Here is a 144,179-nt window from a genome sequence, read left to right on the forward strand (position 1 = left end):
ATATATATGTATTAATGGATATAAATCCTGTTAAATTTTATCTCCAAAATTATATAGTTTTTAAGATAGAAGAAAATATCTTGCTCATCTCACATGATAAGGGGAAAAATAATTAATACAAAATTAAACTATGAAAATATTATTATATTTTCAAAATTATATAGTTTTCAAAATTATATTTTCAAAATATTATTATATAGTATTATATTTCAAAACTATGAAAATATTATATCTCCAAAATTATTTAGTTTTTAAGATAGAGGAAAATATCTTGCTCATCTCACATGATAAGGGGAAAAATAATTAATACAAAATTAAACTATGAAAATATTATTAAAGGTCTATAAGTTGGGTTTGTTTGGATTAAAGTTTATTTGAAAAAGTTTTTAGAAAAATAGCACTATTTACAATTTGATGTTTGTGAGATAAAAATGTGGATGAAGAAAAATTAAAAAGATGATTGGAAAACTTGCTTATAATGCAACAAATTTTTCTTAAGCAATCCAAATATATTTTAATAACATCTAAGCATGATAAATTAAAAGAGCAATCTTGAAAATTTTGAAACCCAAACCAATTATATTTCTCTTTTTTTAGTATTATCAAAAAAAATGTATACTTCCATGTAAAGAGAATGTCTGGCTATAAAAGAAAAGCTTAGCCTTATGCATATTCTCTGTCAAATATTTGGATCATTTTTGGACTTTTAAAAGTATTTTCACATTTTAATTTTGTAATAATAATTTTTGTTTGTTTTATCCCATTATTAAGTCAAATTAGCAAGATAATCTTCTCAATCCAAATATATATATATATAATTATGGAATGAAATTTAACTAGCACCATATATATAATTTTTTTTAATTATTATGTTAGGGATATTAATTTTTTAGATATTATTTGTCCTCAGTGTTACCAAATATTAGAGGAGATAAAGCGCAAAATAAACTATATCTTGAGGAGATTTACCAAAATTAATTCTTAGTGGTATAAATATCTCTTTGACATTACCATTACACAAAGTTGAAGTTGACTAACGGTTTAGAAGATAAAGTCAGAAAAGGTAATGTTAGGGGATAAAGTGCAAAATGACCATTCCTTAGGGGTAATTTTTGTGATTAAATACACAAAATTGAGAGGAAGTCACAGTACTTAACCCCATATGGGATTTATCATTAAAAAAAAGTCAATTATTGCACAGCCAATTGTATCCCAAATATGATCAGTTCAATTCCGGTCTCAATTATTATATAAATGGAATATTTTTTTGAACTCTATTTGTCTGTAGCAAGATTTCTAGTACTAGAAAGAGCAAAGATCAGAAAAAACTTGAGCTATTAGGTTCTAGAATATTGGTCCCAAATAAAAAAGAGATAGAGACCATGCACTGTAGTTCGAGGAAGCATCCCTTTTTTCATTACCACCCCAGTTGTTGACAGCAAGGTATTCAGGAGGGCTGGAGATTGCGGGGATAGTTCTATTCCAACATCATTGTACGGTTCATTACATGGAAGAAAAGGAGAGAAAATAAAAGACATGGGGGGGGGGGGGGATATTTCTCTTATGTAGGAGTTTGTTGGTTCCAAACCCAGAGAATAATCAAGCAGCAATTAAAATCTTCTTCTCAAAATAAATTTAATTAAAACATAGAGAAGAATAGTTTTAATAATACATAAAGGGTACACAAATTTAGTACCATTCAAAAATTATGCAATAGGATGAAATGCAGACTAGATAGTACTCTCTAAGAAAACTCGTGCTACTTGGAAGTGCAGAGTCTACATTGTAGAATATAGACAATGTACACTCCTATTGTAAGACTGAAATCTTGCACGCTCTTTGGCCTATATAGAAGATGGTCTAGTCATGCATTTTTCTTATGCTAATAGTCCAGTAAAATTAGGGAATTCTATCTTTAAAACCTAATGATTAATAATAGAATAGATTAAAATTAGGTTGGGAAGAATTTGGGTTGCATAAACTAGATTCAGATTTAGACCTACTAAATTCTTTTAGACCCAAACTTAAACTTAGAGCCTAACAAATTCAAGAGGAATTTAAAAAAAAAAAAAGATTTAGAAACAGAATGAGTTCAGGTATCCAATGAGCATTTGTATATTGTGGAAATATATGTTCAAGAACTGTGTGACAAAAGGCAAAATACGTGAAAAACCAATAACAAAATCAACATAAAGAATGTTGCATGTAAGAATTAAAAGTTGAAAGCATAAATTCATATTAAATGATTTAATTTATCTTCAAAAATTTTATCTATAGCTAACGTCCAAACTTGCTTGTGCTTGAAACTCCTCAGCTTTTTCTATTTTACTAAAAGAGTAAGCAAATATTTTTACGTAATTTTGATTTTGCTTATGGAAAATAATCCTTGAAAATCAGTGATTGTTTATGGTAATATCATAAATAAAGACTATTTACAAAAAAAAATACAAAAAGGGCAAAAAAAACAGGTTTAGTACTTTCAAACTGCTTTACGAAAAAGTATTTCTTTAATTATAGAACATTATAGGACATGCTCATCCAAACCTTTTTATGGTACATCCATGAACTCCTAAGTTGTAGTTGACATTGTATTCTTAACTATTTATGGCAGGAGCGAAATAATTATAGAAATGTCTTGGTTAAGGATGGGATTTAAGACATGAGGAGAGGGGAAGAAGCAAATTTAATGGGTGCTTCTTATATTAGAATAGTTTTTTTTTTTTTAATAGAGAAGTTAGTATGTAATGGGTGTCTAGCCCATCTCCTGACCAAAATAAATAAACCTTGTAGGATGTAGTTATGCTAAATTTGTTATTGGATTAAATATCAAAAAGTAACTTGTGATTTGTTGAATGTTCAACTTAACTCTCTATGGTTCAAAAATTTACATCCTAACCCGTCGTGGTTTTAGCTGAATTAAAATTTATAGAAACCGTCTAAACTAATGGTTGCACATGAAATGTCAGAATTGCCCTTTATAAGTAACGGGATTGAATACCAAAAACCCCCCTGTGATTTGCCGAATATTCACCTTAACTCCTTATGATTCAAAAATCTACATTCTAACCTCTCATGGATTTAACTAAATTGAATTTATTGAATTAGCCTTCTCTTAATCCATTCAAACATTCTACCATAGCTATTTCCGTTGCTAGAAGAATGTAGTTGTTAAATGACTCATTGAAATTATTTATAATAAGGGGTCGGAATGTAGGTTTTTGAACCATAAAGAGTTAAGAACATGGTTGTTAAAGGACTTATTGAAATTGTATACTAAGAGGGGCTAGAATGTAGGTTTTTGAAGTTGTTAAAGGATTTATTAAAATTATTTACCATGAAAGACTAGAATGTAGGTTTTTGAACCATAGAGAGTTAAGAATGTAGTTGTTAAAAGACTTGTTGAAATTGTTTGCTATGAGGGGCTAAAATGTAGGTTTCTGAATCATAGGAAGTTAAGTTGAACGTTCAGCAAACTACAAGGGGCTTTTTGATATTTAATCCTATCATTTATAAAGGACAATTCTGACATTTCACATGCAACTGTTAGTTTAGACAGTTCCTGTTTAAGTTTCAATTTAATTAAAATCATGAGATACTAGAATGTAGGTTTCTGAACGATGGAGAGTTATGTTGAACATTCGGTAAACCACAACGAATTTTTAGTATTTAACCCAATATTATTTAATAGATCTAGATCTATGTCTAGACTATATCAATCTAAATCTTATCTAGATCCACAATTTTCTTACACAGTAAATCATATCATTTCTTTTGAAATGTACTTTGAACCAATTATAGTAACTAGTAAATCTATCAATTCTAACAAATATAATATTGGAACTTTTAATGGGATGTCACGTGAATTGAACAAAATTAACCAAAATTATAACTATTTTATATCAGATGACAAATCCACAAACTAATAATTTTGAAATAATTAATCCTAACTTATCCTACCTCATTCCGTTCATGAACATCTAATGTTTATCATCGAATTAATGTATTCGTTCCAATATAGCTTGTTCTTTCCTCCAAAACTTGAATTGCGTAATCAAAAAAGAAAAATTTTCAAATCCTTTGTTTCCAAAAAATAGTTTTTATATTGTCTTTTTTTTTTCTGCATTCAAACATCTAATCTTCATCTTACAAATTGTCCCACAATTAGATAATTTTTTACCTTATATAGAGCAGGCACAAGGGATTGATAAACCCAAAAAAAAGAAGAAGAAGAAGAAAAAGACTTAAAATATTCTTCTTTATGTTTTTTTTTGGTTCCATGTTTAGGAAACAAACAGGATACAACTCAGAACTCAAAACTCTAAAAAACACAAAAAGAAAAAAGAAAATCCTAAACAACATCATTTTCTAGTGCACTGCACAAACTATTCCTGAATGCGACTCATCTATGTCTTTCTATGGCTAAAATTCAAACAAATAAAAATAAATAAAGCTGTCAAAGACAAAAAAACAACTGTGTCCATTTTATTTTGTTGCTTTTTTGCCTAAGGAAGAAAAAAAAGTGTGCTCCTTTTTAAAATTGTCCCAATGGCACAAAGGTGAATGAGTGCCCTAGCTTTCACACGCGACAACCACTTATTGCGCTTTGTTTTCGTGTATGTTTTGTGCGTTGCATGCTTCGCTTTGCTTTGGGTGCGTGTGTCTTTGTTTTGGGACCCTTTGAATAACCCTAAATCTATCATTCCATGTCATCTTTCCACAGAATTTCACGCCCCGTGAGGTGTGGGGGTATTAATTGTCCTGCCACAATAGTTAAGAAATTATTTCGTGTCTCGTTTAGGTTTTTTTGTGTGGTGTTCCTGTGTCATGTCAAGAATTGCCATACCTAAATTATCATACAAATTAAAGTTAAAATTAATCTCTTTTACACGGATTATCAACCTATTTCTAGTTTAAGTTTGAATTTCTTTTTTTATTTTTTTTTATTTTTTTTACATGTAGCATATGAAGTTATGAATGATAAAAAAAAAATTTAGTAGATTTTTTTTTTAGTAAGAACTGGATTCGTGACTTCATAAATATTTTAAATGTGTATACTTATTTCTCACAACCAAAGTTGGGTATTAGAGATATTAGTTAGGTAACTATGAATTGTTGCTAGTTCAATTTTCAAGTTCTTTTCTGCGTCCTTTCTTATTGGAATGTTTAGAATTTCCCTTGAACTCAAAGAAAATTTAAATTCTTGCATTGATAACCAAAATTTTTTTTTTGATAAACAAATTTTACTGCATAACTTGACATGGTGAATTTTAATGTAGAAGATTAATTTTTTTTAATGTACAAAATAATTTCTTAGAGGGAAAAGGCAAAACTTGTTTTAGGGGAAGAGGGTTAGATGATGGATAACAAATCTTCCAATTTGATTACCACAATTTATTTATTCATTTCAAAATATTATAAATAAAAAAACTCACACAAAGTTGGAAACTTAGACAGTCACTTTTGGTTAAAGCTACATCTAGTTTTCAACTAGGAGGGATAAGAAATGTGTGTTTGATTCCACCACTAATACCAAACCAAGATTTTGATTTGAGTTGTTTCCATCACTAAAAGCGATTGTTGATTTTACAAAATGGGTAACCAAGACAATTACTTTTTGATTTTAGTTCTGGTAATTAGTATTTATGCCATAGTTAGTATCTAGATATAAACACCTTCAGACAAAAAAACTATAGGACATGATGTTATGTACTATTGAGAAACTCTTTGTTTTAGTTTTGTTGGGGGGGGGGGGGGGGTGTTGGTAAGGCATGACAAATGTCTGTTTCACGGTCCCTTTTGAGTGGAGAATGGTGTCCTACACTCAATTTGAAAAGCATGCAATTGAAATGCAAATCACATGATGAACGGAAATGAAGAAAAAGCATTAGCTCATGCAATGCGTTACCTAAAGAAGCAAATGAGTTTCACTGCAAAATTGACCAAGAAATTAGAAAAATAAAAGTACAAAGTGGATTGGAATTAGATGTAGCTAGGTATTGGAATAAAAGCTAGGTATTGGGAGCTGATATTCACTAGAAAGTTGTAGTGATTTCTTGTTCACTTGCCACCAATCTTTATAGGATTTCTGCTTGACTTTCAACACATAAAATTGGATTACAATCTATTTGGAGTGCAATTCTTTTTTGGGGGAAATTTTGTGACTAACATGTTTCCAATCATTTTTTTTTCTTTCCATTTTTTTTTCTGATTAGAGATTAACAATCACAGTAAATTGATGCATATATTATTTTCTTAGATAGATATTCTTATATTTAGTGACACTGTATACATCAACTCATGGGTTGCAATGTAAAAAAAAAAAAGGTTAGATATTAAGGCACTAATAATCATATAAAAAATTGAACTGATTTCTTGATTTTTTTCTCTTTTCTCTCGTAAAGCTTAAAATCTCCATTCATCGGGATCAAAAGAAAAGGCTTATTATGTTAAAAAAAAAATATCTTTGTTACTTTCTAAGTGTGATTTTCAACCATCTTCTTATCTTTTCATTTACTTCTTTATCTAATTAAAGATTAACAATCCAAATCAATTGAATCAAAAAAATCCTAAAAATTTGATCTATATATGTTATTTCCCTAGATGTACACGTCATAGGCTGCAATCAAACCTGACCGTTAAATATGAAGCTAGAGAACCAACACGCAAGAAAACATTAACCAATTAATTAGTCCGTTGAGAGTTAGTGGCCTAGGAAGGCATGGGAACAATAAAGTTTCCAAAGTCCATAAAAAACTATTCACATTGTTAAGAATGATGTATTACGTAGGCATGTAATGTCCAGTTCTATGCAGAGAATTTATGACATACTGATTCCCAAGAAACAATTGCACAACAGCTGGAGAATTAAAGTTTGTAACGTATCATCAGAAGAAGAAAGGCAAAAAAAATCTCACAAAGATATACACAAAAAAAAAAACCGGGAGAAGCCCTACTCCGGCGACTGAAATTGAGGCCGTAAAATTTAGAGGTTTTGAATTCAGATTCTCCTTTCTTCTTTCTGCTTTTTAAATTCTATCCTTTTTCTATATGATCACTTGATTAATATTTTTATCAACTAATTTAGATTTTGAGGACACTCTGATGTTTAATTTGCAAGATAATCTTACCATTTGAATCGTTGTGATTATAATATATGATTTACAAGAGTCTCATTTAATAAATAATTGTGTCAAAATAATGTCAACAACATCTTCATAAAGGTCACATATGAACACATAAAGAAAACAAAAACAAAAAAAGCAAAGGAAAAGATCTGCTACAGTGGTAATACCAAAAGGTGAAAAAAAAAGAAAAATCTGCTGTGCTCCGACATTCTCTGTCAACTGAAGCCAAAGCCACTCACTGCCCTCACCCCATCACTTTCAGAAATTATCCCTGTAAAAGTAAACCCCACATACCATGATGTTTCATTCTGTTACATGACAATTTCCTCAGTCCTGTTTTACTAAGCACCCCAAACAAACACAGAGAGAAAACACCAACCCCTCCCCCCCCCCCCCCCCCCCCCTTCTCTCTCTCCAAAAAAACAAAAAACTTTATCTTTGTCACTTGGGAATCCTAAATAAGCATAACTACTTTGTAGTGTAACAGATCTTGTGAATACTTTTCAGATTTATTTTGTCAGTAGAGAGGATAAACAACTCACCAATACTGTACAAGGTCCATTGTTGCTTTTTTTTTTTCTCCCTTTTTTTACTTTATCCTTTTAATTGAATCCTCAAACCACCTATGAACATGGAGTAAATTTTTTGTACCAATACAAATTGAGTCAAGATTTCTTGAGGCAATAAGTTTCGATCTCTTTATACATTTAGTACTCTCTCCATCCCATATTATTAATAGAAAGTTAAAAATCTCATCTTTAAAATTTACATAGACATACAAGTTTTGTCCTGATATGAATTTACTAAAACTCTCTACACGTAGGGTCTAGAATCAGTAAATGAAACTTTTAGGATTCTTTAAGACTTATTCCTCTTGAAGGTTTACTTGTTCTTTTTCTTTTTTTCTAATTCCTTTTATGGAGTAGGTCAGAGTTGGTTCTAGACCTATAAAAGGTAGTGCAGTAATATGCTTTCTTCCCTCTTTGCTCAGTCTTTTGGTTCTAGACTTCTAGTTATACTTTGCAAAGAGAAACAGAGAGATGGGGAATTGCCAGGCCATTGATAATGCTTCTCTACTGATACAACACCCAAATGGTAGAGTTGACAAGCTGTATTTGCCTGTCACTGCCGGTGAAATCATGAAGATGAATCCTGGCCATTATGTTGCTCTCCTTCTCACCACAACCATCTGCCCAGCAACTTCTTCCACCACCACCACCGCCAACACCAAAGCCACTAAACATAGCAGCAATACAGACTTCAAAAGCAACAGTCCTGTTCGAATTACACGAATTAAGCTTCTTAGGCCAACTGATTCATTAGTTCTTGGCCATGTTTATAGACTGATAACTACTCAAGGTTGGTTTTCTGTCTTCTTGTTTCCATATTAACAGAAGAATTCTTCTCTAAAGTCCTGTTCAGGATGTTTATGGAGGCTTTTCTGACATGGTTTTTGGATTATAGAGGTTATGAAAGGCTTGTGGGCAAAGAAGTATGCAAAAATGAGGAAGCAGCAGTCAGAGTCATCTGAGAAGCAAGTGAACTTGACAGCAAAAGAAATTTCAGATTTTGAGGCAGCAGTTAGAAAATATGAGATGGAAAGAACCAGCCAGGTAAATTTCTTGATACTTTTAGGACTTCTTGAATTTCCAAAGCAAAGGTTTTCAATTCAATTTCTCATCAGCAATATGTAAGGTAGCGCTAATTTTAATCCACTTAAAACCACTTTTCCATGGGTCTTGAAATTTGAAAGAGTCACCTAAAACAAATTTCTTCCCTGGAAACCTCTTCCATGTGGTCTCCCTTTTCCCCCAACCTATTTTTCCGAAGTAGATAGAATAGTAACCACTAACAAGGTTGCTTCAACAATCACTACTTTCTGAACCTTTCACAATTCATGTTAGTATCAACAAAATACACGTGCATAATTAGGATCATGGGATGATGAAAAAAATGTTTTTTTCTTGTATTTATTTGTTACCTTCTCAGAATTTACTCCATTTTGTGGAACTAAAATTAAGAAACCATAGACTTGAAACTCATATTTTTTTTCAAGATTGATTCTTTCTATGGGTTCAGTTCTTTCCACTAATTCCCAAAATATTATTCCAGACAAAGCACGAAAGGCACAGGACAAAGACATCTCAATCAGCAAGCACTATTGCTGCCAAGTCAAAAGCATGGCAACCTTCATTACAGAGCATCTCTGAGGCTGCAAGCTAATTTTCTCTCTTCTTAAGTTAGCCTAGGATGTCGTCCCTAGGGGTTTTTGTGGAGACTATGACCAGCCAAAGCAAATAGACTATAATTTCTGAGAGGAGCTGGTGCCAAAAAGCTCCAAAAGGATAAAACAATTGTTGAAAAAGATGTATAGTACCAGAGAAAGCAGCTCATTATTGCAAGGAATTAATTGATCAGCTGGTTTCTTAATAGAACAGGGCTTTGGTTTCAAGCATAAAGATAGCTTTTCTTTGTTCTTGTTATATACTTCTCAATATTCCAAGCAAATCATTGTCCATCATAGATCAATATTGAGGAAAGAGCAGACTAGGAACTCTAAAAACTGCTTAATGCGCTAGAGTAAGAAGACTGTCTGCCAAGAAGGAAAATTAAGTACAGAAATTTGTTGGAATGATATTTTAACATAGTAATGAAAGGTATTTAATTCTCCATGTTTTCAAAACCTCGCTTCAAAATGGTTAACCAACATAAGTAAAATAGATGCATCATGTTAAAAGCTAAGAGTAAGAAGCAAGCCAGTATTCGAAATTGAGGGAGGTGTTCTTACTATTAGATCTCAACATACTATATTTTTAGTCCATGTTGTACTAATTGTCAGTTTTCCATCTTTCCTTAAAAAAAAATTCAAGAAAGAGAGAAACCGTACACTCTTTTCCGGACAATGGGCAAATAGTGAACAACTTGAAAGTTGTGTCACAATATTTCTAAATTGACTCCACTTACTAATACAACTACACTAAGTCTGAAAACACCCAATAGAATATAACAGAACCAGCGTATACGCAGACATAGAATGAATAAACAAATATTCAGATACCCTTTTAAAGTACAATTAGTATAGAAAGATAAGAAGAAGGCATTTTGTTCATTAATTAAATAGATATGGCCATCCATGGAATTATGGAGAGCAACAAATTAATCATAAAAGAAGAATCTGTGCAAGGAAGACACCATCATGGCCAAAGAATTCCTCAAGATTCAAATATGCTCAAACTGTAACTACAAAATTCATAATTCAGGCCAGGGAAATCTATGAGCTACATCATTAGTTTACAAGCTAACTTAGGTAAAACTTTAGATGAAAGGATCATAGGACAACTTTGACTTAGTCAAAAAAATCTTCCCAAAGTGCCTAGGAATTAGAAAATGGCCGCATGTAGTTGCTCCAAGATAAACTTAAGCCACAGGTTTACAAAATGAAATGTGTACTAGTCCCACTAAGTTGTATAGTAGATACTCAACATTGTTATTCTTTCCTAGGTGCCAATAAACGATGGAAAAGGATACTTGGCAGCTGAGTCACATAAGAATTTCATGATAGAAAACAATCAATGGGACAACTGAGCAAGGGTTATAATATACCTAGAGTCATCATTCATTGTACATTTTTGACTTTGAGCAATCATAGCAGCCATCTTTGTTGCACTGGAATAAGAAGAATCATATTTTCTGCCCACGATGCCACAGGATTGTTCTCTTCCTTTTAGAGCCATAGTGCACCAGGATTCAGTAGTAAAGCAGATAGTAACTTTTCCTTTTCCATTCTTCCTCTCTTAGACAGCAAGGTTGAGAATAAAAACAGAGAAATCTTCATGATGAAGCTGCCAAGCATGTGATTAAAATCTAGGACTTTAGAATGGTATATAGAGTACAGCTAAAATTAGAATCTTTTGGGGAAAACTTAGACAAATACTTCATCAAGACCAAGGCTAAATTCATGCCCCAATTAGCTTGTTCAACAATTATAAATGTGGAAAAGGAAAATTATAAAAAGAGAATTAAGCCAATTTTATATTTGGTCCATTAAGCAGTTTATGCTATTATACACCATATGGCTGCTAGATGTAGTTATGGAAATAATTTTTTAAGAAGTAGGAAAGTTCTTATAGATGGGTAGAAACATTGGCATAACTGAATCATCAGACAGGGTTTCCTAAACCTAAAAGAATGAAGAAACTAAAAGTCACAAGGAAAAAAGCAAAAGAATAAAGAGTTTATTCTTTAATAAGTGGTATATACAATCCATAGTAAACATTCCTAAGACTATTGGGCATTTACATGAACTAAGTTAAAAGGAAACAGGTTTTATGATGTAATTAGACAGAGGTTTAAGCTGAAACAAGTATTTCTGAAAAAGTCCAAAATCAACAAGTCCCAGAAGCCAATTGGTGAGTTTACAAACTGCAAAAATCAGCAACAGCCAAATTAGTGTTTCTACAAGAGGTATCCATTGTGTTCTATTCTGTGCAGTTAGCGGACCATACAATCTGAAAATTTAACTAGAAAACCATAACCATATACTGAAGTGGTATTCAAATGATTAAATTAGATTTCAAGCAGTCAGCACATAGTTTACTTTAGAGACATTAGACTGCGCACAGTTCTTTGGGCTGCAAGCCCAACAGTATGCATATCTCAGCAACAAGAGCAAAGCAGATGTATGCTAATTCTTTAACCATATTTCTTAATTTGTAGGAAAAAACAGATTTTACATTTATGCATTTCTCATGAAACAAGACAAACATAAAGATGTGCTCTGGATGATGTCAATGCTCTGGACGGTGTCAACTAATAGGGAAATTATTAGACAGGCATTTCACCACATATATATGTTGAAAAGATCTTAACTAGTAAAAAAAAAATCATAAATGATCTGCCCTTTATATCTACAGAAATAAGAATTAGCTTCAGCTAAAGTTTCTCCCCGAAAGCAATATAAGTATAGCATTTACAAGAACTACAGACATGAAATAAATATCACAGACATCAAACTCAGTAGCTAATATTTCAACTGCAAAGCTTAACAAGACTCTGAGCAACGAATCTAAATTCAGATTTTTTCCTGTATAGTTGTTGAAATTGAATGGCAGACAGAAAAGAACACAAAATGAATAAAAAAGCAGCAGATCTGTTACTCTCCTGAAATAGTATCCTCTTGTTGGATGTTTTTTAAGTGAGGATGAAGCTTGGGCCTCAGCCTATAGACAGCTGTATAACTTCTGCGGGTTGCTGAGTTAACCTCTTAATTCTGTTATAAAGCTAAGTGGATTTTCATGGATGAACTATAAAGTCCAAACCACCTCAGAGATTTAAGAACAATTGCAACGGAGGATGATCCCAACCAACCAAAGCTTTGTTTGGCTATAATCTCTAACGGTAAAGGTTAAACAAAATGACAACTACCAGTAGTCCTTGCAAGAACAGATTCCTTCTCTGAAATGGTGGAAACGAGATCGATCTCTTACAATAATCTCTCTCCCATAAGCTTTGGAGATCGCCTTCAGAGCAGAATGACAATCCTCACAAGTTCTTAAATTCTTTACTATACGAATACTAGTTCCAGGCACAGTTGTCATCAATCCAAAAGCAACAGCTAGCTTCTCACTGTGCCAAGCCACTGCTTGCACTTTCTCTTCCTCGCTTAAATCAAATGAAACCTGAGTGGTATTAGCAACATACCCGACAAGGCTAGCTCTTTCTAGAATCTCATGCAACTTCTCCCGAATCTCTGCAATTTGTAAGTGCAACTTATCAGCAACTCGAAACTCATGTACAACACCATTCACCTCAATCCAACTATGCCCAATGTCCAATTGATTCTCTCTATGTCCAATTAACTTCCTTATTTGAGTAACTCTTTCCCATCTACCTAGAGAAGCATACAAGTTAGAAAGTAGCACCTCACCTCTGCTTTGACCATAAACGTCGTGTTCCTTGATATGAGTTATTATGCGTTCTCCAAGATCTACATCACGATGAACTCTACAAGCACTAAGCAATGCCCTCCATATGACAATATCAGGGTTCACATGCATACTTTTGGCAACATGAAAAGCCTTCTCCAAGTAGCCAGCACGCCCAAGCAAATCAATGTAACAGCCATAATGCTCAATTTTGGGTTCAATCCCGAAATTGCTTTCCATGTTAGCAAAAACTGAAGAGCCCTCGTCAACTAAACCAGAATGGCTACATCCATTCAGAACCCCCAAAATAGTGACTTCATTTGGTTTAACATTTTTAGTTAACATTTTATTAAATACACGTAAAGCATCCCTACCAAGTCCATGAATGGATAACCCTGTTATCAAACTCGTAAAGTTGTGGACATCAGGTACAGAAATCTCATCAAATACTCTTATTGAAAGGTCAATCCTGCCACACTTTGCATACATGTCAATCAGAGCAGTACTAATATTTGAACCAACAAAAATATTATTCTTATCTACATAAGCATGAATCCATTTGCCTTGATCCAAAGCCCCAAGATGAGCACAAGCAGAGAGAGCACAGACTAGAACAGCCTCATTAGGCTTGACCTTGCATTCACCATCACACAGCATTTCACGGAAGTACTTGAGGGCTTCAAGATATCTTCTACATCCAACAAAACCTGAAATTAAAACAGCCCAAGACACGTCATTACGCACCGGCATTTCTAGAAAGGCCTGACATGCTTTGGTCATCTCCCCATTCTTTGCATATCCGCAAACCAAACTAGTCCATGAGAACACATCTCTCTGTGACATTTCATCAAAAACTTTACAGGCGTCACCCATTTTCCCAAAAACAGCATACAAGTTGACCACAGAATTTCCCACGTACAAATCCGATATATACCCATTTTTCATAATCATCCCATGAACAATTTCACCATACACAATCGACATCTGGTGAGAACAAGAAGTGATCACAAAATTGAATGTATACCTATCAGGAAAAACCCGAAAAGGAGAGTGCTCAAAAGTGATCATTTGGTTAAAAAGATTGAACGGTTCTGTCGAATTTTGAAGTTTTGAGTATGCCCTGATCATCAGATTCCATAACAGAGTTGGTGGTGAAGGCAAAGGGTAATGGTTGAATAAGGCTCTAGCACCATCCAGATTGTTAATGTTGAGATAACAGTGAATCAGAGAGTCAACCAAAGCAGCCTTTCCTGAGAGTGAATTGGTAATTATTTTAGCATGAATTTGACTAAGTTGAGAGAGCGGTGGGCGTCTCTTTAGGAGACTAGAGAGTGATTTAGCGGTCACATAGTATTGCATTGGTTGGTTTGAATATATGGCGGGAAGTCGGTTGATGAAAAAGAACGGTTATGTCAGAAAGAAAACTCATTCTCAGGGGGCTTGGGGGGTCTTTATCTCTTAGCAGCGGGGCACCCCTGTGGGGTTTTCTATCCCACATCGGTAATGGGGGGGTTGGGGTTTAGGTTTATAAGTCCCTCACAGGACTCCAAAAGTTACCGGCTTTTGGAGTTACTGTGGGGAGTTAGGTTTATTTGCCAAAAATTCTTACTTTCGTAAGAAAATGTCAGAAAAAAAAAGTATTGGTTTTAAGAGTTTGGGATAATGCTATTCTTTGCCCATAAAAAGGATCAATCCTTACTATACAAATATGATTTGAATTTAAACACTAAACTTTGTATATATAGCTTGCATGTAAACCCCATAAATATATACACTAAAGTGTATAAAAGATTTATCCAAAAAAAAAAGTAAAGTTAGAAATCGAAACAAATTAAAAAATAGTCCGCTTCTTTGATTTTAGAGATTCCTTTGCTCGTACCTATCAATGACAAATGTGATAATTTTCAGTGGCTCTGTGTAGATGGACTCATTTTGTCATTTGGTGCTTATGCTCTTGGGTGATAGCTATGCTTCATGATCCATCAACCATTGATAAATATTGAAGCAAGGAACATTTATCATTGAAAAGTGTAACACTAAAAATGTCACAGGATGTATACACAATCCTATAAGGTACATTTACGAATTAGGGTTATTATCACTTTACCCCCTTAACGTTTGGTACTGCTAACAATTTCCCCTTAACGTTATTTTTTAGCCATTTTACCTCCAAGACTAACGGTCAAATTTAACGGAATTTGTTGATTAAAGTAAAAAGGCAAGTTTAGCCCTAAAAGTTATTATCATTTTGCCCCATAAACTATTGCCTCATTATCAATTTACCCCATAGAGTTATTTTTTAGGCAATTTATCCCACCATTAAACTAATTTAACAAGTTAAAAAATTTTAGAGAAAGTACCCTCCTCTTTGTATAATAAAACAATGAAAAATTTAAAGTGGCTTTTTTCATCTTTAGTATCAATAAAAAAAGTCAAAGTATTAATCTCTTTCTTCTTGGCAATCTTTTTAATATTAAAACAAATAGAAAGATTGGAAGAGAGAGAGAGAGAGAGATTAATTTTTTTAAAATACAAATAAGAAAGAATTAATACTTTTATTATTTTAAAATTATTTTACTTTACTATTTACCACTAGATTTCAATTCTAATTCCAACAATCTTAAATTAATACGATAATATTTTCTGTCTCCTTCTTTCTTATCTCTTTTTCTTTTCCTAGTATTAATAAGTGTGAAAAAAGAAATTTGAGAAAATCCTTTTATTTTTATATTTTTTGGATCTCTTAAAGTGAAAAAAAGAAGAAAATCCTTTCTTTTCTGTCTCCTTTTTTCCTATCTCTTTTTCTTTTCATAGTATTAATAAGTGTGAAGAAAGAAATTTGATCAAATCCTTTTTTTTTTATATTTTCGGATCTCTTCAAGTGAAAAAACGAAAAATAATCATTGCAACTTTTTTATTTTTAATTATATATATAAAAGGGTCAATATATTTAAAATTTTTTAACCATACCAATTAGATTAACGATAAAGTAAAATGCCTAGAAAATAATGTTAGGAATTAAAGTGATTATATCACTATAATTTAAAAGAATAAAGTAATAATAACAATATAGTAATGCTAGAATAAAAGGGTATTTTTGTCCAAAATTTCTTAATATGTTGAGTTGAATTACTTATGGGAGTAAAGTAACTAAAAGATAACGTTAGAGGGTAAATTGATAGTAATAATATTGTTAAAGGAGGTAAAGTGATAATAGCCCTTACGAATTATATAGGAATTGTAAAGTTCGCATTTAACACAAGAGGCTCAAGGCAATTTACCCTTTCTTTTAACAATCATACTTCATTCTGTTCGAAAGGAATATACTGCTCCTAGCATTGACACAAGGTTCATCTTCGGCATTGTCACAAATGCGCAGTGGCACATATATGCAGTAATATTCACCAGTTTGTTCTTTAGAATCAGTCCAAGTATTATGTCCTAACTCGTAAGTAGTTGAAATTACTTATGAAATAAATTTTTTGCCTTATGAAATAAATTTTTTTTTGAAGTTTTTTGTTCTTATGTCATGAGCCCTTTTAAAATTTCTGAATTACATATATTCTTTTTTGAGTTCAAGAGAAACTCTAAAGTCTAGACCTTATAATAGAGGGATACGAGGTGTTAAAAGTTGTCCCTACTAGTTGAGTTGGATTTTGGAACTGATTTAGTTTTTGAATTCTAGCTGTTATTGTAATTATGGATAATTCAAGTATCTAAATTCCTGCATTAGAGCAAAGAACTATATAAGTTTAGTTAAGAACTATCTATGAACTATATAAGTTGGTTAGTTAAACAAGTGCAAGCTCTACATCAACTAAAATCTTGGAATGTCCGTTGATTTCCTCGTGTCCAAATGACGCCAAAAGTGAATTAGGGACTGTTTGGTGAAGGAGTTTTTTGCCAAGTTTTTTAATAATAACCTCAAAAAACTTCTCAGCACTTTAAAACACACACTTTAAAACACACCAAAAAAAAACACATCCGATCCTCAGCCCTTTTACCATATCTCACCTTAAAAATTTGACACCTGTAACAACTCAAAAAACTTCTCAAAAATTTTAAAATGCACACTTTAAAATACCTAAAAACACAAAAAAAAAAAAAAACAAATCCTATCCTTAGCCCTCTTAAGGAGCCCCTTACCAGCTCTCACCCTAAAAATTTGACACCTATAACAACTCACATGATTTCATTAACCCAACACATGATTTCAGTAATCCAATCCTATCTCGAAACCTATTTGGCTATTCCCTCCTGTTGAATAGTACAAAACCCAGTCAATGCATCAATGATCCAACTGATGAGAAATCACATCAAACAAAAATCTATAAATCCTAAATCCATAATCAGAATTGTTCTCAACCCTTTCAGCATTTGATGTTTTCCGTCACTTTTTACAACCTTTTTTTTTAATTTGTATATTTGTGATTGATTTGGAATTCCAAAAAACCACTCTCAAGCAACTGTGATTTACTTGACTTGGAATTCTAAAAAATCCCTACTCCTATTATGAAAAAAAATTTGTTTGTAGATGTCAAATTTGTTATAAATGTTAAATTTTTAGGATGAGACCCGATAAGGAGACTCCTTAAGGAGACTGAGGATCAGATGCGAAAAACTACCTTCATTCCTTTCTTCTTCTTTCTCCTCCACCTCAACCTACCACCATCTCCGCCGTCGGCCGACACTTCCCCCGGCAACGGCACCGATTCCTTTTTCTTTTCTTTTCTTTTCCTTTCCCCTTTCCTTCTCCTCCTCCCCTCTTCTTAAGGATGGCAACGCAGGCCCCCGCCCCGCGGGGGGCTATTGGGGCAGGGGCCGGGGGGGGGAATTTTTCCCCCGTTTAAAAAAAATAAAGATATATATATGTACATAATTATATATACAATATTTAATTTAATTAGTTATAAATTTATAATAATGATATTATTAGTTATATGTATCATTTAATGTATATTAGTATATGTAATATAATTGATATTATCAATTATATTACTAATTATACATGTCTATTAATAAAAATTATTAATTATTTATACTAAATTTATTAATACATTTATATTAAATTCCTAACTACACTTAATACAATAACATTTTTTTCTAAAAAAATCACAATAATAATTTAGTGATTGTATTTGTATCAAAAGTGAAAAATTGATTATTTTAGTTATATTTGTTTTATCATATTAGATTGTATTCAAATAACTTTTATTTAATTATTTTTATGAGTTTCAATTGTGAAATTACAATGAATAATAATTTGGTGATGTGTTGATATTTTAGTACTTAATTATTTGCTAAAATTTAATTATAATGAAATTATATAACAAAATTATTTTAACCCCACGGGTGCCCCCGCGGGGGAAGTGGGGCAGGGGATGGGGTGGGGGCGGGGGGAATTAATAGGCAATGGGGCTGGCGGTGGGGGAGGGGTCCCCTGCCCCAACCCCACCCCATTGCCACCCTTACCTCTTCTCTTCTCCTCCTCCTTACTCTTCCCCTCTCCCCCGCTATCGCCTCCCCCCTCTCTTGCTCGGCCACCCTTCCCTTCTCTCTCGTTCCCAGCACGACTAGATCTAGTTGCGTTTGGGGAGGGGGAGGGTGGCCGGGGAGGGAGGAGGGAGGGAGAAGAAAAAAAAGTTTCTCCTGCCGGTGCCGGCGATGGCGATTGGTTAGTGGGGAGGGAGGGAGAAGAAAATTATGGTGGGATGGGGGAGAGAAAGAAGGAGAAGGGAAGGAACGAGAGAGAGAGAAAACAAAAAAGTTTCTATCGCCGATTGTCGAAGAAAGTGTCAGTGACGGCAGTCGATCAGTGGGGAGGGGGGAGAAGAAGATTGCATTGGGGTGGGAGAGAAGAAGAGGAAAGGAAAGAAAGAGGAAAAGAAAAAAAAAGAGAGAGAGAGAGAAAAAGAAAGTTTTTTTTTTCGTAAAGAAAAACTTTTACACACTTCAAAAAGTTTTTATACAAATTCTACAGTAAATCACACTAAAGTTTTGGACAAATACTCAAAAAACTCGTACCAAACAAGGCCTTAGTTGCACCTAAAACTTCTTGCCTTAATTCGTTTTCTTCAATTTTGAATTGATTCGTAGCTAGGCTAGAAAAGGATTACCAAATTTCAGTTTTTGACTTGATTGCTTGCTTGAGTTGTGCATCACAAACTAAAAGAACAGTTTAGTGACTTGCATACATTTTTTGTACATGAGTTATGTTCAATATCAGTTCTTACATTTCTAAAGTTCGGTAATTTAAATTGCCCAAACCAATTTTTAAATACAGAAACAGTCATCCTTTTTTCTCCTCATCTATTTTATTCTTAGCATCTTCAATTATTGATCTGCTGCTTAATTAAATCCTTAGTACTCGGCAAAACATGTAAGTTTTTGTGTCAGCAAGAAATTAATGTTTTATATGCTCTAAGAAGAGAATTACTTTCTCATTTTAATGTTTTAAATTCTCACGTTTATGCTGAAATATATACACAACTTTTTTTTAGCTAAAAAAAATGGCCTAAACGAAGATTGATCAGATTAAGCTTTGAATTTGCAGATACGTAACCAAATTTTTAATAGTTAAATTTCAGAATTGAATCCACCATGCACTTATAAGATGCAAATCATAAGTTTTTAATGTCCAACGAGAACTATATGTTCAACATCTGATATGTTCAATATCTGTTGCAAAATCCATCTTCTTCTTTTTTTCGAGAGTTTCTTTTAATCAACAAGGGCCAAAAGCTAGAATTCATATATATACCCAAAAAAATTCCCTAAATTATCACAAAAATTAATGTCTAGTCCACAATTTTTGAACTCCACTTTCACCATCATAAATAAATCATTAAGGATTGGTGTTGCCCAAGTTTGTGTAAAGTTTGTTATTAAAATTGTTCATGTGGAATTTGACATGCTATGATTCAGTTAAGCACATATTTATAATTTGTATCCATTTCCTAAAGACCTAAATCTAAGAAAAATATTCACCATGTGCTTATAAGATAAAAATCTCCAAAAAAAAATAAAAAATTAAGGCATTAGAAAAGCATACTGCATCAAAATCTTTAAAAGCAACCTCCCTAAAAACTGAAAACTGTAAACAATCTCTCTTTCAGATGTGTTAGCGTCAATGGTTAAGGTATCTATTACCCATGAATATATCCCTACTCAGATTTACCAGCAGAAGAAACACCAAAGGCATGTGACAAATGTTCAAATGTTCCACTCAACTTTATTTTCAATTAATTTTTATTTATGCATTTATTCAATTTCTAAATTTTGCAAGACTGTAAAACTAGAAAAACTGAATTCAAGCATCTAAAATTTGAGAATCATAAAATAAACAAACTGAAAGGATCAAAAGTGTTTGAACTCAAAGAACTTCGTCTTGATGTCAATTTAGATATCTTTTAGCCCATAGTTAGAGAATCTTACGGCCAAGTTTGTAATGAGTGTGATTACACTTTAGGGACAATTTTAGAAACCTCCATCGAAGTTTCTAACAATTTCACCTAGTACCGTTGAAGTTTGCAATATTGCATTTACTTTTCTTGGCCCTACAAAATGACCATAATAGCCTTAACATATTAATGTTTTTCATGTAATAAAACAATTCGCTCCTAATCTTGTTCATATGAATGCATCACATAATTTGACATTTAATGGAAACAAAAATAAAATTTACTCGTAAAATAACCAATTATGTCCTAAATACAATTTTAACATATTACAAATTAATTTTAGTTTTGATTGGAGGATCTAGAGATGAATAAAAGAAGATGTAAATTGAAGGGTTAAAAAGGATAGTGCCGGTATTGATACTCCAACATTCGAGGGATAGGTTCTTATATTAACGGAGTTATTGAAATTTTTTGAATTCAATGTGATTTTTTTAAACTTCAATTGAGGTTTTAGAATTTAGGGATTGATGGTGATAGTGATCATGGTGATAATGGTATTAATTTGAAATATGGTAATATAAAAGGTTTAAAATAATAGCGATTATTATTGAAAGTGGATTTGAAATTTTGTGCATGTTCCATATTTTTTAAATAATTTTATAAAAAGGTAAAATAAACTTCACAATTTCATAAGGACATTCTGGGTTATTCATTCAAAATTTTGACTATTAAATAATTTTTGTTACTAAAATGGTAAACTCAAGAGAGAAATGTGTAATTTTTCAAATCACAATAGAACTTGGTGAAATTGTTAGAAACCTCCCTTGAGGTTTCTGAAATTATCCCTGTACTCTATTGAACCTTCTAAGAATTAAATTGTGTACGAAGACCCTCTCCAGAGGGTATCTATCTATACAGGAATTGACATCTTCAGAAATTTAGCCTATTAGTCTTGCATCCGCCTGCAAGAAATTCTGCAAGCAAGTTGAAAAACTGAAATCAGGTGCCCTTGGAAGTTGACCACCTACATTCCTAATACAACCTGAGGTAGAAGAAAAGAATGAACTACGAACATAGAGAATAATGGCTTTGAAACACCAAACGGCTAGCTTAACCTTTTAAGCACCTAAGCATATACTGATGCAATCAATTAAGCCAAAGTAGGCAGACCACAACAGACACTTCAATTACCTTGAATAGCAACAATCAAATATGGAAAAATGGAAGCATGCTGCCTGCTCCAGCACTAACGTATATCAGATATAAGCAGTCACGTTAAAAAAGAGTTATGATTATAATTTTATGCAAAAGATCTGTTGTTCCTAATGAACAGTGCTGCAACTATAGTGTAAATCACCACAATTGGGCAAGGCAAAAAATCACCAGTATGGTGATGCCACAACCTAAAGCAATACAACCAGTTCTCTTCCTGTCAATTCCGAGACTCACGAGCTTCTGAACCTTAATTCCCTTCTCGATAAGACATCTCGCGGAACCTAGCAATTGCCTTCTTTTGAATCAGAGTTCTGTAGCTATCTCCAGCCTGCACTTCAAGGATTGGATCGACCTTCTTAGGCTGACTTCCAAGTCCTGCTCTACCATCCATCGCTTGTGTTTGAACAGGCTCCACCATACCACTCCCATCCCTTCCGAGACCCTGCCAAGTAGATCAACAAAATAGAAACCAAACAGAGTCCCCAGCTTTAAGTCAGATCCCTGAACACAGGTAAATAGCCAACCTGCCACTAGGTCCACAGAGATCAAACGTTGTACATCTCAGATTTAGTACTACAAAAATGAGCTGGCATGCCAATGGACTGCTAAGCATTAAATCTAGAGACTCAGCAGAGAGAATAAGGTCAGAAACATTGCGCTAAATCTGTTTTGGCTACACAGTTGTTTTCAACTTCAATAAAAATGAAAATGAGGTTTATGATTAATCCATGAGTGAAAAGTCAGAAATTGTACCGAGCCTTCATTCCAGCCCATGCTGCGAAGCATACGGTTCCCAACATTGTTCTCATCAAGTGCCCTGTCAGCTGTTATCACATCATAACTCTGACTACTACCATCTGTTGCACCACGTCCGCCCCCAACACCAGGGGGAAATGGCATTGAATCTAAAGCACCCCTTCTTAGCGTTGAGTCTCGATCTTGAAAATCCGAACAGCAAACAAGAACATAGATATCTCACATGTCAATAGAGATCCAAAGAGATAATTCAGCAATCGACCACTGGAATCTTTACCCTTTTTTCGGTTGTCTTTCTAAATTAGATGAGACGGTAGGAGCAGAATATTTCAATTGAATCCACCAATAGTATAACTAAATCCCATCTTAAATCAACCAGCAATAATACAACACTATAAACACCCTAAACCACCCAAAAAAAAACAAATCTGGTATGATTTTATACTATAGGCATAGGAAAATTTGAGTACTAATATTACAAAAGATGCATCAACATTCAAAAGTGAGCTTACTCGAATCCCCAGCCCCAAGTTGTGAAAGATCTTCTCCAAGTGAAGAAGATGAACCATACAAGCTCCTGCGCTCAGCCGCACGATCCCTATATGTAGTCTGTTCCTTATTCAGAAGAGGAGTTTGTTGTGGCATCTCCGAGAACCTTCTTTTACCACTTACAGCAGGGACCGCTGATGCATAAGAACCCAATGCTGATGCATCTGTTCTAAAGGGTGTTGGAGTCGAAGAAGCATCTATGTTTGTTAATTGAGATGAAACTGCAGTAGATGCAACAGCTTGCAAAGGCGTCAAAGAAGTCCCTGAAGATCCTGTATACAGAGTATCAGACTTGATAACACCCATCCCAGAGCCCCTAATCACCCCTTTTAGGGTTCCACCAGAGCTGCTGCTGACAGACCGCGGCCTATCCTCAGATTCCCCATCAGTTTGAATTCCAGAGTTTACGGCAAATCCTGAAGTGGTTGTAGCATTCTCCTTGGTAATAACAGGCTCAGCTTTGAATCTATTCTTTGCAGATGACCCAACTGAGCCTGCTCTATCTTCTGATAATGCAGAAGGCAGGTTCTCATCGAGAGCCACACGTGGAGCTTGACCTTCGTTACTCCTTTGTTTCCACATTGTCAACACATTATTCATCTTCTTCTTGTTAGCCAGTATACTGCTCTTTGAAGCAAGCCTTATTTCTTTAGATTTCTCTTTCTCTTTCTTCTCTGCAGCTATTGCAGCACTGGCAGCAGCCTGGATAGCATCAGGAAGAGAAGCAGCCTTCTCATTTGCTGTTATCGTGGCTGCTGGTGCAGATATTACTACTTTTCTATTACTTGAACCCTCAGAGGTCTTGGAAGCTTCGCTTTGCTTTTCAGCTGTTGCATCATTCTGATTATTACAAGGTACATATTGCTGAGTCTGATTATCGTATGAATACCAGATCCCATTATTACCATCATAGTACAGTCCTGCAAGTTCAAATATTACAAACATTAAGGTGGCAACAACAAACAACAAGAGTTTTCTGGGTGCACAATCACAAGAATTAGAGCAGAGCCACTAAAATCTCAGATACCTAAAGTCAGGTAATTGAGTTAATATCAACCAAGAAAAGGACAAACAAAAACACAAAATAAATTGGCACACCCAAATTAAGGTAAAACAGGCATACCCGAATTCCCATCATAATAGAATCCAGAGGCAGCATCATAATAGTAACCAGAAGCTTCATCCCACACGAAACCAGATTGCGGTGCTGGTGCATTAGTTTGACCTGCAACTCCACCATCTTGCTCTTGCCCACCACCACCAGCAGATTGTTTATCATCAGGATTGTATTCTTTTGGGGCCCATCCAACTGCATCATACTGAAAATGCAATGGAGCACACATAAGCAGACTAATAATATATGCTTCAAGTATCAAACTTATACCTAGCTACAAATTTTCATGCCTAATACACACATGCATGCCAAACATTCTGGCTCTACAGACATGGAGACAATAAACAAAAATTTGTGGCCGACCTTCCAGTGGTCAAGAAAAAAACAATTCTTGGATAAAATAGATAAACCAATTCTTAGCTATTCAATATTATATGAAAGACAGGTCTCTACTTCTAATAGCACGTGAAATATACAACATATGACAGGAAGACACACCTGTTGGGCAAAAGTTGCTGCTTCAATTGCAGCAGCAGCAAGACTACTGGATTGAGAAGCACCAGATGCACCTGATCCAGGTCCTAGAATACTTTTGGCATATGCAACTCGAAGAATTTGCCCATTCTTCTCTAGAGTAGTACCGTTTGTTGCCTCAAGGGCCTTGGTAGCATCCTCAACCTGAAGGCAAGAACTTAGAATAGTAAATACCACAGCCATGACATCATCAATATTCCCCTTTAATGAAAAACATTATCACTGCCCATTTATTCCCAGACACTGTAATTGTCAATGAAAACAAAGATGATCCAAAAAATCTACACATATGGGTAAAATTACTTGGGTGTTGGAGACTTTTTGTATTCCCTCATGGGGAAAGGAACAAGATGCAGAAGACTCATAGGGGACCAACATGCGACAATAAAGACTTCATTGCCTATAATAATGAGCAACCTCTTCCTCAAAGACCCAAAAAAAAAAAAAAAGTTGAAAAACTAAATGAACAATTCAGCCCCCTTCTTTTCTGCAAAATTAGTTGGGCCTTTTCCTCTCTTTACTTCCTATACCCAGTGATCGTTGTCCATGTTTCAAAAGGGAAAAGATCAAAATCTGCTGCTCTTGTAGTGTCAAAGGTCCATAAAAACAACAATTATCTAGCCTGTAATATGTGAAACTGATCCGATATAACTTCAATAATAATTGTGCCTAACACACTTCATTAGCCTTTTGCAGATCCAATTCTGAATCTAATACACAAGAAGATATTATCATTTTGCTTCTTTGCCTTCATGGAGAATAAGGAGGCCAAACCGAAGCAGAGAAGTTTGCTCACTTGCTGGGATATTTTAAGAATAAGTTGTTCTTGATTGCAAGTTCTCCCCATCCCCCCCAACTATTCAATACAATTTACTTCAAAATCACGCGAAAAATCTACAAAAGAAATTCCTTGGGTGGTCTAAGTTGTACTGAATAAACAGAAGGAAACTTACAGAATAAAAATGCACAAAAGCAAATCCCCTAGAAACATGTGTAAATTTGTCCCTCACAAGTCGGAGATCCTGCATTACAAAATCAACCCACATTCTAAGCTGAGGCAGGGAGAGAGAAAAAAAGAAGACAAGAAATTAACGTTAAGAGTAAGCTCACAGCAGTTTACAAAAGAATTACCTTTATAGGAGCATGCTTTGAAAATTCATAACGAAGCATTTCCTCATCAGCATTTTCATCCAATCCCCGGACAACCAAAACATGGGTAGGGCCTGCCAACACATCAACTTAGACCGCTTTTGAAATGGAAATAATTGATGTTAATTCAACAGGTAACACTAACCTGCTTCACCTCTTTTCCCAAGAGGAGTGGGATTTGATGATGCCATATCAGCTGGGGGTGCATCATCTGTTCTTGGTTCATTACACTGCCACCACCAGTAGGAAACATTTGACCAAAGAATAATTCAGTACCAGTAAATATTCCAACGTAACCGAAACAACTCCTGTTACTTTGGAACAGAAAGCAGTTCCAATTTCTTAACCAAACATCACAAATACATTTAGAAAAGCACATCAGTATTTAATGCCAATACACTTCACATCTACTAATGACACTTCCATTCAGATGCCACAACAGGTGCATACAAATTCATCATTTATCATAACTACCAATCACTAGTTGGAAAGAAACTTGAGATAAAGCACTTCAACAACATAAACCGGGCAAAGTCAAAACCACAAAACATGCCGCCCAGGAGACAATGTACCTGAAAGCAGGATGTTCGGCGTGCAAAATTGACACAGCCACAGATGGTGCACATCCAGTCAGATGGTATTGTTACACTCCGGTAGTTACCATGACCTGACCTTGATGAATTTTCAAATCCAAGAGGACCACTTGATCCCCCTGTCGGTTTACTACTGCACATAAAGACACCGAAATTCACAATTTTTGGAAGACTACATTGGCAAGAAAGAAATCAAGAGGGGGGGGGGGGGGGAATGCAGACACAAAAACATCATCATGGCACTTCACTATAATATTCAAATGAATAAAGAACAGATTTGTGTCCCCTCATTGGTGTTCAATGGCCAATATACACAATAAAGAAGCTAAAAATATGACAAAGGAAACATTTCAACAGCCTAAGGACAAATGCGTAAGAAGCGTGGGACAAAACATGTAAAGCTCTTGAATATATAAACTTACATTTCTTTCATGAATCAAGGCCCTGTTTGGCAAAGGAATTTTGGCCAAGTTTTTCTACAAGTTTTTTAACAACTTTAGCTACAGTAACCTCAAAAAACTCCTCAAAATTTTTAAACTACACACTTCAAAATACCCAAAAACACACAAAAAAATTTCCCTTCCTCCTCCTCCTCCTTCCCCCACCTCAACCCACCACCACCTCCGCCACCGGACAAGACCAGCTGGCGCCAGCAGCCACCTCTTTTTTTTTTTCTCTTCTCCCTCTCCCCCCCGCCACCCTCCCCCTCCCCTTCTGCTCGATCTGGTTGCGCAACCAGATCGCGCCCCTGGGGGGGGGAGGGTGGTTGGGGAGGGAGAGGGGGAGAAGGGAGGGAGAAGAGGGGGAGAGAGAAAAAGCAAAAAAAAAAAAAAAGAAATGTTGCTGCTGCTTGAGGTTCCGGTGGGGTAGGGAGAGGGGGAGGAGGAAGGGAGAAGAAGAATAGAGGAGAGGAAAGAAAAGGAAAAAGAAAGAAAGAAAAAAGAAAAAGAAAGAGAAAAAGAAAGAAAGAAAAAGACAAGAAAAAAAGTTTGTCATCTTAAAATTTTTTCTACAAATTCTACAGTAAGTTACACTAAAGTTTTACGCAAACACCCAAAAAATTCATTTGCCAAACGGGGCCAAATTCCAAAAAGTAAAATTTGAAGTCCACGTTGTGCAAAGCAAATGCAACAAAAAGTGTGTTAAATTTCAAACATATTGTACTTCTATCAAACTCTATGAACTGCATAGGTAAAAGAGGACTGATAAAATATATCACTGCTAGTTTTACATTCAAGAATTCATCAAATGCAGCATACAAATCAGAACATTATCCTCTCGGTTCAGATTAATTAATTTTCTCCCTCAATAGAAACACTAACAAGTCAGTAATAATCAAACTCTAGCATCAAGTAGAAGACAGTACACATCCAACAATTTATATGGCAAAAAACAAAAATACAGTAGATATTTACCTGTACTCAAAGAAAAGCTTTCTACCATCCACAACAAGGCCATCATCTCCAAGCTTGTCCATCATCGCTTGTGCAGCACCCTATTTGACAACAATAAGCTTCCATTTTTCTTTCAAAAAGTACAACACTAGATGTATATAATAAGGTATGAAACCAGTACCACAGCAGGGAAGTCTATAAAAGCAAATCCACGAGAGATGCCAGAATTTCGTTCTTTGATCACACGGACATGGCGAAGAGGTCCCCATTCAGCCTAATATATCAGTAAAACAATAAATAGATGCCTGGCACAAATTTTACCATTCCAAGAAACAATAATAAACACTCGATGTCAAGGTAAGAATATAGTACAAGTATCTGGTACAAATCTTCCTCCGTTGTCTTCTGAGAGAGACCCTTGACAACTACAGTAGCTGAAGGAGCCTACAGAACAAAATGATAGATGCTAAATGACAGACCAAAGAGAACTGGAATGCTACTGAAAGAAAGGAGAATTGACAAATCTATGCATACCACAGAATAGTGGTGTTTATCATCACGATCCCTCCGCCTCTCACTTCTCTCATATCGACTATCATCATAACTCTCCTCCCTATGACTTCGACCATGACTTCGACCTCGAGGAGATCGTGACCTTGGCCGATCATCCCGACCATGAGACCTAGACCGAGAACGCTCATGCTTCTTGTATGGACTCTGATCCCTTTCACGACTCAAATCTCTTTTATCACGCTCACGGTCACGGGAATTATGCCTTCGCCAATTACCATCTCTCCTACTTCCTCGCTCATAATCAGAATCATAACTGTGCCTACCATAATCATAATCTCGCTCTCGGCTATTTTCCCTGCTTTGGTGGGGAACACGAGTTCTGTAATCATAATCATCATACATGTAATCATCACGATCACGTCCACCGTACCGAGAAGGCCTGTCAAACCCATGATCATGGTAGTGGTCAGTGTTACGAGAATCCATATCGTATGGATCAGCATATGCCTTTTCATGCCTCCTAGAATCCCTCTCAAGGGGATACTCATCTTCATAGGCTCTCTTCCTTGTTTGATGCCAGAGACTAACAGACGGTGGTGGATAATTCTCCCTTTCCAATACATCCCGGTGGAAGGCACTCCTTGAATAAACACTGTCCCTTGAAAATCTTTCATCTACAAACCTCCTCTCATCATAAGAACCACCAACCCTGCCAACGTTACATGAGGCAATGGCAAATGGAAGAAAGGAAGATGTATAAAAGCATCAAAACAGTTTATGTAGCTACATGAAGGCACAGGCATTAAAAGACCAACAAAAGGAATTTTTTAAATGTATCACCTATGGAAAGAGTTAACCAACACGCATGAAGCAACATATTGCAATAATCTAATAACAGCCATAAAAAGCTACATGAGTGTCCACATGAAGAGCATCAGTCAAAACTCACCGAAAGTTTGGCTCATTTACCGGACCATAACCCTCCAAAGCCTGTAAATTCAAGAGAATAAGTTACATCAGCAAACAATCATTTTACAAGGCGGGCAAATCCATTCCATATCCTCATTGTCCAAGGCTTTCTCTAATTGTTCTTTAAGGATGAGATGCCGGAAAAAATGGACAATCACATGAGCATAATTTCTGTTTATCATCCCATATATGTGATTAAGAAGGAAACCACAATTACGCTGTTATTTTCCCATCCTTGATGAAGACCATAGCGACCATGATCCATTTCTCCCAAGACCCGTGAACGTTACCCCTGCAAAGCTCTTGACGATCTTTCAGAAGTATCAGGAGCAAGGTGACTGAAATCTTTTCCTGTAATTGATGCACAAACAGATATAGTCACACCGAAAGGAACCCAGAAACAATCTTCATGACTTGGCCTTTTCCTTTAATTGGACTCTCAATATCAAACTCCTTCTAGGAAATCCCCCTTCAAAACCTCTAAAGCACAAACAAAAGATCTTGAAGGGCAAAGCATCAAACAGGAGAGAAATAACACCATCTTCTTTTAAATGTCCTAACATTCTCAACAACAGAATTCAATAGCTCACAAATTTGTAACATGTAAGAACAAAGACACTCTGACAATCACTTGGCAACTCCGGTTTCTAAATTTATAAGATTCTAAGCCGATAACAGTCTTCAGATAAGATCAAAGTTCATCAACAAAAAGTAAATAACTGAAATCAATTACTAAGGTCCAATATGCACAGCCTGAAACCAAGTCTACAAAATCCTTGCTTTGGAACGCACCCAACATCATCCATGCAACAGAAATAAAAATTCAAACCCGATTATAAAATCAACTTTGACATCATTTCCATACAAAGGACTAAATCCACATTTATAATACTAACCAGATAATAATGTCATCTTCATTGTGTAGGAGTTTCTTCAAAGCCTAGGATGTTAGGGAGGATAACTCAATCCTTATGATTAGCCTAAGAACTTTATCTAGATTTTCAGTTATCAAATTCTAGCATCAAGTTTGTTCAGCATTTGTTCCCAATATAAACCAGGAGCTAGGAATGTGTTTAGCATTTTACTCCTTAAAAAGAATGCAATACAAAGGAATAAGCAGGCCGATGTCCAACTCCACAGCTTTCAATCACGGGCTTTGACAGAACGTACAACTTTAAACAGGACATATAAACGATGACAAAACCCTAGATTTCTGAGAATTAAGGGGCGTGTAGGGATGGGGAAAAAGAAAAAAAGGAAAACTTTTTCCAAAATCTTACGCTGAAACCCTTCCAATTCAGGCATTCAATTGACGAAGCAACTTCTCCGAGTCGGAGCAAAAATTGCGTTCTTCACCGCCCAATTCAAAGGACTTAATCAATTATGCGAACTCTCCGAAATCGAACACGAATTGATAAGCTGAATCGGAGGGAAACTAGTAGTTTTTCGACCACAAAGAGAACTTTTATCGTGAGGAAATTGGGGAAATTTGAGAGAGGTGAAGAATAGAAAACCCTAGATAGAAAAATTTGATGAGATGACGAAATAGGAAATTTGACGAGAGCTGTTGTGGCAAGAGAAGACAGGATAGTTAGTGTATGATTCAGGTGCACCATATTACTGTGGGCCTGACTGCTTGTGTGCGACTGAGCTAATTCATTTTCTGGAGGAGCCCAAGTGCATTATGATTTAAGGGATGATAATTCTAAACACGACTTGAACCTAATATCAAATTAGCAGGTATAGATTTACTCTTCACAAACTCGAGTCAAAATCAGGTAAGATCCGAAAAATTCACTAAACAAGCGGGTCCAAATCAAGTCAAACACGGATTGACTCATTTAATATGTAAGGTTATAATTTAATAAATAAATTAGAGGCATAAAATAAATAAAAAGTGTAACCAATGCAATAAATTAGTATAACGAGAACGGAATCATGAATATTACCAAAAACTAGATATTTTATTTATGAAAGTGTCGTAATTTTATTTTTGTTCATGATTTTTTTTGTACAAAAAAGAAAACAAAAAATTACTACGGGCACCATATACGAAATCTAGAATTAGGCTGCAATTTTCTATATTTTTATGGAAACTCCATTATAAAAAAGTCCACTATACTACCAAGGTCACAAGGCCAAAAAAAAAGTTAAACAAACAACTTATTTAGATCGAGTTTGGGTAATATGCGAAATTAGCGTGTCGTGTTTAGATCCAAAAAGTTGACTCATTTAATTTTTTGAGTTGTGTTCAGGTTAACGTGTTATTCAGGATACTTGGGTCTCAATCCGACCTACCAACCTGCAACCTGACTTGATTGACACCCCTAGTTACGAATTTAGAAGTGTTTTTAAACAAATTATTATAGTTATATATTATAAAAACCTTTGTTGATATATTTTGGAATGTTTTTTTGAGAACTTACTTCTGAATCACTCACATTTATCTCCCCTGTATTTTGATCAAATTACCAATAGATCCCTTGACCTTTGGAATATAACAATCACATTCCCTTGAATTTCACATTTTTATAGCATACAAGCCTTTTCCATTAGTAAACTAATGGTTGTTAGTCCCGATCATTTAAAAAAAATAGTCTGAAAAGCCAATATAAGCCTTACATATGAACGAAGGATCAGTAACAAACCAAAAGACGAAAAAAGGGATCTAGAACTTACCCATACATTGGTTGAGTAAAGCAGTAGGCTACAAGCTAGGAGAGGTTAGAAAGGGAAGTGGTCATTTTCCCACGAGGAGGAAAGGAAGGAAGACATATGAAAATTTTGACAAAAATTGACATCTCAAAACCATTGATAAGGGGAACTACAATGAGGCTAAACGACACATAACATTGAGTTGAGTTCAAATATGAAAGTGTCCTGACTTTTGATACAAGTGTGGAATTATAAGTCATAGGGACAAGAACAGTAAAATAGAGAGTCATGAACATAATCAAAGAGAAGACCAAATTGGGGCTTGGATGAGAGTTGGAAATATCATGGTATCCCGCCTCAGAAGTAAGGTAAGAGGTGTGAAAATCAACACGGAAAAGGAAGCAACAAACACAAAATTAATCACAAATGCTAACAAAAACCTGCTCATAATAGGAAAAGAAGACTTGAATAACAGTAATAGGATCAATCAGGATAAAAGAACTAACACCAGGAGTGTGTTTGGACAGTGCATTATTTACGATGATTGTTTGTTGACATATGTGCAACGCTAAAATACTAAATAATCATTTGGATAGCGGCAAATTATTCCAAATAGTTGTTTAGACAGCACAAATGATTATTTAGTTTCTTGTTGACTTTTGGGATGCATAACCAAGTTGATTAGTACTTTCACGGCAGGATTACTACTATGCATTCTAGGACAAATGGTATGAAACAAAAATACAATCGGAAAAATCATGCTAAACCATCGATAAAGTTAGACGACATACATGGCACTCTATTCATATACAAATACAGATGGCTATTATTCCTACTAAATAGAAGTTCTTCAGCACATATCACATCCCATTTAAAAACCACAATAGCAAAACAAATGTTGCAAGCTGCAACATGGGTTGAATAGTACGACAACTGCTACCAACTTGCTAGCGCCTTCTTTTATGATGTGTTCCATACATTTCATTTGCAATTAAGTCCCGCAATGACTTTCATGTCGCAACCTTAGGTCAGACTGTTATTTAATGGCTGAATATTTGGCCTTGGGACACCTACGTCTTCAGCCTCCAAGTCAATATTCTCTTACTCGTAGAATTGAAAGTGAGAGTCACTCAATTGGTTCAGTCTAAGAAAATTGTGCAGTGTACAACAAGCTATAACAACACTTACACAACATAGGAAAAGGTGATAAGCATTGCAGCACTTGTGGAGAAGGAGTAGAAACCTGGGAGCATTTATTCTTTCAGTGCAAATATGTAAAGAAAGTGTGGAAACTATCTCTAGTAAATTGAGAAGGACTTACTAATCTTTAGTGTAACTTCTGGAGGTGGTGGGAAAAAATAATAGAAGCAAGAGATGGACCAAATAGAGAAGAACGTATGGAACTAATAGCAAATATTCTCTGGCAAATCTGAAAATCTAGAAACAAGGTCAAGTTCAATGAAGAAAAAACAGATGAATTGCTTTGTGCACAGAAAGCACAGATGGATTGGTTGGAGTTCAAGAAAGTTGAGGAAGAATCAAAGAGGGAGTGCATTGCTAAAGCAACTCAAGCTCAACTAAATACAAAATGGCAGCCACCAATTGAAGGAATTTATAGAATTAACACTGATACTGCAATCTCAACATAGATGGCTAGAACAGGCAAAGAAATAGTTGCAAGGAGCTGCAAAGGGGAAATAATTAAAGCTTAGACAATAGAAAAAGAGAAAAAGGAGATCCATTGATTAAAGAAGTACTGGCAGTCCGAATTGCCTTGCAATTTGGAAGGGAATCAAGATAAAGAAAGATAGAGATCCAATCTGATTGTGAGCAATTGATAGATAAAATCAAAGCTCAAAACTACAAAGATAGTGTGAGGACTCGCAAATTTACCTATTTTAAACTTTTATTACTAGTATATTTAAATATTTAATTGCTTGTTTGCTCCGAATATTTTATTCCAACCCTTTTGGACCCAATTACATGGAACTATGATTTACATATATTTTTAAAATGACTCGTTACAAAATTTAATTTTTGGAAAGCTCGTTAGTGAGAATAGTGAATATGCGTTTGGAGGTAATAATCGGTTCGAGGGTACAGTGAGTTTGGAGATTGAAGACTTATACATTAGTTTTAAAATAGGTAATTTTATGTTTAAATACTCAAGTATTAGTTAGTAATAGTATCGTTACGAGAATTTCTTAGAAATTGCACTTTCTCACGCACAAGTCGGAAGTACGCGTTTTCGCGCGCGCGATTAATTGAGGGACTTTGGACATTTATTTTTAGACTATTAAGAGTGAATATTAATAGTATCAATGGAAGTGCATTAGAGGTTTAGTGCACAAGTGAAACAAACCCGAGAGGAAACGAGCACGAATCGCGGGCGTACGCGCACTATTTCTAGTTGACTTTTGAAGTAATTTGGGTCACAAATACTTAAGCTTCTCAAGGAAGTTTCACCATCAGCAAAACACTCTCGCTCCCTTTGCTCTTGCTGGCTGAAATACCATAGGAGGAAGAGGACCAAAACTCTTCATCATCTTGCTTCATCTCTTGCTCATTTCACCTCAAATTCCTATCACACCTTGCAAATAATTTGGAGATCATCTTGGGTTAGGAAAGGAGCTTTATTCTCACGGTTTCTTAGAGCTAAAGAGGGCCAAAAATTTCTGGTTTAATACCATCTAGGAGGTAATGATGATCCAACCCTTGAATCTTAGCTTTTGTAAGTTAAATTGCACTTAGAAGTTTGTAGCTTCATATGGGTAGTTTTGGATTATTGGAAATTATGTGAGTGGGCTCTATGAAATCCCACAATGGACTTGATGATCTGATTTGATGAGTTTGGATGTTATTTGTGTTGATTGAGTGTTAATCTAGTAGATTTAAGTTGAAAGAGTAAAAAGAAAATCAAAGGAAGTGATGCATGTTGAAGGGCCGAATCTGCCCTGTCTTTGCCGCGCCTCTCGGTGCAATTTTTTTGTGGTCCAATTGACATGATTTCAGTGTATATATGTTTTATAGGTTGTCTAGAAAGTTTCCACCAAAAATCACTTGAATTGGTTGGGGAAAAGTTGTGTTTTCGAAAATTTTTCATGACTGGAAAACGTGTCCAGAGTTGCTCTGGCAGTGATTTCAAATGACTATAACTCTTTACTCCGACATCGAAATCGAGTGCCGTTTGTGGTATTAGAAACTAGACACTTCCAGTTTTCCAACGGTATAAAATGCATCCCTTGATTCCACTTGAGTGGACCGTACCAGCCTTTCAAAATTACCCATCATGTTTCTCGGCTGTGATAGGAAGCCTGTTATGTACTGCGAATTGTTGCTTGAAAATGAGTTAGTTATGAATAGAATTTTAAAATGATTCCTTCTGTAAAATTGTAGCCTTATGAATCTAGTTTCCAATGCCACCAACCACACTCAATTCCAAGTTGAATTGAGTGAGTTGTGGCCGAATTTTGAAACTATCTCAGTGATGGAAAACCCTCTTTTGGCTAGTTGAATGCCTTAATTTGGATTGAGATTTGTTATTTTGAAATTTTTGGTGTTAACCACCTACCAAATGTATCTTGGATGTTTATTAGACCTTGTCTTCATAATTGAACCATGTTTGAGATAATTTCATTGACCCAAAAGTTAGAAAAGGGAAAACGGAAGTACAAGGCAGATTTGCCTTGTAAATTCTTGGAATTTTAGTGACTTTGTTAACTAACTTCCCGTACGAATTTTTATATGAAATTTGACAGAGGAATAGCCCTTATATGGTTGGGTAATACTACCAAATTTGGTGCCATTCCAAGTCCATTTTAATATCTAACCAAAGTCTCAAAGTTCATGTTTTAAATCTGGAAAACCCTTGTGCAGTGAGAAATTTTCAGCAAACTTGAGCTGCTATATCTTGATGCTCAAAACTCCGACTCTTGTTCCATTTGTTGTGTTTTAAACTTTGATTGCAACTCTAATTGAGTTTCAAATTTTAGAGGTTAGTTCACATTCTATGAATTTTGCAAAATTTCCAAAATTGGCCAAAAACCAATCTCGAAACTGTCTTGGTATTCCAAAATGGCAACTTGAAGCCGAAATTTGAATATTTTTCATTTGGAATCATGAAAAAGTGCCTTCTAGGAACTTTTAGTATTCTAGAAGTAGTTTCCAATGGTATCAAGTTTTTCAATTTTGGACTTTCAGAGAGCGAGTTATGATTTTTCAAAAAATGCCCTCAAATTCGATATTTCTTGACCAATTTAGAAAATTTTCGCGCGGGAAAATTTTCAAAAAATCCGGCCGTATATCTAGCCAGTTCTTGGCCAGATAGTTGGCCGGATTGGTAGTGAAAGTTGAAAAAAAAAATTTTTGGATCCCTCTCTGCCTTGAATCCGGCCAACAATCCGACCGGATATCCGGCCAATTCTTGGCTGGATTGTGACGTGGCTCCTTGAAGTTTGTCTTCGATCGCTAGTTTGAAAAATGATTTATATGATTTCATACCTGCTTGTTTCCGTCCAATGATTTTAAAGATGAAAATAAGATTTTTCTTGTGTTCTTAAACCCCACTTTCGAGTCTCGATTTACGAGTAATTAAGGCTCATTTTCATGATATCTTTTTAGATTGCACAAGAGTGCAATCTTCCTCGATAATTAGGGGTTTTGAGCTATACTGTGTAATAGTTCATTATTAATTGCTCAGGCACTCAAGAGGACCTTCAAGAGGATCTCATAGGAGACGTCTAGACACACGATTGTGCTTACTTCCTTATTTAATTTTGTGAGTGTCAAGTGTATGCGAACTTGATACATACTTAACTGTTATTAATGATTGAAGATTTTGAAAATGGAGTCAAGTGTGTACTTTACCGCACTCGTTCTCATTTGAAATGAATGATTTGATTGAAATGAAACAACTGATTGAATAATTGAATGAAATGAAATGGTATGCTATGGCTGTATACGTCGTTGGAGTGAATCTTCTCGACTCACAAATGTTACATGGGGGATGCCCAAACTCATAGGCCGACCTTGGGACTCGAGTCAGCATGGGTTTGGTCGGAAACCTCGGTGAATCATAAGAATAACATGATAAGTTTGATCTATTGGAGAGATCTCGCTTGGCATACTCGTAGAGTATCGCCTTATAAATGATGTTCAGGCTCGGTGTGGTGTACGGTGAACGGATATGAGAAGTAAGTAGAGTTCTACGGATTGAAAATACCGACCCAGTTGACGGAGAGTCATCACGGGAAGGTATACGAATGAGATTGGCAAAGCAAGTGAAAATTAGCTCCTGAGAGTTACCATATCCTTGAATTGTTTCTGTTTAAATTTTACTGGAATTGTTAATTACTCGAATATTATTGTTTTACATGTTAAATGGGATTGTCACTTGGATAACGTGCTTGCATGTGTGTTCTTGGCCTCACGAGCAATTGCCCAACCCGTAGATTTGTTTTCCTTAACAGGAATGGTCATGGAGTGAAATTCGGAGAAACCCCTTTTGATGTATTTTTGTATTAGGGTTTCAAATGTAAATGACTAGACATTTCGGCTGTTGTATATTTTGGGAATTGATGTATCTTTTGGAAACCTGATGTAAGAATTGAATAGTTGATATATTTTGAACTCGTATTATAAGACTTGGATATTCGATTATGAAAGCGACTCTTCTTTAGTAGGTTTGTATTATTTGTTATGTATCGTTAAGCGTGAATCGATTTGTCTTGAATCCTGGCGAGAGTTAGGTAGGCGTCCCGCGAATACCCTTTGGTTCGCCTTAAACAGAAGTGGGAGCGTCACAAATAGTAGTATTGCAACTATCCTAGAGAATTTTTAATGAGTTGAGAGAGTTTTTTGATTAATGCATTTTCTCTTTCATCCATAGACGAGAGAATTAGTGTTGTCATTAGGTAGCTAAGTTTGCCATAAAGCTACTTAATGACATTAAATGGGATTCTAATCTCCCAATATGGATTAGAGATCTTGCACAATAGGATTTAAGGGGCAGTGGCCCCCTTTTGTGAGTAATACTTGTACTAACAAGTTTTTATAAATACACACAATGATGCCTTTTAAAAAAGATGAAAAGAAAATACAACTTGAACCTAATACGAAATTAGTAGATATGGGTAATACTCTTTACAGGTTTGGGTCAAAATCAGGCTAGATCCGAATAACCCGCCAATCAAACAAGTCCAAATCAAGTCAAACATGAGTTGACCCATTTAATATGTAAGTTTATAATTTATTAAATAAATTAGAGGTATAAAGTAAATAAAAAACTAATCAATGCTATAAATTAGTATTACGAGAACGGAATCATGAATATTATGCAAAAATTAGATATTTTATTCGTGAAAGTGTTGTAGTTTTATTTTTGTTCTTGATTGTTTTTGTATAACAAGGAAAATAAAAAATTACTACAATCACTATATACGAAATCTCGGGCTAGACTGCAAGTTTCTGTATTCTTATGGTAACTCCATTATAGAAAAATCCACCTTATTACCAAGGTAAGAAGGCAAAAAAAAATTTAAACAAATAAATTATTCAAGTTGGGTTTGGATAACAGTGAAATTAACGAGTCGTGTTGAGATCAAGAAAGTTGACCCATTTAATTTTTTGGGTCATATTCGGGTTGACATTGTTTAGGATACTTGGGTCCCAACCCCACCGGCAACTCACAACCCGACTTAATTGCCACTCCTAGTTATAAATTTGGGAGTGTCTTAAAAAAATTATTGTAGCTATGTATTGTAAAAACTTTTGTCTATATATTTCAGGGTGTTTTTTTTAGAGTCAACTTCTGGATTAATTACATTTATCTCGTCTATGTTTTGATCAAACTAGTAATAGAGCCCTTGGCCTTTGGAATATAACTGTCACCCTTCTTTGACTTTATATTTTTATAGCATACATCCCCTTCCATTAGTAAACTAATGGTTGTGAGTCCCAATCATTTAAAGAGTAGTTCAAAAAACTAATATAACTCTTACATTTGAACAAAAGATCAATAACAAATCAAAAGAAGAAAAAAAAGTCAAAAGTAAAAACGTAGAGATTAAAAGGAGAAAAGTGGTACCGTCCACCCTGTAGACACCAAATTTTTCTTAATTTCAACTCAATTATTTTTATTCTTCACTTGCAAAAGTGCTTAAGTAGTTATTTTAATTTTTTGTAGGTTTGTGCAAAAAGGAAAAAAGAAAAGAAAAATGAAATTTTCAAAATTGGAAAAAATAGGAGAGATTTTCTTTGTTTCTAATCCAATCAAATTCTAACCAAAAACCCAATCAAAATTTCCAACCAAAAACCCAACCAAAAAACCCCCCAAAGTCCAAACCAAACCCAACAAAAAAGTTTGGAAAAGAAAGAAAGGTAAAGAGGCCCATTAGCACTTTTCTTATAAAAAAATTGGCCTTCACGTGCACGTGCGTCGCACGCGTGCCATCTCTTCTCCAGCAAAACGCAAACCAGAACCAGCAATAGTACTAGGCACAACTTAATTTTTTTTTTAGCAAAATTTTGGATGAATTTTCCTTCTTTTTTTTTCTCTCCAAGTTTGGTTAGTACGGGACAGCTCATTACTTAAAGATTCTATCAAAAAACACTCAAAAAACAAGATCAAATGGATAAAAAATAGCCACATCAAACCCATTTTCAATCCAAGCCCTTGTTCTTAGGTTTTGGGGAGGTTTATCCCATTTAAATAGCTAGCAAAGCAGCTTTTAAGGTTTCCAAGGAGAGAAAAAGAGAAAAAGAGAGCCGCCTAGGATCTGGGGGTGTGGGAGAAAGAAAAAGCAAGAAAAAAAGGAAAAAATTCTTCTACAAAAATTCTGGAAAAGGTTGGCGAACCAGCCTAGTTCAAATGGGTTTTTCTCGTTCATTATAGATCAGATTTGAGTTATTCTTTTTTCTGGGTTTCCTAGAGGCATAGGGGAACAAATTATGCAGCCGCTCGCAGATAATCATCAGAACCCCTTCGAATCGAGACTCAAAATCACCTTCCTCGAAATTTTTTCTACAGCAACGACGAACAGGCTTGTCGAACAGCCTTGTTCTTCATCATTTTCTGATCTCGTTAGAACTCCGTTTGAGGAGATTTTTTTTTGTGTCATCTATGATCATAAGGGAAAAATTATTGCGTTGAAAATTTTTGAAAAAATTGCCGCAACACCTTCGAATCGAGGATCGAATTTGCTGTCTTCACAATTCTTGAACATCTGCGAAGCTGATTGCATTTTCTTCATTTCGAGATTCCCACGATTTTCCTGAGATTTTTCGCGTTCATTTCGACTCTATAAACATCAGAGGTAACCATTATTCATTCTTTTTCTCTTGGTCCAACTTGTATGCAAATTTAAATCCATTAAGTAGGAACTTTAGATCTTGCCTTTTGACTAGGTTCCATGGTTCATGTTATTCTTTGGTTTTGCTTGTTCCATGACTATGCTGATTGGATAGTCATCGTTTAATAGCCGGATGAATCTTGTTTGAGTCAAGAAATGCCAAGATTAGGGAGTTGACATGGAAAAATATGAAGTTGGGGCATATTTTCTCTGTTTGCAGCCTTATAGTTCATGAAGCTAAACCCATGTTTCATGATTCTGTGGTTGGGTTTGGAATCATTGAAGATATAGGCTATATGGTTGTTTCTTTGCATGGCAAAACTTGTGATTTTATTTGTTGACAAAAATGATTTCTCCAGAAGCGTGTATGTTTTTTTTACATCTTTCTTTCTTCGGTTGTTTTCCTGCATAAATAAAGGTTCAAATGTGCATGAATCGGCTTGGGGCCTTGGGCATGTTTGAAGTCCAAAAATTTGCAATTTGGCTCCCCAATTTAAGGCCCAAAATTGTGAAAAATGGATGAATATCTTCCCTTGGAAGTCTTGATTTTGCTTTTATATGTTCTATATATGTTTTGAGTGAATTAATTCTGTTTGAATAAAATTTGTTAAATTTAGATTTTTTATTAGACATTCTTTAGAAATTTATGTAAATGGTTTTGATTTAATGGGCTAGTGTTTTATTTCTTTGTTTGTTTATTTGAATTTGTGACATAGGGTTTAAAACTTAAGTCCAATGTTTTTATTAGGTATAGGTCTGTAGAATGGTTGGCTAGATTGTCTTTAAATAAAATGGATCTATTTATTTTTCTTGTGGGCCGAAATCACTTCAGCCCAAATGCATAAAATGGCCCAATATTGTTTTCTAGTATAATCAGAAATAAATTTTGTAATTTGGCCCCTCATCTTTTGAGTAACTTTATTATGACCATAATATTTCGGATTTCTTTCATTTAGATTCTTAATTTAATTATATTTTTGGTCCCTAAACTTTATTTTTATTTAATTTTGGCCCCTAATCTTTTTTAAAATTATAATTTGTCCAAAAAAACTTCTTAATTTTTGTAATTAGGTCCCTAATTTTTATTATTTCTCAATTACAATTGTTTCTCTTCTTTAATTGCTAATCGTGCTTCATTTAAATGCATTTAATTTGCAAATTTCGGACGTTTTATTTTATTTACATGTTTTATAATAATAAGGGGAATTTATCATACGTTTACATTCTTTTAAATTGTCAATTAAATTGGTGCATTGACCCATTTGTTGATTTTAAAAAGCATATAACTACCCCTTCCCCTCATTTAGCCACTGTTTCAAAAGGAAGGTATATCTATTACTCATTAAATTCTTTTATGTACTCCTATATGCTATTATGTGTTTATGTGTATTTTCTTTCATTTATTGATTTTAAATTTTTATTGATTTTATACTTGTTTAACTTAAGTCTTGTGATTATTTGGAATGTATTTAACATACCCAAATTGTAATAGATAGGTAATATCCTCTTGCGCAAGAAATGTAATTAGATAGGCAATGTAATAGATAGGTTTTATTTTTTGCAAAAAATATAATATTAGATAAATGTAATAGATAGGTTAGATAGGATTATTATTCTATAACTCCCCTTTTAGATTGTAGTTAAGGATTCCAAATGTAATAGTTAGGTTTTATTTGTGTCGCGCCCCATTTTTCGCAATGGAAATATAAGTATAAAAATAGGTATTTACAAAATATGTGATTTTATTTTAAAATAAATGAAAATGACCTAAAATGGGACTTTAAAGAATGCGACAATTTGGGTCCAAATATTTAGTCTAAAAAGGGTTTTCAAGAAAAAGGGGAGTCGCCACTTGGTATTGAGTTTTGGTGTACCAAGTCACCCCAAAAAGATTTTTGACAAAAATAAAATAAAATAAAACCCTTTTTGACAACTCCAGATCTTTGAAAAAACAGGAGAAAATGGGTTCGGGAGTCACGGTTGAAGAAAGGGAAGCCAAAGGTTCGATTAACTCAAACCTAAGGCACCCTTTCAACCTAGTCTAAGCTAGTTGCGAGGTTTAGTTAAAATTTTCCTAATCTAACCCTTAATTTTATCATGTTTGGATGTTTCCTACATGGATGCAAATCTAAATTTATAAAAATATCGAAAGGGACAAAATGTTCATTCAAGAGTTTAATTGAACCAATCGCATTAATTGCGAAGATCAAAATAATTTCTTGAATGTGTCACAAGTATGCGAATGATGAAATTAAAAGAAAAGAAAATAAAATAAATTATATACATAGATATAAGTGATCAAAGAAAAAGGGAATGCAACATAAAGGGTACGGGAGGCAAAAACTCGTGACAATAATTTTCTTATACAGGGATTAATGGGATATTTAAACTAAAAAGTTATAATCACCCATTTCCCATGTTTGAAAAATAATTCTCCTAATATGCACAAGCAAATGAGCTAACTTATTAGACAATGTCCTAAATGAAATGTAATTCTAAATGACATGATAAACACATATAGAGGATATGGGATAATATAATAGGAAATATCATGCAAATGGGAAAAGATCCTAAAAATGAAAATATGTGTGAAAATGTAATGAATATCACACAAAAATGAATCTAACGCACGAACGATCTAAGGGTCTAGCGTTGGACTAGTCCATTTCTAAAAATCCTTACTAGCGTTGGACTAGCAAGTAAACGGAGGGAGAAGCCACAACTAGTGTTGGACTAGTGTAGTGACGTCATGCATTTTTAATACATAATAAGACAAGTAGACATAAATTAAAACAAATAAGCACATAAGAGCACGTAGCACTTAACACATAAACATAATATCTATATGCAAAAATCCTAAGGAAAGCGGGTAAGGCACGTAACACATAAGCCACATAAGCACACAACCTGTCTATTACATCGGGGAATGCCTAACTACAATCTAAAAGGGGAAATAAAATAAAACAAATCTAATTATCCTATATATTACATTTTTGAGGTATTTAAGTGCCTCCCAAATAATTATAAAATTAACTAAACAAACATAAGAAAATTTAAATGAACATTCAAATCAAATAAACAAAGCATATAAAAAATATATATAAATACATAGGAACACGTAGGAGCACATAAGAGCACGTAATTGACATTGAAATAATAATAATGGGATACCTCCCTTTTGAAATGGTGACTAAATGGAGTCAAATTGCCCTATTTATACTCAAAATGAACTAAAGAATCATGGCACCAATTTAATTGAAAAAGTAATAATAATAATGAAAATTCACCTTAATATGTCAAACGTAAATAAATTTAAGAATATCTAAAAATTACAAGTTGAACATACTCAAAAGTAACATAATTAGCTATTAAAAAAAGAAACAACCATAATAAAGAGAATCAAAATTCACAAGGGACTGAATTGCAAAAATTGAAAAACTTTTGGGGACAAAAATTATATTTTTCCAAAGTTTAGAGGTCAAAATTAAATGAAAGATAAAATTTAAGGACCAAAGTGTAATTAATTTAAGGACCTAAGTGAAACAAATTTAAAACGTTCTGGGCCGAAGTGAAACCACTCCAAAGATCAGGGGCTAAAGTGCAAATTTTGGTTTCTGATATGGGAGAAAAAGGCCATCGGGCCATCATTTTTATTTATTTGGGCCGGATGCTACCTAAGCCCAGCTGAAGCCCAAAATAAACGAGCAGGCCAGCCCGTCTTTCTATCACTCAAGTCTGACTAAAAACATGCATGGGTTCTGACCTGCTAGCCCAACCGAAACCCAAAGAAATAAACCTAAACCCATTTCCAAAACCCAACCAACAACTAACTCTTGGCCCAACCGAAAATAAAAAAAAAACATTAGCCCATTCCGATTTCTTTCCTTTCCTTTCTTTTTTCCTTCTCTTCTCCTTCCTCTCGTTTCTTCTTTCTCCTCCTCTGGCAGGGTGAAGAAGCTTCTGGCAGCCGTGCCGGCTGCCGCCGCCGCCGCCGCCACCGCGGACTGCCGTCGGTCGCCGGCAAATTTTTTCCGGTCACAAAAAATTATCAAAATACACACACCAACTCAATTTTTCGCATAGATTCCAATTCCAGAGTTAGTTTTTACAAAAAATGAGCCGAAAGTGGTCAAAATGCCAAGAAATCAGTTCAATTTTTATTTTTTTAAAATCCTCAAATCTTCACCAAAAATCATAAAAATTATGCCAAAACCCTCCTTATAACTTCCACAATACAACTATAATCTTAGTTTGACAAGTAAACAACAACAAAAGGATGCATTAAATCAAAACAGCCCCTAAAATTCTTTTTTTGGCATTTTTTCAAACAATTAACATGCATTCACAAAATCTATCTCCCTTTTCCCTAATCTAGCTCAAGCTATTTCCCAAATTTTCATCCATACAACACCAACAAAAACCAGCAAAAATAAGCAACAAAAAAGGTAACCACACATACATTCAATCTAGTTAATTAAAAAAATAAAAGCTGAAAAAAAAAGGAGATAAATACCTCAATGAAGAGTTTGGTCCCTTTGCCAAGGTTTTTGATGAAATTGCCAAGCTCCAATCCAACCGATTGCTGCTTTGTTGTGTGCAAATGTGTTGGAAAAAATTTGGGAGAGAGGAGAGCCGAGAGGGAGTGTTTTTTGTTTCTTTTTTTCTTCTTCTTCTTTTCGGTTGAGACAAGAGAGAGAGCCGAGAGAGTCTTTTTTGCCAAAGTAGAGCTTGTCTTTTTTTCTCCTTTCCCCCCAGAGAGAGCCGAGTGATGTATTGACTAGGAGTGTTAAGTTGGGCCAAATGATGGTTTTTCTTCCAAAGACAAGAAATATGCATGGGCTATCAATGATGAATTTTTTACCAAAATGGGAAGAAATGTTCATGAGAATGGAGTGTAGAAATGGGTTAATAGTGGTTTTGGTGAAACAAAAATGATTAGGATGATTTTTATTTTCTTAATTTTCCTCTTTTTTTTTAGTTTTTGTTGTTTTTTAGTTTTTGTGTTTTTTTTTCTTTCTTTTCTTTTTTTTTTAAACAAACCTGCAAAAAATGAGAAAAATGCACATCAAAATGCAAGAAAATAAATAATTCATTAAATAGAAAAAATTCAAGAAAATATTGAAAATTGACAAAAATTTGGTGTCTACAATTTGGTTACATGCTTGTGTGCTTTTCACTTTCTTGGAGTTTTGTATATAGATATTATGCTTATGTGTTATGTACTATATATGCTTTTTATGTGTTTATTTGCTTTATATGCTTTATTTATTCATTTATTTATAATGAGTGCATGACGCCATCACACTAGTCCAATGCTAGTTGTGGGTTTTCCTTCCGCTTCTTTGTTAGTCCAACGCTAGTAAGAATTTTTAGAAATGGGTTAATCCAATACTAGAGTCTTATGTCGTCTATGCGTTAGATTCATTCTTTGTATGTCATTCATTCCATTTTACGCATATTTTTCTATTTTAGAATTTTTTTATCATTTGCATGATATTTTTTCCTACTATTGTTCCCTTACCCTCTGTATGTTTGAACCATATCATTTAGAATTACATCTCATTATAGAAAATTAGAAGTAAATTAATTCATTTGCTTGACTAGGTTAGAAGAGTTATCCTTTAAATATGAGAAAGGAACGAGTATGATTTCTTAGTCTTAACACGCTCTTATCCCCTCTAAAAGAAGAAAAATTGCGTCACGAATTTTAGTCTCCCGTACCCTTTATGTTGCATTCCTCTCTTTCATCTCATGTATATTTACCTATATATTATAATTTTCTTTTTTTGAGTTTCATTTTTTACATACTCGTGACCCTTTCAAGAGATTATTTTTGGATTTTGCAATTAAAGCGATTGGTACCAATTAGATCTTGAATGGACATTTTGCCCCTTTCGATATTTTCTTTAAATTTGGGTTTGCATCCATATAGGAACATCCAATTGTGATAAGTTTAAAGATTAGATTTAGGAAAATTTTGACTAAATCTCGCAACTAATTTAGGTTAGATTGAAAGGGTGTCTTAGATTTGAACCAATCAAACATTTGTCTTCCCTTTCTTCAATGATTCCCAAATTTATTTTCTCTTATTTTTCAACAATCTAGAGTTGTCAAGAAGGGTTTTTTTTAATTTTATTTTATTTTTGATCAAAAATATTTTTAGGTGATTTGGTACACCTAAATTCAATACCAAATGTCGATTCCCTTTTTCTAAAACCCTTTTAGACTAAATTTTGGATCTAAACTGTCGCACTTTCGATGTCTCATTTTAGGCCTTTTCTTTATTTTTCAAAATAAAAAAAATTCATTCTTTTAAAACACCCTTTCCTTTTGCATTTATTTATTTTCAAAAAATGAGGCGCGACACACCCAAAGACCACCACCAACTTTACCTACACATTTGTATTCTTTCTAACACCTCAAACTCTAAAATCATTGCAATGCTTTGAATTAGCAATATCCTAACACAACCGCAGCCAAAAAGCCATATAATTGTATAACCCAATTTCCTTCAAATATGCCTCTCAGGCAAAAAAATTGCCTCCGCACGCAGAAAATAGATGCAAGTACTTAAATGTTGAGCAGTAGTGGCACAAGAGTAGAGTTTGGTTCGTTGGGATGGTGGCAAATAACAAGATGTAGATTTCAATTCATGGTTGAAGTGTCGGCACCACAAAATTGGGATCCGAATTTCAATGAATTTTGGCCAATTCCCAACTTGCATCAGTTGTAGATTTGCCTGCTGCAAACAATTCCTATTGAATCTGCACATGTTTATTGCTATTGTGGCCACATAAATTCTTTAAAAAAATAAGGAATGCAAAATTAGACAAATCTAAAGCTTATGGATTAGAATTTGAAGTTAAAAAAGTAGCAGAGGAGTGTTGGGTTTCATAATCCATGATGGGATTGGTAAAACTGGTGTTTACGGGATTTTGGGGCATAGGGATTGGTGGCCAACTTGTTTATGGGATTTTGTTTGGTTATTTGATTTTAGCTTTTGACAATAGATAACTTCTTTGATTTATCATTTTTTCAATTATATCATTAAATCTAGTCAAACTTAAAAGAGGTATTTTTGTCTATACAAGAAAATGTTTGACACCATCTAATATTTGTTAAATCAAAGGGGGTGACTGTAATTTACCAAAGTTCAAGGAATGTAATGGTTATTTGGTCAAACCATAATAGAGCTAGATGTAATTAATCCCACATATGTGTGTATGTGATTATTATTATTATTTTTTTGTTATCAATTGACAAATCCTACTCTCTAACCTATACTAGGTCAATGGAGATTAGAGAGAGAGGATCCCATTTTTCGATCGAAGAGGTGCATTACTGCATATCCTTTACATTTTAAAGAAAATGCATATATTTGAACCCTGGACTTGTAGTCAAAATTGCACCTTATACTTTACCTGGTAATTAAATGTGATTATTTCCTAAGAATAGAAAAGTGAGAAGTTTGTTTATAAATAGTATATGGTCTCCCATGACACCTTTACTTTGTGGATATTTATGAAATTTTGGCCGAGTTAAAAGTGGGCAATTATGGAATTTCATGTAAATTGTGCCTCTATCCTCTGACGCAACAAGCCATTGATTCAGTCTCTCATTTCTCTCAGTGTCATCGTCTTCCAACTCTTTACTTTCCACTTGATGATCTCTTCATTGGCCCTCCTCCTTATCACTGTAGCAAAGCATATCCCACAAGAAAATCCTTGATACTTTAATTTTCCTTTTTGTTTGACTGGGTTCATTTAGATTTTATGTAGAAAACTTAATGCATTAAGTTCATGCCATCAACTCAATGTTAATCATGTTCACTCAGCTCATGAGAGCTGAGTTTATATTTTATTTCATACCTAATCATTTGAATTGATTTGGTTTTCTGGTGCATACAACTTGACTCTGTATAGGCAAAGAAGTTTTGGTCGAACCTACAACTTGCACCTGAGACATTCTTTATTCATTTATTTTAGACCATTTTTTGTTATGTCTTGTTTGGAAGTTGTGATATAAACAATGTTATTTAAGGATGAAATTGTGTGCAAAATAAGTGACAAAATCCAAAGGTCCTAATTGATGATAAGCAATTAGACAATTGTATATAAGGAGATAAGGACAAGTACAATGCATAAGAATGGCTTACATTGAACACTAGTTGACTTGGAACTTTTCCTGTGACATCTCTCATTTATTCTTTTTATTTTTCTTTTTCAGGCCATTTTCCCATTTGAATTGGTAAACTTTTGACAAAACTCTGCTAACCAAAAACTGGGTGCTCAACTTTTGTCAAAACTCTACTAGCCAGAAATTTGCTCAAGGCTATCAATTTAGCATCAGTTGCAGCTAACTATTAGCTAAGTAATAGCTTCATTATAACTATTAGTTAAGTAGTAGCCTCACTGTAATATGCTCATTTTGCCAAAATTTACTAGTAGCCAAGTATAAACTTATCATGTTTAGCATCAATTGTATCTAACTATCAGTGATGTAGTAGCCTTATTGCGAGTATCCTGCTTTTGCTAAGGCTCAATAGTAGCTAACTACAAGTTGAGTACTAAATTGAGCAATGATTGCAAAGAATATCATCCTATGTATGCCTATATAAAAACTACTTATCCATCTAAGATATATTCTCAATCTATGCTACATAATCATATATTATTATTTTTTTTAGGGTGTCCAGTAGGGAGTGGACCCCGCAGACTATTCCCCACCCTCTATAACTTGCCGGCAGCAAGGTTCGAACCAGGGACCTAAGGCTCCATTTTCAACAATCTCAACCATCAGACCAAGCCCCGGAGGGCACATAATCATACTATGACGTAGGGCGAAAACATGATAAATTAGAGGGGCTACATGAATACATTTTAAGGTATATAGACTAGGGGAATGCAAGATCAACTCCCTAAAGAAAGAACAAGAATCAAGAAGCTTCTAAAACCTAGGACATACTCAAATGCTCATGGCCAAGCTAGCAAACATAACAAGTGTTAAAAGTTTAATAATATTGTCAAAAGTTTGAATGAACATAATAGTCCTAATAATCTATTTATTAGGCATACAAGCAGTATTCGAATGACATAAGAAATAGAAATTAATTAATTTAGGAAACTACTCAACTAATAAGAAATTTCTAGAACATCTAATTAGAATAGGAAACAAAATTATAAAGAAATTGCTAAAACTACTCCGTCTGTTAGGAAAAGATTCTAATTGTAAAATTCTAAATTAAGTAATATTGATATAGATAAGAGATTCCTAAATCCGGAGGTCTTTATTCTGTATCATACTCTTTACTTAAAAAGATCTCATCCTCGAGCTCCACGGAGAAGTTTAATACAAGATCCATGAGAAGATGCAACTATGATCCCACCATGAATTTTATAGGATCGATGTTTGTGATAGAACTTTTGCACCCAGTTATGAACATAGGAAGTTGTATACGATTTGTGATAATTTCAAAACCAATAACTTCGTTATCCACCATTGTCAAAATAAAATTTACTATTTTCTCCCAATTGGCTAGGAACATAATTTTTCTCGGTCTTCACAAGAAAATTGTCAATAGGAGAATTTGCCAAACACATATTTCTTGCCAAAACCAATAGTTTCAAAACCCAAGATAAGAATTGATTCCATAAATGTGACAGACAACCCAGGAGTTGGACTTGTTGCTAGAGGAATTTTATTGATTTCAATCTTCACACAAGAAGTTTTATTTTTGTTATCTGAGATCACAATTGCATCGTTAGATTTACTAGACATCAAATCTAGTTAGAGTTCAATAGTTAAGTCACAAATTTCTTCAACAACTTTGGCACATTCAACTTCCTTTGTTCCTGTATTAAAATTGCAATCTATAAACAATAAATTAGTCCCTTTCAATTGATTAAACTTAGATTGTGAATTGGGCTTCAATGGCAATAGAACGATATTTTTTATACATGACAAATCGATAAATATTGTCACATCTACTATGTGTAGCACCTACATCAGATTGTCACGGTTTACCAAGCAATAATGACAAGAATTCATGTCCACAACATCAACATAAGATTTCATCAACATATTTATCAATGCAAAATGAAACATGACACCTTGCAATTACCTCAACAGGTTTAATACCTTATATCTAACCAATCCTATAAGGTTATGAATGCTTTTCAATAGACAATTTTAATTTATCAACCAAATTCTTAGAAACAATATTTAAAGAACTACCATTACCAATCACTAAATCAAAAGCTTTAGTAAGAATTCTACACCTGGTTCAAAATAATTGATGTCATTGTGTCTCATTATCCCTCTTTGACAAGAGATTACGAACCATATATACAGGCTGCAAGTTTTGATGAAAGTACGTTAGGGTTTAAGCCTAATGAAACTTTTCAAAATTTCATCGTCCGAAGATGATGCCTCATAGTCTGGTTGTCTATGAGGTTGATGTGAACTACGTCAATAAAGACGCAGTCGTGAGCAACTCTCAAGGTACGATCACTCTCTTCTTCATGATCTAAGGTATGCTATGCACCCGTGATCATTATAAGAGAAGCTTATTCTGATACCATTTGAAATAAGGCGAAAGTATGATAAACTAGAGGGGTTACATAAACACCCTTCATGGTAAAGAAACCAGGGGCAATACACGATCAACTCCCCAAAGAGAAAACAAGAATCAATAAAATTTTAAAACCTCGAACGTACCCAAAGGTTCATAGTAAATCCAACAAACACAACAAGTGTCAAAAGTTTAATAATATTGTCAAAAGTTTGAATGAATACAACAGTTCTAATAATCCTATTTATAGGCACACAAGCGCTATTAGAATTATGTAAGGAATAGAAATTAATTAATCTAAGAAACTACTTAACTAATAAGAAATTCCTAAAAACATCTAATTAGAATAGGAAACGAAATAATAAAGAAAACCGTCAAAACTACTTCGTCTGTTAGGAAAAGATTATAACTAAAAAATCCTAAATAAAGTAACATCGATACAGATGAGAGATTTCTAAACCCAAAAGGTCTCGTTCTGTATGATACTACTTAAGTTGTTTTAGACTTTTGTTAAGTTATTCTTTTATTAACCTATTAAAATGTCCAATCTTTTTTAATAATAACAAGAACAAATTCAAACAAAGATCCGGGCATTCTCGTGCAAATTTTCAAGACCCAAATCAATTAGTATATGATAAGTCCATAGTTATAAAGTTGAGAGTATATGTTATCAAGAGTTGATAATATGAGATCTATACTTTTTGTACTTTATTCTGAAATACTCTTAGTCATAATATTATTATGTGGATACTAAAAATCTAATAAGAATAGCATATGTTATATTTGCTCAATTGAGAGAATAATGAATTTCAATAATTTAAATTGTCAATCTGGCTAGAATGTGTTGATATTACAAATCCTACCTACATCAATTGATTTTGTGATATTTACCATTAATGACGTTTTATCATCCTCACATCCTCTTCTTGGAGTTTGTATGTCTGTATGATTGGCTTCAAAGCCTGCGAGAAGGATTAACTCCTCTGATTGGACTAGCTCCCGTTGCTATAGCATGAGAGGGTTTACTCCTTGCAATTTTAGTCCTGCTGATGGCCAAAATTTTTCATGGCTTGATTACTATGTACAAACTTCCATTAGAGAACAGACGTCTGCGTCATGTAGTCCCTATTCCATCATTGCTGCCATTGAACTCGCTCATCAAATTCATTCCGGGGAACGCGTTGTCTTGTCAGACCAGTACCTCATAGACATTGGGTCTCGGTATGGATCTCGGTATGTCGAAAAGGCCCAGGATGGAAGTATACATCGAGAATTTGCAAATCACTTTCAGGCAATACCATGGGCTTTGAAGAAGGTTGGATGCTTGGTGTTGCGTGACGACTATGAAATGGGGAATCTGGATGGGACAGGATTGGGATTTCCCATATCAATTACATGATTGGTATCCAACCAAAAGATTTAGCTTCCTTCATCCTTCGCCAACCAATAATCATTGCGATAAGAACTTCCAAGTTCTTTTCATATGATAAGGGGCATCATGTCTCCAGAAATAGACCAGACTTTGATCCATTTGAGCTTGATCATAAGAGAAATCCAAAGATAATAGGTCATGTTGTAGTTGCTATTGGTTGGGAATACTCCAATGGCAAGCTATCATTTCTCATCCAAAACTCTTATGGAAAGAGTTGGGGTCATGAAGGATACGGATTTATTCATGAATCATGCTTAAATCTCAATTGGACATTGATTCCAACCGTGAAGGAAGGATACAAGGTTTATGCAACTTCGTTCGATGATATTCCTGAAGTGTCAATCACAACTGATTGGATATACCACACTTCTGCTCCACAATTCTGATTGAGATCTGGTTTTCACTATTCTGTTTCTTGTTTTGTTCCGACACATCTTGTCAAAATTAAGTTTGAGGAGTAAAAGGAACAGGCTACATCCCACGTGGTGCCTCCGCATTATATGCCTCAAACGATATTGTTGTAGTAGCGGACTGATTCAAACATAATTTTTTTTTCCAAATAAATGGATGCGAACCAAAAAAAAAAAAGAATTTCAATCATTTGTGTAAAGACACCATGATAAACATATGGATGCTTATTTGAGAATAAGTTCACTGAACATAATCTGAAAAAAGAACACCAAATAAAAATTATAACCAATCCATCGATTAGTTGTTGCTAGTTATAGCTATAGATGTAATCCTTAGACCTGAGATATCAAGATTGTTTTGTATATATTTCCTATACTATAATAACATAGTGTACTTATGTTCTTATCAAGAAATATAAGTAAGTTTTATTGCTTATATTGAGTAATGTATAGAGACATGCGAATGGTTAATAAGGAATCTGTCACCCATGGCAAAAGGGAACATATCCTATCTAATGTTCTAAAATATAACTTAGAAGTTCTTGGCCAAAGTGAATGACAAATTAGAAATGAGTTTCTAATTTATAGAGTTTATCTTATAGAATGAGCACGTATCATTAAGTCTAAGAATTTGACATTTATTTCATGCCCTAATAAACTAATTTGGATATAGTGTAATACAGTAATTGAATTGTACAATAACTGATAATAGAAAGATTCACAAATAATTTACACTATCTGGTTATTATAATATATAGTTGGGTGTCAATTGTGGCAAATGAAAGTTGAGAAATAATTAATTAATTATTCTAATTAGAAAAGCTCAAGTTTAATTTTCATAACCAAATTAATTTGAAACTATGGGGTCACACAAAATTAAATTAATATATAATTTGAAGAAAAAAAGAGGCATTAAATGTTATTAGCAACGGTAAAATATAGAAAAATGCAGGTCTTATCCTCCTTTATTAACAAGATTATATTTTATGCTTTATGCTTTATGTTTTCTTTTCTTTTTTTTCCTTTTTTTATTTAAAAAATCAACTCTTGCTTTTTTATTTAGAAAAATCATTTTATTCCTTTTCTTTATTCTTTTTTTCCCATTTTTCTCGATTCTTTCTTTCACCACCTTCTTTTTTCCTCCACCATCCTCCCCCTCTAACCCAGTTACCTTGCCTTTCTCTACACCACCACTCCTGCCACCCCACTCTCACTTCTTCCTTCACCTCTCTCTCTGTCTCTATTTCTCTCCTTCCTCCTCCTCTCCTCTCCTCCTCTTCCCACGGTTGCTCTCCTATCCCTTTCATCTATTTTCCTAACCTGTTCTTTCTATCTTTCCCTCTCTTCCTTGAGTGATTTGAATGTGACCAGATCTAATCATTGGCAAGAAGAAGGGAGAAAGATAGAACGAGAAGGTTGGGAAAGTGGGGAGTTGGAGAGGAGGGCAATAGGGGAAGAAGGTAAGGATGGAAAGGGAGGAGAAGAGGAGAAAGAAGAGGGAGAAAGGTGGCAAAAGTGATAGTGGAGGGCTAGGGCAGCTAAGGTGGAGGAGAATTCTCTCTAGTCTTTTTCTCTCATAAATCTCTAAAAAGTTAGAGTACTAGTTAGGAGATCTTCAAGTTTCAGGATTATATCATGTAAATATGCCTTATAAGCTAGACATGTGTGTAGTTTTTGTGATATGTTTGAAAATTTTGAAAAGCACATTACAAGGATGATTATTCTAACCTTGTTATGGTTAATTTTTTATTTTATATTATCACAGAGTTGATTCTCAGAAAAAGAATTGAAAATTTTTTTTGCCTCAATTCCGTTTATTGATATAAGAGTCATCTCTGTGCTTGATATAAAAATAGTATAATGGTAGTTATGATGATAACCAAAATTCATTTTTAATTGGGATTGTGAATCTAAATTTGCATTATTCGTGAATGGACCATGGCATGCGGAGTGTATTAATAACATGGTTTGTCCAAGAGACATGACAGTGAAGATTTAGTTTCGACTTCTGCATATTCTCAATAAAAGAATTGAAAAATATTTTCTCAATTCCTTTCATTGGTACTAGAGCCTTCTTTGTGCTTGATATAAAATGTAATTGTGGTTATGATGACAATCAAAATTCGTTTTTAATTGAACGGACCATGACGTGTGGACTGTGATTAATATCATCCAAGAGACGTGACAGTGAAGATTTATTTTCAACTTTCACATAATCTCAATAAAAGAATTGAAATTTTTTTCCTCGATTCCTCTTATTGTTAATAGAGTCATCTCTATGCTTGATACAAAATATGTGTAATTGTGGTCATGGTGACAATCAAAATTCATTTTTGATTAGGATTGTGAGTCTAAATTTGTATTCTTCGTGAATGGACCATGGCGTGCGGATTGTACTTAATTACATTGTTTATTGAAGAGACATAATAGTGAAGATCTAGTTTTGACTTCTGCACAGACTCGATAAAAGAATTGAAAAAAAATTGTTGCCTCAGTTACTTTTATTGGTATTAGAGCCATCTCTGTGCTTGATATAAATTTTGTGTAATTGTGGTTATGGTGACGATCAAAATTCATTTTTAATTGAAATTGTAAGTCTAAATTTATTTTCTTTGTGAATGGATCATGGCGTGAAGACTATGATTAATAACATATAGTTTGTTCGAAAACATGATAGTGAAAGCTGTTTCGACTTCCACAGAATCTCGATAAGCCATGTTTGTTTATGGAACGAGGCGGCCAGTGGAGTTGGATCCCTTTCGCATGGTAGCAATTTATATATTATAATACATAATGTGTTTGAACTTTTTATGAAACGACCACAACTTGTGAATTTGTTGAGTTTGGCGTAATGGCAGACATCACATGCTTTATTGGACACATGATATCCCGCGGCATTGAATAATAATCAAATCAATGGAATCTTCGGTTGGTTCACGGGAATTTGATTGGTATAGGCTCAGAATTTTATAAGACCAATCAAAGTGCTGCTATTAGTTTATTGGAATGTATGGTATCTGTGTAACTATATACATGCATAATACATATATACATATATATATGTGTGTGTGTGTGTGCGCGCACCTATATATGTATGTGTGTGTCTATATATGTATTAAAGTTCTTAATTTAATTATCCATTTTCTCTCTTCTAGCTAGGTGGCAATACTTAATTGAAGATAATTGATGGGTGATTTGGATATTCGGATTTTATCCATATTAGTATCCAACTTTGCTCTAATTATTTTTCTCATAATTTCTCTCTCTTCTAGCAACTCAATCGTTTTTAATAAATTTAAATTATATTTTATTATGGTGTTTCTCTCTCTTCTAACAAATTATATCTTTATTTATAAATTCACTAGAATTTATTTTTATCGGTATGTATTAACTTTATTTAATTTTTTGTTAATTGTTACTTTATTAAATCTAAGTGTTTGACATTTATTTCATTCCCAAGTAGACTAATGGGGCTGTCATGTGACAGAGGAATTGAATTGTACAGTAACTCTTAATTGAAGGCTCCAAATAAGTCACACTATCAAGCTATCAAAATATACTGCTATGTGTTATTTGTGGCAAATGAAAGTTAAGAATTAATTAATTAAGTTGTTAATTAATTACTCTAATTGGAACAGTTATAATTTAATTTCTATAGCCATATTATTTTGAAATTAAGGGGTCACACACAAAGGGGGTTAATGTGTGATCAAAAGAAAAGAAGGACTTAATTGTTATTAATAATTAATTCTTATTTAGAATAGGAAATAACCTTATTATAAGTGGAGTGTCTAGGCATTTTGTTTTAAAGACAAGAGGACAAACCATAGTTATTAAACCCGGTCCGGCCCCGCGGTTCAACCGGTCAACCCGATGACTCGGTCATAAAATCGGACCGGGTTCTTAATAAGATCGTTTCTGCATTGAACCCGTTGACTTTTCAACGGACCGATGGTTGAACCGGTTAACTTGGTTGAATTGGCCGGTTTTATGAGGAACCCGGTCTCCGGAAAAAATTTGTAAACATTGCTAAAATGGAGATTCGAACGCGAGACCTCATGCAAAGAAGGCGACAACCATTACTGCTAGATCAACCAACCATTTATTAGTTACTTTGCTCTTATATTATATATTAGAGTCTTATTCTTATTTTATTTCTCCAACACAAAATTTATTTGGAATCTTTTAATAACAATTTTATTATTCCCTGAACTCTATAAATTATGAAATTGACTTAAAAATAACATATTACACAAATCGTTTTAATGGCAAATATTATTCTTAATAAACTTTTGCACTTAAAATTCATAAATAAACTAGATAATTACACTTAGATAAAATTTTATACTTGAAATTTGGTGAATTACTAATTAAATTTAGGTTGTTAATTCTTATAAAAATTAATGAATCTATAATAAATTAAACTAACTAAATATTTATTATGGCATAAAAAATTATAAAACATAATATTCAAATATATGTAGTGACATACCGGTTGGACCACTCACCCATCGGTTGAACCAGTAACCCATTGACCCACCTCCTTCACCGGGTTCCTTCCCGGACCGGGTTTAATAACTATGGGACAAACGGTTAGGTTGTCACAATTTTGAATATGCCAAATTTTTTTTTTTTTGGAAGAATAGGCCAAAAGTTTGCACTGAAAACTGTGAAACTTTACATGAACATTAAAAAAAAAGAAGAGAATTATTCATTAGTTGCTGCCTGCTGTCGTATGAGTAATATGTTAGTGAGGCTATTATACTCAAAGAAAACGTGAATAAAATTAAAACTAAAACTAAACAAATTATCATATTTTGTATTTCAATTTAATCATTCTCAATGGGACAAATTGACTTTTTGGCACCTGACAAACTGCACTATTTGTATGTATTCCTCTCTAATGGACACCGGCCTGAACGGTTGTCAGAAAACTGTTCGGATTGATTATGTTTTGTGTAAAATGTACAAGATGTTACTTTGTATGCACATAGTGTAACTCATTTTCAATAACGTGTAATTATAGAACAAAATTTTGTGAGTTTCACATATGATGTGAAAAACAATGTACAAGATGCAATTTTGACCTTACGTTTTTTTGGGGACAAATCTTGCCCATGAACCTTTAGAAACGGTTGGTTCCCTCTCTAATCCCCTTCTCTACTAAATTTCTAAAAGGTTAGAGGGCAAGTTAGGAAATCTTCAAATTCCAAAATTACCTCATATGAATATCTCTTTGAGGCCGAGCATGTGCGCAACTTTTATTTTTATTATAACATTACGGACAGTCCAAGCCGTTCTGCCTATAAATACCAGAAGCATCTACAAATACTTTGTCTATAAATACCAATATCATCTATAGCATTTACTGAACTGTTAGACTAATATATAAGCAATATGAAGTGGTACTGTAATGAGTTTATTCGGGCTTTGCCAATTGTTTTCATATGCTTATTGTCACTAGGTGATAAGAGTATATTTTACGTATTTTTAGTGTGCTTTATTAATTATTTTTGGTATGTTTTATTTAGTTTTATAAATAATTAACTAAGATTCTAGTGAAAATATGCATTTTGTGGTTAAAGTGTGAAAATTGCAATTCTATTGATTTTTATGGTAAAAACTTCATATTTTGTAGGTTTAATGATTCAATCATCAAATGAAGTGCATTGAGAAGATATTTAGATGATTGAAAATGGATTAAAGTGGTGAAAATAAAATATGAAGTGTAAAAGGAGAAATACAATTTGAATCAAGAAAAGTCAGCTTTGACAACTCTGACACATTTTAGTATTTTAACTATATCTGGAGCTATATAGATGGATTGAGGTGATTTTTATACCATTTTGAAACTAAGAGACGTATCTACATTTGGTATGAAGACATCAAATTCCAATTCAGCCGTTTTCATAGTCCAGAAGTTGAAATACCGAAATTCAACTCAGTTGAGAAATGCAATTTGAGAACAAAAGAATCAAACAAAAGTCAGCTTTGGCATCTGTTGGTATTTTGGCTATATCTTGGGTTACATACATTGGATTGAGATGATCTTTATATCATTTTGAAGCTAAGAGACAGATGTACATTTGGTATGAAGACATCAAAATCCAATTCGGCTGTTTTTCTGGTCAAAATGTCAAAATCCAGAAGTAAAAGTCTGTTGCTGAGAGCTGAAAACATGAAATTGACCAGTCAGTGGTATTTTTATCATATCTTGGTCCTCAGAACTCCACATTGGATGATTCTTGAAGCATTGAACAGCTATTTCAATGAACTACAACTTCTATGTTTTGAACAAGAGTCAATTCAGCTGTAATCATAAAGAAAATAGCAGTTGAAATATCCAGATTCTGGTCAGAAAGAGCTGCTCTCCACTGGTACAACCTGTTTTCTTCTTCAATAATTTACATCTATGGATGAACGTATGACAACCAATTAGCAGCTATAAAAAAGATGTTTCAAGCCTCATTTCCTGATTGCATTCACCTATATATAGCCATGGATTTGCAAGATTCAAAATAACTAGGGAGAAGACTAGAGAAACTCACAAGAAATGTAGTTTTCACTAGAGTTTTCTTAGTTCATTAGTATAGTATAGGTAGAGTAGTTTATCCCTATTGTATTTGTAGTTAGATTTGGATGAAGATTGGAGGAGCAAAGATGAAGAGGTTGATCTCATGTGACAAGGGTGATATTTCTTCTACTAATTTCTCTATTGTATTGGATTTCATGTTTAATTATAATACAAGTTGGCTTTGTGTTTTTATTATGTTTAGTTAAAATTTATGCCTAGAGTATGGATGAACTTTCTATATTTTGCTAGTGATGTTTATTTGGTGATATTATTTTGAGCAAGTTATTTATCACTTTTATTTTTTAAAATCATAATTAACTGGCCATTAATTGTGATTATCTAAAGGTGTTAAATTTGCAATGAGAATTGGAATTTAACACTAGTTCAAAGAAGTGATAAACTTAGGGAGTACACTTACGAGAGTAGAGGTGCACCTATGTGGCTTAAGTGACTTGTTCATGTAATTTCATAGAAGAAATGAGTTTGTATTTAATTCATAACCATGAGAGTAGGTATGACTTAATTACAAGTATAGTTGATTCACTACGAGAGTAGGTTTCACATACATTAGGAAATTACGTCATAACTAGCCAAGATAATAACATTCATTTAACCGGTATTCTCATTTGCAAGAGTAGTAAGAAATTCCATATCTCTTGGAGCTTTCTAGTGTTATTTTCATAAATTTTATATTTGTGGTAATCTAAATAATAAAGGAGTTTGAAAACATCGTTAATTGCAATCTTCCCTGTGGGATCTTCCCTTTATACCATATACTCGCTCACGATTCGTATACTTGTGATAAATCGCGTGTGGAGTATTTAGGAGTTTATAAATGTAAAACTTGATTGGGATTAGTTTAATATTATATGTATACCCCGCGCAAGTCACGTTTTTGGCGCCGTTGTCGGGGAAGATCTGTCAATATCGGTGCTAAGAGCAACTTTATTAATTTAGACATTTTTATTTATTTTTCTTGTGTTTGCTGTGTCTATTGTCTCAATTTGTGTTTTTAGTGTTTTTGTGAGTTTTTGTGTGTTTTTTTTTTTTACCGTTAGAGTTATCTATTTTTCTTGATTAAACTTATTTTTGAATTATTTTGAAGACATGTTTAGGGGATCAAGGAGAGTAGAAAATATGGGAGACGATGCATGAGAAGTAGAAGATCGGCAATGGATGGTTACCAAGTGCAAAGCTTCTTGGATAGAGGTAACCAAAAAATTATCGAAGGTATGTCGTTTGAAAATGGTTTAAAGAGTTTAAAGGCTTTAAAGGCTAAATTTGATGTTATAACGTTACAAATTCAAATGGACACTTTTATGCATGAAATTGAGCAAAAGAAGAATATTAATACTTTTAATTCTAATCAAATACTTTGTGACTTGTGTGGAGGTTATCATGCTACTCATACATGTATGCAAGCACAAAATGTGAATTATTATGATGAATTAGGGCATTACAATCCTTGTTTTGATAAATATGGTGCTAATTGGGATAATTCTTCTGCTTATGGTTGGAATAATCAATTTACTTATAGTGATTTTTCATGTTTTTATGATTATCCACCCAAATATGTCCAATATGAAGCAAAACCATCTTGAGAATTGGCAATAGAAAAATTAGCTAATGCATCTCTACCTTGTGAACTAGAAAGTGAACCATTAGCTAATGATTCTAATGCATCTTGGGAGCTAGCCATAGAAAAATTTTCTAATCAATTTGATTTGGCTATAGAAAAACTACTAACTAATACCACATCCGATCGTTTTGCTAGGATTGAAGAAAGGTTAGATGAATTAATTTCTAACTTTGGTAGAATACAAGCCCAATTACATGCATTGTGTGAAGTTATTTCTTCTAATAATATACAAAATGATCCTAGCATGAATGGTGGGAATGTTGTATGTGAAAATGGATTGCATTTTGATGAAAATGATGAATCTCAATTGTGTTTCAGTGAGCAAATGTCCATTTCACATGATAATATCTTTAGAACTGATTTTGAACCTCCAGAGGTGAGCTTTAATGATTCATTTTTCGCCCCTCTTGAGGAGTGTATTAAAAGTATAGGTTTGAAAGATATTATTGCCCAAGAAACTCATATGACATCTCCTTTGGAGAATTCTCAAGTGGTGCATATTCAAGGTAATATCTATGACTCACTTGAAATAGGTATGTTTCTTCCACCTCTCATATCATTTGAACATGTGGCTTTTGCAATTAAACCACCTTTTTATGATCCACCACGACAAAATTTGGTAGATTATTCATTAACAAAACCTCATTGAGAAATGAGGTGAAAAAGTCGAGCCAATGACTATAAACAAAAGCGCTTATTGGGAGGCAACATAATGTTTTGACTATTTTATTTTGGTGTGATTTCATATTTAAATTATGTATTGAGTTTTTTGGTTATTTTTCATTTGTTTCTCATTTTCTATCTTTAGGTTAATATTACTAATGGTTATCAAATGGAACGCATGAAACATTGGAGATAAGTAGACAATGGTTCGTGAATTTCATGCTTTGGCATTTCGATCGCAACAATAGGGGAGTATTATTTTTCTTTATCTTGATTTTCCTTTTTACACATTGAGGACAATGTGCATGTTAAGTGTGGGGGGAAGAATTGAGATTATATACATTGTATGTGATTGACTTGTTGGTTGCAAATATTGGACTTGTGTTTAAATTCAAAATTTGTTTTCAAAATCTTGTCCAAATTTACGAATTTGCCCCACATTGTATGTGATTGACTTGTTGGTTGCAAATATTGGACTTGTGTTTAAATTCAAAATTTGTTTTCAAAATCTTGTCCAAATATGCGAATTTTCTCCAAAAAGTTTCAATTTTTTTTAAATTTTATCCAAAGGGGTAACAAGTTTCATACCATTAGTAGTTCAAATTCCTTCTACATTTGAGATAAATATATGTGATTTGGAAATTTCTTTTCTCATTTAATTTGAAAATAACTATTATGTGATTATAATTTGTGCATTTGTAGGAAAGTATATCTTGTAAAGTGGAGAAAATTATGCCTATTTTTTTGCATATTTAATGAAATTTCTTGTCTTTATTTGATTTTATAAGTTAAGTGATAAATATGGTCAATAAGTGCAATACTCTTCTCATGATTATTCTTTTGAGGAAATTATTATTTTCTTTGCTGTTAAAAAAAAAAGAGTGAAAAGAAAAAATAAAAAAATGAAGAAAAAAGAAAATAAGATTTGTTCTACTCCAATGATTCTTGTACTTAGTAACCGGAAGTCTTCATCTACAAATGTCGACTTTCGCGTAAAACGGTATTCGAATTAAGAGTATGCAAAGCAATTTGAGTATGTGAAGTGTTGAGTAACCAGTGATTTTCATCAAAAAATGTCGATCCTCGCGTCAAAAGACATTTTCACAACTTAAGTAATATTTAGCTACACTATATGAATAAATCCTTCTTTAAATTGGAATAAGAAGATGATCATGAATTTAGGAAGCATTTTATTGACCATATGAGTTACTTACTTGTAAGATTGGGTAAGGATGAAAAATTGATTTGAATTTGTTATAATGACAGTATAATTGGCTCTCTTTTACTTGATATTATGAGTACTTGAGCTTAATTGAATAATTGCATAATGGTTGTTTACCTTGTTTTTGAGAAAATGAAGTGGAATGGTGCACATATGTTTATTTTCAAAAATTGAATCATTGTTGGTTTGTATTTCTTATTGCTTGAGGACAAGCAATGGTTCAAGTGTGGGAGTATTTGATAAGAGTATATTTTACGTATTTTTAGTGTGCTTTATTAATTAGTTTTGGTGTGTTTTATTTAGTTTTATAAATAATTAACTAAGATTCTAGTGAAAATATGCATTTTGTGGTTAAAGTGTGAAAATTGCAATTCTATTGATTTTTATGGTAAAAACTTCATATTTTGTAGGTTTAATGATTCAATTATCAAATGAAGTGCATTGAGAAGATATTTGGATGATTGAAAATGGATTAAAGTGGTGAAAATAAAATATGAAGTGTAAAAGGAGAAATGCAATTTGAATCAAGAAAAGTCAGCTTTGACAACTCTGACACATTTTGGTATTTTAACTATATCTGGAGCTACACAGATTGGATTGAAGTGATCTTTATACTATTTTGAAGCTAAGAGACGTATCTACATTTGGTATGAAGACATCAAAGTCTAATTCAGCCATTTTCATAGTCCAAAAGTTGAAATACCTAAATTCAACTCAACTGAGAAATGCAATTTGAGAACAAAAGAATCAAACAAAAGTCAGCTTTGGCATCTGTTGGTATTTTGGCTATATCTTGGGTTACATACATTGGATTGAGATGATCTTTATACCATTTTGAAGCTAAGAGACAAATCTACATTTGGTATGAAAACATCAAAATCCAATTCGGCTGTTTTTCTGGTTAAAATGTCGAAATACAGAAGTAAAAGTCTGCTGCTGAGAGCTGAAAACGCGGAATTGACCAGTCAGTGGTATTTTTATCATATCTTGGTCCTCAAAACTCCAAATTGGATGATTCTTGAAACATTGGACATCTATTTCAATGAACTACAACTTCTATGTTTTGAATAAGAGCCAATTCAGCCGTAATCATAGAGGAAATAGCAGTTGAAGTATCCAGATTCTGGTCAGAAAGAGCTGCTCTCCACTGGTACAACCTATTTTCTTCTTCAATAATTTACAGCTATGGATGAACGTATGACAACCAATTAGGAGCTGTAAAAAAGATGTTTCAAGCTTCATTTCCTGATTGCATTCACCTATATATAGCCATGGATTTGCAAGATTCAAAATAACTTGGGAGAAGGCTAGAGAAACTCACCAGAAATGTAGTTTTCACTAGAGTTTCCTTAGTTCATTAGTATAGTATAGGTAGAATAGTTTATCTCTCTTGTATTTGTAGTTAGATATGGATGAAGATTGGAGGAGCAAAGATGAAGAGGTTGATCTCATGTGACAAGGGTGATATCTCTTCTACTACTTTCTCTCTGTATTGGATTTCATGTTTAATTATAATATAAGTTGACTTTGTGTTTTTATTATGTTTAGTTAAAGTTTATGCCTAGAGTATGGATGAACTTTCTATATTTTCCTAGTGATGTTTATTTGGTTATTTGGTGATATTATTTTGAGCAAGTTATTTATCACTTTTATTTTTTTTAATCATAATTAACTGGCCATTAATTGTGATTATCTAAAGGTGTTAAATTTGCAATGAGAATTGGAATTTAACATTAGTTCAAAGAAGTGATAAACTTAGGGAGTACACTTACGAGAGTAGAGGTGCACCTATGTGGCTTAAGTGACTTGTTCATGTAATTTCATAGAAGGAATGAACTTGTATTTAATTCATAACCACGAGAGTAGGTATGGCTTAATTACAAGTATAGTTGATTCACTACGAGAGTAGGTTTCATATATATTAGGAAATTACATCATAACTAGCCAAGATAATAACATTCACTTAACCGGTATTCTCATTTACAAGAGTAGTAAGAAATTCCATATCTCTAGGAGCTTTCTAGTGTTATTTTCATAAATTTTATATTTGTGGTAATCTAAATAATAAAGGAGTTTGAAAACATCGGTAATTGCAATCTTCCCTGTGGGATTGACCCTTTATACCCTATACTCGCTCACGATTCGTATACTTGCGATAAATCACGTGTGGGGTATTTAGGAGTTTATAAATGTAAAACTTGATTGGGATGAGTTTAATATTATATGTATACCCCGCGCACGTCACTAGGCAATATTGAAATGCCGTACAAGATATATCAGTCTCTCTCTGCCGTGAAGGTGAAGTAAGAACACAGACCATGCTACCATTATCAACCTGAAAAGAATTGCATTAGCGGTATCTCTTCTTTCCTATTAAGTTTTACTATTACATTTTCAGTAACCAAGTGCTACATACAATCCTCTAAAACTGGAAACATTTCGTCTTTAGCTTTAGAGAGTTTCTGTGAACCTTTGTCCTGCTGACTGCTGTTATGAAAATGATAGTTCTCACTTCTCATGCATGTGGCTTCAAATTCTACTCTTTTTTTTTTTTTAAATAAACGCATCCCCCTCCCCTAATCAACCCTCCCTTGCCCCCATACTTGGTAGCCAGGGTCGAATCGCTCCCCTAACCTTCCCTAACTCCCAAACCCGACTGCTACCAGGGTTGACCCCTAAGGTTGCCACTAGGATTAGGGGAGGAGGGATTGGTTTATTAAAAAAAAAAACAAATAAAGAGCTTGTGAGTCTTGTTTCACTAGAGCCAAGTTCAACTCACAAAAGAAATAGAGCTTTCTGGCTCATATTAGAAGCTCATACTCAGAGCTTTAGATCAAAGTAAGTTTGGCCTAAATTGGCAATTAAGTACGTAACGATATATAACATATATTTAATATTTATGTATTGTGTTAATTATATAGAAATAATTATTTTTTGTTTTAATATGTATAACTATAGATTATAAATGTTATTATATATACGTAAATATATAATTACTTGTTTGGGTTTTAATTGGGAGAAATTTAATAAGGATTAAACTCGAATCACATTTAAATCGAACCTTATATTTAGGTTCAAATTCTGTCCGATCCAATTAAACATCAACTTCAATCATAATGTTTTTAGGCCAAGTGGGACGAGCTCGTCCTCGTTAACAGTCCCAATTATTTTTTGTGCAAAGTCCCAATTATTTTCACATACATCGTACTACATGACCTCTAATGTTTTATGATTAATTTGCATGTACTTTTCCTTGTCTTCATGGCCCTGCACGTTGATTCCGCCAATATATTCTTCTTGAGCCTTTCACTAATATTTTGTATCCAACTCAAGTACGGATTTCATAAGGGATGTGGTTTTTTATTCCTCTCATTAAGTCATTAAAAACCCAACGCACCCCTCTTTTCCAACCAAAAACACGAAAACCCATTAGTTGACTCATTATATATATCTGTAGGACAGACCGCTACTTTTAAACAATGTTTTGAAAACCGGATCGAACTGGCCAGTTCGATCGGTTGGATCACGAACCAGTCATAGTTTTGGTCCGGTTCATATTTTGGGTTAATTAGACTTAAAAATTAGAATGAACTGTTCGAACCGTATGAATCGAATTGAATTGTTGAACCGGCGATTTTTGTTTTTGTCTATTAAATTGAAAAAAAATTTAAAAAGGAATATAGTTTCCTTAACCCTAAACACTAATTATTAAATGCTATATCCACTCACTCTCTTCTTATTTTTTGCCTCTTATTAAGTTTGTATTTCTATTTTCTATTTTCCTGACTTCCTCCAAACTCCAATCTTCCTTTTTTTTTTTTAAGTTGCAATCTTTAAATATAAAAAATGTGAATTAACATTTAAACTCACAATGTCTAATTCCCATGGACGTGAATTTTGTATAATTTTAGAATATTGTGATATTTTGGGTCAGATTTAAGATTATTTTTTTTGGTAAATTCAATTAAGATTGAGATGAAATTTATTTGTTTCAACTTATAATTTAAAAAATTTATTTGTGAAAATTCAAGTTCTTTGAAAATATTAAAATTTTCATCATATAAAGTTTTAAATTAGTCCAATGCATGTCTTATTTTGTGTATATATATTTATATAAATTAATTTTTTAAAAATTTATTAAACTAGGGTTAAACCGGTTTGACCGGTTGAATCTCGATCCAAACACTCCACCGGTTCAATTAATGGTCCTAGTTTCAAAACATTGCTTTTAAATGGACCAAATTGGCCGGTTTGCTCGTAAAAACGGAAACAAGATGAATGTTTGAGTTTTGGTGAAAACCGGTCAAGAACTCAGTTAAATTGGGAAAGGAAAAAGTCATAAGATTCGAGTTTTTTCTTTTTTCTTTTTTTAAGTAAACTTTCCTTCCCACTTTTTTTTTTTTTACTTTTTTGTGAATTATCCCTAAATGCTTGAACATAACAAGAGTCAAATTCATCTCTCGAGCATGATTCAACGAGATATCTAAAATCAAAAATTGAAAAAACTAAATAAATTAGCAAAAAGGAATATAGAGAAGGGAAAGGAAAAGGAAAAGGCTTCATATTTTTACATAGTGACAAAGTCACATTCAAGTGAGGGTGTGCAGTTGCCCACTCTCAATTCCCAAAAATTCCTAAAGTTGGCATGAAAATTTAAAACTTTTGATTTTATTCCCGCGCACGCATATATATATATATATATATATTAGCTATGCGTCACTATACCAAAAACAAATCAAAGCATTTACATCGATAAAAAATGAATTCCCATGTAACAACTGCATTCACTGCACAGCAAAATGAACATCTTCAACAGTGCCTCCTACTGTAGCAGATGCATACACAGGGTTTCCTTTGAAACAAGACCTCATTTCAACATTGCCATAACTTGTAAATTAAGTTAATACTAATACCCACTCTTTTTTTGCACAAATATTCCAGATGTTACAAAATCAAGCATCTATTCCGAAGAGTTAAGTTTATACTCCTATACCCAATCAGCCCTCTTTTTTTTTGGCTTGCAAACATCAGTCCACTTCATTTTAGCACTATAATGAGTCTTCATGATGCCACTTCATTTTAGCAATACGAATACATTGGACCAATAAACATGAAGGCAAAACTAATTTTTTCACAAGTTGCAACCGCCATAGTTAAGCTTCTTTCCAGACCAGCTAGTAACTTTCTTTTGACACTTAGTCAATATTACATGGCAATCCTTAACCGTTAACCTGATGAAAGTAACTGGAGGGAGACCCAAATAGCACATATATTTATACAATATATACATACACACAGACAGATACAAACACACGCATTTACATTTTGATCGATTTTGACTGAATTATTTTACTTTTCGGCTGTTTTGTACCGCTAGACTGGAGCAACAGATCCAATCTGAATTTAAAAACATTTTAGCCATAATATACGGATGTGTTTCTTATGTTCCGTGTGCTTTTCAAAATCTTGTCATTTGTTAGACAAACGTAGAAAGATTACATTTCAGCATGTAACATCTTTGTACAGAATTATAAACACAATTCCCAATAGAAAATAGTATTCCTTTGTTTAATTAATTGCAATGGAACTGCTCTGATTTTTGTTTGTGATGGAAAAGTTGGGGTATTTTTGCACTCCATACACCTCATTAATGGAGTTGTACTTTATATCTACTGAAAGTTTTTTTTTTTTTTTTTTTTTAATATCTACTGAAGGTTTGATCCTATGTACTTGTAATTCCCTTCTTCCTTTCCACTTTCTCGCCTTTGCTAGCAGTTTGGCACCTAGAGTTGTAAATTAAACAAACTACTTGATTTAGGCTCATGAGTGGCTCGGCCAATGCTTCAACTCGAACTCGGCATTGATCAGATTCGAATTGGGTTCGAACTATTTGATAAAGTAATCGAGTCAAGTTCAAGTAGCAAAAACCAAAACTAGAGTATTGTTGAATTTTATAGAGTAGTGTGTTTATAATATATTTTTAACTGTTTATTGTAAAATTATGAAATTTACTAGAACACTGAGCTTGAAAAACTCAATTGAGTTCGATTTGAGCGAGTTCAAACTCGAGCTCGAGCTCGAGTAAAGTAAAATAAGCTCGAACTCGAGTAAAATAACTTAATGAGCTCGATCTCAAACATTTTTACTCGAGTAGAGTTCGAGTAGTGTACTGCTTAAATTCAATTAGGTTCAATAGCAGCTCTAAGCACCATTGACTTCATCTTTACACTAAAAAGTTTACTCCCTCTTTTTTATTTTTTCCTTTCTTTCTTTCGAAATTTGTTCTTTCTTTCTTTTTGGTTGTTTTCTTAGTTACAGTTCTCTGCCCATAAACTAGAATTATCTAAATAAATCATTAAATTTTTTTTCTAAGCAGGAGCAATTTATTACAATGGATTTTACCACCTTTTCTACCAATACAATCCTTATGGTGCGATATGGACCAATTTCACGGTATGGGGCCATTCAATATCAAAGCACTCAATTAATTAATTGGAAAACATTAAGCCCTCAATTAGACCCACAAAAGCATTCGACGAACATGGTTGTTGGTCCGGATCAACAATGATCCTTCCAGGAAACAAGCCCATTATCCTCTACATCGGGATAGATGAGACCCACACCCAGGTCCAAAACTATGCATTACCAGCCAACTCGTCCGACCCATATCTTGAAGAGTGGATCAAGCCCGACGACAACCCATTTCTCGTTGCTGGACCGAGCGTCAACAATATTAATTTCCGCGACCCATCAACTGCATGGATGGGACCGGATGGTCAATGGAGATTCTTGATTGGCAGTAGCAAAAACAGCAGGGGAATTGCATATTTGTACAAAAGCAAGGATTTTATCAATTGGGTTCAAGATGAAAATCCATTTCATTCCAAAGAAAAGACCGGGAATTGGGAAGGACTAGATTTTTTCCCAATCTCCTTGAAAGGAAAAGAAGGGTTGGAGAATTGGATGATTAATGGAGAAAATGTTAAATTTGTCTTAAAGGTTAGCCTTGATCCAACAAGATATGATTACTATACCATTGGTAAATATTTACCAAAGACTGACAGGTACATACTTGATAATACTGCTCTGGATGGCTCGAAGGGATTAAGATATGACTATGGAAATTTTTATGCTTCCAAGAGTTTATTTGACCCTGGCAAGAAAAGAAGGATTATTTGGGGTTTCTCCAACGAATCAGACACTAGAATGGACATTGTTGAAAAAGGATGGAATGGAACTCTGGTAAGTACTATAGTTTCTAACTAAGAAGGGTTTAGTCTAGTGTTAAGGTTAAGACCCTAGGCTTTAGAGGTCCTAGGTCTCAATTTCTCTTCCCCTTCCCTACTTCTTAAATCCTATCATTCGTATGTTAGAAAAAATAATTTTTTTTTTTAAAGTACTATAGTATCCGATTGTAGTGAAGTACTTTCTTTTGTTTTCTTTTTAATTAGGATAATGTTTTTGGACATATATTACCAAAGCTTAAATTAATAAATTCTTTCTAGGGATATAACTAAACAGCCTTTATGTAGTAGTGAACCAAATATTATTGATCACTTTCTTAGATTTTGTGAAACATTAGGGACCAATTTGGTTAATTAATATATTGTAAGGACAACAGTTGTATAGATTGAAACATTAGGATCAATAAGGTCGACATTGAATACATTTGTTTTTAACTGAAATATTGGAGTCCAATTTTGTCCGACTCCCAAATTTTGCTGACTAAAAGTGCGTTTTTCCCTATCACTATATAGCGTTTATATGGTAGCTTGTAAAAAAAAAAAAAAAAAAAAACCATATGCCTGATGACTGATGTGGAAGTAACTTTTGTCTAGATGGCCCTAATAAGAAAAAATGCATTTCGCCTGGGATTCATCTTGTATTGATAAATTTTTTCCAATTTAACTGTCTACATAAATCATGTACTTTATTGGATACTCTTATAGAAACTCATTGTCCAAACGCTTTGTCCATAAGTTTTATGGCCGAGTTAAAATGTATCTAATGTTGGCATACTTTATCAATCTTGTATGACAAATGTAATCCAAAAGGTGTTTATTTGTTCTACTTTTGAATTTTATAGCCTATTCCCCGTAGAATTTGGCTGGATCCTAATGGAAAGCAATTGCTGGTGTGGCCTATTGAAGAAGTGGAAAGTCATAGAGGGCATGAGGTCCAGTTGAGGAATAAAAAGATAAAAAAGGGGGAAGTTCTTGAGATCGAAGGAATAACAGCTGCACAGGTTTTCTTGGATATTTGCGTTTCGTTTAAGCTACACATCAGACAATGCATTAATGGGAAATCATATATAATCTGATCTGAATTGCAAATTGTGGGGGTTACTAAATTCTCTTGGTTTGACATGCACGTGCAGGCTGACGTTGAAGTAGTTTTCTTCTTCCCAAGTTTGAGCAAAGCTGAGCGTTTTGATCCTAGTTGGGATCACATTGATGCTCAGGAGCTCTGTAATCGAAAGGGTTCAGCTGTCCAAGGAGGACTTGGGCCATTTGGTCTTCTAACACTAGCTTCCAAGAAGCTAGAAGAACATACTCCAGTCTTCTTTAGGATATTTGAGGACAAGAACAAGCACAGGATTCTGCTCTGCTCTGATGCATCAAGGTTGGTTGTTGCCTCGTCATGTCTTTACTAGCTAGCAGTGTTAGATCTTTTGCTTCTGTCCTCCAATGGTGTTGCTAATCTTGTATTGTTTTATACTTGTACTCTTGACAGCTCCTCCCTAAAGAAAGGGTTATACAAACCCTCATTTGCAGGTTTTGTAGATGTAGATTTGTCAAAGAAAATGCTTTCTCTCAGGAGCCTGGTACAAACTTCCACACATCCCTCTATTTCTTTTTTAGATATATATATTTTTTGTTTTAGAAGACATTCTTAATGAGCAAGATATATTTCTTGGCAGATTGATCATTCTATTGTGGAAAGTTTTGGTGCGGGAGGCAAAGTGTGTATCACATCTAGGGTATATCCTACTTTGGCAGTCTTCAACAATGGCCATTTGTATGCATTCAATAATGGTAGCCAGACCGTCACAATCAAGAAATTGGAAGCTTGGAGCATGAATAAACCTAAAGAAATGAACTAATTAGCTATGATGGGGCTTATTTTTTCATGGGCAAATTATCCAATTGGCCCTTTAACTCTTTGTCTAGGTAAAATTAAGCCCCTCGTCTATTTTTTGCTGACTTTAAGCCCTTGAACTTGTAAAATGGGAAATTCGTGGCCCTTTTAGCCAGTTTCTCCGGTTTTGCAACCGGAGGACCAATTCACACGAACGCCAGTGTGCTTCTTTCAAGGGCAATTTTGTCCTCATATTCTAAGCAAAAAGGGCACACATAGTAGACGTTCTAACAAAAAAGGACAAAAAAAAAAAACAAAATGCTGCTAATCCCTCCCTTACTCATGGAGCCTGTAGCAGGCATATGACCCATGACAATAAAGTAAACAAATAATTCAAAAAAAAAAAGAAGAAACAATACGGATTAAAACAATTAAATTAAAGAAACTGAACATTACATCCAATGGGCAAAAGGGCTTTGAAAAAAGATGAACTCAGAGACAAAGATCGTATTTTTACCATACTGATGGCTAAAAGCGTGCAAGGAAAATGGAGTTACCGGAATCGAAGTCATCGAGTTTGTGAAGCTTGACGGAATCAGAAGTAGACTGCAAAATCAGGGTTCGAACACTCTGGCGATTCCATTCTTCGTGTGGATATATATTGAATTTCTTGAGGTGAAAAAGCAGTTGTTGAGAAGATGAAATGGGCTTCGATTTTTGCTTCAGCCATTGCTGGCCTGCTGATTTTGCTACAGCAGGTAAAAAAACCATGGCTGGCTTTTTCCCTATCTTTCTTTTCTGTTCCTTTTAAGGATTTGTGGAGCCGATCATTTGCTTCAACTGCACCCTTTTTCTTTTTTCTTTTCTTTTCTTTTCTTTATTTTCATGTCATGCCAAGTCACTAATTTGATCGCGAAAACAGGCAACGAAGTTTGTTTGACAAAAGAGGATGAGGTTTTTTTTTTTTTTTCCAATGAACAACTTGGGATTTCAGCTTAAAAACTTAACAAATCAAAGCGCTTGTTAATTGAATTATGCTTGCCTCACTCCTCTCTGGGTTTGTCGTCATAATCGTCGGAGACATCGGAGACGACGTCGGAGATATGATTCTTGGAAGCGGCCGAGACACCGGTCCAGTGGACTTTGCGGGTGTGGGTGACGGGGTGGCAGGGTTTTAAGAGGATTTTTGAGAAGGAAGAGCAGAAGGGCTTGTCATGAGGAGGGGTTGTGAGCGGAGAGAGCTTCTGGGAGGCCGCGACGGCCGCGGCTGCTGCGGTGGCGACAAAGACGGCCATGGGATTGCGTGGGGGTTGCGCAAGGAAGAGTAAGGCAGGTAAGGGAAATCAAATAGAAAGGTGGACTATGTGTGCCCTTTTTGCTTAGAATATGAGGACAAAAATGCCCTTGAAAGAAGTACACTGGCGTTCGTGTGAATTGGTCCTCCAGTTGCAAAACCGGAGAAACTGGCTGAAAGGGTCACGGGTTCCCCATTTTACAAGTTCGAGGGCTTAAAGTCAGCAAAAAATAGATGAAGGGCTTAATTTTACCTAGACAAAGAGTTAAAGGGCCAATTGAATAATTTGCCCTTTTTTCAATATCAGATGCATTAGGGTACCTAAGGTACTAATGTGATAATATACTTTAGCAAGTCAACTGTCAGTGTTTTTCGATGGACACTAAAGTTTATATCGTCAGGATCAATTGTCTGTACAATAATTAATTAGTGGAGAACAATATCAGTTTAATTTTGCTTAAGATTCAGAACTTTGTTCGGGTTAATAGTGGATTCCAGCTCTGTGTACAGTATATACTGTTTAAGCTCTTCTTGCCCTTGAAGGAATTGGAGAGATAATTCTGATATTCTCCTTGCTGGACATTTATAGTCATGATTCATGAACTTAATTTTCAAAGCATTCAATTTACCAAATCTAGAGAGAACTATGAAACCTAATTAATCAAGAATTAATGAGAGCGTTACTGTGAGAAAATTGCTTGAAGGAACAACGAATCTATTGAGAAATTTTATTTAGAACCCTGTGATCTTATTTAGATTGTATTTATGGGAAATTCTTCAATGCCATTGTTGATTTCAAGGAACAATACCATTGTTCTTCAATGTTTGATATGATGGTTGTTCAGTCTGTCGGTTTCTTTAAACCTCGTTGGGCTCTCCCTTTCCCCCTAGGGTAGGTTAGGCTAGTTGTTGCCGTCTAATTAAAAAACAAATAGTATATTGCCACGTAGGTGATTTTAGTCTGTTAAGATGGGATTGTTTACTTATAATTTTTATTTAAAAAACTTGTATTTACCTATACCAAATAAACCAGGTTATCACATTACCTTTCATTGGCAAATTGCCAAATTCTACAACAACACGTAATTATTTTATTAATGACTTAAGTAGAATTTTTCTTCTCTATCTACACCTTGTTAGATTCATGAAAACTCATGAACTATCCAATGTGTGAAATGCATAGTTAAGTTCACTAGTGTAGATATAAATCAGCAGAAACCATTTGTACTGTAGAATAGAAAAATTGTAACAGTAGTTAACATAGCAAGGCATATATGACAAAATGATTGTTAATTTCTTGACTTAATGCTTTAGCCATTGCTACATGTACAACTTGAAAACCTTTTGATATTTTAAAATGATTCTTATGACAAAAAAATAAAAGAAAAAATTCAAATGGATAGAACCATTTTAACTCGATAATAGTGAATGTAATGTTAATAAAATCACGTTGTACCAGAAAATATGATAATTGTACCATCAATTAACATGGATTGTACTATTTCACGGAACTAATTAATTTTTCATTTATGAATTTGGTAATTCATTTTTTTGTTATAAAACTACAAAACCTTTTGTTATTTAATTTTTTTGATAAACCAATCATGAGAAAGCTTAAAAAAAAAAAAGTAGAAGTAGAAACAATTTTGTATTATGAAATATAGCAAAGTTGTACCGTTAGCTAATACAGTAGGTACTGCATCAAAAAAAAGTTTTAATATTTTGACTAAGTACTTTAATCATTCGTCTACGTATAACAAAACAACCTGTTGGTATTATATTGTACTTCCAAAATATTAGAATTGTACCATTACTAACATGGAAGGTGCTGTTGATTTTTTGAATGCTTAAAAGTTAGGGAACATTTGAGAACATAGAAAGTTGAGGGAGCATATAGAAATAATAAAAATTTATTTTTTAAATGCAAGGAGAACTAGGAGAAGGAATTATGTTTTGTTGAAGGAAAGTGTGAGCACAATTAGAAGAATGGAAGACACAAATAAAGAGAGAATATATATATAAACTGGTAGGTTGCCAATTTTCATACCTTTGTGAAGGTACAAACATCATCTCTTAATAAACTTGCACTCATTTGACAATAGTACTGTACTGTTAATAAGGCAAATTTCTAGATCTAACTGTTTATATTAATTCAATGACCCATACCCTTAAGAATGATAACGGCACTTTAGATGCTCCCAATAATGTTAGCATAATTTTATAATATGTTACAGATTTTTGGGATAACTGAACGTCTACAATATACTACCACTTTATTTAATATTATAATAATTTTAAAAAGAATTTCTACAACTTGTTTTCATATGCAATAATTATTAGGTCATCTAATGGTATAAAATTACATAATAAATAAAAATATGCATAAAATTGTATAAAAGTGCATAAAAATAAATTATGCATTGAATACTAGATGTATATATTCGAAATATATACGAAAGGCAAATAATGTATATACAGTCAAACTATCAAATGAATGTTTGGTTTGCTTGTAATTTATATAGTTTGACATCTATGAAAAGTTTAATGTAAAATGAATAAAATTTGTTTGAAAGAAATTAATTGTATAATACATTTTATTATAATGTTGCATTGTAGAAATGATGGTGGTAATTGCAAAATATTTTAAAACTTTAAGGGGACAATTATGGGGTCAAAGGGAATATTATCAAATTTTGGGGGGGAGGGAGGGCAAAAGTGGGACAACAGAATAAAAGCCAAACTTTTATAGGGTATTCTAGAAATTTTGAAAAATTAAGAGGTGCAACTACACCCTCTAGGCTGGCTTTGGCTTCCTGTCTAGGCAACCATTTGGATAGACTTGATGTAGATTCGGTGGCCTAAATTTTTCCACACCATTTCAATAATTCAAAAATGGATAGTGCCACAAAATTTGAACTATTCAAGTTTTTGCCCCTAGTGTATGCTTTGCATCTGTTGGAGCAAAGGCCAAGAAGCAAGAAGTTGAAATGTAGACTCGAGCCGCCTGATCACTTCAGGAAACATATTGACTGCTACTTCTACAGGTGGCTTAGTCATCAAGATGCGGGGTACAATTGGTGACATGCCCGGCCCATCATTGGTTCAGTTGTGAACAGAAATATGCCATTTTCATGAACAACAGCCCCGTTATTTAGACAAAGAATAGGAGACATAAACACACTTCGAGCAGCGGAAACGTAGGGCCTGTTTGGAATCTGAGTTTTTTGGAAATTTATCTAAAACTTTACTGTAGTGCACTGTAGAAGTTTTTGAAAAAATTTTGTAGAAGTTTTTGTAAGGTGAAAAATTTTGTAAAAGTTTTTGTAAGGTGAAAAACTTTTTTTTTTCTTATTTTTTCCTCTTTCCCTTTCTTTTTCTTTTTCTTTTTCTTTCTTTCCTTTTTCTTTTCTTTCCTCTCTTCTTCTTCTTCTTCTTCTTCTTCCCCGTTACCTCCGCCACCCCGAGTAGCAACTCCACCTCCCGCCACCCCTCTCCTCCCTTTCCCCTTCTCCTCCCCCCCCCACCGCCTCCCCTCTGCCCCTCCCCCGCCACCCCCCTCTGCCCCGCCTTCCCCTTCCCCCTTCCCCTTTCCCGCTTCTCCCCCCTCCTCGCCGCGCCCCTCTGCCCCGCCTTCCCTCCCTCGCAGCCCCCTCTGCCCGCCACCGCCTCCCCTGTTCCCCTTCCTGCTTCTCACCCCTTTCCCCTTCCCCTTCCCCCTTCCCGCTTCTCCCTTCCCCCCGCCGCCCCCCTCTGCCCCACCTTCCCCCTCCCCCGCAGCCCCCCTCTGCCCCCCCGCCCCCGCCTCCCCTGGTCCCTTCCCGCTTCTCACCCCTTCTCCCTTCCCCCTTCCCGCTTCTCCCCTCTCCCCCCGCCACCCCCTCTACCCTATTTTTCTTTATTTTTTTTTCCACAGAGAGGTGGGGGAGGAATGGCGCCAGACGTAGAGAGAAAAAAAAAGACAAGAGAGGATGATGGCAGGGAAGGGAGAGAGGGAGAGGGAAAAAAGGGGGGAAAAAAAAAAGAAGACCGGCACCGGCACTGGAAATTGGTGCCGGAACCGGCGACGGAGCCGGCAATGGAGGTGGTGGTGGGGGAGGAAGAAGAAGAAAAGCGGACGGGAATTTTTTTTTGTTGTGTTTTGGATATTTTAAATGTGTTGGTTAAAAACTTTGATAAGTTTTTAGGGGTTCCTGTAGCACAAGTTGTTAAAAAACTAGTATAATAAAAACTTGGTAAAAAATAGGGCTTCCAAACAGGCCCGTAAAATGGCCCAACCAGTTTTGTATAAATTAAAAAGTAAAAAATATAAAGGAATAGAATAGTGATTTATACACAAAAGGTATGCTTGATTATTAGCAAAGTTCGAAAAGGATAGATCCTCAATTATGCAAGTCTTTGGAGATAAGTCTGTTTTGTAATCTTTTTTGCATGTTACGTATAAATAAATGAAACAATAACAATAAATTAAATCTCAGAGTATTCGATGAACCAAAACTTCGATTATCATATGACTAGGAAAAGAGTTTAAACACTCCTTATGATGGATTCACATCCAAAAGAATAATTAGGGTTTATTGTTTTAGAAAAAGAAAAAGGAAAAAAAAGAAAGGAATTAAGAAAAACAAGAGAAAGGCCATTTACTAAGTTAGGACTAATGTGACTCCTCCCCTAGTATCTGCGGTTTTCCTCTTTAAAAGGATATAAGAATCATTTTTCTAATATAATTCTAACAATTAATAATACTACTACATAAGAAATATCGTTTTAACTAATCAAAAACTTCTATTCCTATAAGAAAATGAATAATTCATTCCTATTGATCAGCAAGAATCCCAACTACGGGATCCACGTCCAGTCTTGTGACATCCGGACTTCAAATCAGAATAAGATATGGTCGCGCCTTGTAAAGCATAGTCTTTTGGAATTTCACCTTTAATGCACTTTTCTCTCAAAAGACATATAAACAATGCCAAATACTAAACATGAGTAGAATCCAACATTTAACACCACATTTTACCATTATTAAGAGGGGATATGCATAAATAAAATGCGCAATTAACTCTCTAACAGCACTTGCTCAATTTTTCCATAGCTTTTCCAGCTCATTTTCAACAAGAATTTTGGCTATAGCTGCTCAAGAAAACCTAGAAGAGTGTAAAGAAAGCTATGTCATAAACAAATGAAGATTTTTTATTCTTCTAATATCTATATATACTCATTGTATTGCAGAATCAAGGGAGAGTTTTTTTTGGAGAAATATTTATAGACTTTGGAAAACTTGAGAGAGATAGTTTAGGTAGAAAAAGAGTTTGTAAGCTTGGTAGATGGGAGAAAAATTGGAAACGAAAGCTGTGTGGAGATCATTTTGAATAAGAATCTTTCATCCTTTACTATTTACATTTTGTTATCAATCATGCCTTGTTTTATTAGTTCTTTATACTTTAACATGCTTAACTTAATGTCTAACTAAACTATTTTCTCCTAGGGTGAGGATGAACTTATTTGCATCATGATATGAAGTGATTTTTGGTTGATTTGTGCTATCTTGTGAACTTGTTAATTCATGTATCTATGCTTTATATTTGTAGTTGTTTGATCACCAACTATGAATCATCTAATTATTTGTTGTGCATTAAATGTTGTCATGCAAGTGTAGAACAAGATTCATGAGCCCTAAAGATCATGTTCACGAATGTAGGAGATGTATTTAGGTGGATTTTATTTTACTACTTCATAGATATTAATGTACTTATATCAAGTTAACTCATGATGTAAATAGGCAAAGGCTTGATGTGAGTATGTTTGGGTAATGGCAAAAACATTATTCAAACAATATTGGAAGTGATCTTTGACATATTTAAAGCATAAATCAACTGAATTAATTCTAAATCTTGAGCAACAAGGGATTCGTAAACCTTAGGAAATCATTCTCTTAAATTTACCATTGTCAATTTATATGCTTAATTTAGTATAATTTGTAGCTCTTACCTTTACTTAATTTTTTGAGTGTTTAGATAATAAAGCAGGTTTAAATAACTGTAGTAATTATCCAATTCCTTATGGGATTGACTCTAATTATCTCTATACTCGTTTGACCCATATACTTGCGAAAAATTGAGAGAATTAGACTTAATTGATTTGATAATTAGAAACTTATAACTTGAAAGCTGAAACCACGTCAAGTTTTTATGGAGGGCATTCGGAGATTCAAGCTCAGCATCACTTGCAATTTATAATAAGTGAAGTGCTGAGTATTCCTACCTGTCAAGGATTAAACCTCAGGGAAGAGTAAAATCTATGTTAGAAGTTCATCCATTCCCTAGGTTTATAAACTACTAAAACATAATGGTTAAGAAAACAAGAACCAAACTTATATTATAACCAAACATGAGAATGAATACAAGAAATACAATGATAGAAGAGATGTCACTCATGTCACTTGAGCTCCATACTTTCCATCTTTATCCTCAACTTCGTTTTTGCTTAGCTAGATACAAGTATTGGATGAAACTAATTATACTAAGTTATACTAAACTAATGAATTAGGAAGTTCTAGTGAAAAACTACGGGCCCGTTTGGAACTTGAGTTTTTTGAAAGTTTGTCTAAAACTTACTGTAGATCACTGTAGAAGTAGTAGAAAAAACTTACTGTATAAGTAGTTTAAAAACTTTACTGTAGCAATTTTTTAAAAACTTTACTGTAGTAATATTTTAAAAACATTACTGTAGCAATTTTTAAATTTTTAAAATTTTTTTTTTATAACTTAAAAAAAAAAATTCCCTCCCTAAATTTTTTTCCCATTTATCCAAAAATTGTGCTCTATATTACTGCATCAAAATAATGATTACATTTTTCCAATCTGGAGGCCAAGTTGCTTTTTCCCTTGGTCGCATTCGAGGTATCAATGCTATGCATCCAAGGACTAAGAAGGTATTAATTAACTCTTTTAATCATCACCTTAAAGCAACTTTGCTGGACCTTAGATTTTGTGAGAATTTATGGTGATTTTGTTCCAAAAAAAATTTGGAGACACATGGAGATTTTCTTATATTTCACTTGCACATAAAATCTCACACCATTATAACAAAATAATTAGCACCTTAGATTGTGAAATATTACAAAAACTCAAGTGGAAAGGAATCCGTTAACCCAACCTTGACCACAAGGCTTAAATTTGTTCATTACCAAGTCAAAATCCCAAATATTAAAAAAGAGCCATATTGTACAATTGAAAATAGTTCGAGCTACGTGGAAATCAAGCGTGGCAACCATATACTATTCATTTCGGTGAAGGTACATGTGATCAACCATTGCATTTCGTAATTCCTTTCAATCATGGAGTGCTTCTAGAGTGACGTGCAATTGAGGTATTTGAGCTCCTGCGGTATGTGCGCCATCCATATTCGCTTCATCTGCCAAGTAGACGTCGTATGGCTGCATCTCCCTAATGAAATTGTGCAGTACACAGCACGCCACTACAATGTTCCTCAACAGGATAGTTTTTCATTGGACCATCCAAAATTTTGAATCTCATTTTCCATACCCCAAACGTCCTCTCTCTTATATTCCAAACCGAAGAATGACGGCGATTAAATTCACCTTTCTGTGCAGTCTGTGATCTCCCTCCTGGACCACTCTTGAAAGGGGCCATGAATCCTGGCATGTGTCTGTACACTGCATCAACCACGTAATATTTTCCAATCGGTGGTACGGGAAATGCTGCATCCGGATTGGAAATAACATCCATTAAGACACGGCTATCATGGGCACTTCCTTCCCAGCCAACTCTGACATATACGAACCTCATATCGTGGTCACATGCAGCTAAAACATTCTGTGAAAGCGTGCCTTTTCTGTTACGAAAGGCATCCTGTTCCCCTCTTGGCACGCTTGCCGAGACATGTGTTCCATCAATAGTTCCAATGCAATCCTAAACATTGAATTTTAATGCAAATTAGTCATAAATTTAACTTATGAGTTTTAAGATGCGGCCATGTACCTTAAACCATGGATAAAATCGTCTATTATTCCGAATCCGAGGATGAGTAGTATCTGTGTTCCTATGTCGGAGTGCAATAGGTGCTAATTGGACTAAGGCCTGGCATAGGCGGCGTACGCGTCGATGAATTGTCTCAGTGGAATGTTGGAATCGTTCACCTAGCACTCTTTGTGTCAAATCATGGCTCAGACCATATAAGGCAATTGCTACGCTTTCCTCCAAAGTCACTTTATCACAAGGGCCCTCTGTAATGTATCCACTTTCTCACAATATCTGGCATAATTGAATAAATGTGGGCACATTCATGCGCATGTTATTAAGCATCCTAATGCACTTTCCCCCAGTAGATCCTCAACCCAACCCTGACCAGTCATGGCACTCGTGTGGACCCTCTGCCCTGTCCTTGGAACCTGATGGGTTTGAAAATGCCACTGTAGAATCAACACAGCAGTTGCCGCTCTCCTTGCATCCTCTGGGTCATCTAAATTCAGTCCAAAATTGGGCGGAGCGCTGGCCATTTATCCTCTTTAGAGACAAAACACCTGCATGAGAAATAAAGTACAGGATAAGGCTAAAATGCCTCAATGCAAGTAATATGTGAACTAGTTGGAGCAACTCTTATATTAAAGTAGAAATCCTATTTATTATTAATTGTCTCAAAAAGTGCATATTCGAAATGCCGAAAGTTTATCAAATCGTCTTAAAATGATCCAAATTGGGCAATAAGACAACCCCAGTGCAAGTTCGTTTCCCAACAAGGAAAACCAGCATCCTTTGTAAATCACAAATACAAATATTTTACATGAAAACATGCAAACTAATGTCCTTCAAACTGATGATGAACCTATAGGCACATGCAGGTTTCAATCATCTAGGTCGCCCCCCCAATACTCAGTGCATATAACCGCTTCCTAGCATCACTCATTTGACTCAAAAACATCCTCCGATGGTCAGCGGATTCAGCCAACTTCACAGCAGCTGTAATGAATACTTTATCCGGCAAGCCTGTTATTTTGTTTAAGGTTGCATTGGCATGTGTCACCGAGAAAGGGTCATCATCCACGTAAATCGGAGGAGGAGGGGTTGGAGTAGCAGCAGGTGGGGGTGGTGGGGCATCTACGCTATTGGAGATGCTCCAATCAGAAGCAAACGTCGCATCCATCCAAGATATGACATTATTGTAGGAGGTGCGACTTAGACTAGGCGGGAGGTCGCCGTCCTCGGCGGATGAAGATTCCGGAGTCTTCCTCTTCCCCTTGTCTTTGCTTTTTGAATGTTTGGCATCTAATTTCCCAGTTGGAGGCACATGAGGGATCATTTCATCAGTCAGATCCACGTGCTCCGGGCCCTGGCCACCCATATTGTGATATGCTTGACTTTGCCTCGCCCTTATCTCATCATTGATGTCTACTGGTGGCTGGTTTGAGTCCCTCGCATATCGACCTTGGGCATCCATTTTATCAAACACCTCCAATAACATGTAGAAGATACGGCAATCTTTGTTGTGGAATGTCTCAAAAGATGGGTTCTCCTACACATTTAACACCAAAAATTAGCCATTAGAAGATGTTAAAAAAACAATTTTTACACTTCATAAGCTTATGATGAATAACAAAAATTAATTTTTCTACCTTAATCATAGCTTCCTATTTGCTTTCGTCCATGGTTACAGTCTGGAGGAGGGGATCCTATCCGACCCCAGTCACCCTCAACTGCATGCGATTATATTCTTGTATGAGATGCCTTAATGCATAATACTTCGCCTTAATTTGATTTGGATCAAAGTGGCATCCATTTTTGGCAAATTTATCAACAATTGCCGGGAAGACCTCGCTCTTTAAGTTGCCCTTGTTCATTCTATTACTCCGTTTCATTTCAACCAAGTACTCCGCAAATTCAAGCTCTTGCTCCATTGGAAATTGGGCACGACCTTGCCTTGATGAACCAACCTTACCAGCCATTTGTTTTTTACACTTTATGTAGGACAAATAAGATTAGCGACAACTGGACGTTAAAGATACTAAACAGAAATTGACAGCCATCTATAGCCCCAATGCATATACAATACATAGTGAAGTAATACAGGTGAAAATCGTGGTAATAATAGCCATGAACAACTAGGGCAGCCATGAACAACTAAAAGGAAATAGTTAACCAGTGAAATTAGTTGCCACAATTGCAAAAAGAGACGAATTAAATTATACCTTGAAGTAATTGGTGATGCAAAGCTGTAAGTCGTTGGAACCACACTCTGACCAAGCAGTGCTAACAGGATCGCCAAGTATGAGTTTTCCGACTGTGAGATGAAGCGAAAATCAGCCCTTACTGTTATTAACAGTCCGACATGCAATAACAGAAAAATTTACCCCGAAAACAAACCTCTAGAAATGGATCTAGTGCGCGGTGGCATAAACCTGTTAACAAAAGAATGCATGCCTATATCTCAAATTATGGAATACAGCTTAATTACCTAAATGTATAATATAACAGAAAAATACGCTAAAGAAAGAGATGAAATTCCATATTCAAAACATTAAAAAGCAAACACTAGAAGTTTAGAGCTCCCCTATATAACAAGGACAAATGGGTTTAAAATTTTCAGCTTCATATAAGCTAAAGAAGTCAAAAGCAGGGGAAAACTATTGAAGCAGCTCTTAATGCCGCAGGAACAACCAAAAAGTTGATTACAAGTTAATGAGCCTTCCCCAAACTATCTTTTGCATTCGTGCAAGCATGGAGTTTCCTACCCAAGCAGTTAGGTAACCTTTGATGGAAATAAAACGTGAAAAGACAACAAATAGAGGATAAAATCAGCAGCATTGATTGGTTTGGGCCTAATTAACCTTAGAATAGACAAGCAGTGGTCCATTTCAGACATCCCAGCCATGACCAGTTTTATTTTTATTCTTTTTTTTTATACAGTATTGAGTAATCTACTCTTACTGATATGGACAAGGAAAAGGGTGTATCCAAAGGGTCAAGAAGAACGTAAATTGGACTACTTGATTAGAATTAGGAAATTAAAAGTTTTTTTTTTATATAGATTTTATCAATAACTGGCTTCTTAAAATTCAAAGATTCTAGTAGGCAAACCTTTAACACAAAATTTAATCAACTCAGCTTCCAACATTAATTCACACACAGAGCCAAATTTAAGAGAGAATTTAATGAACTCAGTAGCCAAATTAATTCTTACAGAGCAACCTGAATGAATTAATTAACACAGAGCCAAATTAATCAACCCATGGCACTCATCAAACGTGAAATAATCAGCAGCCTTTCTCAAAACAGAGAGCAATTTTCATACCACTAGCATGTCCAAAACAGAGGTTGGTGGAACAATTCATTTAACTCAGCTATCAACTCAGCAGTAATCAATACTAAACAGGGCAATCAACTCGACTGTCAAACTAACAAAGCAGCCCTCTGTGACAGCCCCACCCGACCCTAAGACGAACCAAAGGGTTCGGCGGACCGCCTGCTCAACTCTCACAGGGACTACGGATCCAGAACAAACGGAAACCTTACCAAACGCTCAAAAGAACTTCGAGAAGATAACATTCAAAACCCAATTGAGCCGAACTAAAAGATACAATCAATCTTTAGGACAACGTTCCCACGGAAAAAAAACCAAAATAAGATCGAGGGCCGCTACCACGTCACAATCCCACCAAGTACAAGTAAACTTTGTTTGACATGAGAGAATATACATTCCCAAAGACATATAACCATAAGGAAACACTGTACAATATACATATTAGTAAGTTTACACACCAAAAGAAATATTTTATTAAGATATATTTAGGGTTTCCAAATTGTCAAGGAGCTATACCCAAAAGAGCAAAAAAAGTTCTAACTAGCCCAACTCAGTCTTCTAAAACATCGAAGTTCCAAAAGATGGTTCCCTGTAAGGAAAATAAGGATAACGGGACGGGGTGAGCTAAAAGCTCAATGAGGTACCAAAAGTATAAACAGTAGAAATCATGAGAAATCACTTTTAGGGCACATATACACATCAAATACGAGAAATGAATGAACACCACAATTTAAAGGATACAGGTGGCTCTCAAAAGCCCAATCCCCGTTGTAATACTTGATCCAACTTAGTTGACCATCCGTCAACATTCAAATAAAGGAACCAGTCCAGTAGAACACCACTTTAACGCCAAATCCCGTCCACCAACCATAGCCCTTACTGGGCCCGAACGCCAAACAGGAACAGGAATGGTAATACTCGAGTATACCGGAAATCCAGAGTCTCCAATACCCATAGATTCCCTAGGAACAGGCACCCATGGATTGCCAATTTTCTCGACCAAGCCCTTGCTGGCTCGATTTAATCAACTCCCCATGAAGTTGAGCTCAGATGTAACAGGAAGGTCGTTGGATACACTTCCAAACGATATTATAACAGGCGCAGGTAACAGATTCAAGTATATACAGGAAACAAGCCACACAGGCCAGAGAACGAGTGTGATAAGGTACATACTCGCCTCGTACAGAATAAACAGTCGATAAAGACATTCAAATAGCAATTTGCAAGTACAGATAACCATTTTTGCAATAATTCAGGGGAGTGGTACACTCACCGGTTCCAGTACAGATACTTCAAAAGTTTTACCCAAAGTGGCTTTAATCGCCAAGAAACCCTAAAATAATCAAGATAAAACAATTATAGCTCGCACATCCACAAACCCAGTAAATGGAATGCATAAATGAGGTTCGACTACATGTCGTACGCCTCTTCCGGTTAAGTGCTAGTACAAAAGAATAAAAATATGACTTTTGAGTAAAAGATAACAGTTGGTCATAGGGTTACAAATAACCCCCAAAACCCCTTCATTTTTACTAAGATCAACTCAACTTGAAGGAACTGCATAGCCCTAAAATTTTGGCAGCATGCCCTCTGTATTTTGCTATATTCCAGCCATTTATGGCTTCATTGTTTTTCCTCAACTCAGTCCAATTCAACACATAAGAAATCTCAATAAAATAGCCCGTCAACTAGGCTCAAGTTCATCCAAATACAAAGCAAGTCTAGGAATGCAACTTGAAATCAAGTTTTAAGGATAAAAGCTAAATAGCAGGTTTAACGTCTCTTATCGTATCGGTTACAACTGAAACTACGCTTATCGGATTGTGGTGCAATTTATACCGTTTCTAAGATAAGACAAAGAGCTACAACTTTGATGAAGATCACTCAGTCCAGTTCATAGTGTATCTAGGTCAAATATTCAAATTACAGAACCAGAATCTCACAATCAGGCTAGTTAACCGCACTATGATTAAATGACAATAACTCAGGCTACCGAAGTCCGATTGAGGTGTATCTTATGGAGTTTCGAAGCCAAGACATACACCTACATTTCTTATGAAGGCCTCCAAAGCTAAATCATGCATTTTCAGAGTCAAAAATTGAAATCTCCATGAAGACAGAAAACTGTCCGCGAAATAGGGCTTATGGGCAGTCAACGGTATTTCGGTCATTTCACATGTTACAGTGCTCCGATCGAGTTGAAATTTTACAGGAAGCTATAAAACATCATTTTCTACAACTTTCATGTTTTAAACTAAGGCTAATTCGGCCTCCATCATGGCCGAACAAAATCAGGCAGAACAGGATTAATTGAAACCCTAAACTGGAATTTCCGCAACCAATCATATCCAGTATATACAAACTTCATTTTACACTATAACAAACCATCAATCCATGACTAAACAATAGTTAATATATAAAAACAGAAAAATCAATAATAAATAAAAAATCCATGAAAACTCCACTTCCAACCATCAAACCTACTACAAATCAACACATTTAGCCACAAAAGCCACTAATTTGACATTAACATGAACAAAGAGGAAGTTGTAAGCAAAGTACCTTAACACCTCAAGAAAGATAGTAGCTTAGGGATTTTCCTTCCAAAACAACTCCACCAAGATCTTCAAACTCCCTTAGCAAGTCACTTTTGTGGACTAATTCAAGGTTTAATCGGTTGGATTTCAAGATTTGTGCAAGAAATGAAAGATATAGTTAAAGCTTTCTTTTCTTTTCTCTCAAGGTGAGGTTCGGCCAAGGAGGTTAGGAAATGAAGATGATTCGGGTCAAAATTGGAGTTTTAGTAAAGTTAAGAAAGTTAGGCAAGTCTAACTTCCAATCGTGACGCGACACATGGCACTTTTAATGGGTCAAACTTATCTTCTTTCTTCCAATAGTTAATCTATCTAGCTAACCTCTAGTTATCTCCTAGCACCTAGTAAATTAATTCCGGTATATAAAACATAACCTAATTGGTCGAATTTGTCGCACTTAATGCCACTAGCGGGTCCCACGTCCAATATACACTTTTTATTTCTCATGAACTAACTTATACTAGAAAAATGATTTAAAAACTATATTTACTTATAAAAATCTCGGAAAAATCAATATAATAGGGTATAGTGACGAAAATGCATGCGAGAAAATAAAATAAAATATTATGAAATAAAGAAAATTTACGGGTCCTCACACCTTCTCAAGAAATTAGCATATTTAATACCAAAATTCAAATTAATCCAAGAGACTAGTACGCCATATTGTAGGAGGTAATCAACGAATATAAAATGCACTGTTGACTGGAATTCACGGGCGAAAAAAAAAATTCAATCGCAAGTCAACCTCCATTCAAAGCTACGGGATTTAGGAAATCAACCTAAATGGAAGCACATCAGTCTTCCTTAAACACTTTTCGTTCCAGCCGTGATGTTAGAGGCTGAGCGTGATGGAGGGACAGACACAGCAGGTCGCACTTTCCTCAGCTGGTTGCTTCTTCAAAGTCCGTCGGTACTTTCAGCTTGGACCACACAAAGAACAATGAATGGGTTAACACCAGCTCCAATTGTTTGCCACCGCGTCCAATTGCTCCGATCGGCTCCACACTTCGTCGAATTGCTCAGCTGAGTTGGGGTGCAATTTACTGTATAGGGCAAGGTTTCTGTGATTTCAAAATGCACGGTGAAGAGTCTGCTTTACCGAAGTGCAAGTGTGGGTTTGGTACTGAAAGGGAAAGTGAAAAATGACGTCGTCCTCTTTAAGTGTAACAAGGGAGCCGTGAGTTTTTGGAAATTTTTTGGGGTTCATGTAGCAAAAGTTGTTAAAAAATTAGTAGGAAACAAACTTGGCTAAAAACCAAGGTTCCAATTGTGTAGTTTCTCTAGAATCTAAAGTTAAGCAAAAGTATGTCTTGAAGGGCCTATTTATAGAAGAATCAAGCTCCAAAATAATTTGTTAAAGTTGATGCAAATTACTTCATGAAATCACCAAAAGTTGATTCTACAAGCCTCCATGATTTCTTAGACAATTTCCATTGAAATTTGATAAAAAAAAAAAAATGGTTCAAAAAGGTTGTGTGAACAAGCTGCAAGTTGTAGAGCTAAAATCATGGTTACATGGGGTAGGTCGTGTAACACCCCCACATAAGGGTGCTGTCGAGTCGAGTCGAACTCGAGTAGTGTACTACTCGAGCTCGACTCGAGGCAAAATAACTAAGCTCAGCTCGAGCTCGACATCAATTTATGGAACTCGAGCTCGAATTCAAGCTTGAGTTTAATTAAATGTAATTAATTCAAATCAAGCTCAATCGAGCTTATTCGAGCTCAATCAAGCCTATTCGAGCTCAAGTAATAAAAATTAATATTTTATATATAATTTTAAATAAAGGATATTATTGACATTTCACAATAATAAAAATTAAAATATATATTATAAAAAACTCAATAGAGCTCGTCGAGTTCTCGAGTATTATATTTCCAAGATCGAGCTCGACTCGATAGCTCTAACGAGCAGCTCGAGCTCGAGATCGAGTTTGGTCAACCGAGCTCGAGCTCGAGCTGCTGACCAAGTAGCTCGCGAGCTCGAGCCGAGCTACTTGGTTCAGCTCCAGCCCTACCCCCACGTAACTGCTCCCTTGTAGGTTTGATGCTTTTTTGATGATTCTAGAAATTACTCTATTCCTGCACTAAATTAAGCTACAAATTTCTCTATTATGGAAGCTGAATTAGCTCTTGTACAAAACAAAATTGCAATCCTTTGAATTAGTTTTCTAATGAATCAAGAATCATCTCATTTGGATGTTTGTAGGCTGATAAATGACTGAAATACACTCGACTGGTCAAACCCTATTTTAGACTTTGATAACATAAATGCAGCTTTGTATTTCAACATTTTGACTATGAAAACTTATGAACTAAATTTCAATGTCTTCATATGAAATGTAGATATATATCTTAGATTCAAAATGGTTCAAAAATCAACTCAATTTAATACGCTCGAGTTATAGTCAATAAATCAAAAGATGTCAGAGCTGTCAAATTTCTCTTCGCTTGAACTTGATTGCATTTCATACTTTCAACATTTTGCACTTCATTTCATTTTAAATTACTTCAAATCATCAAGAATCATCCAAATATTTTCTCACTTCACTTGATGGTTGAGTCATTAAACCCTACAAATATATGAATTTTAAACTACTTCAATGCATCAAAATGCAATTTTTCACACTTAAACCATAAAATGCAAACTTCACTAGAAATCTAGTCATTTAGCTATTAAAATGATTAAAACATACCAAAAAATAAACAATAAAATACACTTAAAACATGATATATCAACATTGTTTTTTGATATACATTTAGCGACTAATGTTCAGTTTTTTGCTGGATGTAACTTCTAATATATCAACATTGTTTATTTCAGTTGCCCTGTCTTCTTTTCACTTTGTCGTGTGTGCCTGTGTAAGTTATAATTCAGAGTTTAGGTCATCCTATAGGACAATTTTTAAAAATATATATTTTTTGTATTTGTTTTTGAGTAGCTCAAATCGGTTGTCTTGTGCTATACTGCAATCAGGATTTTGGTTACCTATTCAATCCCTTTTATTCAAGACATTTTTGTGTCAACTGTAGTCTTTGCATTATTTCTTATGTTAGCATGGGAGCATGCTGCCTCAAATGATTGCGTATGTCTTGTTCTCTACAAATGCTCTTTCGAATCCCATGTTACCAGGGTGCTTGGAGTAGTATGAGTAGCCTAATTGGCAATTGCTCGTTACTGATGCTAGCCAAATTAATTCTTGCCCAATGTTTAAAGCACTTTGAAGGGTCATTTGCCACTTCTCAACTGTTTACCACGTTAATTTGCCACGTTTAATATGCAATTGTTGTTCTTGCCTTGTGAATAACATTGTCGTACTGGGAAATGGAAAGGAAGAAGGTGAAATTGGACATAAGAAATCTATAATCCAAGGCTATACAGGTTAACTAGTCATGTTGATTGCTGATGGCTTCCAAATAGTCTTTTCTTTCTCTTTCGGAATGTTTACCCTGTAAATCTGTCCGCTGGGATTTATTTGCGAACCCTTATCTAATATTTACACACCTTCACTATCTTAAATTCACTTAAAAATTTTGTCAAGTTTATTTAGAAGAAAGGTCTTTTCTCCATAAAAAAAATTTCTTAACTTATTTCATGTCTTCATAATGTATTTCAACTTTTAGCAGGATTTGACATTTCATACATACATTTACTAATGTAAGACAAAGAAATTTGCCTTTTCCATTCTTATTGGTATTTAGTAAGTTTAGGATACTTCAATAGGCATTATTTTTTGGAACTTTTATATTCATAATTTTGGACTTTGTAATCTGATATCAAATTTGGATTTACAAATAATAGTTTTTACTTTTTATTTGCATTAAACTCATTATAAAAATAGTGGAATTATCAGGATAATTTTTCATATAACACACAAGTATTTTAAAAAGTTTATATAAAAGAAAGCGTACATATGAGTTTAATTGAATTAAAGTGCATTTGGGTGGATGGTTTTTTAGAATGACTTTGGAAAGTGTTTACTGCAAATTTGATTTTTCTTTTGAAAAAAAAAACCCATTGTTGAATGGCTATTTATACAAAATACCAAAGATAGTAGAATTACGCAAAATTTAAACTCTAAACTCAGTTATTTCCTAAGACCACAATTTCAGGCTGGGAAAGAGAGAGATGGAACTTGTTTGTATGCAAGAGGACGGTAATTTAGCTGCAGTCTTGCACCAAGGGAGGCAAGGCTACGCGATGGGGAAATTGCGGGGAGGGGAGGAAAGGGAGGATGATTATGTGTATATTTGTTGTGTTTTTGGATATTTCTCTAGGCACTTTTGTACTTTTTTATTGTACTTTAAGCATTTAAAATAAGATCTTTAAAATAAGGTATTCTGATATAAATGAACTAAAATAACACTCTCTTAAACTTTTTCGTGTTTTCTTTTCATATAACCCTTATTATTGACTAATAATATTAATATGAAATGTAAGCCCGTGCATAAATAAACTAGACATGATATTTCATCTTTTGAACATTGTGCATCATTGTCTAATATACATATGGATATATCATATATTATACCAAATTCAGTAGATAATGATCAAACTGTAGGACATGCAATTACAATCAAAGTCTTTCTCATAGGTTCGTAATAACTGGATACACATATTTAATTATGCACTTCATGTGTATAATTTGTAGCAAACAGAAAATGCTGATTCAAAGTAGATATCAAACATCATATTTTGTGATGAAAATGGTCAGTTGTCGTCTTGATCTCTCAAACAGCAACTTCAGCTCGTGCTTTGGATGGTTTAAGTTTGTAGGCAACCAAAATTGTTAGCATGAACATGCAAGAAAGAGCAACGTAAGACAATATAATTCCTATCCAGATTTTGTCACAGAATTTTTGAGAGGTTGCACAATAAGCATGCCATCTGCTTTTCAATTGACCATATTTGCCCAGATTTCTAGCTGTATGCCCTGCTACACATCCTGATATTAGCAATATTGTCATCACCTACAGGCCAAAATAATCTTATTTAGTCCGATAAATAGTAGTCTACAATCTGCATATATAGATCACAATACAAGTACACTAGTAGCAACAATTTTGTTTTTATTAGCAGAGATAGTAATGAAATTGTTATTACCAATAAGATGATATTATTGTTGTTCTGGAAACAAATCCAGAACCATCGTTAGGCTATATTTCGAGATTCTCAGAAAGTGTGTTTAGATATGAGAGATTATTTGGAAAAAATTATTTAAAATAATAATATAACATTTTTTGTGATGTGATATATATGAAATAAAAAGATGACTAAAACTTGTACTTATAATGCTAGCAGAATGATATTTACAAAATTTTCCCCAAATTTCTTTCACTTATAAATTTTTTTTCTTCTAAGGATACAAGACAAGCACATCAATTTGAAAAAAGAAAAATGGATGGACCTACTTACCACTCATCTCAAGAATATTGCATACAGTTTCTTGAAAATAAATTTACTTTTGCAAAAAAAAAAAAAAAAGTCAGAACAAGCCCATTTGTCATATAAGCAGAGAGGAAGTGATAACGAATAGAGAAACAAAGGTCGTCTTTTTTATTTTTAATTATATATAAAAAAGGGTAAATATATTTAAAATTTTTTGACCATACTAGTTAGATTAACGATGAAGTAAAATGCCTAAAAAATAATATTAGAAACTAAAGTGATTGTATCACTATAATCTAAGAGAATAAAGTGATAATAATAATGTAGTAATGCTATAAAATAAAAGGGTATTTTTGTCCAAAATTTCTTAACATGTTGAGTTGAATTACTTATGGGGGTAAAGTGGACTAAAAGATAACGTTAGGGGGTAAACTGATAGTAGTGATATAGTTTAAGGGGATAAAGTGATAATAACCCTTTAAAATATATGAAGATTTTTAGTAGAACCTCATTTACCCCATAACAAAAAGTTCATAATTTTTCCTCTTTCTTGCTGATCAGTATATACTATCTTATATACTATTTTAACTTTGTCTAAAATTTCTCACCACTCCCAACCACCCAAAAAAAAATTATGCCTAAACGTTACATTATGGGATATATATATATATATATATATATATATTGAGCACGTCTTGGGATGTATACTTACCCAGTCATGCAAAAATAACTGAAAGTAATTCTTGGGATGGGATGTTGGCCGATTGAGGATATAAACAAAGACAGTCGAGAGAGAGGAGAAAGCACAAACAACAGCATTGGCTCCCACCTGAAACCTGCAAAATATAAACAACATTACTATTTAATTGCCCTCCTCTCATGAATAATTCATAATTTCAATTTAAAGGCTAGTCTCTAACATTTACCTTAAGGCAGAAACGTTGGAATACTTGCGTTCTTGAGATATTCTAAAGAAAGAGATTACTTCTTTTGTAGTAATAGTGATTATGATTGCAGCCAACGTAAACGCTACTACTGAAATTCTAAGGGTGATTTGAGCGATGAGGAAACAAATTGAAGATAGTGAAGATTGACTGTTGGACATATTTGCTTCGTGAAGCTATGAGTTGATAGTGCAAAATTCTGCCTTCTTGTCTTTTTTTGTGATTTGTTATGTTGAATTATATGAGCTACTAAGGATTTATACTATACAAAATTTATGTAAATTATTAGCCTACCTTTTATAGTACTTTTTATTATCTTTGCTAATACATGCACTCTTTTGTTATTTTCATATATTATTGCGTATGCATGCATTTTTTACTTTCTTGATAGGGACTGGCATAAAAGATCCGTAGTTGCATGATATGGATTGGCTGTTCGAGATGTTTTTTTTTTTAAATTTTTTGGGTACTATGGTGTTTAAGGGTGCGTTTGATAAAACTGAAGTTTAAAATCTGAAATCTGAATCCATTAAGTTATTGAATTGTTAATTATTAAATTTAATACATTTAAGTACATATCATATTCAGTGATAAGTGATAACTTATCACTTAATTTTGGGAGCAAGTTTTGTCTAGAAAATTCAGTACCACTTAATTAATTCAGATGTTCAATTTTTAGCTATTAAATGGTCTGAATATATTAAGATTTGAATCCATTAAATTTAAGTATTGAATTGGGTTATTAAACAGGGTCTAAGTCTCTTGAAAATTTTCAAACATTTCCTTTTGTGTTTATCCACAATTTGGATAGATACATAGTTTTAGATATTAAGTGGAGGATTTCTGTGTTTGGAATTCTTTAAGAATTTTCACCCTTATGAATAATTGCAGCACTTTAGGCAGCAATTTGACAGCCCATAGGTTCTTTATTCTTTTTCTTTTTAACAGTTAAGAACGAATTTAGTTCTCATGCAATGAATGGGGCATGTTACAACGCTGTAAGCATAAAAAAAAAAAAAGGAAAGAAATCGTTTGTCAAGACAAAAAGAAAGGTAAAGATATATGTTATTGCAGATATTTCCTTTCCTTAGCCAAATAGACATTAAGACAAGAATCTTCACCAACTAGGTGCAATTGACTTTCCACAAGATTAAAACATTAACAATATCTATAGTGTTTAGAAGTTTATCTTAGGGATAAGAAAAAATAGAGAAAAGTGAAAAGCGGTCTGATCATTTGGATAGATCCAAGAAATGAATGGGGCTATTGTGGAATTACTAAAAGTTGATGAGCCCACAAAGTTAAAATAAATTTGCATAGTAAGTAATTAACAATTTGCATTAAATCAAGGTTAATTTAGTTTTACCCCCATCAACTCTATCTGAATTCCCATTTTGGTCAAGTCCCTACACTACAAAAACTATCTCACTTACATATAATTGCAAACACAATTATGAAAAACTAAATACTAGTCACATGAGCAGCATGGTTGCGTGGTGTTGGGCATAGATGAAAAATTAGATTAAATAATAACCAAAACATGACAAAATTAGGGACCAAAATAGGAATTATAATACAATTTAAAGACTAAAATGTCTTATTTTAAAGGACTAAACTGGAAATTGGGATAAGTTCAGGGACTACAATGTCCCAATATAGAATTAGGGACCAAAGTGGAGATTAGTGTAAAATAAAAGAGTGCCAAAAAAAAAAATTTAACCCTTAAATCAAGAACTATAAATTGTAAATAATGCTGTGCGATGTCGTATATAATTTTGGAGATAGTTGTTATAACTTCATAACTCCTTGAGCTAACTTTTTTTTTGGTTCCCCAGAAAGCACAATTAGATTCAGAGTAATATACAGTGATCTTTTACATGTTTCTGAGTCCAAGCAAGGAAGAATATACATCTTACACAGTTAATTTTCAGATACTGCATTGTTCATGTGGGAAAAAAAATCACATATAACCACCACAAATATTTTGCCAGGAGGAAATTCACAATCAATTTAAACGAGCAGACATAGCTATATTATCTGCAAATTAATTACATGAATCACCAAGGATAAAACATGAATAACTTGTACATTAGCCAAATGATAAGCTTAGACCATCCCAAAAGCCATTCCAAGCTTTAGATAAAGATTTTTAATTACAAGAAGGTAGAATTGAAATGTAAACTTCATATAGGTAACTCTTCAAAACACACACAAATAAAGCTAGAAACAAATTGGAATTTAAACAAAACTTCTGTCCTGATAAATATTAGATAAAACAGCAACATTTCTGCTTATATCCTCAAACTGCTGCATTTGGTGCTCAATCACAGAGAATACAATTTCGATGCGACATCATGATGAAAATTTTGATGCCCTAATCAGCCTTTTCCATTCTCAGTTGCCAATTCAACTTGTTCATGTTCCTCCAGTTGACTAAAGTTTCCCTTTTTCTTGAAAAGTTGGGAGTGATGGTGCCTACAGTAAAGCTTATGATCATGAGCTATATAGTTTGAAGGACTGATCATACAGCCACCATGGCTACACCTGAAACAAGCTCTATGATATGATGTTCCATCGACTGCGACCTACAAGATCAACAAGATTGCAGTTTAGCAGCAATTGAATTAGCAAGGCAACAGCAGTTTAATTGAAATTCATGTACTATCATCAATTTGAAGATGTGTTTATCTACAATAAGTAAAGCATCATTAGAGAAACATGAATTGCAAGCAGGCTCTGCTGCCATGTTTTCTGTTGAACCCTTTTCTGCATTTCATTGAGAAGTAAAAACTTACACTTTCTTGCTGCTCTACATATTAGTTACCTTTTCAAGAGGGTATACAGTTTTCTTGCAGGCAACACATTTATCTTGAGTTCCACCAAACATGCTAGAGACTTTGCTGTTTGTTTGGCCCTATTCAGTTCATAAAAGAGTAAGCTAACAAAGATAGTTATCAGAGTCAGAACAAACTGTCATGATTTAACATATAATCCTACATTCAAGTGCCAAAGAGAGTCCTTTGTATGGACATTTGATTTACCTGATTAGCCACTCTGTCAGCTCTAGCAGTTTTTGGAGCACCTATGAAACAGATACAAAGTTGGATATGTAACATGAGATCCAAGAATTTAGGTACCAGATCAATTTGTTGGGCACCTCAACTATCAAGTCTGAAGCGATAAAAAAAAGAAGAAACAGGACAGTCATCACCTTCAAAACTCTTATCCAAGCTGCCAGTCATCTTGAACAGTTGATCAAAATGAGGTTTACAGTACAAAACCCCCTCAAAGGATGAGTAATTACTCAACTGCAGAATACAAAACATCACAAGCACATTAGGATCTTAACATTAAACAGACAAGTCTCTACATTGAAATGTTGCATAATACACAAGCAGTGTCGCAGACCACCTAGGAAGCATTGCCTTAATGCCAGACTTCAAGCTTGCTTCACGTTTAGAAAACTCAACGAAAATTCAAGAGATTATAAAGGAAAATAATTTGGTCACATGGCAGATTAAAAGCAGTCAAATAATCCAAAGCAGTCATGCAAAATACAAAGCAATCATTTCATAAAGAACAGTCTTTGAATTAGATTAAGTTGATCAATTCAGCTTGCTGATAATTGAGAATCATTCATGCAGAACCAATGGACTTGATACGTATAAGTCATCATCCTAGTTAGCCGTCGAAAGATGATTGCAGTGGTACTTGTCACAGATCAGATTCCCATATTCATGTCATTTTGTCATTTCTTCACATAAGCTTGAGGTTGTCCCTTGGTGGTCATTTTCTTTTCCTTGTACACTATCAGATGAAGGACCTAATTCAGCTGATTCAGAAGAGGCAGGAGTGAATTAAAGACGTATGAATGACAATGACTTTTCAAATTAGTTGAGACAACTACAGATGTTTCCATCAAGTCAACTGATTGGAGGAGGTGAAACAGGTCGAATCACCTCAGAAATGCACATTTATAGTTGGCGTATGGATTCATCAAGCGACAAAAATGGAAGCTGGTGAACTTGCTGCAATCAAGTAGCTATTTCTAATCATTTAGTTCCTAGAAAAATGTTGGAGAAAGATGCAGCTGCAAAATTGTACTGCCAGCTAGGACCATCAACATTAACAAGTATGTATTGTTTCACATCACCAACAGCCACAATCCGAAACAAAAACAAAAGAAGAAATTGAAGAATTTCTTGGCAGTTGCAATGGCATTAATCAGAGGCTGCTTCGGAAGACTACGACACCCTTCAGCCCATTCAGTAAAAGTTTGGCCTTGTTTAACATTTCCAATACTGAGCCTTCACTTATTAGTTCCACTAAATTTACCATGCATTCCTAAATTGCGACCACAACAAATGACTCTTATTATAATTTAAGGTTTGTGTTTGTAAGGTTGTGATCATTCACATGACAAAGATGATGTTAGTTAAACTAGTATTAGAATGTGGATCCAAATGAACTTTTTTAGACTTATCAAGGAAGTTCCAAAATCAATCTGATTAGCTCAGATTACGTGAAAGCATATATAATCAATCAAATCAACAAAACGAATAGGATTCATATTCCAAAACCAATCACCTACAAAAAACCCTTGTATCAGAAAACAGTATCATTGAGTCCAAAGAACAACTCAATTGTAAATACAGATGCACCACATCCAAGTATCCAAATAGAAGATCATCTCACTTCCATGAATGACCAAGACAGAGAACAACCAGAGCAAGCGAGCAAATATAGAAAATTCTCACAGATAAAACAAAGATCATCAAGAAATTATCATGCACCTTGAGGGTACCCCTGCAGTGGTGGCATCTGAAACAAGACTTGTGGTAGACTTTGCTGTCAGCTTGAAGTTGATCCACTACGTACACAGTCTTCTCACATGTCTTGCACTTCTGAGTAGTCCCTGCAAAAGTTGCCATGTCAATCTCTGAAGCCAGGTCCTCTTTAGTTTCACTGGATCTTCTTCTGCAAAAATCCACTATATAAAAAGTCCTTTTCCTCTTGATTTCAGTGGGTCTAGTCTTCTTCCACTTCTGCTACTTTTTTTCTTCAGTGTTTGAATTCTCGAGAGCTACAGCTCAGATGTCAGAGGTGTAATGCAGGCGTTACAATCCCATGTGTTGAACATTTTGTCAAGTATGACAAATTGTAGCTGTCCGCATTTGGAGAGGGATTTTTGAGTAATTTAAAATTTAGTGCTTTTTGGATCTGAAAGTTGGCTCCACAAACTTTATTCTGTTTACATTCATGCCCCCTAGAAAGGGACACGTGTCACGCAATTAGAAGAAATGTGTGCTATGATTTTGTAGAAAATGTAATTAATGGGTTGAATTTGTTTAATTTGAAATTTTGATTGTGAGATAATTTTGTTTCAAAATCTATTGACTTTATGCACAATATTAGCTAAGTAGTATCTATACATATTGACGTTACGTCTGCTTCCGACAAATCGAAGAATTTCTTGAAAGTCCTGCAAGCTCACTTCGTTGGTATTATTGTTATCATTATTATTATTACTATTTTATAGATAGTCAGAATTTCATGTGATCTAAAACCTATATTGAAGTCAACGAGAGATCAAAAACTTACTTGTTTGGAAAGAAATTTTTTATCAAAAAATTTGTACGTTTCCGTGAACACATTTTTTAATCACATTTTTACCTCACATATATCAAATTGCTATGGTACATTTTTTACAAAAACTCCAAAAAATTACAATCCAAACACAATATTATCTCTACAACTTTTGCGTTAGTAATACATTATCCTGTACAATTGTGCCTAGCAATTGGAGAAGTCGGGATCCGATTCTGTGCTATGTACTTGGATTCTAGACATGAAATTCTGGTATTAGTAAAAGTTATAATTCATTACAAAATGGACCAAGGGAACTTTGTTTTTTTTTTTTTTTTTTTTAAGTTCTTGGTAATCTTATTATAGATAATTGTGCTAATCTTAGTTGGGTTTGTAATACTTTTTGCATCTTATTGGATGGTACATATTTAATAAAAGAGTAAATCTTATATACACTGACGGTGTATACACTATCACGAGTAGATATACGATACATATGCAAAATATGAGTTTCAAATTCAAATTCGAATTATGTGTTATATATCTAAGGGTAAAAGTGTATACATTGCCATTGCAAAGAAGATTAATCCTTAATAAAATGTAAAATAATGAAAAATGAAATATGTCCATGTGGATGTGACTCAAGTTGGAGAAGAATTAAATGAACTCCAATGAAGAATAAACTAATCGTTTCCATTCTTTTTCCTTGTGGACTATGTATGAATTTCAAATTAATTAAATGATTAATCTTTCCTACAATTAGATACATAGTCAAAATGCGAGTCCTCAACAATGGCAGAAACCAAAGAAGGAAGAGACACTTTGTCAAAAAAAAAAAAAAAAAGAAGAACCAGAAGAAGAAATAAAAGAGTAAAACATTCAATCAAAATCAAGAAATCAAATGTAAACTATTGACCAAATCAATTTCCTTTCTTTCATAATGGCACAAGTAGCATTTGGATATTTCAATGAATCAAGACCCCAATTTACACATAAAGATATAAAAAACTACAAATGTCATGATTTATTATTGTCTCAAGGGTAAAGATGTAATTGGACTATTGTTTTCCCCAAAATCAAGTCAGATCATTCATGATCTTTATCAAAAAGAAAAGAAACAAAAAAAGCAAATGTAGGGCATGCACATTGTCCAAGTCATTCTTAACTGAATCATGCTTTCCCAATATCCAAAGATTATAAAGAGATGCATTTACTTGCTTTTTGTTTTATATTTATTCAGAAAAGTAGCTCAGGATTGGGTACATGTGTCAACTTTGTCTAGAATGGATTAGGTCACTGGCTACCTCTGCTTTCATTGGCCAAGTGATGTAAACTTTAGCATTTTTTTTCCCAAAATTGTCCGCTGTAGGTATTATTTTTTGATTTTTTGTTATTCTTTTTATCTTTTGGCTAGTATAAAGAATATTCAGTGTAGTTAGTCAGAATTTAAAAATATATATTGTTTTAAGAATTTGGATTCATGGGTTTCTTATGGAAAGTTTGATCTCAACTTGTGAAAACTTCTACTGTAATGTGGTAGATGGCACCAATTTTATTTTGCTTTATCTATATGAGCACCTCTCAACCACATGACTGGAAACCTCTGCGTTACATTATAGAAAAATCGTTAAAAACGTTCCTTACATTTCAGCAAATGAATTTTTTCATTCTTCATTTTTAAAATGATAACTTCGCGTCTCTTACAAAATTACATCAGTAAAATTTGGTCCAAACCTAGGTTTTTAACCACTTTTAACTCTAAATCCATAATGTGACCCACATATGATCATTTTTTTAGGAGCCAAAAAAATGAGATCCCATTAATAGTTAAACAAATGATCCGGTTCATATTTATTTTTACAGCTAAAAAAAAGATCTGACAATATTCATTTTTTTCCCTAAAAAAGTGGAATTTGATCCAATTCATATTTATTTTTGCCACTAAAAAAAGTGGGATCTAACCTTTTTGTACATAAAAAATGATTTTATATAGGTTATGTGGTGATTGTAGGCTTAAAAGTGGTCAGAAATTTAATTTGGGACCAAAATTTGCTAATTTGAATTTATAAGAGATATAAAATAAAAATTTTAAAAGTGAAGGACAAAAATATTTATTTGATGAAATGTGAGAGGCATTTTCAACGATTTCCCCCTAAATTTTTGTCTCGGTATAGGCATACTATGGAGTTGGCATTGCAATTGGCAATTGAAATTTTATCAATTATTATAATCTTTCAACATTATATTTCTTAATTTATATTGACATAGGTATTAAAGTAGACAAAAGCGTATAATAACATGAAAAGAACATGAGTGAAGTGTGATATGTTGTAAGAAACATATTCCACCACTAGGCGGGAAAAAGAATTGAAATTTCAATAACTTGACATTATCTAAGAAAATTGAAAATAATTTTTCCCCTTTTTTTAACCTTCCCAACCCTCCACACACCTTTCCCACTCTCAACTACCAGTACAAGATTTATCTGAATTTAATATAGAAGTAAGAATTTTTGAGGAATAAGTATTGAAATACTTTTTTCCTTCTTCAACTTCAATAATTAAAAAGAGGGAGGGGGAGGGGAGAAAAGGAGTGTAAGTGAGAGATTTTGAATTTGAGATCTCCCACCTATACTTAAAGAAAAAGAAAGAAAAACAAGAAGAAGAAGAAAGGAATACTAACCAAAACCAAAGAAAAAGAAGAAGAAAAGAATGCTAACCAAAACGAAGATTTAGTATAATGATGACTCTTTACTCAAAAAGAAAAAAAAAAAAACAAAAAATGCCCATCTTTAAATGATCCTCCAACTGCAGGTTATCTTTTAGGTTATTAAAAAACATCAAAAATATTAGAGAAAAAGAACTTGAAAGATGTAACATATCTGATATAAGCCATAAAATACAAATCCATGTGGAAAAGAGGATTGCATGATATCCTGGCTTAAATATCATCCCCATTTTTAAATAAATAAAAAAAATATTGCTTTGTCTTTTCCATAGCCGAAAGTGAAAATATCCCACTTCCTACCTTTTTCTTCATCATTTCTTTTAAACCCCTTTTATTGTCATGATGATATTACAATCTGTTCTAAACCCCTTTCATTATCATTAATTTGTCAAAACTGAACAATGGAGAAAGAGAACCAAGAGCTCATAACTACAGAAAAAATAAATAAACAAAATAATGATTTTCAGTTTGTTTGGATTGTAAGTTATTTGGGATTATTTGGGATATTTTTACTGTAGCACTTTTTGTGATGTGATGTATGTGAGATAAAAAGGTAATTGGGAAGATAAAAAGGTGTATTGGAAATTGTAATGATGATGTAAGCAAATAAAATTGAGTAAATAATGCTCAATCCAAACTATTATTTTCCCCGGAGATTTTAATTTTCATTTTGCATTGAAGCCTGGTATTACTCTCAGCAATTCTGTGCTTTTTGCCTAAAAAGGTAATCATTCTTCTCATAATCTCATTTGTTTTGGGGGACGTAACGTTCAGAATAGGCTACCAAGAAATTTGAATGCATAATTTCCTTACAATATTTTTCTTTGTGAAGTTAAATATTTGTTTTTTTTTTACTTCTAACCTTAATTTTGATGTTACATGAAAAAATATATTAAATCGAATATGTGCTTCTTTTTTCTTTTTTCCATTATTTACTATCTTGTTACGATTGAAATTTGATATATCTTCCACATGACTACACCCAAAAACCCTTTTTTGCACAGGATTTTGCTACCTTCCTTTGAGAACCAATTTTCAGACTACAGCAAGAACCGACTTTACTGTACTCTTGTTATGGCAAATAGAACGATGTCAAAGGAAGTCCAGCCTTGTCCATTGGCTAAAGTCACAAATTGGGGTTTTATCCCCCTCTAAAAATAGCTGAACGAGGCTGAGTCAATACTAAAATGCAAGTGAGGCCAAGAATAGACCAAACTTTTCAGGAAAAAATGGTGAAGAGAATCTCATACTGCAAGTACTTTCAATTTCAACAGCTAAGAATAGCGCCCAGAAAAGTCACTAAGGATGCATGAATTTCAGATTTCAACGTCTATTCCACTTAATTAAAAAAAAAAAAAAACTAAAGGGAAAAGCACAGTGCAGTCAAGGCACAAACCAAAGAACAACAACGTAGCTTAAAACAGCCCACTTGCATCTCGAAGTATCACTGCACAATGCACTCTATTTTAATTGACAATTGGGCTTGAAGGGGTGACTTGGATCATGTAGAAGCAATTATTTTCATCATCAAACTCTGTGGCTCATGCAACAAGTATCTTCCAACCAAAATCTCAAAGTACTCGAGCAATATCTTTAACCAGAAATCTCAAAAGATCAGTGATACAGAACTGAGCCATTATGCACTCTCTTTTGCCTGTTTTCGTGCTTCCTCTCGCATCACTGCTCTGACATAGATCTCATAGCAACATCCTGAAAATACAAGCATCAAGAACAAAAGCCTTTAGAAACTAACCGGAAAATAAAAAGGATAAGAGTCCTGGATTTCTGCGAAAACTACCTAATTCGTTGTTTGTCCATTTGATTATGACCAATATATTCAACTATCTATGCAATTCGACCACTTCAGAAACAAAAATGAGCATAACTTCGTTTATAGGATCAATAGACTATCAAAGGATGGTTAAGAACCAGAGCTGTACAAAAATGCTCTTTCCAGAAGACAATACTTCCTCTGATTATATTTTCAAAGGCAGCATTACTGTTATGTGACTAAGGAGTTAACGTACGTTGATAATGCTCCAAATTACCAACAAGAAAGAAACCTCATAATTGGAGAACGACGTTGCATCATGCTTAATTCTATGAAATCTGATCAACGAACAAATACCAATAAGCAGTTATTCAAGGAGATTTTTCACCCTGTTATGTCTTCTTCATAGGTTTATTCCAGTCAACCTTATCCAGGATGTTAACCGAAAAGCATTATGAGAAGTTCTAAATAAGAACAAAATCAGCTACTGTGTACCACTTTCTATCTCTATTTGGAGTATGAAAAGAAGCTCATTCTTCCAAAGCTTACCAATATTGCAAAAAAAAAAAAAAAGGTATAAGTTGCAAAGCTCCAAGGGAACAACTTGGTGTCTGCAAAGCCATACTGACATCCAAGTTGTCATGTCAAATACCCCTTATGCCATCCCAACCAAGCAAAAAAGGTAGCATTGGTGAAAAGATTACCGATAGTAATTCTGAGTAAATGTACAAATAATAGCTACCTATGGTATGACAAAGGAAAAGGTTTCCCCAAACTGCATTAGTTGGTAAAAATTGTCAATTTGAGTTGACTTTGTAATTTTCTGGTTGAACTGATAACTCTCAAAAGGATTGAAAATGTTCAAATGGTCGCTCTAAGGAATGACATAAGCATTTCTGCTCATGACTTTCAAGTAAACAACTGACAAGCATTTGTCTAACAAATTGTGACACATAGCTATCATCAAGTCAAATTCCAATAGAAACTTAACCAGGTGTGGAAAAGGCACACAGGTTCAAAAAGTTTCATGTCAAGATGGTGATTGGAACTCAAGTGTACTTGCTCAGAGATTTGTCAAGCACAGGCATTACCTGACAGATTCTTTTTACCAGAAAAAGATTAAAAAATTCTAGGAAGTATAAATATGGACAAATGACATAAACAGATTGTATCACTGCCAATACAAGTAATTCATACGAAGTAATCAAAAAATTCATACATAATTTTCTACAGCCTTAGAAACCCCATTCCCATTTCTTGTCCACCTGGCACCCAAGTGAAGTGTTGAATCCAGTCACCAAAGGCTCAAAAGGAGACAACCAGGATGGAAGAGGCAGTACCTCTCTGAGGTAGGGAAATAAGTAATTGCAAAAGCACCCTAGAGTGCAGAAATACATCCTTCATGTCAGTCCTAACCATGCCATCCTCTGTAGGGAATGGGCTCAAGAAACTGCGAAGAACTTTCACTAAAAAGGTGCAAATGAAAAAAAAATGTACCATTTGGTAGACCGGAAAACTGTAGGGACTCCAAATGCAAGAAGAGATTATTCGCTAGGGGATTCTCATGTATGACAATGCTCTACAGGGAAAACAGATTTTGTTAAGGCTGGAGAGACAGCAAATGAACTTTCAGTAAAAGGTGCAAAAGGAAAAAAAGTGCCATTTGGTAGACTGGAAATTCCTAACAACTCCAAATTCTGAGAGAAGAATACTGGATGAGTAAAGATTTTCATCTACAAAAAATCTCTCCAAAGAAAACAGAGTTTGTCATATACTTTATAGATATAAGATAAACAGAGAGTAAGCTGATTGCTAAAAAATATGGCAACCATATCAGAAATTGGAAAACGTGTAAGATCTCTAGACCTTATGGTGCGGCAATCTTGGAAGCAACTACGAATAGATGGAACACAGGTAAGACATTATTTCAAAGCAGAAATGGCACTTGAGCAAAAATCTAGGAGGATAGATGGTCTGCACAGAGGCTGTCAAATTATATTTCCAAACCTTTACCAAACCTCTGTTAACAAGAGGGCCTCAGTTGCTCAAATCTGTGTTTCATTGACTTGGGCGTAAGGATATGCTATGGGAGATTTCAGCTTTCATAAATTACAAGATACAGGACAGCTAAAAAAAGTAGACATAGGTACTTGGATATGGCAGAAATCAATTTGGTAACAATACTTTTAAACTCATAACGAGGAACATTAAGTTTGCATTTTATAAACAAACTTGGTACCACTGACTTAGATATTTCACTGACCTAAAAGCTAAACAAAAAATGTGCTTGTGCTAATAATCGATACCAACAGAAAAGAGTATAATATTGTCAGGTAATTTTCAGCAGGGACTACTAAAGCCCAGGAGTCCCATCTTAAGCCAAAGTACCTAGTTGATGTTTCACCACATCTAAGACATATCCGTTACCAGCACCCTTGTCATATCCTACAGACATAGGTACTTCTGGGTTGGATGAAGAGTCCATGTAACAGAGATTCAAACAAATATTTGAAAGACTCCAGCATAGCATTGCAAGTCTTTATCAAACTGTAGTATCCAGGCTTTACCAGTACCAGGTATGCTGGACAGGTAGTGACAAATGAAAGTGAGCAAACAACACGTGATGATGCTTTCAAATTAAGGATTGCTAAACAGGATCAGAAACTATGGTTTTCAGTTTCCAATAGGAAGGGAATTCAGAGTCACAAGCCCCCAGAAGCATCACCATTTTGAGATACACAACTTAAGAAGCTATTTTCAAGGGTGAAAATCTGAGAAGGAAAAAGGGCTGGGGAGAAAAATTATCTGCTTCTCTGATGCCAGAGAGAATTGCAGATGGAAATCTACTGGTGTAAAAGTAAGGCTCTCATGGACTGCTTGGATGCAAATACCATGACGATTGGGGATGCAGATAACCTGCTCTGTAGCACTTGTGTGGCTTTATGGCTAGAGATGAAAAAGGAGTGCATTTTAGGACACACACTACCCAATCTCAAAGATAAGAAGAATTTTACTTTTCACAAGTTTCTGGACTGATCATTCCAGCCATTTGTTTGGACTTGTGGATGCATTTCTACTGATAAAATCCACTTTGCCAATCCGAAAAAGAAAGAAAGAAAAAAAAAGCAGCCACCCCTTCTCCCCCTTTCTCTTCCCCTGATTGCCTTTTCTCTAAATTAGCAACCTTATCCTACACAAGGAATTGTCAACTCCTGGACTCCCTCAAAAAAAGTTATATCCTAAAAAAATTGGAAGTACACACATCTAAAGAGAAGTTAAGAAACCAAGATCATAATACTAGGTATGTCTAACAATACTTAATATACCGCATGACACTGCCAACAATCAGAGAAATGTGTAATCTAAATAAGGATAATATAGAAACATTCTCTAGATATACAGACATCTGAAAAGGAATAAGCCCAACATTATGCAAAACAATTGTATACCAACAAATCAGTTGATATTTTAAAATCTGGCAAGAAACCTTGAAGGATATGCCCTTTTGTAGTTTACTCTGCCAGAGATATAAGGATATGAAAGGCCAAATCATACCAATATTTTGATAAGAAATAACACACAAATATCCAAACTATACATGAACAGATACTTTCTCACCCTAAAGAAATCTGAATAGAGGATTAAAGGCGAAACTTTACAGTCATACCAACAAATTACACCAGAACTCCTCAAGATGAGATTTTGAGTGCATTTTCACACATAGTAAAACACCAATGCAAACTGACCCAACAAGTTTGACTATATGTTGTTTTTTAGGAGAATTTTAGTTCACAAGGATTTTAACCTTTAAACATCATGGCAACAAATTACACCAGAATTCTCCAAAATGAGATTTTGAGTGGTCAATGTTTTCAGCCTTCTAAACTAATTGTCAGCAACAAAATTGAAATAACAATTCTAGAAAACGTTAACTTGACAATTTATCCTCATTCATTAAGAGCAAATCCTCTAATACAATGAAATCCTCTGATGATCATCTATCTAGTTGGGATACGAGAATTAATTGTCATATTCGGCATTTTATGCAATTAGTTGTAAAACTCATACAGTCAGTTTGAAGTGGAATAATCACCATACCAGCTACAACTACAATAGTGAGAACATCTCCAACTCTTTTGATGCGCTTCACGCTTTTCTTATGTGATTTAAATTGCTTCAATGCTGGATCCTCAGCTAAGAGCTGCAGATAGCGAAATCATGTAATCAGCAAATAGCACAAAGGTAACTACTAAAGTGCATGAAGCATTGAAATGTTTTCAGATATCAAATTGTTCACTTCATGAGCAACATAATAACAAAATACAGAAGAGACAGAATATGCATAGAAAAAACAATAGTCAATAACAAACTATCTTAGAAAGCCGAAATGGTAAGCATTTATGATGTTAATCACTTGAATCTCATTATCATAAATTATTACAAAATAGACTAATCAAGCCCCACAACCATCTCTTAAATACAACTCAGATGTCTATAAAATGAGATTAAGCATTTTCTTACAGCAGCTATTAACTCTGATTGAAGAAGAATGGCAAGGAACAAGTCACATAAATGCATGCCTACTTGATACAAAGAATAAGAAGTTCCAATAATTTCTTACAGATAATTACTCCAAGAAAAACCAGTGATACCAAATTTAGATGGCACTATAACCATTTCGACGCCTCTTTCTTACTGGATTGGTCATACAAGCAATGAACCATCATTTCAAGCCAGTAAAATACACTTATCCTTAGAGAGAATTTATTCACCAAGTTGAAGCAAAAGAGTGTCATACATATTAATTATCTAAATCCAGAAAAAGTATCATTCTCAACCAAAAACCTAACAAATACAGGTTTAGAAACTCAATAACGGGCCATACCCGACACCCTCGCCATCGAGGGCTTTGCAAGAAAACAAGAATCCACTATTCAGCTACACATATATAAACCTCACCAGTCAGTGGCCAAGAATAGAAAAGTAACATTCTACTTAATTTGAAATTACCGGTTTTTCAACAAAAAATTCTAAAATTGGACCGAAACCCAAATATGGAGGAATAGGAAAAAGACGTCACCCTTCCTTGTTCCTAATACCCTACTTTAACCAATTTTCCAGCAACAATTCTAAGAAACAAAACCTTGTCCCCTTAATTATTTTTACCCGCTCAAAAAACCCACAAATGATTTATGTCCAATTACATATTTTAGATCTCAAACTACAGAAAAACTCCAAAGCTGCATTTGTTCAACTACAGAAGCAAAATTAGAAAAAATGTTATAAACAACAACATAAAATACAAAAAGAAAAACCAAAACCCAGATGAGATATACTCACAGCCTTTTCACGAGGCCCCGGTTCAACGTGTAATCCACGACGCGAAAGGGCAAATGGATCGGACTTCTGCAACAAATTTTCTCGAGATTTATAATCAAATCAAAAACCCATTTTGACCCAAAAAAAAAAGAAAAAGCAAAGAAATCATAAGCAGCAGATAACTAAGGAGGAAAGACGAAATGGATGTACCTGAGGTTGGAGTCGCAGCTGAGAAAGAGAGGTGTTTCTGAAGAAAAACGCCATTTTCCTCAAGGTGATGATACGAGTAGTTCTCTGCTTATTGACTGCTGAATACGGTTGGAGTTTAGCATTTTAACTTTCAAGAAGCAATTTGTGTTAATTGCAGAAACCTCCCCTGAGCATTTTAAAGTTCAAGTTATATCCACTCACATTTGAAAGTTACACTTTACGGTCTTTTTTAAAAAATATTGGCTCCGTTTGGATTACCTGTTTTTGGGGTTGTTTTTCAAAAACAGCACTGTAGCATTTCGTTTTTGAAATACAAGTCCGTTTGGATTAGTTGTTTTTGAGATTGTTTTTCAAAAACTATATGAAAAACTTTTACTGTAGATGTTTTTTGGATTATTTTTAGAGATATTTTTAAAACATATTTTGGGTATTTTTATAATTTATAATTTTTATAATTTTATTTTTATATACATTTATGCATTTATAATACATTTATAAATATTTATAAATAAATATATTTATATATTCGCTAAAAAATATATAAATGTATTATATTATATATAATACATAATATAAATATATTTATAAATGTATAAGTGTATATTATTATAAATGTATAAATTATAAATGAATATTATATAAATGTATAAATTATAAGTTATAATTTTTATATTTTTATATAAATATACATTTATGCATTTATAAATAAATATATTTATATATTTATATAAATATATATTATAAATTTATTGTATTATATATAATACATAATATAAATATATTTATAAATGTATAAGTGTATATTATTGTAAATTTATAAATTATAAATGAATATTATATAAATGTATAAATTATAATGTATAAATTATAATTTTTATATTTTTATATAAATATACATTTATGCATTTATAATACATTTATAATACTTATAAATAAATATATTTATTTATTTATATAAAAATATATAAATGTATTATATTACATATAATACATAATATAAATATATTTATAAATGTATAAGTGTATATTATTGTAAATTTATAAATTATAAATGAATATTACATAAATGTATAAATGTATAAATTATAAATTATAAATTATATATTTTTATATAAATATACATTTATAAATATTTATAAATAAATATATTTATTATTTATATAAAAATATATAAATGTATTATATTACATATAATACATATTATAAATATATTTATAAATGTAAAAGTGTATATTATTATAAATGTATAAATTACAAATGAATATTATATAAATGTATAAATTATAATTTTATTAATATATATTAATATTATGTATAAATGTATTAATATAATTAATATAAATGTACAAATGTATTAATATTATGTATAAATGTAAAATTAATATTATGTATATTAATATAAATATATTATAAATGTATTATATTATGTATAATACATAATATAAATGTATATTATAAATATACATTAATATATATTTTTTGTATAAATGTACATTTATATAAATGTAAAATATATATTATATTATATATAATTTGTATAATATATAATATTCATATAAATATATTATAAGTATGTAAAAATATTTTTTAAGTAAAATAAAATATTTATAATATGTAAAAATAAATATATAAATATTTAATATATATAATATACATTAATATTAATTATAAATATTATAATATTATAAATATGGTGTTTATATAATATTTCAATTTGTAATATTTATTGTATATTTCATTATATAAATATTCATATAATATATAATATATAATTTTCAATTTGTATAATATACATAATATTGTATATATATAATATATTATATTATACATAATATACATTATTACATTATTACATATTATGTATATTATATATTATACCAACATTATTAGACATTATTATACACAATAATGTACAAAATAATATTATACATTAATAATGTATATATTATAATATAATGTACATAATATATTATGTATAAATATTTACACATTTATGTATACAATATTACATATTATGTATATTATATTATGTATATTATAATATATTATGTATAATATTAATGTATATAAATATTTATATAATATATAATATATATAATTTTCAATTTGTATATTTCAATTTATATTAATATAATATATATATATATAATATACATAACTGAAATATACATATGTAGTTGTTTTTGATATAATGTTTGGATATGGTGTTTTTGGAGTTGTTTTAGAAATACACATTTACTGTAGCATTTGGGATGTGAAAAACAGTTTTTCAAAAACAGCTCCAAAAACAAGGATCCAAACACACCCATTACTCTTTAAAATTACCCTTTACAATCCTTTTAATGTTTAAGTATATACTAGTATTTTCTTATGAAAAATATTTAAATTGAATAAATTATCATAACTAGAAAATGTATTTAATTAATAATTTATCTAATTGCTGTGATTATATACATCTATGATTGTATCACAATTTTCTAGATATAACAATATTATTTAGTGAAAAAAGATATGATCTTACCATTTCCTAATGATAAAACTATCAAAGTCTCATGTATGTGAGGGCTTGAATGTCTTTTTACACATCTCATACATGAAAAATCTAATCCACTTGTTTGACCTTTTGTCAACAAGAGGCAATTTGTATGTTTCTTTTTTTATTATAGTGGCAATTTTCTGCTCAACCCTGTGGGGAAACAATTCGTGATTAAGCCTTTATTTAGTTCTTCAAATTAGTTGCAATCTCTTTCTATCATTAATCAGAAATGAGAAATCGGATTGTCCTTTGCGTGTGTGTCGAGCGTTAACTATTGCTAGCTATAGTTATTAATTTCACATACGCTTTATGTTAGGTATTTTATGTTATACCTCAAGACATGGGATAATTATAGTACAAAAAATATATAATTCAAAACTTTAAAATTACCATTACTCTTGAAAATCTTTGAAAGTAAGATTGAATTTACTGCTCTGGACACGAGATTGTAGAAATCTTCTTTTTATTTATACCACATAAAAAAGTTACTTATTGGTTTTAAACAAGGAAAAATCGTTCAAAACGTCCCTCACATTTTACAAAATAACTTTTTTCATCCCTCAGTTTTAAAAATGTAATTTTACGTCCCTTACAAATTCACATTGGCCAAATTTGGTCCCTACTTATGTTTCCGACTGGTTTTTTGTCGGAATTCACCACGTGCCTTGCACGTGATCATATTTTAAGGACAAAATTGTCAAATCAAATTTTATATAATTCGATTCATAATCCCTCACATTTCATAAAATAAATTTTTTCGTCCCTTACATTTCACAAAATGAATTTTTTCATCCTTTATTGATCATATGTTTGAATAATTTTTTTTAAATCCATGTATATATCTATTTGATTTCACTTGAACAGTACGAATAGCATGTGAAATCAAATAGAGATATCTTACATACTATTCGTACAACTCAAGTGAAATCAAATAGATATATACATGGATTTAAAAAAATTATTTATTTTTCACTTATATTCATTTTCTTTTACTCGAAATTTGAAAATAAAGAAGACATTTAATCCTAAATATTATCAAGTGTTTATATCGAATTAAATTTGGATAGAAAAAGTAAACAAAAGAAAAGTATGACAAAAAGAAATAAATGATTGGCACTTTCAAATTTTAAGACAATCACAAGGCAAGTAATTCAACTGTTGGTTTTAAAAGTGTCGAGTAAAAATTTCAAATTTAAACTGAAATTTGTTAGCACAATTGTAGAATTCGAGTTAGGACCCATTAATTAGATGACCTTATTATACAACTCAATAAATAAATTATTACCAAAAGAGAAAGGTCACAAATATTGAATAGGTTCAAATGGTGGAATCATATAAATATATACATGGGTTTCAAACAAAATTATTAGTTTTAAACCTCTATATATATCTATTGAATAGCATGTATATAACTACGATTAGTATGTTTAGATGAAATTCAATAGAGATAAATTACATGTTATTCATACTGTTCAGGTAAAATAAAAAAGCATGTGTAAAATGTTAGGGACGAAAAAATTTATTTTGTGAAATGTGAGGGACTATGAATCAGATTATGTAAAAATTTGATTTGACAATTTTGCCTTTACAAAATGATCACTTGGAAATCACGTGGTGGATTCCAGCCAAAAACTAGTCGAAAACTTAAGGAGGAACTAAATTTGATCAATGTGAATTTGTAAGGGGCGTAAAATTATACTTTTAAAAGTGAGGGACGAAAAAAGTCATTTTATAAAATGTGAGGGACGTTTAAACGATTTTCCCTTTAAACAAAAACAGAGAAAAGAAAAACTCTTTGGTGCCATTTCACAAACCTCAAACTTAAAGCTAAACATAAGTTAATATTCTTAGAAACAAAACCGATCTTTTAAAATAATAATTGCATACTAAACTGCGGATAATGATGTTGATAATGATTTCACATACAGATTTCAAAGTGTTAGAAATTCAACAAGTGACCAAATATATAGCTAATATGACACTACTATGATGTTATGTTATACTTAATATACTTTTAATATAAGAACTACATAAAACGTCAAGAAAATTAAGTTTTACAGAAACAATTTGTTATTTTCATTCTGAACAAGGTGAAGATAATACAAGAGCACGTACTCCTATCTAAAAAGCTTGTTCGTAAGAGAATTCTTTCACATGCCTCTTCTTCATTCAAAACTACTAGTATAAATCTTTATATAGATCCCCAAAAATTGAATCTTCTACTAGGCTGCGTTCTGATGGATGGATTTGAATCATGAAAGGTTCAAATCCTTTGTAAGTGAATCATCACATTGAGAAAAAGAAAAGGTTTGAGTCAAAGATATCAAATTCATTGTAAACTCCATTGTCAGGATTAATTTCAATTAGGAATTTCAAATTCTTATTTTATTAAACAAAAAAATAAGTTTTAATTCTATTAGATATGCATTTAATATATTTATTGTAGTGTCTCATGTTCTTATGTATTGGATGTCCAGTTACTAATTTACCTATAGTAAAGATATTTTTAAATTCTCTAGATTATAATAAAAGAAATTGTTATCTACCAAATTCTTTTCTTACTATAACTCATCCAATTTTTTTATTGGTACCTATTCACAATACTGCTATCCATTATATTACCTGTGAGGACCCGAAAAATTTCTTATTTTTATCGAATATTAATGGTTTAATTAAGTATTTATCCACCTGTTTTCCCCAAATAATTTATTACATACATTTTAAATCCATTCGTACGGAATAATGTCTTCATTATGCTTTTAAAACGTCCCGTTAACAAATTCAATTTTCGAAGGATTGTTTAGATGAGAAATAATGAACACGAGTGTTTCAAGGTGATTTTATATTCGAGAGTATGATTATCCTGGGGAAATTAAGAACGGACAATAGCAGATTAAGAAAAGTTAATCGAGAATTAAAGGTGAATAAGTTCTAAGTGAGCATATACTACTCACGCGTGGATAGTTTTCCAAAAGACGCATGGATACAAATTTATTGGAGATTTGAGAAGTTAATACTCGACTTATGTGAGGACTCGTAAAACTCCTATTAAAACCCTATTTTGAGCTTATATAATTATTTACTTGTTCATTTATTCCGAGTATTATTTTCTAGATCTATTGAACCTAATTACGTGGAAATATAGTTTCATTATATTTTTAAAGTGACTTGTTTCAAAAATTAATTTTCGGGAGCGCATTTAGTGAGAACAGTGAATAGTGCTTGGAAATTTTACCCGATTGAGAGTACAATAGGTTTGAAATATTAAAGACTTATACAATGGACCTAAATTAGGTAATTTAATGTTTAAATACTCAAGTGATAGTTATTAGTATTATCGTTGTAAGAATTTCTCGGAAACTTCGTGTTATCGCGCTTAAATTGGAGATACGCGTTTTCACACGCGTGATTTTAATTGAGAGACTTTAGACCCTTATTTTGGGACAATTAAGAGTGAATAATATTTATATGAACATAAGTGCATTAGAGGGTTAGTGCACTAGTGAAACAAACGCGAGAGGAATCGAGCACGAAACGCGTGGGAGTGCGTGCGGTAGTAGAGTTGACTTTTGCATCAACATGGGCCACACAAATGAAGCTTCCTTAGGAAGCTAAATTTTGATCAAAATTTCTCTCTTCTCACCCCTCATTTGGCCGGCCATTGAGCTCAACAAGAACACCAAGTTCTTCCAAATTTTCCTTCACCAAAAATCATCATCAAACCATCACCAAATCCTACCAAAATTTAATCACACTTAGCTCTACACTAGAAGATCATCTTAAGCTGCAAAATTTCACGAGGACCTTCAAGAGGATCCTACGGTGGAAGTTTGAACTATCGGTTGAATCTACTTGCTCACATAACTTGGTGAGTGTCAAGTGTGTGTCTACTTGAATTCTATGGACTTGATTCATGCTTGGCTTGTCGAATTACATGCTTATCCTCCTTGGTTTTGAAAAAAATGGAGTCGAGTGTGTACTTTATCACACTCGTTCTCATTTGAAACAAATGACTCATGCTTAACATGATTTACCTGGGTTACATGACTTGAAATACCTGCTTAGACCTGTCGAATGCTTTATTACATGACATGGTGTGCTATGACTGCATACGTCGTTGAAGTGAATCTCCTCGACACTTCCATGATACATGGGGGACGCCCAAACTCATAGGCCGACCTTGGGACTCGAGCCGGCATGGGGTTGGTCGGGAACCTTGGGGAGTCATGAGAATCACATGATAAGCTTGATCTATTTGAGAGATCTTGCTTGGCATACTCGTGGAGTATAGCCTTATAAATGTCGTGCGGGCCCGAAGCGGTGTAGGGTGGACGGATGAGAAGTAAGTAGTGATCTACGGTTTGAAAATATCAACCCGGTTGACGGAGAGTCATCGCGGGAAGATATACGAATGAACTGGCAAAGTAAGTGGAACTTAGCTCCTGAGAACTACCATATCCTTGAATTGTTTCTGTTTACATTTCGTTGGCTTTATGAATTACTTGTAATTTATCACTTGAACTGTTATTTGAGTTTGTTACCTGAACAACGTGCTTGCATGTGTGTTCTTGGCCTCACGAGCGTTTTGCTCACTCTGTAGATTTGTTTTCCTTAACAGGATTGGACTTGGAGAAATGTTGGAGAAACCCCTCTTGGCGTACTCTTGTTTTAGGGTTTTCGTTGCATTTTGGGCTAGACTTGTGGTTGATGTATATTTTGAATATTGATGTATTTCGAGGGTCCGATGTAATGATTGGGCAGATGTTGAATATTGATAAGCTTGAATGCTTACGCACTGATTGTATTTATGATATTTAATCGTAACGTCTAGTATTGTATTCAGTTTGAACGAAAATTGCTTGAGTCCTGACGAGAGTTGGGCAGGCGTCCCGCGGATACCCTTTGGTTCGCCTTAGGGAGAAGTGGGGGCGTCACAGTTGGTATCAGAGCTTAGGTTTTAGATCTCTGTAGTGTATCTTAGGCTTAAACCTTTAGGATGCCGGACTGTGAAATTGGATTGAAAGTTAAAGGGCTGCTTGTGAAAATGAAAATTTGAACCTAGGTTCGAATTAGTGGATGACAAGGAGTCTTGATATGGTGTGATACATGTGGGATAGTATGAAGTGATCAAATTTTGTTTATTTAGTGTATCTGGACCTACCTGAGCTTTTACTCTTAAGTGTAAACTATAGAAGGTAATTGTGATATTAAATTGTCTCGGGGGCGCCTTCCAGTGGTCCACTATCGAGAGAGTGACCTAAGAGAGTATTGGAGAAATGGTCCGATTTGTTGGACTAGGATTTCATGTGAATTTCAAAGGATTTGCTTGAACCCAAATAGTGGGGTGTTAATAGTGATCGATCATTGGAAGTGGCTATCCAAGGAAACTAGAGTGATTCGAAGGGATGATCGAGAACTGAGGACAATTGCGGATGTCTAGACTACTAGAATAGCGAGGGAGACAAAGGCTCCTAGTGAGAAGCTTCAAAAGCTAAGAACCGACTTGTTAGGGTAGTGTCCGAAATTAAAGATAGGATGGATGAGTCGGTGGCTGGGTGTGTTACCTTGGTTGAATGAGTGGAGAATGACAAGATATTCGATAAGGGACATAAGATCTAAAACTCCTAGTGCTGGAAATGAAATTGATCCTATGGAGGTAGTGAAAACTATTGGGTTCTGCCAATCATTAATTTAGTGATTTAAACTATTTTAATAATTTTTGCCAAAGATAGACAGGGTGACGCTCGATTAAAGGCCGTTGTATTTTGTGTCTTGTTTCAATATTTTCCTACCTTTTGAGACAACTAAACATTTCTCATGACATGTTTGACCTTACTGTTTTATGATTTCAAATCCATGATTGGGGTTATACGTATTTGCGATTATCTCAGCGTCTTCCCTTTTATTTTCAAATTTGTTTAGCGTGATCAAAGTTTCACTTTTCAAATTTCGTTTAGGTGCATTCATTTCCTGCTATGTTTATATGACTGTTAAAGTTATGAGTGGCCAAATAAGTAAAAAGGAACCGAAGGCGAGGGGTTAGGCCACCCCAAACTCCAGGGGATAATTAGGGAACGATTGCTGGATTGAACCGAAACCCTAGAAATGAAGGAAAACACCTGCATAGTTCCCACTATTGACCATACAACTGATATTCTAGAACGGTTGGTTGTGTACCAAAGCTCTGGACCAATAAGTCAACCTAAAAACCAGGAGAGGTGTGAAAATGAAATGATTCTTGAAGGTCGTCTATCTAGGTTTTACGGGGGACCTAACCTTAAAACAGTAAGATTGATTTGAAAGGATATAATAAGGCACTAATGGGACTACGAGATTTTGATCTCTTTTCGAACAACTTCATAAACAAGTATCAAAAATTGAAGTAAGACATGAAAAACTTTATATCAAGGAATAGAGTCCCCGTATCTGGTTGTAATTGGAATTAATGGTAGTGATTTTATGGAAACTTAAGAACTCACCCATGTTTGGCAGAAAATAGCTAAGATTTATATTTCGGAGTGACCTATAAACAAAAGAATGAAAGAGTAATCTGGCTCGAACTTCCATTATGCATAGCTACTCTTTTGATCATTTGATTTGCCTGGCAGGTTAGCATTTGACTTAAGCCAACTGGTAAGATGACAATTTTGGAAGAAATGCGTAAGGAATTGGACCTTCTTCGAAATGAGGTAGAATTTCAAAGGAAATTGGCTGACTACTGGGAAGGACGGTGGAAACAAGAATATGCAGAGAAAATTGAATTATTACGCCAGAATGTAGAATTAGAGAAGAAATGCAAAGAAAATCCTCGAACTGGCCAAGCCGCCACTTCTCATGCAAATTGTGGATACTGCAGCAAGGTTAACCACGTTGAGGCCGAGTGCTGGATGAAGCAAGGAAAGTGTCTGGGGTGCGGTAGTACCAAGCATAAGATTTCGGATTGCCCTAGAGCTTTTAAAAAGAGGAAGTACTCAATAGCCAACTAGGTCCACCGCAAAGCGATCAAGTGCCATATGAGAGTAATTAGTACTAATGGCTATGAACGGGATTCTAGTAGTGAAGGTTTCACAGATTGAGATGGTTTGACTTCACTCGAGAAATAGAGATTGTAGTTTTACCATAGACTGGCCTAGCACCTTTGGAGGTTGGATTTTTTGAAAAAGAGAAAAGTCTTTTGTTGTTTTGTATCCTGGCCACTTGACATGTTTTGCTACAATCCTGTCGTTTCACCTTTTCCTTTTGAGAGGATTTGATAAACCTCTTCCAACTGGATGTAATTATTATGACTCATGAAAATTTATTTCGCTTTTAATTATTTTTATGACTTACACGTATGTTTAAATCCTGCCCCACACCCTTAGAATTATAATAAGACACGAATGGTATTGGATGTGATCGATATTTTGCTTGAGAATATAGACCACCTGAGGTCTTGATAGTGACTAGAGATCGGGACCGAAGTGAGGACTTAGCGTTGAAATGAGATTCAATGTTTGAAATGCCAATTTGAGATATTAAAATCGGTGGATTTGAGTTAGTGAAAGGAAATAATTAATGGATTCAATGTGCCTAACGATTAAGGACTAGATATCGTATTTGGAATGAAGGCTAGAAGCTATGTATTTATAGATTATGGAGTCTGGAGCGATGTGACCATTAAGAACAACTACCCTTTTGTCTTATATGGATAAGAATTCGATAATTGGTAAGGAGCCGCGATCCTATTTAAGTTGGATTTAAAGTAGAGATATTACCCATTTGGGAACCCTAGGAACTAATGTGGTTAATACCGCTTTCAAATTAAGACATGGACACTCTAAAATTTTCGATACACCCTTCGAGTTGACAGATGCACTAGAAGCATTTATGGATCCAAGGTATCGGAGTTAAACCGTATTTGGACAAATTGGTGGAGGCATTTATTGATGATATATCGATCTACTCTAATGTTTGAGAAGGTCATGAAAGACACTTGATGGTAGTTTTACGAACCTCGAGAGAACGCCAATTTTTGTTAAGTTCAATAACTGTGAGTTCGATTGGAAGAAATAGCCTTTTTAGATTATACAATATCTAAGGAAGGAATTATTCTTGATTCAGCTAAAATGAAAGATTGTATAAGAGAAAACGACCAGAAAAGCATATTGCAATTTGGAATTCTCGGAGTTAGCCGAATATTACCTTTGGTTTATCAAGGATTTTTGTAAAAGTGCAAGACTTGGCAAACTATTTGAGGTTCTAAATGTAAGGGAAAATCTTGAGATGAAGAATGTTAATCGGTATACATGTGTAGAAGGTAATTTTATGATTTACACAAATGATTCAAAAGATGGTTTAGAATGTATATTAATAAAACACGATAAGGTGATTGTATATGCCTCTAGGAAGTTAAAATATTACGAGAGGAAGTAGCCAACTCCTGATTGGGAGTAAATAACTACAATATTTGCCTTAAAGAAGTGAAGATATTGCCTATATGAGGTAGACATGAGGCCGATTAAGTTGCTCTATGATTCGGAAGTTAAAATGCCTATTGAAGAAAAAAAATCAAGGTTTGATTGCTAGTCGAATGAATGGAAATTGTCAAGTATAAGTTGAAAAAACGTAAATTGGTGATCGATCTGATAGACTTAACCATAAAGGGAATGATATTTTCTCAGGTGTGAATTTCGAGAACGAAATTCTGTTAAGGAGGGGAGGATGTGAGGACCCGAAAATTTCTTATTTTTATCGAATATTAATGGTTTAATTAAGTATTTATCCACCTGTTTTCCCCAAATAATTTATTACGACCATTTTAAATCCATTCGTACGGAATAATGTCTTCATTTTGCTTTTAAAACGTCCCGCTAACAAATTCAAATTTCGGAGGATTGTTTTGGTGAGAAATAATGAACACGAGTGTTTCAAGGTGATTTTATATTCGAGAGTATGATTATCCTGGGGAAATTAAGAACGGACAATAGCAGATTAAGAAAAGTTAATCGAGAATTAAAGGTAAATAAGTTCTAAGTGAGCATATACTACTCACGCGTGGATAGTTTTCCAAAAGACGTATGGATACAAATTTATTGGAGATTTGAGGAGTTAATACTCGACTTATGTGAGTACTCGTAAAACTCCTATTAAAATCCTATTTTGAGCTTATTTAATTATTTACTTGTTCATTTATTTCGAGTATTATTTTCTAGACCTATTGAACCTAATTACGTGGAAATATAGCTTCATTATATTTTTAAAGTGACTTGTTTCAAAAATTAATTTTCGAGAGCGCGTTTAGTGAGAACAGTGAATAGTGCTTGGAAATTTTACCCGATTGAGAGTACAATAGGCTTGAAATATTAAAGACTTATACAATGGACCTAAATTAGGTAATTCAATGTTTAAATACTCAAATGATAGTTATTAGTATTATCGTTGTAATAATTTCTCGGAAGTTTCGTGTTATCGCACTTAAATTGGAGATACGCGTTTTCACACGTGTGATTTTAATTGAGAGACTTTAGACCCTTATTTTGGGACAATTAAGAGTGAATAATATTTATATGAACATAAGTGCATTAGAGGGTTAGTGCACTAATGAAACAAACGCGAGAAGAATCGAGCACGAAACGCGCGGGAGTGCGCGCGGTAGTAGAGTTGACTTTTGCATCAACATGGACCACACAAATGAAGCTTCCTTAGAAAGCTAAGTTTTGATCAAAATTTCTCTCTCCTCACCCCTCATTTGGCCGGCCATTGAGCTCAACAAGAACACCAAGTTCTTCCAAATTTTCCTTAACCAAAAATCATCATCAAACCATCACCAAATCCTATCAAAATTTAATTACAGTTAGCTCTACACTAGAAGATCATCTTAAGTTGCAAAAGGGAGCTGAAAAGCCACGGTTTTCTGGAGCTAAGGGTGACCAAAATTCTGCTCTTGAACCTCCAACCAAGTGAGTGATGATCCAACCTTAGAAACTTGTCATTTGGAGGTTATCTTACCTAGTTAAGTTCATTTATACCTTTGGTTAGCTTGTTTATGGTGTAAAATGAAATGGGTGGGTTCTATGAACTCCCATCTTTGTCTTGGGGGCTGATCTCATGCTTGATGATGGATTTAATGTTGGTTTAGTGCTCAAAATGGTAGATTAATGGTGCATAACAAGTAGAAACTTCAAGGAGTGCAAGGATGAAAAAGTTCCGATTCTGCCCCTTCTTTGAACATACCTATTTTTGCAGAATTTTGAGGGTTTAATGGCTTTTATATGATGTTTGTATGTTGTATAGATGGTGTATAAAATTTCATTGAAAAATATTGAGGTTTGGTTGGTCAAATGAATTATTTTTCGTAAAGCTAGTGAATCTGGAAACTGTTCCCGTAATGCTCAGGCAGCCTTCTTGTTCTGTCCATAACTCTGTGGTCCGACGTCAAAATTGAGTGCCATTAGTGTCATTTGAAACTAAACATTTCCAGCTTTCCAACGGTATAAAATGCACGTTCTGGTTCCACGTGTGTGAGCCGAACCAACCATTTAAAGTTGGCTGTTCTGTTTCTCTGTTTTCCTGGAATGAAATGCTAAAGCTGCGACTTGAGGCTCGAATTCAAGCTAGTTGTGTGCTGAATTTCAAAACGATTTCTTCTGTGAAATTATAGCTCTATGGATGTATTTTCTAACGCCATAAACTATGCTCAATTCGGAGTTAAATTGAGTGAGTTGTGATCAAAATATGGAACCTGCCCTGCTCTTGAAAACCCTTACTTTTGGACAGAATTGATGCAAGGCTTGGTGTAGACTTGCTAATTGAATTTCTTGGTGTTAATCACCCACAAATGTTGTTTTGGGATGCCCTTAGACCTTTTCTATGTAAATGGACCATGGTTGAGGTACCCTCTAGGTTAAACGTTTTGAAAACGGCAAAACGGAACTTACAAGGCAAATTGCCTTGGAAACTTTGACACTTTGGTGATTTAGTTCACCAACTTTCCGTGCATATTTATTCATGAAATTTGGTAGAGGACTAACCCTCATATGGTAGTATGTCCATACCAAATTTGGTGCTATTCCAAAGCCGTTTCGATGTTCAATCAAACTTCCAAAGTTCATGATTTAAGCTGAAAATCCCATGTTTATCAAGGAAATTTTGGTAACTTTGGGTCACCATATCTCAGTGTTCAAAATTCCATTTATCATTTCACTTATTTTTTTATACTCTTGGATTGCAATTCTAATAGAGTTTAAAATTTCAAAGGCTAGTTCAAATCGAGTGAATTTTGCCGAATTTCCAAAGTTGGCCAAAAACCAACTTAAAAACTACCTTGGTAACTCAAGTTACCAACTTTGAGCCAAAATTTGAGTGCCTTCTACTTAGATTCATGGAAAGGTATCTTCTAGGAAATTTTAGTATTTTGGAAGATGTTTCCAACGGTATCAAATTTACCAATTTTTGACTTGTAGAAAATAAGTTACGATTTTTCAAAGATTGCACCAAAAATCGAAAACTTTGGAACTTTCAAAAGAAATCCGCGCGGGAACTATTCTACCAGAATCCGGCCAGTTTCTGCCTAGATTAGCGGCCGGATTGGTGATGGGATTTTTAAAAAAATGGAGGCTAGCCACTGCCTCCAACCCGGCCAAGAATCCGGCCGGATTGTGACGTGGCCCGCCTCCTTCCGATTTCGATCGTTCGTTTTGCAATCCTTTTACTCATACTTGCTTCCGTCCAATGATTTCAAGAATAATAATCCAATTTTACTCTAGTCTTGTACCCTTTTGCGTATCCAACTTCAAAGACAAACTCAAACGAAATTCCAAAATATTTTCAAACCCTACTCGTGTTCAATCTTTCTCACCACTTGGGGACCTGTAGTAATGGTCTACTATTCGTTGTTCAGGCACGCACGAGGACCTTCAAGAGGATCCTACGGTGGAGGTTTGAACTATCGGTTGAATCTACTTGCTCGCATAACTTGGTGAGTGTCAAGTGTGTGTCTACTTGAATTCTATGGACTTGATTCATGCTTGGCTTGTCGAATTACATGCTTAGCCTCCTTGATTTTGAAAAAAATGGAGTCGAGTGTGTACTTTATCGCACTCGTTCTCATTTGAAACAAATGACTCATGCTTAACATGATTTACCTGGGTTACATGACTTGAAATACCTGTTTAGACCTGTCGAATGCTTTATTACATGACATGGTGTGCTATGGCTGCATACGTCGTTGGAGTGAATCTCCTCGACACTTACATGATACATAGGGGACGCCCAAACTCATAGGCCGATCTTGGGACTCGAGCCGGCATGGGCTTGGTCGGGAACCTTGGGGAGCCTTGAGAATCACATGATAAGTTTGATCTATTTGAGAGATCTTGCTTGGCATACTCGTGGAGTATAGCCTTATAAATGTCGTGCGGGCCCGAAGCGGTGTAGGGTGGACGGATGAGAAATAAGTGGTGATCTACGGTTTGGAAATATCAACCCGGTTGACGGAGAGTCATCGCGGAAAGATATACGAATGAACTGGCAAAGCAAATGGAACTTAGCTCCTGAGAACTACCATATCCTTGAATTGTTTCTGTTTACATTTCGTTGGCTTTATGAATTACTTGTAATTTATCACTTGAACTATTATTTGGGCTTGTTACCTGAACAACGTGCTTGCATGTGTGTTCTTGGCCTCACGAGCGTTTTGCTCACCCTGTAGATTTGTTTTTTCCTTAACAGGATTGGACTTGGAGAAATGTTGGAGAAACCCCTCTTGGCGTACTCTTGTTTTAGGGTTTTCGTTGCATTTTGGGCTAGACTTGTGGTTGATGTATATTTTGAATATTGATGTATTTCGAGGGTCCGATGTAATGATTGGGCAGATGTTGAATATTGATAAGCTTGAATGCTTACGCACTGATTGTATTTATGATATTTAATCGTAACGTCTAGTATTGTATTAAGTTTGGACGGAAATTGCTTGAGTCCTGGCGAGAGTTGGGCAGGCGTCCCGCGGATACCCTTTGGTTCGCCTTAGGGAGAAGTGGGGGCGTCACATTACCCATTCCAAAAATCAAAACTTAGCATTGAACATTGGCTTAATACATTTATAAGTTTAATTAACTTTTGTTTGTGAAAACTTTATCATTTGCAATCAGTAATTATTCCAATAGTTTCTTCTACTAATAACTTGGAAGGAGTAAAGGGAACACGAGCACGTTTCTTATAGACAACCACGACTTTATTCATGAATTTATATATCAAATAAGAGTACCTTCACGTATAAGCTATCTAAGTTCAAAGGAGTTTCACAATATAAACAAACTAATCTACTTCCTAAAAAAATTAATCTCACATTTCTTTTCAAAATCTACGAATTATATATTTATCTGATCTTTAGCTAGAAGTATCCATAAATTATAAGGATTAGACTAGGTCTAATATCATTCTTTTAATATTCTAATTTTAGTAAATGGCATTTAGTAGAAACCAACAGTAACAGTTCTTGTAAAGAGGCTAATCCATGCCATATGAGATGCACTTTTGTAAATAAAAGAGAAATAAAACAATTGCAAATATAGAAATAAAACAAATGCAGGATACAATCACAATAAAGTTTGTGAAGGAGTCGAAGATCATTTGTGAAAGAGTTGAATATGATCTTGATTATTTATTACCAAAGAAATAGCAAAAAGGTAGAATTCTTATGTCAGAACAAGCACTAAAACACACAAAAATTTGTAGAATCAATGTCTCAAAAAAGTTCCAAATATACATTTGGTTGTTCATAAATGTTAGCTATCATTGATTAGTGTTTATTTTACGTATTTTTGTTATGTTAAAGAGTGTTTTTAGTATGATTTTTAGGATGAGGTGTTGTGTTCTATGCCCTCTTGAAAAAAAAGGTTTGTGAATAATTCCCTCTTTATGGTTTGTGAAGCTGAATATTTCATTTCGAAGGAAGAACTTCTCCAAGATGACTATATAAGTTAATCATTTGAGAAATTAGGTGAGGTAGAGAGCTTATATTTGATATGTTAAATTTTGGGAATAATTATCTCTCTTTTACATTGCATGATGAATATTGTGGGTACTATGAAATGTTGTATAATGAAGGTTTGCCAAGTTGAAAGCGATTGAATTTCAAGTTCACCTGATCCATTTTCCCTCTTAATTCGTCGTTGGTTGACTTTTCTTATTGCTTGAGGACAAGCGATGATTTAAGTGTGAGGGAGTTTGTTAAGTGTTTATTTTACATATTTTTGTTATGTTAAAGAGTGTGTTTTTAGTATGATTTTTAGGATAAGATGTGTTTTATGCCCTTTTAAGTGAATATTACTACAATTGCTAAATTATGGTCAAAACATGCAATTGAGGAGATTAATGCATAATCTATTGTGTTTTTGTAGGTTTTGATTCATTTGATCTGGATTCAGAATGATTGACGTTTGTTGAAAGTTAAAATCAATGAAGAGTTGAGTCCAAAAACTGAAGAATTGAAGGTGTGTATGAAATCAAATGTCGAAAAATAGGGAAAGATCATCCAAGTTCGGATTTGAACAGAAAAGATTAGATTTGACCTCGGATAAACTTCCACAACCAGAGGTCTTATTTGAGAAGAGGATCGAGCTCAGATTTTACTTGCTACAGGTCTCGGATCCTAATTGTGTAGTGAAAATAAAAAAAAAGAAAAATAAAATCCGAGGGGTATTTTAAACGATCCGATCTCGGATCGTGCCCTTGAATCTGAATGGCGGCTCTGTAATTTGCAGAACAACTTGTGGATATTTCACACTTGTTTTTTGACTTTTCTCTCGGAAAAAATTTTTTGGTTGGCTAGCTATTTCTTGTACTATGACCACTTGAACAAGCAATAGATGGATTCCAAGAAACACACTTTTGTGAAAGAAAAAGGAGGGAACAAAAAGGGGAGGACACAATCACAAAAAAGAGGGGAGAAGAGAGAAAAGAGGATTTTTCTCTAGTTTTTCTCTCTAGTTTTAGTTTTTAGTCTAGTTTTCTTATTTCTTTAGAGAAACTCGAAAAATACTTGATGTAATCAAATATTTTGGTGGTTATGAAGTTGATGAAGCTTGGAGATCTTATTTCTTCACTTGAATGAGCAACTCTTCCTCTCTTTTCTCTTTATTTGTTTGAAAGATGCTTGGTTTCATAAAAGTTATAAGTTTTATTATGAAATACACTATGTGTAACTGGATCTTTTTGTTCTAGGGTAGATGAAACTATTTATGCTTTGATTATGGTTAGATCTAATTGATTATTGTTATATCTTATACTTGCTAGTTCACTTGTTCATGCTTTAACACTTGTGAATACTTGATCACCATTAGCAAACTATTAAGTTGTTGTTAATCTATGAATATAGTTGACAATGATGGAAAATGAATGAGTGCAACTTAAGGAGTAAGCATACGAAAGTAGTGATGCACTTAGGTGGATTTGCATGACATTTCTTGTGCTTGATCTAGTTGATACTAGAGATTTCACCGTGATAGTAGGGAAACTTATGCATTAACTAATTCCGATTCATGGATGAAAGCGAGTTCCGATTTATTGGCGAAAGCGAGTTCCGATACATCATTTACCACACACTATAGAAGAAATAATTTCATCATTTACCAAGAATAACTAGTATATTAACATCCTCCTCCATATCTAGAACAACAAAATCAACGGGGATGATAAATTTTTGTACTTTAATTAACACATTTTCAATAATACCCAATAGATATCTAAAGGCCTATTAGCCAATCGCAGGAAGATGTTAGTTCTCTTTAATTCATTCAATCCCAATTGTTTAGCCACAGTTAAAGGGATCAATAATACACTAGTACCAAGGTCACATAAAAATTTAGAAAACTCTACATTACCAATAGTGTAAGAAACCATGAAACTCTCAAGATCCTTTAACTTTGGTAGCAGTTTATTTTGTATAATGGCACTACATTCCTCAGTTAATGCAATAGTCTCACAATCCTTCAATTTCCTCTTTTTGATCATTATTTCCTTGAGAAACTTTGCATAAGAGGGAATCTGCAAAATAGTATCAACAAATAGAATGTTAATATGTAATTACTTAAAAATGTTAACGAACTTCTCAAATTCTTTGTCAACTCATGATGGTTTCAATCTATGTGAAAATGGAACCGGTGGAGGGATAAGTAAGTGCTACGAAATTGATGGTTCATTCATTTCTACAGCTTCCTTCCCTTTTTCTACCTCCCTCTCCTCTCTATTTTTCTTTGCTTTTTCTTGTTCAAACACATTTTCATTTTCTATCTCCATTTTAGCTCTTTGAGGTTCACTTAATTACTTACTATTATGGAGAGTTATAACCTTCATATGCTCTCTTGGATTTACCTCAGTTTTGTTCGGTAACTCCCCTTGATTCCTATTGTTTATTACACTGGCTATTTGACCAAATTGAATCTCTACATTTCTATACATATTGGTAATTTGGTCAATTCTCCGCTTGATTCTTTCAAACTTTTGCATATTGGCATTAGCTAGTTTTTCAATCTTGTCATTATACATTCGCTAACTTCTCGATTGCCAATTTTCATGACGGTTTACTCTCCATTGGTGGTTGTCTAAGTTGAAAATCAAGTGGATTAGCAGCCCTTGGTTGGTTCCCTTGTTCCTTCCACCCAAAATTTGGATAATTTCACCATCTTAGATTGTAGGTATTGGAGTATGGGTTGTTTTAAGGTTGCCGGTTGTAGTTATTTAGGTATTGTACCTGCTCTACACTAGAACAATTAGAATCATCATATTCACCATCACATAAATTACATAAAGCAACAACTATCTCTTGACTTGAACTAGCCCTAATTTGCTGATCAAACATTTTTACTACATTATCCATTTTGGCATTCAACATGCTTAAACTATCAAGTTCAAACACACATGCCTGTCTTCTCGTGTTACTACGCTCATTGATCCATTGATAATTATTTGCAGCCATCTTCTCAATCAAATGTTGAGCCTCCTCAGCCAACTTACCCAGCAATGCATCTTTAGCCGCTGTATCCCTATGAATCTTGGTCGTATATATGAATCTGTTGTAAAACGTTTAAACCACGAGCCAATCAAACAAACCATGATGTGGATATTTATATAAAAATTCCCGAAAACGCTCCTAAGTTTTATATAAAGACTCTCTGTCCTGTTGAAAAAAATCTAGTTATACCCATACAGAGTTTAACAGTTTTGCCTGGTAAAAAAATTTATTTAGAAATGTCTTGGACAAATCGACCCAAGATATGAAAATATTAAGAGTGTGATTATAATCAAACTTTGGCCTTGTCCTTTAAAAAAAAGGAAACAATCTAAAGCTAATTGTATCATCACTAACTCCTTTAAATTTAATTGTATCACATATTTTCAAAAAGGTAGAGAAATGGGAATTAGGATCTTCAGTAGCATTATCTCCAAATTGAGATTATTGCATCATTCAAATTAGTGCAGGTTTAAATTCAAAATTATTAGTATTTACCATAGATCTTGCAATGCTCATTTGTAGTTCATTCCCTTCGGGTAATGCAAAGTCCCTTAAAAATTATCTATTCCTTTCGTCCGTCATTGTATCAATTGGAGGAAGTTCAATGAAAATTTCTTTTCCTTCTTGGTTTTTCACGATATCTTGCAGTGTTTGCCTTCTTCATCTCCTTAGAATTCTTTCAATTTCGGAAACCAATAAAACCGTTCCACGAAGAGTTCAGTGCATGCACAACTAGGATCACAAATAAGAGAAGTTAACTATAAATTAAACAAACTAGATAAAATAAAAGTTACTCTATTCACTAACTAAAAGATATTCACAATATACCACAATGTCTACAGTAATAAACATTGTTTTAGCCATAATATTGCCGTGGTTCTCCAATAACGGCGCCAAAAACTTGATGAGGATTATACCTGCACTCTAATTTTAAACCTTCTCTATTATTTATATCATATATTATAGTGGCCCAGAATGTGTTGACGAGAATTATACCACATACTATAGTAATTATTAGGGGTAAATGATGTAATAGAAAGTTGCATGTCATTTATTATGCAAACAAAATTCTAGATGAAACTAAAATTAATTATGCAACAACAGAGAAGGAATTTAGATCTTAGCTAGTGGGATCTAAAGTTATTGTTTACACCGATCATGTGACAATCAAATATCTTTTGAACAAGAAAGATGTAAAGTCTCGACTAATTAGATGAATTTTATTATTCCAGTAATTTAATTTGGAGATCAAAGATAAGAAGGAATCTAAAAATCTTGTAGCGGATCATCTTTCCCAATTCGAGAGTATGCCACAAGAGTATCAAATTCCTATTAAAGAAGAATTTTTGGATGAGTTTTTATTGGCGATTCAAAAATCACCTTGGTATGTCGACTTGGTTAATTACTTGATTAGAGAGGTGATACCATGTAATTTGACTTTTCACCAAAGGAAGAAATTCATACATGATGCCAAATATTATTTTTGGGAGGAACCATTTTTCTATAAAATATTGTGCAGATGGTATAATTAGAAGATGTGTTCCGGAAGAAGAGTTACATAGTAATTTAATGCATTGTCATAACTTTGAGACAGGAGAACATTTTAGCACAACTAAAATCGTAGTAAAGGTATGGCAATCAAATTTTTATTGGCCTACCATGTACCAATATGCTAGAAATTTTGTCAAGTTGTGATCAATGTCAAAGAATCGGCAATAATTTTAGGAATAATGAAATGTCTTTAACTACATACATGGAGGTTGAATTATTTGATATTTGGGGCATAAAGTTCATGGGACCATTTCTAATTCTTTTAATAATTAGTACATTCTTTTACAGTTGATTATGTTTCTAAATAAGTGGAGGCCATTGTTTCACCTACTAACGATGCTAAAATTGTGTTTGAATTCCTTAAAAGAAACATATTTTGTAGGTTTGATATCCCAAAAGCTATTTAAGCGACGAAAGTAAATATTTTTATAATAAACCATGTGACACTTTGTTGGTTAAATATGGATGCAGACATAAAATATCACTTTCTTATCATTCTCAAGCCAATGCGCAAATTGAGTTGGCGAATCGAAAGATTAACCTTATTTTGGAAAAAACTATGAATAAATCAAGAAAAGATTGATCAAAAAAGTTAGATGATACTTTGTGGGCGTATAGGATAACATTTAAAACACCATTGGCAATGTCACTATATAGACTTGTTTATAAAAAAATATGTTATTTACATGTAAAAATAGAGTATAAAACTTATTGGACCATTAAGGCTATTAATCTCAATTTTAAACTTGCAGGTGAAAAGAGATTACTCAAATTTAGTGGATTGGAGGAGTTGCGCTTAACTTTGTATGAAAATGTCAAGATTTACAAGGAAAAAGTGAATTTTTTACATGACAAACATATCCTCCCAAGCACTTTGAGGATGGTCAAAAGGTGTTATTGTATAATTTATGGCTTAAATTATTCTTGAACAAGCAGGTGAATCTAGATATTATGGTCTATTTGAAGTAGTTCGAGTCTTTCCTTGTAGAATGGTGAAAATTAAAGGTGAAAATGGCACCATATTCAAAGTGAATGATCAAAAGTTGAAATTTTATTTGGTCGAAGAAAGGGTTCCTAAAGGAGTAGTCTACATTTTAGGAGACTCATCTAATCAACCAAAAAGTCGAGTTCAACAACTATAAACAAAGCGCTTGTTGGGAGGTAACCCTATGATTCCTTTAGTTTTAGTTTGCTTTTAGTGTACTTTTTGTTGTTTGGTTTGATTTTTGATTTAATGTGTTTATTGGTTTGTAGGAGACGCAACGTTAAATAAACAATTGTTCATAAGGAGTGGAAACCAATGTGAAAAAGGAACCTTAACCTTGATTTTTGAGTTTACAATGCTTAATTTCTTGATATAAGATTAAGGTAGTCATTTGCATGAAAATGAAGTGAATTTAAGTATTTAAGTGTGTTCATGACTTATTTGCACATTTTAAAACCATTTGAACACTATCACTTGCAATGAAAGTGTCGAGTGGACTTTTTTATCCAAAAACCTCAACCCTCAATTTGCGTTCTATGTTTGCATTCTTTTGGACCATTTGAATACTATCACATGTGTCGCGCCCTATTTTTAAATGAAAAATAAATATGTTTAGGAAAATGGATTTTTGATTAATTTTTGATTTATTTTGAGTAAAAAGGAGTTTTTGATTTTTTTTAGAAAATAAATAAAGAGAATGGGCCTAAATGGGACTTAAAGTGCGACGATTTTGACCCAACAATAATAGTTTAAAAAGGGTTTTAATAAAAATAGGAGTCGCCACTTGATATTGAGTTAAGGTGTACCAAGTCACCTAAAATGATTTTTTAAAGAAAAAAGTAAAAAAAACTCTTTTTAAACGATTCCAAGTTTTCGAAAATCAAGAGAAAAGGGTTAGGAGTCACATTTGAAGAAAGGGAAGACAAGGATAAAATCTAAGGCACCCTTTCAACCTAATCAAGGCTAGTTGCGTGATTTAGTCAAAAATTTTCTTATTTTTTAACCTAAAAATTTATCATATTTGGATGTCACTATATGGATGCAAACCTAAACCTAGTGGTTATCGGAAGGGTCAATATGCCTCTTCAAAACTCGATTGGCGCTAATCGCATTAATTACAATATCCAAAAAGTGACTCTTTGAAGAGGTCACGAAATTTGCAAAAGATGAGATTCGAAGAAAAGAAAGAAAGGAAAATAATAATATACAAATGACCTAAGGGAATGCATCATAATGGGTGTGGGGAACTCCTATTCGTGACTTTAATTTTCCCTTTAATAGAGGGAATACGAGCATGCTAAGACTAGAAAGCCATACTTGTCCATATCCCATATTCGAGGGGTAATTTCCCTAATCTAATCAAGCAAAATGTGCTAACCTAGTTCTAATTCTTAAATGGAATGCAAGTCTAGAGTCATGTTTTCACACATAGAGGCAAGGGATATACATATAGGAAAAATATGGGATAAGGGATATACATATAAAGGAAATGTCATGCAAAATGATAAAACCCTAAAAAGTAGAAAATATGCATGCAAATGTAGTGATTGTCATACAAACATGATCTAGTGCGTAGATGGTCCCTAAGGGTCTAGTATTGGACTAGCCCATGTTTATAAGTTTTCACTAGCATTGGACTAGCGAGAAAACGGGAACAATGGTCACAACTAGCATTGGACTAGTGTGGTATAAAAAAAAAGTGTCACAATTAGCGTTGGACTAGTGTAGTGGCGTCATGCACTTATTATAATCAAATAAATCATGTAAAATATGATAAAAGCAAATAAACACATAAATCACATATAGCACATAGCATATAAGCATGATATCTAGATGCAAGACCCTAAGAAAGCGAGTAACACGTAAACACATAAGCATGCAAAACACACAAGGCAAATAAAGCAAATAAAGCCCTAACTATTACATTTGGGGCCCTAACTACAATCTAAAGGGGTAAAGAAAAATAAAATAATAATCTAACTATTATAATTTTGGTGTTTAATTGCCTTCCAAATAATTAAAAATTAAATTAAAACAAATATACAAAATCAAAACAATTACAGTGACTAAATAAATAAATTAAATAAAAACATTCAAAAGGCATGCAATTACACACATAAAAGCCACATAGGGGTGCATAGAATCAAGTAAAATCAAAATAAAGAGTAGAGTATACCTCCCTTGAATTTGTGACCTAATGAAATGGAGTTTCCCTTATTTACCCTCCAAAACAATAAAATGGTCAAGGCATCACTTTAATTAACGAATAATCACAAGAAATGGAAATAAACATGAAATTGAATCAATCACATCATTCAAATAAACATAAACAACCCATATTCAATAAATTAAAACACACAAGGACCCAATTGAAACAATTAAAGAAGTTTGAGGGGTCAAATTATTATTATTACAAATATTAGGGGTCTAAATTAAAATAAATTAAAATTAATGGCTTAAGATGAAACCTACCAAAAAAAACTAGAATTCACAAAAAATGAATGAAAAACCAGTTGTTACAATTAAACAACAAAATACCCCAAAATTTCACTAAAATCCCAATTAAAATCATAAATTTCTCAAAAATTATTAAACCTCAAATTTCATCCTAAAATTCACCAAAAATCTATCCAAAAGAAAACGTTAAGACATATTAAAGAAAAATGGCATGTTAAGGGGACAAAATTGATTAAGTTATCCAATTAGTTGGGCCATAGTGAAACGAGGGTAAATTGGAAGGATAAAAGTGAAATTTTAATAACTTCTCATGCATGGGATCCGAAGAAGCTTTCTTCTTCACAGAAAGCTTTTTCTGCAACTCTATGGGTTTCATCCAATATGATCTTCCTTTTTATTCAAACACACCTAACATTTTGACCAAACAACTGGAAACAAAGTATCACAAAGCTTCTTTTCATTTTCGACACAAAGTTTCAATATTCAAAGATTCAAGAAGATCATGCGAAACTGGAAACAGAAACTTTGCCGCAACTTTTGAAGTAAAGCCCCTCCAAGCCCCTATGCTATGACTTCCACCCATGTTGTTAACATCACCCAAATGCAATTGTCTACCCCACAGAAATCAAACAAGGGAGCTAGACATAAAAATCAGCAAAAGAAACTAAACTTGGAGCAGCGATGGTTTCAATCATTTGCAAAAAAAATGCCTACCTCTATTGTAGCAACAAGCCAGGAAGCTCTCCTCCCAACTTTTGACCAAGCTTTTGCTTTATGAACTCAAAAAAAATTTTGTTTACAGCAAAAGGAAAGTGAAGACACAAAACAACACTATCGAGCGAACATAAAACAGCAAGTGAACAACAACAAAAAACAAACAGCGAGTTCTTCATACACTTGGAGCACTGAAAACCGACATGATGAAACAATCTTCAACCAAATGACAAACTTTAATGCAAACAAAGGCTAGCTAGGAGAGCAAGAAGGACGGAAACATGGACATGAAAGTAATCAAAGAAGAAATGGGGGAAAACATATCAGCCGACGCAAGTGCAAACCAACAAACTTTTGTTGTATGCATTCTGAGCATGACTCAAACAAACCCCACGAATTCATCAGGTAAACCCCAAACTTCCGTCCCCGAAACCAAGCCAATACTCACGGATTTCTCCACTCTAACCAGATTCACAAACAGGACTCACAGGGAGGAACAAAACAGGTATGAAGGCAAAGGTTTCAGTACCTTTGACATAAACCCAGCAATTTATGAGCGGCTAAAGTGGAACAACATTACCTTTAGCCTTTTGAAAAGACAGATCAAGGCTTGATATGATCGGAGGAAGAAGTCTTTGCTTAGTCAATCGTAAAGTTCACCTCTTTCTGGTTCCGCCGCTCTCCTTCATTCCTTCAACCCCGCAGCTTCCTCTCCTAATCTCCTCTCCTTTGCTTCAGCCGAAAGCCCTCAACCCCCGAAGCTCCCTGTTTTCCTCCTTAGTTTTCTGGTTTTTCTCTCCAAAACTCGTGGCTCTCTCTCTCCCTTTCTCTTCTCGGTCTCTCCCTCTCACTCTCTTCTTGGTCTCTCCCCCTCACTCTAGTTTTTTCTTTTCCTTTTGCTTTCTGTCTAACCCTCTACCTTACTCAGCCGCCACCCTTTTACTCCACTTGTTCTCCCTCTCCCTTTGCTGTGTTTTGCTCAGCTTTTATATGGCTACAAGAACCCCTCCAACCCTAGCATCCGATGGTGTGGATTGGAGTGGCATCTTCAGGATAATACATAAGCCATTAGATGGCTTTTGTTCTATGAATGTCTTGATGTTGGGATTAAAGCTAGGTGGCTTGAGGTTGAAGTGATCCAATGGAGCCAAAAAAAATGAGAAAAAACGAATGGGAAAAGAGCTGGAAAACCACAGCTACATTTTTGGTCCTGTTGCTTCGATTCAGCTTGTATGATAAGAAGAAGAAGTAGTGCGCGTATGGCTTCCTTCTCTTTTCTTTTCTTTTTTTAGTTTTCCAAATCAATTTTAGGTTAAACAAACAAAATTAATTCCTAATAGAAATTACATTTATTTTAAAGAAATCGAATCTTTTGTGATTAAAACATATTTTTGTGAAGATTTTCCTTTTTTTCTATTTTTCTAATAATAATAATTAATTAATTAATTTTTTTCAAGAAATAGAAGTGAAATAAGAATAAATAAAATTTAACAAAAATGAACAAAAATAGAAAATGAATAAATACCTAATAAAAATAAATTAAAAATTAAAAATGATGGTGAAATTTTTGGTGTCTACAACGTGCATTGGAAGTGTCGAGTGGACTTTTTGATCCAAGAACCTCAACCCTCAATTTGCGTTCTATATATTTTTTATTTGTTTTAAGGTGTTGAAATTCATGTTTAAGTCATTTTCCTTGTGCGTGAAGTGTTGAACTATTAAAAATTTCATTATAGAGTGCAAATTGGAGAGTGTGTTTTAACTACGGATTGAATTGAAAATTGCAGAAAATTCTTCAATAAATGTAGCTTCAAAGGATCCGAGTGCGGATCTGTAAATATCCGACCTCAAATATTTTTGGAAAAATGATCCGACCTCAGATCTGTACTTTCTGCCTTGGATATGGCCTCGGATACACTTCTGCAATCAGAGACTGATCCAGTCTTCGATCCAAGTCCCTTCACCATAATCTGACCTCAGATTCTTACAAAAATAGTTAAAAACCGAAGGTTCAGATCATTTTTTCTCATTCTTTCCTTTCTCCTACTTCGCACCACACACACACACACTTCACTTTTGATCCGTTTTCTTCACTAAATTTCATCACCAAACCACCTATTAAGTTTCTAAAATCCTTGTTATACGATTAATCCAAAACAACAGCACTTCAATAATAGGATTGAAAAAAATTTTGTCCTAGGATTTAAAACTCACCTTTGCTCAATTAAAGGTTGATTTAAACCAAATTCAAGGGGCATTTTGCATATTTGTTCTCCCCATTCATCATTCTACATGATCAAGGTAAGAAATTTTTCACAAATCTTCCTATTTTACAATTTCAAAATTTTGAATTTTAAAAGACTTTTGGAATTTCATAAATCTAAACTTGTGATGATATTTGTTGCAGTTTATGTGCTTTAATATACTTATTGGACTTGTTTACGCCTTCTCCTATGATTGAATATATCAATGTGAACTTATATGATTCAATGACATTTTTGAATTTTGTTTAATTTTGAATGTAACTGGCATTTGATCTTAGGATATTTTTAGACCTTATTTGTTGATGCAATTAGGAGAAAAATGGCTTAGGGAGTATGTAAGGTTAACACAAGGATCATTTGGTTTGGTTTTAAGCAAGTTTTGATATTTATAACATATTAAATTTTGATATGTTTACTTAAGTCCTCTTTGTATATTCAAATGAATTGATGTTAAAATAAGTTTAACCTTTGTTGATTCATTAAATTTTATCATATTTTATGATTATTTTTGTTATTTGATGGATCTAATAAGTGTTAGGCTAATATTGCATTGAGTTGTCTTTAGAAGTACTTTATCATTCTTAAACAATCTCAATGGTCGATCTCTACTTGATGAATTGTTATTTGAAATTGTTTAATCACCAACACCAAGTATTCATTTTATTTTTGGTGATGAAATGTATTTTGGGGAGGGGTGAGCAATTTTCCTTTAAATTCAGATTTTATTTTTATTTTTAGATATCATGGTGCGTACATGAGCAAGCAAACAACCCACTCGTGAGCCCACTCCTCCATCTGAATCGGAAGCGACAACATCAGCATCTCCAGCGACCTCTTCACCTTCCGGGTCACCAGAGCTACCATCACGCTCAAGACGGAAGCAAACCTCCACCAATAGCCAAATTTCACCTTCACCATATAATACCACTTGTTTTACTTCGGTAACTAATCAAGAGTGGTATGAGGCAATTTTTCAGAAAGACATCATCATAGAAAAGCATCTGACTCCCGAGGTAGATGCTCATTACAAGATTACTTCCACCTTTGCCAAACTAAGTTGGGAGACTATTTTCCAATTACTAACTCATTACTATTCCAACCTAGTTCCGGAGTTCTACGCCAATGTGAAAAATAAATCAGTCCACAACACTAACAGAATCGTGTCATGGGTTAGAGGTATCTAGTTGGTGATTCACCGAGATACCACTGCTTCCCTCATTAACTGTTGAAATGAGGGAATTAATGTCAAAATCACCAAGAAATTTCACGCACATGACAAATGGGATCCTGCTAAAGCCGTGACTCGACTCAAGAGCGAATACTGAGAGTCACAAAAAGGTCGAGCAAAATTGTCTTATACAGATTCTTTTGAACCTAGATACAATCTTTTGTTTTACATCTTCTACTTCAATGTCTTGCCCAAAAAGAGTGATAAATAGGAATTTTACAATAGTGATCTATACTTTTTGGACAAGATGATGTCGATGATAGGAATTCAACTCACTGGTCTATCTCTCCTATTTGAGAAGAAAAAGGTAAATCGTGGGAGTGAAAAGGTGATTTCGACCAAGAGCACTGACATTGTCTCCTCTACTTTACTCAAATCTTTCAACATCCCAGTTGACTTTGGTACGACCCTTATTCATGGTAGTGGTTGTGGAGAAATTTTGACAGTAACATAGCAACAGGAGACACCTTTGGCAACTCTTGTCGAGACTATTTTTGTTCCTTCTACGTCCACAAGTCCTTTCACATCCACTATTGCCCTACCTCTACCTTCCAGGCCTCCATCTCAATGGCGACAACTGATGGATGCTATTTGTCGTATGGAGACGCACATTGTGGAGAGACTTGATAGAGTGTGTGAGAACCTGAAAATTTTCTTATTTTTATCGAATGTTATTGGTTTATTTAAATATTTATTCACCCGTTTTCTCCGAATAATTTATTTCAACCATTTTAAGTCCATTCGTATGGAACAATGTCTTCCTTATATTTTTAAAACGCCCCGTTGGCAAATTTAATTTTTCGGAGGTTCGTTTAAGTGAGGAATAATAAGTACACGTGTTTCGAGATGATATTCTATCTGAGAGTGCAATTATCTTGGAGAATTAAGAATGATCAATAGTAGATTAACAAAAGTTAATTGAGAAATTAGAGGTGAATAAGTTCTAATTAAGCTTATACCGTGTTCGCGTCGAAAGTTTTCGAAAATCGCACCGCGCGACAAATTGGAGGCTTGAGGAATCAATATGTGTGAGTACTCATAGTTTTATTTCTAAAATAATTATTTTTATGATTAATTACCCTAGTAGTAGTTACTTATATTATTGTTACAAGAATTCCTTTTAAATTTCACTTTATTGCGCGCAAATCGGAAATTCGCGTAAATCGAGTCGGAGCGGCTGAGTGGAGATTTAAGAAACTTAATCTAGACTAATAAGAGTAAATTATTATAATGTTTAAGGAAGTGCATTAGAGGTTTAGTGCATAAGTGAAACAAACCCAAGAGAAACGGACACGAAACACGCACGCGCGATTACTATTGATAGTTGACTTTCACCAAACTTTGGCTCCAAGTTTTATCAAGCTTCCAAGAGAAGCTTTAGCCATCAGATTTTTCACTCTCTCTCTTTCCTCTCAAGCTGATGAAAATCCTCAAGCAAAGAAGAAGAGAAAGAATTCTCTCATTTCACTCCAAATTTTCTCACCATTTCACTCCAAAATCACCACATAAACTCACAACAACTTGGAGATTCACTTGGACTAGAAAGGGAGCATCTTTCTCATGATTTCTTGGAGCTTTTGGTGACCCAAAATTTCTGATTTTTTTCACCATCTAAGAGGTAGTAATCATCCAACCCTTTAAACTTGGTTCTAGTGGATTAAATTTGGCCTTGGAGCTTGTAGCTTCATGTGGATGTTGTTATTTAGTTGAAAATGCTTGGAGTGGGCACTATGAAATCCCACAATGGATATGTTGGACTGATATGATGATTATAGTTGTTATTTACGTTGATTAAGTGTTAAACAAGTGGATATAAGTTGAAAAAGTGGAAGGAAAACCAAAGGAAAGTTGAGGAAAATTTCAATTGCTAGCTGACCAGTTCTGTCCTATTTTTGCCGAGACCTTAATTCAATTTTTTGGTGATCAAATGACCTTGAATTTGATATAGATATGTTGTATAGGTTGTGTGGAAAGTTTCCACAAAAAAAAATTACTTGATTTGGTTAAGAAAAAGTTGAGTTTTGAACAAAAACAAACTGGAAATTCGCGTAACCGGGGTATGCTGGCAGTAATCTTTAAACTATCATAACTCTTTGCTCAGGAGTCGAAATCATGTTGTTTACAGCATTTGAAACTAGACACTTCCAGTTTTCTAACGGTATAAAATGCATCCCCTGATTCGACTTGAGTGAGCCATACTAGTTCTTCAAAGTTACGTGTCCTATTTTGTTGCTGTGCTCGAAAGTCAGTGGTAAGCTGAGGCTTGTTGCTTGAATTTGAGCTAGCTATAAATTGAATTTCAGAATATTTGCTTCTGAGGAATTGTAGCTTGTTGAATGTAGTTTCCAACGCCACCAACCATGCCCAATTTCAAGTTGAATTGACTGAATTATGGCCAAATTACAGAACTGCACCAGTGACAGAAAACCCTAATTTTGGCTAGCCGAATGGCTTAGCTCGAATTGGGACTTGTTATTTTGAAACTTTTGGTGTCAATCACCTACCAAATGTATGTTAGATATTTATTAGACCTTTTCTTCATAAATGAACCATGTTTGAGATGATTTCATTGGCCAAATGTTCGAAAAAGAAAAACAGAAGCATGAAGGCAGTTTTGTTTTCGGATTTCCTTAAACTTTGGTAGTTTAATTAACTACCTTCCTTTGTGAATTTTTGAATGAAATTTGGTAGAGGAGTAGTTCTCATATGGAAGTTGAATTGTACCAATTTTGGTGTTATTCTAAGACTATTTTGATGTACAAATAAGTTACCAAATTTATTCTTCCAAATCTGAAAAATTACCTAACAGTCTCAATTTTTGGCCGACTTTGGACTACTATATCTTGATGCTCGAAACTCTGATTTTAGTTCCGCTTGTTATATTTTAAACTTTGATTGTAACTCTAATTAAGTTACAAATTTCAAAGGCTAGTTCACTCTCTCTGAATTTTACCTAATTTTCAAAGTTCACCAAAAACCAAACCCAAATCTGTCGTGGGAGTCTAAGTCAGCCTTTTAAGCCGAAATTTGAGTGTCTTCCATTTTGAATCTTATAAATGTGTCTTTTAGGAACTTTTAGTACTTTGGAACTAGTTTCCAACGGTATCAAGTTTTCCAATTTTGGACCTACGGAGTGTGAGATATGATTTTTCAAAAATTGCACCTCAAATCTGGAATTTCTGAACTTGAAGAGAATTGAGTTTTCAGAAACTCTCCATTACCCTTCGATATTGCTTGACCGTTTTACTCTTGATTTCAAAGATGAAAATTAATTTTTCCTTGTATTATTAAACCCCACTTTGAGTCTCGATTTACGAGTAATTTAGGATCTTTTCATGATATTCTCTTAGGTTGTACAAGAGTACAATCTACCTTGTTAACTAGGGGTTTATAAGGGATTGTATGTGATAGTTAATTATTATTTGCTCAGGCACTCAAGGAGACCTTCAAGAGGATCTTACAGTGGACGCCTAAAATCCTCACTTGAACACTTGATTGTGCACCACTCTCTTGTTTTGACTAGGTAAGTGTCAAGTGCATGTTTTGTTGCAATTATGTGAATTGCTTCTCATGAATTGAAAATTTACAACTGTTGAGTCGAGTGTGTACTTTATCGCACTCGTTCTCATTTAAATGAATTGTAACTGAATTGCCTGAATTGAATTGAATTACCTGATCTGAATTGAATTGAATTACCTAACCTGAATTGAATTATATGCTATGGCTGCATATGTCGTTGGAGTGAAACTCCTCGACTCACACCTAACCTGGGGGATGCCCAAATCTCATCGACCAACCTTGGTCTCGAGCCGGCATGGGATTGGTCGGGAACCTTGGTGAGCCATGAGAAAACCTTTATAAGTTTGATCTATTGGAGATATCTTGCTTGACCTACTCGTGCAGTAGCGCCTTTATAGAAGTTCGGGCCCGGTGGGGGTTGTATAGTGGACGGACCTGTGAAGTTAGTGGAGATCTACGGATTTAAAATACCGACCCGGTTGATGGAGTGTCATCGCGGAGAGGTATTCGATCGAGGTTGGCAAAGCATGTGGAAATTAGCTCTTGAGAGCTACCATATCCTTGAATTGTTTATGTTTACTTTTATCTGCTTGAAATGTTAATTACTTTACCGTTATGGCTTTACTGACTGATTATCACTGCTATTTGGACTACGTGCTTGCATGTGTGTTTCTTGACCTCACTGAGTATTAGCTTATCCTATTAGTTTGTTTTCCTTAACAGGATCGGAATGGAAGAAGTTAAGGCAAGGCCGACTTGAGGCACTTTTGTATTAGGGTTTCAATGGTAATCGACTAGATACTTTTGGAAGTTGTATACTTTGGGAAAGTGATTGTATTTTAAAATTATGATGCAAGGTTGAATATTCGTGTATGAAAATGACTTTGTACCCTTATTCCGACTTTCATTGTTAGTATTACACTGTAAGTTGAACTGGAATTGTACCGAATCCTGGCGAGAGTTGGGCAGGCGTCCCGCAGATACCATTTGGTTCGCCTTAGGGAGAAGTGGGGGCGTCACAGAGTGGAATTACGGATTGATAGATAGAATGTGCCAAAGAGAAGCTCATTTGAACATACCATCGCCACTGAGTTCTTTGGGGCATGAAGCAGGAGAAACTGAAAACATATGGAGCATACAAGTGCTGCTCAAGGTAGAGCGGATGCTACTTAGTGCCAGTGATTCATCGATTGTTTCTCCTCTTTGTTTCTTTTTTTGTTCATAGTCTATGTCATTTTGATTTTGCTCATAGTATATCATGATGTGATTATATTTTATTTTATACCGAACTAAGGTTACATGTGACCGTTTTAAGTGCAATTAGTGAACTTATTATTTCTCTTAGGGTGTTTGTGATTTAAAGGAGCGTAAAGTTTGTGAATTTGGATCTCCATTTGAATTTTTAGAGGAGTATTAGTTCCTTTTCCTTCCTTCACATTAGGGACAATGTGTATGTTAAGTGTAGGGAAGAGAATAGTTTTGGTTATTTACGATTCGTGTGCAATTTTGTTTTGAATATGTGTTGCTTGTTGAAAGAGAATGAAGTGTTGTTGAAATTTGGTTGAGAATTTAGATTGCTAGTAGGGAGACTTGTCCAACATTAAGGGAAAATTCTATCAAAATTTTTTCAAATTCTTGTTCAAATTTTTAAATTTTCCAAGTTTTTATAATTTATCCACAAATGTATGAAGTTCATGTCTTTTTTGTTTCAAAATCCTCCCATCTGGTGAGATGATTTAAGTAATTTGAAAATTCAATTCTTACTTGATTTGAAAGTAATTATTGTGTGATTAGAAATATTGCATATGAGAAAGTGTATCTTGTAACATATGAAAAATTATGCCTAAAATTTTTACATTATTAAAAGAATTGTTTCTTCAAAAAGAGAGAGAGAGATGCTCCAACAAATTCTTGTATTGAATAATCGGGAGTTTTCATTTACAAATGTTGACTTCACATAAAAAGGTACTTGAATTAGGAGTAATAAGTGAAGTGTTGAGTAATTGGGAATTTTCATCTAAAAATATCGATTTTCGTGTCAAAATGCATTTTCACATTTTTTCTTGAAAAAAAAGGTGAATAATTCTCTCTTTAAGGTTTGTGAAGTTGACTACTTCATTTCGAAAGAAGAAGTTCTCCAAGGTGAATATATAAGTTAATCATTTAAGAAACTAGGTGAGGTAGAGAGACTTAAATTTGATGTGTTAAATTTTGGGTATAATTATCTCTCTTTTACATTCTATGATGAATATTGTGGATACTATGAAATGTTGTATAATGAAGGTTTGCCAAGTTGAAAGCGATTGAATTTCAAGTTTACCTGATTCATTCCTCTCTTAATTCATTGTTAGTTGACTTCTCTTATTGCTTGAGGACAAGCAATGATTTAAGTGTGAGGGAGTTATTTTACATATTTTTGGTATGTTGAAGAGTGTGTTTTTAGTATGATTTTTAGGATGAGGTGTGTTTTATGCCCTTTTAAATGAATATTACTAAAAGTACTAAATTATGGTCAAAACATGCAATTGAGAAGATTAATGCATAATCTATTGTGTTTTGTAGATTTTGATTCGTTTGATCTGGATTCAGAGTGATTAACACTCGTTGAAAGTTAAAATCAATGAAGAGTTGAGTCCAAGAAGTGAAGAATTGAAGGAGTGCATGAAATCAAATGTTGAAAAATAGGGGAAGAAGATCTGAGTTCAGATTTGAATAGAAAACCTTAGATCCGACCTTGGATAAACTTCCGTAGCCAGAGGCCTTGTCCGAGAGGAGGATTCGAACTCGAATCTACCTACTACAGGTCTCAGATTCTAATTGTGTAGTAAAAATAAAGAAAGAAGAAAAATGAGATCTGAGGGGTATTTTGATTGATCCGACCTCGAATCGTGCCATCGGATTTGAATGGTGGCTCTGCAATTTGCAGAACAACTTGTGGACATTTCACACTTGCTTTTTGACTC

General features: G+C 34.0%; 6 protein-coding genes, 1 non-coding gene and 1 pseudogene across 11 annotated transcripts; 3 read left to right on the plus strand and 5 right to left on the minus strand.

Moving 5' to 3' along the window:
- The first annotated feature begins 8,059 nt into the window (after nt 1-8,059).
- On the plus strand, nt 8,060-9,611 carry LOC113767879. Its single transcript, XM_027312081.1, has 3 exons — nt 8,060-8,483; nt 8,589-8,737; nt 9,237-9,611. Exons 1-3 carry the CDS (start codon nt 8,165-8,167, stop codon nt 9,345-9,347), a joined length of 579 nt encoding a protein of 192 aa, XP_027167882.1. The 5' UTR covers nt 8,060-8,164; the 3' UTR covers nt 9,348-9,611.
- Nucleotides 9,612-12,074: 2,463 nt separating this feature from the next.
- LOC113769131 (pentatricopeptide repeat-containing protein At3g62890-like) lies at nt 12,075-14,407 on the minus strand. The gene has a single exon (XM_027313606.1). The coding sequence runs from the start codon at nt 14,405-14,407 to the stop codon at nt 12,545-12,547; it is 1,863 nt and encodes a 620-aa protein (XP_027169407.1). The 3' UTR covers nt 12,075-12,544.
- A 7,254-nt stretch (nt 14,408-21,661) lies between these two features.
- On the minus strand, nt 21,662-30,789 carry LOC113767543 (SUPPRESSOR OF ABI3-5). Of its 4 annotated transcripts, none has more exons than XM_027311670.1 (16): nt 30,515-30,788; nt 29,452-29,585; nt 29,215-29,255; nt 28,287-28,974; nt 28,125-28,196; nt 27,934-28,026; nt 27,774-27,853; nt 26,338-26,488; nt 25,911-25,995; nt 25,748-25,839; nt 25,570-25,638; nt 24,581-24,760; nt 24,092-24,287; nt 22,932-23,888; nt 22,417-22,601; nt 21,662-22,105 (listed from the first exon to the last, which is right to left on the minus strand). In XM_027311670.1, the coding sequence occupies exons 2-16, from the start codon at nt 29,497-29,499 to the stop codon at nt 21,911-21,913; spliced, it is 3,132 nt and encodes a 1,043-aa protein (XP_027167471.1). In that variant the 5' UTR covers nt 29,500-29,585; nt 30,515-30,788; the 3' UTR covers nt 21,662-21,910. The 4 variants fall into 4 exon arrangements, with proteins under 4 accessions (XP_027167471.1, XP_027167468.1, XP_027167470.1 ...); XM_027311667.1 differs by having other exon boundaries at nt 26,338-26,491; XM_027311669.1 differs by having other exon boundaries at nt 26,338-26,491; nt 29,452-29,714.
- Nucleotides 30,790-65,006: 34,217 nt separating this feature from the next.
- LOC113769132 lies at nt 65,007-71,850 on the plus strand (annotated as a pseudogene).
- Nucleotides 71,851-80,564: 8,714 nt separating this feature from the next.
- On the minus strand, nt 80,565-81,637 carry LOC113769133 (protein ALP1-like). The gene is made up of 3 exons (XM_027313607.1): nt 81,454-81,637; nt 81,120-81,364; nt 80,565-81,050 (listed from the first exon to the last, which is right to left on the minus strand). The coding sequence occupies exons 1-3, from the start codon at nt 81,635-81,637 to the stop codon at nt 80,565-80,567; spliced, it is 915 nt and encodes a 304-aa protein (XP_027169408.1).
- Nucleotides 81,638-95,426: 13,789 nt separating this feature from the next.
- Nucleotides 95,427-98,447, minus strand: LOC113768702 (LIM domain-containing protein WLIM1-like). The gene is made up of 5 exons (XM_027313154.1): nt 98,153-98,447; nt 96,571-96,667; nt 96,401-96,441; nt 96,184-96,273; nt 95,427-95,944 (listed from the first exon to the last, which is right to left on the minus strand). Exons 1-5 carry the CDS (start codon nt 98,288-98,290, stop codon nt 95,738-95,740), a joined length of 573 nt encoding a protein of 190 aa, XP_027168955.1. The 5' UTR covers nt 98,291-98,447; the 3' UTR covers nt 95,427-95,737.
- Nucleotides 98,448-102,919: 4,472 nt separating this feature from the next.
- Nucleotides 102,920-109,080, minus strand: LOC113768040 (succinate dehydrogenase subunit 7B, mitochondrial-like). Of its 2 annotated transcripts, none has more exons than XM_027312267.1 (4): nt 108,973-109,080; nt 108,784-108,849; nt 107,542-107,644; nt 102,920-103,382 (listed from the first exon to the last, which is right to left on the minus strand). In XM_027312267.1, the coding sequence occupies exons 1-4, from the start codon at nt 109,024-109,026 to the stop codon at nt 103,309-103,311; spliced, it is 297 nt and encodes a 98-aa protein (XP_027168068.1). In that variant the 5' UTR covers nt 109,027-109,080; the 3' UTR covers nt 102,920-103,308. The 2 variants fall into 2 exon arrangements, with proteins under 2 accessions (XP_027168068.1, XP_027168069.1); XM_027312268.1 differs by having other exon boundaries at nt 108,784-108,846; nt 108,973-109,067.
- A 19,512-nt stretch (nt 109,081-128,592) lies between these two features.
- Nucleotides 128,593-128,700, plus strand: LOC113769703. The gene has a single exon (XR_003468250.1). It is a non-coding gene; the product is annotated as a small nucleolar RNA R71 (small nucleolar RNA).
- Nucleotides 128,701-144,179: the final 15,479 nt, after the last annotated feature.

Source organism: Coffea eugenioides, chromosome 4 (genome assembly GCF_003713205.1).
Source record: "Coffea eugenioides isolate CCC68of chromosome 4, Ceug_1.0, whole genome shotgun sequence".
In the NCBI taxonomy this organism is placed as follows: Eukaryota; Viridiplantae; Streptophyta; class Magnoliopsida; order Gentianales; family Rubiaceae; genus Coffea; species Coffea eugenioides.

What these genes read in the sequence shown, in the direction of transcription:
- LOC113767879 (XM_027312081.1), top strand. Translation starts at nt 8,165, where the DNA reads ATGGGGAATTGCCAGGCCATTGATAATGCTTCTCTACTGATACAACAC. An exon ending in TAGACTGATAACTACTCAAG is followed by an intron (nt 8,484 to 8,588) that starts GTTGGTTTTCTG and finishes TTTGGATTATAG; the next exon opens with AGGTTATGAAAGGCTTGTGG. An exon ending in AGATGGAAAGAACCAGCCAG is followed by an intron (nt 8,738 to 9,236) that starts GTAAATTTCTTG and finishes ATATTATTCCAG; the next exon opens with ACAAAGCACGAAAGGCACAG.
- LOC113769131 (XM_027313606.1), bottom strand. Translation starts at nt 14,407, where the DNA reads ATGCAATACTATGTGACCGCTAAATCACTCTCTAGTCTCCTAAAGAGA.
- LOC113767543 (XM_027311667.1), bottom strand. Translation starts at nt 29,499, where the DNA reads ATGGATCATGGTCGCTATGGTCTTCATCAAGGATGGGAAAATAACAGC. An exon ending in AAGATTTGTACCAGATACTT is followed by an intron (nt 28,027 to 28,124) that starts GTACTATATTCT and finishes CTGATATATTAG; the next exon opens with GCTGAATGGGGACCTCTTCG. An exon ending in GCCGAACATCCTGCTTTCAG is followed by an intron (nt 25,996 to 26,337) that starts GTACATTGTCTC and finishes TGGTGGTGGCAG; the next exon opens with TGTAATGAACCAAGAACAGA.
- LOC113769133 (XM_027313607.1), bottom strand. Translation starts at nt 81,637, where the DNA reads ATGGCCAGCGCTCCGCCCAATTTTGGACTGAATTTAGATGACCCAGAG. An exon ending in TGAGGATCTACTGGGGGAAA is followed by an intron (nt 81,365 to 81,453) that starts GTGCATTAGGAT and finishes GATACATTACAG; the next exon opens with AGGGCCCTTGTGATAAAGTG. An exon ending in GATTTTATCCATGGTTTAAG is followed by an intron (nt 81,051 to 81,119) that starts GTACATGGCCGC and finishes TTCAATGTTTAG; the next exon opens with GATTGCATTGGAACTATTGA.
- LOC113768702 (XM_027313154.1), bottom strand. Translation starts at nt 98,290, where the DNA reads ATGGCAACTTTTGCAGGGACTACTCAGAAGTGCAAGACATGTGAGAAG. An exon ending in ACTGCAGGGGTACCCTCAAG is followed by an intron (nt 96,668 to 98,152) that starts GTGCATGATAAT and finishes TGTATTCTGCAG; the next exon opens with TTGAGTAATTACTCATCCTT. An exon ending in CTGTATACCCTCTTGAAAAG is followed by an intron (nt 95,945 to 96,183) that starts GTAACTAATATG and finishes TTGATCTTGTAG; the next exon opens with GTCGCAGTCGATGGAACATC.
- LOC113768040 (XM_027312267.1), bottom strand. Translation starts at nt 109,026, where the DNA reads ATGGCGTTTTTCTTCAGAAACACCTCTCTTTCTCAGCTGCGACTCCAA. An exon ending in AGCTGCGACTCCAACCTCAG is followed by an intron (nt 108,850 to 108,972) that starts GTACATCCATTT and finishes AATTTGTTGCAG; the next exon opens with AAGTCCGATCCATTTGCCCT. An exon ending in CACTATTGTAGTTGTAGCTG is followed by an intron (nt 103,383 to 107,541) that starts GTATGGTGATTA and finishes TTGTATTTTCAG; the next exon opens with GATGTTGCTATGAGATCTAT.